Consider the following 141,780-nt stretch of genomic DNA (forward strand, 5'->3'; position numbering starts at 1 on the left):
TTCTCCCACAAGGAAGGTGCCAGCCCTGAAAGATCTTGCTGGTATTCACTATCGCTCTGCAGCCTATCTTTAGCCGCAACAGCACTGGGGATCTCTGCTTTCCCAGAGACTCAGCATGTCACGGTGCTCGCTCTCGGCAGAAGCTTTTTTCTGAAAAGGCAAACTTACGGCTCCTTCTCCCACAGGGAAGGTGCCAGCCCTGAAAACTAATGCAGTTTTTCACTATCCCTCTGCAGCCTATCCACAGGCACAACAGCTTTTGGGATCTCTGCTTTCCCAGAGACTCAGCATGTCACGGTGCTCGTTCTCGGCAGAAGCTTTTATTGAGAAGGCAAAAGTGTGGCTCCTTCTCCCACAAGGAAGGTGCTAGCCCTGAAAGATCTTGCTGGTATTCACTATCCCTCTGCAGCCTATCCACAGGCACAACAGCTTTTGGGATCTCTGCTTTCCCAGAGACTCAGCATGTCACGGTGCTCGTTCTCGGCAGAAGCTTTTTCTGAGAAGGCAAAAGTGTGGCTCCTTCTCCCACAGGGAAGGTGCCAGCCCTGAAAACTAATGCAGTTTTTCACTATCCCTCTGCAGCCTATCCACAGGCACAACAGCTTTTGGGATCTCTGCTTTCCCAGAGACTCAGCATGTCACGGTGCTCGCTCTCGGCAGAAGCTTTTTTCTGAAAAGGCAAACTTACGGCTCCTTCTCCCACAGGGAAGGTGCCAGCCCTGAAAACTAATGCAGTTTTTCACTATCCCTCTGCAGCCTATCCACAGGCACAACAGCTTTTGGGATCTCTGCTTTCCCAGAGACTCAGCATGTCACGGTGCTCGCTCTCGGCAGAAGCTTTTTTCTGAAAAGGCAAACTTTCGGCTCCTTCTCCCACAGGGAAGGTGCCAGCCCTGAAAACTAATGCAGTTTTTCACTATCCCTCTGCAGCCTATCCACAGGCACAACAGCTTTTGGGATCTCTGCTTTCCCAGAGACTCAGCATGTCACGGTGCTCGTTCTCGGCAGAAGCTTTTTCTGAGAAGGCAAAAGTGTGGCTCCTTCTCCCACAAGGAAGGTGCTAGCCCTGAAAGATCTTGCTGGTATTCACTATCCCTCTGCAGCCTATCCACAGGCACAACAGCTTTTGGGATCTCTGCTTTCCCAGAGACTCAGCATGTCACGGTGCTCGCTCTCGGCAGAAGCTTTTTTCTGAAAAGGCAAAATTACGGCTCCTTCTCCCACAGGGAAGGTGCCAGCCCTGAAAACTAATGCAGTTTTTCACTATCCCTCTGCAGCCTATCCACAGGCACAACAGCTTTGGGGATCTCTGCTTTCCCAGAGACTCAGCATGTCACGGTGCTCGTTCTCGGCAGAAGCTTTTTCTGAGAAGGCAAAAGTGTGGCTCCTTCTCCCACAAGGAAGGTGCTAGCCCTGAAAGATCTTGCTGGTATTCACTATCCCTCTGCAGCCTATCCACAGGCACAACAGCTTTTGGGATCTCTGCTTTCCCAGAGACTCAGCATGTCACGGTGCTCGCTCTCGGCAGAAGCTTTTTTCTGAAAAGGCAAACTTACGGCTCCTTCTCCCACAGGGAAGGTGCCAGCCCTGAAAACTAATGCAGTTTTTCACTATCCCTCTGCAGCCTATCCACAGGCACAACAGCTTTTGGGATCTCTGCTTTCCCAGAGACTCAGCATGTCACGGTGCTCGTTCTCGGCAGAAGCTTTTTCTGAGAAGGCAAAAGTGTGGCTCCTTCTCCCACAGGGAAGGTGCCAGCCCTGAAACCTAATGCAGTTTTTCACTATCCCTCTGCAGCCTATCCACAGGCACAACAGCTTTTGGGATCTCTGCTTTCCCAGAGACTCAGCATGTCACGGTGCTCACTCTCGCCAGAGCCTTTTTCTGAAAAGGCAAACTTACGGCTCCTTCTCCCACAGGGAAGGTGCCAGCCCTGAAAGATATTGCTGGTATTCACTATCCGTCTGCAGCCTATCTTTAGCCGCAACAGCACTGGGGATCTCTGCTTTCCCAGAGACTCAGCATGTCACGGTGCTCGCTCTCGGCAGAAGCTTTTTTCTGAAAAGGCAAACTTACGGCTCCTTCTCCCACAGGGAAGGTGCCAGCCCTGAAAACTAATGCAGTTTTTCACTATCCCTCTGCAGCCTATCCACAGGCACAACAGCTTTGGGGATCTCTGCTTTCCCAGAGACTCAGCATGTCACGGTGCTCGCTCTCGGCAGAAGCTTTTTTCTGAAAAGGCAAACTTACGGCTCCTTCTCCCACAGGGAAGGTGCCATCATTGAAAACTAATGCAGTTTTTCACTATCCCTCTGCAGCCTATCCACAGGCACAACAGCTTTGGGGATCTCTGCTTTCCCAGAGACTCAGCATGTCACGGTGCTCGCTCTCGGCAGAAGCTTTTTTCTGAAAAAGAAAACTTTCGGCTCCTTCTCCCTCAGGGAAGGTGCCAGCCCTGAAAACTAATGCAGTTTTTCACTATCCCTCTGCAGCCTATCCACAGGCACAACAGCTTTGGGGATCTCTGCTTTCCCAGAGACTCAGCATGTCACGGTGCTCGTTCTCGGCAGAAGCTTTTTCTGAGAAGTCAAAAGTGTGGCTCCTTCTCCCACAAGGAAGGTGCTAGCCCTGAAAGATCTTGCTGGTATTCACTATCCCTCTGCAGCCTATCCACAGGCACAACAGCTTTTGGGATCTCTGCTTTCCCCGAGACTCAGCATGTCACGGTGCTCGCTCTCGGCAGAAGCTTTTTTCTGAAAAGGCAAACTTACGGCTCCTTCTCCCACAGGGAAGGTGCCAGCCCTGAAAACTAATGCAGTTTTTCACTATCCCTCTGCAGCCTATCCACAGGCACAACAGCTTTGGGGATCTCTGCTTTCCCAGAGACTCAGCATGTCACGGTGCTCGTTCTCGGCAGAAGCTTTTTTCTGAGAAGGCAAAAGTGTGGCTCCTTCTCCCACAAGGAAGGTGCTAGCCCTGAAAGATCTTGCTGGTATTCACTATCCCTCTGCAGCCTATCCACAGGCACAACAGCTTTTGGGATCTCTGCTTTCCCAGAGACTCAGCATGTCACGGTGCTCGCTCTCGGCAGAAGCTTTTTTCTGAAAAGGCAAACTTACGGCTCCTTCTCCCACAGGGAAGGTGCCAGCCCTGAAAACTAATGCAGTTTTTCACTATCCCTCTGCAGCCTATCCACAGGCACAACAGCTTTTGGGATCTCTGCTTTCCCAGAGACTCAGCATGTCACGGTGCTCGCTCTCGGCAGAAGCTTTTTTCTGAAAAGGCAAACTTTCGGCTCCTTCTCCCACAGGGAAGGTGCCAGCCCTGAAAACTAATGCAGTTTTTCACTATCCCTCTGCAGCCTATCCACAGGCACAACAGCTTTTGGGATCTCTGCTTTCCCAGAGACTCAGCATGTCACGGTGCTCGTTCTCGGCAGAAGCTTTTTCTGAGAAGGCAAAAGTGTGGCTCCTTCTCCCACAAGGAAGGTGCTAGCCCTGAAAGATCTTGCTGGTATTCACTATCCCTCTGCAGCCTATCCACAGGCACAACAGCTTTTGGGATCTCTGCTTTCCCAGAGACTCAGCATGTCACGGTGCTCGCTCTCGGCAGAAGCTTTTTTCTGAAAAGGCAAACTTACGGCTCCTTCTCCCACAGGGAAGGTGCCAGCCCTGAAAACTAATGCAGTTTTTCACTATCCCTCTGCAGCCTATTCACAGGCACAACAGCTTTTGGGATCTCTGCTTTCCCAGAGACTCAGCATGTCACGGTGCTCTTTCTCGGCAGAAGCTTCTTTCTGAAAAGGCAAACTTACGGCTCCTTCTCCCACAGGGAAGGTGCCAGCCCTGAAAACTAATGCAGTTTTTCACTATCCCTCTGCAGCCTATCCACAGGCACAACAGCTTTGGGGATCTCTGCTTTCCCAGAGACTCAGCATGTCACGGTGCTCGCTCTCGGCAGAAGCTTTTTTCTGAAAAGGCAAACTTACGGCTCCTTCTCCCACAGGGAAGGTGCCAGCCCTGAAAACTAATGCAGTTTTTCACTATCCCTCTGCAGCCTATCCACAGGCACAACAGCTTTTGGGATCTCTGCTTTCCCAGAGACTCAGCATGTCACGGTGCTCGTTCTCGGCAGAAGCTTTTTCTGAGAAGGCAAACGTGTGGCTCCTTCTCCCACAAGGAAGGTGCTAGCCCTGAAAGATCTTGCTGGTATTCACTATCCCTCTGCAGCCTATCCACAGGCACAACAGCTTTTGGGATCTCTGCTTTCCCAGAGACTCAGCATGTCACGGTGCTCGCTCTCGGCAGAAGCTTTTTTCTGAAAAGGCAAACTTACGGCTCCTTCTCCCACAGGGAAGGTGCCAGCCCTGAAAACTAATGCAGTTTTTCACTATCCCTCTGCAGCCTATCCACAGGCACAACAGCTTTGGGGATCTCTGCTTTCCCAGAGACTCAGCATGTCACGGTGCTCGTTCTCGGCAGAAGCTTTTTCTGAGAAGGCAAAAGTGTGGCTCCTTCTCCCACAAGGAAGGTGCTAGCCCTGAAAGATCTTGCTGGTATTCACTATCCCTCTGCAGCCTATCCACAGGCACAACAGCTTTTGGGATCTCTGCTTTCCCAGAGACTCAGCATGTCACGGTGCTCGCTCTCGGCAGAAGCTTTTTTCTGAAAAGGCAAACTTACGGCTCCTTCTCCCACAGGGAAGGTGCCAGCCCTGAAAACTAATGCAGTTTTTCACTATCCCTCTGCAGCCTATCCACAGGCACAACAGCTTTGGGGATCTCTGCTTTCCCAGAGACTCAGCATGTCACGGTGCTCGTTCTCGGCAGAAGCTTTTTTCTGAGAAGGCAAAAGTGTGGCTCCTTCTCCCACAAGGAAGGTGCTAGCCCTGAAAGATCTTGCTGGTATTCACTATCCCTCTGCAGCCTATCCACAGGCACAACAGCTTTTGGGATCTCTGCTTTCCCAGAGACTCAGCATGTCACGGTGCTCGCTCTCGGCAGAAGCTTTTTTCTGAAAAGGCAAACTTACGGCTCCTTCTCCCACAGGGAAGGTGCCAGCCCTGAAAACTAATGCAGTTTTTCACTATCCCTCTGCAGCCTATCCACAGGCACAACAGCTTTTGGGATCTCTGCTTTCCCAGAGACTCAGCATGTCACGGTGCTCGTTCTCGGCAGAAGCTTTTTCTGAGAAGGCAAAAGTGTGGCTCCTTCTCCCACAGGGAAGGTGCCAGCCCTGAAAACTAATGCAGTTTTTCACTATCCCTCTGCAGCCTATCCACAGGCACAACAGCTTTTGGGATCTCTGCTTTCCCAGAGACTCAGCATGTCACGGTGCTCGCTCTCGGCAGAAGCTTTTTTCTGAAAAGGCAAACTTACGGCTCCTTCTCCCACAGGGAAGGTGCCAGCCCTGAAAACTAATGCAGTTTTTCACTATCCCTCTGCAGCCTATCCACAGGCACAACAGCTTTGGGGATCTCTGCTTTCCCAGAGACTCAGCATGTCACGGTGCTCGTTCTCGGCAGAAGCTTTTTCTGAGAAGGCAAAAGTGTGGCTCCTTCTCCCACAGGGAAGGTGCCAGCCCTGAAAACTAATGCAGTTTTTCACTATCCCTCTGCAGCCTATCCACAGGCACAACAGCTTTTGGGATCTCTGCTTTCCCAGAGACTCAGCATGTCACGGTGCTCGCTCTCGGCAGAAGCTTTTTTCTGAAAAGGCAAACTTACGGCTCCTTCTCCCACAGGGAAGGTGCCAGCCCTGAAAACGAAGGTGCCAGCCCTGAAAACTAATGCAGTTTTTCACTATCCCTCTGCAGCCTATCCACAGGCACAACAGCTTTTGGGATCTCTGCTTTCCCAGAGACTCAGCATGTCACGGTGCTCGCTCTCGGCAGAAGCTTTTTTCTGAAAAGGCAAACTTACGGCTCCTTCTCCCACAGGGAAGGTGCCAGCCCTGAAAACTAATGCAGTTTTTCACTATCCCTCTGCAGCCTATCCACAGGCACAACAGCTTTGGGGATCTCTGCTTTCCCAGAGACTCAGCATGTCACGGTGCTCGTTCTCGGCAGAAGCTTTTTCTGAGAAGGCAAAAGTGTGGCTCCTTCTCCCACAAGGAAGGTGCTAGCCCTGAAAGATCTTGCTGGTATTCACTATCCCTCTGCAGCCTATCCACAGGCACAACAGCTTTTGGGATCTCTGCTTTCCCAGAGACTCAGCATGTCACGGTGCTCGCTCTCGGCAGAAGCTTTTTTCTGAAAAGGCAAACTTACGGCTCCTTCTCCCACAGGGAAGGTGCCAGCCCTGAAAACTAATGCAGTTTTTCACTATCCCTCTGCAGCCTATCCACAGGCACAACAGCTTTTGGGATCTCTGCTTTCCCAGAGACTCAGCATGTCACGGTGCTCGTTCTCGGCAGAAGCTTTTTCTGAGAAGGCAAAAGTGTGGCTCCTTCTCCCACATGGAAGGTGCCAGCCCTGAAAACTAATGCAGTTTTTCACTATCCCTCTGCAGCCTATCCACAGGCACAACAGCTTTTGGGATCTCTGCTTTCCCAGAGACTCAGCATGTCACGGTGCTCGCTCTCGGCAGAAGCTTTTTTCTGAAAAGGCAAACTTACGGCTCCTTCTCCCACAGGGAAGGTGCCAGCCCTGAAAACTAATGCAGTTTTTCACTATCCCTCTGCAGCCTATCCACAGGCACAACAGCTTTTGGGATCTCTGCTTTCCCAGAGACTCAGCATGTCACGGTGCTCGTTCTCGGCAGAAGCTTTTTCTGAGAAGGCAAAAGTGTGGCTCCTTCTCCCACAAGGAAGGTGCTAGCCCTGAAAGATCTTGCTGGTATTCACTATCCCTCTGCAGCCTATCCACAGGCACAACAGCTTTTGGGATCTCTGCTTTCCCAGAGACTCAGCATGTCACGGTGCTCGCTCTCGGCAGAAGCTTTTTTCTGAAAAGGCAAACTTACGGCTCCTTCTCCCACAGGGAAGGTGCCAGCCCTGAAAACTAATGCAGTTTTTCACTATCCCTCTGCAGCCTATCCACAGGCACAACAGCTTTGGGGATCTCTGCTTTCCCAGAGACTCAGCATGTCACGGTGCTCGCTCTCGGCAGAAGCTTTTTTCTGAAAAGGCAAACTTACGGCTCCTTCTCCCACAGGGAAGGTGCCAGCCCTGAAAACTAATGCAGTTTTTCACTATCCCTCTGCAGCCTATCCACAGGCACAACAGCTTTTGGGATCTCTGCTTTCCCAGAGACTCAGCATGTCACGGTGCTCACTCTCGCCAGAGCCTTTTTCTGAAAAGGCAAACTTACGGCTCCTTCTCCCACAAGGAAGGTGCCAGCCCTGAAAGATCTTGCTGGTATTCACTATCGCTCTGCAGCCTATCTTTAGCCGCAACAGCACTGGGGATCTCTGCTTTCCCAGAGACTCAGCATGTCACGGTGCTCGCTCTCGGCAGAAGCTTTTTTCTGAAAAGGCAAACTTACGGCTCCTTCTCCCACAGGGAAGGTGCCAGCCCTGAAAACTAATGCAGTTTTTCACTATCCCTATGCAGCCTATCCACAGGCACAACAGCTTTTGGGATCTCTGCTTTCCCAGAGACTCAGCATGTCACGGTGCTCGTTCTCGGCAGAAGCTTTTATTGAGAAGGCAAAAGTGTGGCTCCTTCTCCCACAAGGAAGGTGCTAGCCCTGAAAGATCTTGCTGGTATTCACTATCCCTCTGCAGCCTATCCACAGGCACAACAGCTTTTGGGATCTCTGCTTTCCCAGAGACTCAGCATGTCACGGTGCTCGTTCTCGGCAGAAGCTTTTTATGAGAAGGCAAAAGTGTGGCTCCTTCTCCCACAGGGAAGGTGCCAGCCCTGAAAACTAATGCAGTTTTTCACTATCCCTCTGCAGCCTATCCACAGGCACAACAGCTTTTGGGATCTCTGCTTTCCCAGAGACTCAGCATGTCACGGTGCTCGCTCTCGGCAGAAGCTTTTTTCTGAAAAGGCAAACTTACGGCTCCTTCTCCCACAGGGAAGGTGCCAGCCCTGAAAACTAATGCAGTTTTTCACTATCCCTCTGCAGCCTATCCACAGGCACAACAGCTTTTGGGATCTCTGCTTTCCCAGAGACTCAGCATGTCACGGTGCTCGCTCTCGGCAGAAGCTTTTTTCTGAAAAGGCAAACTTTCGGCTCCTTCTCCCACAGGGAAGGTGCCAGCCCTGAAAACTAATGCAGTTTTTCACTATCCCTCTGCAGCCTATCCACAGGCACAACAGCTTTTGGGATCTCTGCTTTCCCAGAGACTCAGCATGTCACGGTGCTCGTTCTCGGCAGAAGCTTTTTCTGAGAAGGCAAAAGTGTGGCTCCTTCTCCCACAAGGAAGGTGCTAGCCCTGAAAGATCTTGCTGGTATTCACTATCCCTCTGCAGCCTATCCACAGGCACAACAGCTTTTGGGATCTCTGCTTTCCCAGAGACTCAGCATGTCACGGTGCTCGCTCTCGGCAGAAGCTTTTTTCTGAAAAGGCAAACTTACGGCTCCTTCTCCCACAGGGAAGGTGCCAGCCCTGAAAACTAATGCAGTTTTTCACTATCCCTCTGCAGCCTATCCACAGGCACAACAGCTTTGGGGATCTCTGCTTTCCCAGAGACTCAGCATGTCACGGTGCTCGTTCTCGGCAGAAGCTTTTTCTGAGAAGGCAAAAGTGTGGCTCCTTCTCCCACAAGGAAGGTGCTAGCCCTGAAAGATCTTGCTGGTATTCACTATCCCTCTGCAGCCTATCCACAGGCACAACAGCTTTTGGGATCTCTGCTTTCCCAGAGACTCAGCATGTCACGGTGCTCGCTCTCGGCAGAAGCTTTTTTCTGAAAAGGCAAACTTACGGCTCCTTCTCCCACAGGGAAGGTGCCAGCCCTGAAAACTAATGCAGTTTTTCACTATCCCTCTGCAGCCTATCCACAGGCACAACAGCTTTTGGGATCTCTGCTTTCCCAGAGACTCAGCATGTCACGGTGCTCGTTCTCGGCAGAAGCTTTTTCTGAGAAGGCAAAAGTGTGGCTCCTTCTACCACAGGGAAGGTGCCAGCCCTGAAAACTAATGCAGTTTTTCACTATCCCTCTGCAGCCTATCCACAGGCACAACAGCTTTTGGGATCTCTGCTTTCCCAGAGACTCAGCATGTCACGGTGCTCACTCTCGCCAGAGCCTTTTTCTGAAAAGGCAAACTTACGGCTCCTTCTCCCACAGGGAAGGTGCCAGCCCTGAAAGATATTGCTGGTATTCACTATCCGTCTGCAGCCTATCTTTAGCCGCAACAGCACTGGGGATCTCTGCTTTCCCAGAGACTCAGCATGTCACGGTGCTCGCTCTCGGCAGAAGCTTTTTTCTGAAAAGGCAAACTTACGGCTCCTTCTCCCACAGGGAAGGTGCCAGCCCTGAAAACTAATGCAGTTTTTCACTATCCCTCTGCAGCCTATCCACAGGCACAACAGCTTTGGGGATCTCTGCTTTCCCAGAGACTCAGCATGTCACGGTGCTCGCTCTCGGCAGAAGCTTTTTTCTGAAAAGGCAAACTTACGGCTCCTTCTCCCACAGGGAAGGTGCCAGCCCTGAAAACTAATGCAGTTTTTCACTATCCCTCTGCAGCCTATCCACAGGCACAACAGCTTTTGGGATCTCTGCTTTCCCAGAGACTCAGCATGTCACGGTGCTCGCTCTCGGCAGAAGCTTTTTTCTGAAAAGGCAAACTTTCGGCTCCTTCTCCCACAGGGAAGGTGCCAGCCCTGAAAACTAATGCAGTTTTTCACTATCCCTCTGCAGCCTATCCACAGGCACAACAGCTTTTGGGATCTCTGCTTTCCCAGAGACTCAGCATGTCACGGTGCTCGTTCTCGGCAGAAGCTTTTTCTGAGAAGGCAAAAGTGTGGCTCCTTCTCCCACAAGGAAGGTGCCAGCCCTGAAAACTAATGCAGTTTTTCACTATCCCTCTGCAGCCTATCCACAGGCACAACAGCTTTTGGGATCTCTGCTTTCCCAGAGACTCAGCATGTCACGGTGCTCGTTCTCGGCAGAAGCTTTTTCTGAGAAGGCAAAAGTGTGGCTCCTTCTACCACAGGGAAGGTGCCAGCCCTGAAAACTAATGCAGTTTTTCACTATCCCTCTGCAGCCTATCCACAGGCACAACAGCTTTTGGGATCTCTGCTTTCCCAGAGACTCAGCATGTCACGGTGCTCGCTCTCGGCAGAAGCTTTTTTCTGAAAAGGCAAACTTACGGCTCCTTCTCCCACAGGGAAGGTGCCAGCCCTGAAAACTAATGCAGTTTTTCACTATCCCTCTGCAGCCTATCCACAGGCACAACAGCTTTGGGGATCTCTGCTTTCCCAGAGACTCAGCATGTCACGGTGCTCGTTCTCGGCAGAAGCTTTTTCTGAGAAGGCAAAAGTGTGGCTCCTTCTCCCACAAGGAAGGTGCTAGCCCTGAAAGATCTTGCTGGTATTCACTATCCCTCTGCAGCCTATCCACAGGCACAACAGCTTTTGGGATCTCTGCTTTCCCAGAGACTCAGCATGTCACGGTGCTCGCTCTCGGCAGAAGCTTTTTTCTGAAAAGGCAAACTTACGGCTCCTTCTCCCACAGGGAAGGTGCCAGCCCTGAAAACTAATGCAGTTTTTCACTATCCCTCTGCAGCCTATCCACAGGCACAACAGCTTTGGGGATCTCTGCTTTCCCAGAGACTCAGCATGTCACGGTGCTCGTTCTCGGCAGAAGCTTTTTTCTGAGAAGGCAAAAGTGTGGCTCCTTCTCCCACAAGGAAGGTGCTAGCCCTGAAAGATCTTGCTGGTATTCACTATCCCTCTGCAGCCTATCCACAGGCACAACAGCTTTTGGGATCTCTGCTTTCCCAGAGACTCAGCATGTCACGGTGCTCGCTCTCGGCAGAAGCTTTTTTCTGAAAAGGCAAACTTACGGCTCCTTCTCCCACAGGGAAGGTGCCAGCCCTGAAAACTAATGCAGTTTTTCACTATCCCTCTGCAGCCTATCCACAGGCACAACAGCTTTTGGGATCTCTGCTTTCCCAGAGACTCAGCATGTCACGGTGCTCGTTCTCGGCAGAAGCTTTTTCTGAGAAGGCAAAAGTGTGGCTCCTTCTCCCACAGGGAAGGTGCCAGCCCTGAAAACTAATGCAGTTTTTCACTATCCCTCTGCAGCCTATCCACAGGCACAACAGCTTTTGGGATCTCTGCTTTCCCAGAGACTCAGCATGTCACGGTGCTCGCTCTCGGCAGAAGCTTTTTTCTGAAAAGGCAAACTTACGGCTCCTTCTCCCACAGGGAAGGTGCCAGCCCTGAAAACTAATGCAGTTTTTCACTATCCCTCTGCAGCCTATCCACAGGCACAACAGCTTTGGGGATCTCTGCTTTCCCAGAGACTCAGCATGTCACGGTGCTCGTTCTCGGCAGAAGCTTTTTCTGAGAAGGCAAAAGTGTGGCTCCTTCTCCCACAGGGAAGGTGCCAGCCCTGAAAACTAATGCAGTTTTTCACTATCCCTCTGCAGCCTATCCACAGGCACAACAGCTTTTGGGATCTCTGCTTTCCCAGAGACTCAGCATGTCACGGTGCTCGCTCTCGGCAGAAGCTTTTTTCTGAAAAGGCAAACTTACGGCTCCTTCTCCCACAGGGAAGGTGCCAGCCCTGAAAACGAAGGTGCCAGCCCTGAAAACTAATGCAGTTTTTCACTATCCCTCTGCAGCCTATCCACAGGCACAACAGCTTTTGGGATCTCTGCTTTCCCAGAGACTCAGCATGTCACGGTGCTCGCTCTCGGCAGAAGCTTTTTTCTGAAAAGGCAAACTTACGGCTCCTTCTCCCACAGGGAAGGTGCCAGCCCTGAAAACTAATGCAGTTTTTCACTATCCCTCTGCAGCCTATCCACAGGCACAACAGCTTTGGGGATCTCTGCTTTCCCAGAGACTCAGCATGTCACGGTGCTCGTTCTCGGCAGAAGCTTTTTCTGAGAAGGCAAAAGTGTGGCTCCTTCTCCCACAAGGAAGGTGCTAGCCCTGAAAGATCTTGCTGGTATTCACTATCCCTCTGCAGCCTATCCACAGGCACAACAGCTTTTGGGATCTCTGCTTTCCCAGAGACTCAGCATGTCACGGTGCTCGCTCTCGGCAGAAGCTTTTTTCTGAAAAGGCAAACTTACGGCTCCTTCTCCCACAGGGAAGGTGCCAGCCCTGAAAACTAATGCAGTTTTTCACTATCCCTCTGCAGCCTATCCACAGGCACAACAGCTTTTGGGATCTCTGCTTTCCCAGAGACTCAGCATGTCACGGTGCTCGTTCTCGGCAGAAGCTTTTTCTGAGAAGGCAAAAGTTTGGCTCCTTCTCCCACAGGGAAGGTGCCAGCCCTGAAAACTAATGCAGTTTTTCACTATCCCTCTGCAGCCTATCCACAGGCACAACAGCTTTTGGGATCTCTGCTTTCCCAGAGACTCAGCATGTCACGGTGCTCGCTCTCGGCAGAAGCTTTTTTCTGAAAAGGCAAACTTACGGCTCCTTCTCCCACAGGGAAGGTGCCAGCCCTGAAAACTAATGCAGTTTTTCACTATCCCTCTGCAGCCTATCCACAGGCACAACAGCTTTTGGGATCTCTGCTTTCCCAGAGACTCAGCATGTCACGGTGCTCGTTCTCGGCAGAAGCTTTTTCTGAGAAGGCAAAAGTGTGGCTCCTTCTCCCACAAGGAAGGTGCTAGCCCTGAAAGATCTTGCTGGTATTCACTATCCCTCTGCAGCCTATCCACAGGCACAACAGCTTTTGGGATCTCTGCTTTCCCAGAGACTCAGCATGTCACGGTGCTCGCTCTCGGCAGAAGCTTTTTTCTGAAAAGGCAAACTTACGGCTCCTTCTCCCACAGGGAAGGTGCCAGCCCTGAAAACTAATGCAGTTTTTCACTATCCCTCTGCAGCCTATCCACAGGCACAACAGCTTTGGGGATCTCTGCTTTCCCAGAGACTCAGCATGTCACGGTGCTCGCTCTCGGCAGAAGCTTTTTTCTGAAAAGGCAAACTTACGGCTCCTTCTCCCACAGGGAAGGTGCCAGCCCTGAAAACTAATGCAGTTTTTCACTATCCCTCTGCAGCCTATCCACAGGCACAACAGCTTTTGGGATCTCTGCTTTCCCAGAGACTCAGCATGTCACGGTGCTCACTCTCGCCAGAGCCTTTTTCTGAAAAGGCAAACTTACGGCTCCTTCTCCCACAAGGAAGGTGCCAGCCCTGAAAGATCTTGCTGGTATTCACTATCGCTCTGCAGCCTATCTTTAGCCGCAACAGCACTGGGGATCTCTGCTTTCCCAGAGACTCAGCATGTCACGGTGCTCGCTCTCGGCAGAAGCTTTTTTCTGAAAAGGCAAACTTACGGCTCCTTCTCCCACAGGGAAGGTGCCAGCCCTGAAAACTAATGCAGTTTTTCACTATCCCTCTGCAGCCTATCCACAGGCACAACAGCTTTTGGGATCTCTGCTTTCCCAGAGACTCAGCATGTCACGGTGCTCGTTCTCGGCAGAAGCTTTTATTGAGAAGGCAAAAGTGTGGCTCCTTCTCCCACAAGGAAGGTGCTAGCCCTGAAAGATCTTGCTGGTATTCACTATCCCTCTGCAGCCTATCCACAGGCACAACAGCTTTTGGGATCTCTGCTTTCCCAGAGACTCAGCATGTCACGGTGCTCGTTCTCGGCAGAAGCTTTTTCTGAGAAGGCAAAAGTGTGGCTCCTTCTCCCACAGGGAAGGTGCCAGCCCTGAAAACTAATGCAGTTTTTCACTATCCCTCTGCAGCCTATCCACAGGCACAACAGCTTTTGGGATCTCTGCTTTCCCAGAGACTCAGCATGTCACGGTGCTCGCTCTCGGCAGAAGCTTTTTTCTGAAAAGGCAAACTTACGGCTCCTTCTCCCACAGGGAAGGTGCCAGCCCTGAAAACTAATGCAGTTTTTCACTATCCCTCTGCAGCCTATCCACAGGCACAACAGCTTTTGGGATCTCTGCTTTCCCAGAGACTCAGCATGTCACGGTGCTCGCTCTCGGCAGAAGCTTTTTTCTGAAAAGGCAAACTTTCGGCTCCTTCTCCCACAGGGAAGGTGCCAGCCCTGAAAACTAATGCAGTTTTTCACTATCCCTCTGCAGCCTATCCACAGGCACAACAGCTTTTGGGATCTCTGCTTTCCCAGAGACTCAGCATGTCACGGTGCTCGTTCTCGGCAGAAGCTTTTTCTGAGAAGGCAAAAGTGTGGCTCCTTCTCCCACAAGGAAGGTGCTAGCCCTGAAAGATCTTGCTGGTATTCACTATCCCTCTGCAGCCTATCCACAGGCACAACAGCTTTTGGGATCTCTGCTTTCCCAGAGACTCAGCATGTCACGGTGCTCGCTCTCGGCAGAAGCTTTTTTCTGAAAAGGCAAACTTACGGCTCCTTCTCCCACAGGGAAGGTGCCAGCCCTGAAAACTAATGCAGTTTTTCACTATCCCTCTGCAGCCTATCCACAGGCACAACAGCTTTGGGGATCTCTGCTTTCCCAGAGACTCAGCATGTCACGGTGCTCGTTCTCGGCAGAAGCTTTTTCTGAGAAGGCAAAAGTGTGGCTCCTTCTCCCACAAGGAAGGTGCTAGCCCTGAAAGATCTTGCTGGTATTCACTATCCCTCTGCAGCCTATCCACAGGCACAACAGCTTTTGGGATCTCTGCTTTCCCAGAGACTCAGCATGTCACGGTGCTCGCTCTCGGCAGAAGCTTTTTTCTGAAAAGGCAAACTTACGGCTCCTTCTCCCACAGGGAAGGTGCCAGCCCTGAAAACTAATGCAGTTTTTCACTATCCCTCTGCAGCCTATCCACAGGCACAACAGCTTTTGGGATCTCTGCTTTCCCAGAGACTCAGCATGTCACGGTGCTCGTTCTCGGCAGAAGCTTTTTCTGAGAAGGCAAAAGTGTGGCTCCTTCTACCACAGGGAAGGTGCCAGCCCTGAAAACTAATGCAGTTTTTCACTATCCCTCTGCAGCCTATCCACAGGCACAACAGCTTTTGGGATCTCTGCTTTCCCAGAGACTCAGCATGTCACGGTGCTCACTCTCGCCAGAGCCTTTTTCTGAAAAGGCAAACTTACGGCTCCTTCTCCCACAGGGAAGGTGCCAGCCCTGAAAGATATTGCTGGTATTCACTATCCGTCTGCAGCCTATCTTTAGCCGCAACAGCACTGGGGATCTCTGCTTTCCCAGAGACTCAGCATGTCACGGTGCTCGCTCTCGGCAGAAGCTTTTTTCTGAAAAGGCAAACTTACGGCTCCTTCTCCCACAGGGAAGGTGCCAGCCCTGAAAACTAATGCAGTTTTTCACTATCCCTCTGCAGCCTATCCACAGGCACAACAGCTTTGGGGATCTCTGCTTTCCCAGAGACTCAGCATGTCACGGTGCTCGCTCTCGGCAGAAGCTTTTTTCTGAAAAGGCAAACTTACGGCTCCTTCTCCCACAGGGAAGGTGCCAGCCCTGAAAACTAATGCAGTTTTTCACTATCCCTCTGCAGCCTATCCACAGGCACAACAGCTTTTGGGATCTCTGCTTTCCCAGAGACTCAGCATGTCACGGTGCTCGCTCTCGGCAGAAGCTTTTTTCTGAAAAGGCAAACTTTCGGCTCCTTCTCCCACAGGGAAGGTGCCAGCCCTGAAAACTAATGCAGTTTTTCACTATCCCTCTGCAGCCTATCCACAGGCACAACAGCTTTTGGGATCTCTGCTTTCCCAGAGACTCAGCATGTCACGGTGCTCGTTCTCGGCAGAAGCTTTTTCTGAGAAGGCAAAAGTGTGGCTCCTTCTCCCACAAGGAAGGTGCTAGCCCTGAAAGATCTTGCTGGTATTCACTATCCCTCTGCAGCCTATCCACAGGCACAACAGCTTTTGGGATCTCTGCTTTCCCAGAGACTCAGCATGTCACGGTGCTCTTTCTCGGCAGAAGCTTTTTTCTGAAAAGGCAAACTTACGGCTCCTTCTCCCACAGGGAAGGTGCCAGCCCTGAAAACTAATGCAGTTTTTCACTATCCCTCTGCAGCCTATTCACAGGCACAACAGCTTTTGGGATCTCTGCTTTCCCAGAGACTCAGCATGTCACGGTGCTCTTTCTCGGCAGAAGCTTTTTTCTGAAAAGGCAAACTTACGGCTCCTTCTCCCACAGGGAAGGTGCCAGCCCTGAAAACTAATGCAGTTTTTCACTATCCCTCTGCAGCCTATCCACAGGCACAACAGCTTTGGGGATCTCTGCTTTCCCAGAGACTCAGCATGTCACGGTGCTCGCTCTCGGCAGAAGCTTTTTTCTGAAAAGGCAAACTTACGGCTCCTTCTCCCACAGGGAAGGTGCCAGCCCTGAAAACTAATGCAGTTTTTCACTATCCCTCTGCAGCCTATCCACAGGCACAACAGCTTTTGGGATCTCTGCTTTCCCAGAGACTCAGCATGTCACGGTGCTCGTTCTCGGCAGAAGCTTTTTCTGAGAAGGCAAAAGTGTGGCTCCTTCTCCCACAAGGAAGGTGCTAGCCCTGAAAGATCTTGCTGGTATTCACTATCCCTCTGCAGCCTATCCACAGGCACAACAGCTTTGGGGATCTCTGCTTTCCCAGAGACTCAGCATGTCACGGTGCTCGCTCTCGGCAGAAGCTTTTTTCTGAAAAGGCAAACTTACGGCTCCTTCTCCCACAGGGAAGGTGCCAGCCCTGAAAACTAATGCAGTTTTTCACTATCCCTCTGCAGCCTATCCACAGGCACAACAGCTTTTGGGATCTCTGCTTTCCCAGAGACTCAGCATGTCACGGTGCTCGTTCTCGGCAGAAGCTTTTTCTGAGAAGGCAAAAGTGTGGCTCCTTCTCCCACAAGGAAGGTGCTAGCCCTGAAAGATCTTGCTGGTATTCACTATCCCTCTGCAGCCTATCCACAGGCACAACAGCTTTGGGGATCTCTGCTTTCCCAGAGACTCAGCATGTCACGGTGCTCGCTCTCGGCAGAAGCTTTTTTCTGAAAAGGCAAACTTACGGCTCCTTCTCCCACAGGGAAGGTGCCAGCCCTGAAAACTAATGCAGTTTTTCACTATCCCTCTGCAGCCTATCCACAGGCACAACAGCTTTGGGGATCTCTGCTTTCCCAGAGACTCAGCATGTCACGGTGCTCGCTCTCGGCAGAAGCTTTTTTCTGAAAAGGCAAACTTACGGCTCCTTCTCCCACAGGGAAGGTGCCATCATTGAAAACTAATGCAGTTTTTCACTATCCCTCTGCAGCCTATCCACAGGCACAACAGCTTTGGGGATCTCTGCTTTCCCAGAGACTCAGCATGTCACGGTGCTCGCTCTCGGCAGAAGCTTTTTTCTGAAAAAGAAAACTTTCGGCTCCTTCTCCCTCAGGGAAGGTGCCAGCCCTGAAAACTAATGCAGTTTTTCACTATCCCTCTGCAGCCTATCCACAGGCACAACAGCTTTGGGGATCTCTGCTTTCCCAGAGACTCAGCATGTCACGGTGCTCGTTCTCGGCAGAAGCTTTTTCTGAGAAGTCAAAAGTGTGGCTCCTTCTCCCACAAGGAAGGTGCTAGCCCTGAAAGATCTTGCTGGTATTCACTATCCCTCTGCAGCCTATCCACAGGCACAACAGCTTTTGGGATCTCTGCTTTCCCAGAGACTCAGCATGTCACGGTGCTCGCTCTCGGCAGAAGCTTTTTTCTGAAAAGGCAAACTTACGGCTCCTTCTCCCACAGGGAAGGTGCCAGCCCTGAAAACTAATGCAGTTTTTCACTATCCCTCTGCAGCCTATCCACAGGCACAACAGCTTTGGGGATCTCTGCTTTCCCAGAGACTCAGCATGTCACGGTGCTCGCTCTCGGCAGAAGCTTTTTTCTGAAAAGGCAAACTTACGGCTCCTTCTCCCACAGGGAAGGTGCCAGCCCTGAAAACTAATGCAGTTTTTCACTATCCCTCTGCAGCCTATCCACAGGCACAACAGCTTTTGGGATCTCTGCTTTCCCAGAGACTCAGCATGTCACGGTGCTCGTTCTCGGCAGAAGCTTTTTCTGAGAAGGCAAAAGTGTGGCTCCTTCTCCCACAAGGAAGGTGCTAGCCCTGAAAGATCTTGCTGGTATTCACTATCCCTCTGCAGCCTATCCACAGGCACAACAGCTTTTGGGATCTCTGCTTTCCCAGAGACTCAGCATGTCACGGTGCTCGCTCTCGGCAGAAGCTTTTTTCTGAAAAGGCAAACTTACGGCTCCTTCTCCCACAGGGAAGGTGCCAGCCCTGAAAACTAATGCAGTTTTTCACTATCCCTCTGCAGCCTATCCACAGGCACAACAGCTTTGGGGATCTCTGCTTTCCCAGAGACTCAGCATGTCACGGTGCTCGTTCTCGGCAGAAGCTTTTTCTGAGAAGGCAAAAGTGTGGCTCCTTCTCCCACAGGGAAGGTGCCAGCCCTGAAAACTAATGCAGTTTTTCACTATCCCTCTGCAGCCTATCCACAGGCACAACAGCTTTGGGGATCTCTGCTTTCCCAGAGACTCAGCATGTCACGGTGCTCGCTCTCGGCAGAAGCTTTTTTCTGAAAAGGCAAACTTACGGCTCCTTCTCCCACAGGGAAGGTGCCAGCCCTGAAAACTAATGCAGTTTTTCACTATCCCTCTGCAGCCTATCCACAGGCACAACAGCTTTTGGGATCTCTGCTTTCCCAGAGACTCAGCATGTCACGGTGCTCGTTCTCGGCAGAAGCTTTTTCTGAGAAGGCAAAAGTGTGGCTCCTTCTCCCACAAGGAAGGTGCTAGCCCTGAAAGATCTTGCTGGTATTCACTATCCCTCTGCAGCCTATCCACAGGCACAACAGCTTTGGGGATCTCTGCTTTCCCAGAGACTCAGCATGTCACGGTGCTCGCTCTCGGCAGAAGCTTTTTTCTGAAAAGGCAAACTTACGGCTCCTTCTCCCACAGGGAAGGTGCCAGCCCTGAAAACTAATGCAGTTTTTCACTATCCCTCTGCAGCCTATCCACAAGCACAACAGCTTTTGGGATCTCTGCTTTCCCAGAGACTCAGCATGTCACGGTGCTCGTTCTCGGCAGAAGCTTTTTCTGAGAAGGCAAAAGTGTGGCTCCTTCTCCCAGAGGGAAGGTGCCAGCCCTGAAAACTAATGCAGTTTTTCACTATCCCTCTGCAGCCTATCCACAGGCACAACAGCTTTTGGGATCTCTGCTTTCCCAGAGACTCAGCATGTCACGGTGCTCGCTCTCGGCAGAAGCTTTTTTCTGAAAAGGCAAACTTACGGCTCCTTCTCCCACAGGGAAGGTGCCAGCCCTGAAAACTAATGCAGTTTTTCACTATCCCTCTGCAGCCTATCCACAGGCACAACAGCTTTGGGGATCTCTGCTTTCCCAGAGACTCAGCATGTCACGGTGCTCTTTCTCGGCAGAAGCTTTTTTCTGAAAAGGCAAACTTACGGCTCCTTCTCCCACAGGGAAGGTGCCAGCCCTGAAAACTAATGCAGTTTTTCACTATCCCTCTGCAGCCTATCCACAGGCACAACAGCTTTTGGGATCTCTGCTTTCCCAGAGACTCAGCATGTCACGGTGCTCGCTCTCGGCAGAAGCTTTTTTCTGAAAAGGCAAACTTACGGCTCCTTCTCCCACAGGGAAGGTGCCAGCCCTGAAAACTAATGCAGTTTTTCACTATCCCTCTGCAGCCTATCCACAGGCACAACAGCTTTTGGGATCTCTGCTTTCCCAGAGACTCAGCATGTCACGGTGCTCGTTCTCGGCAGAAGCTTTTTCTGAGAAGTCAAAAGTGTGGCTCCTTCTCCCACAAGGAAGGTGCTAGCCCTGAAAGATCTTGCTGGTATTCACTATCCCTCTGCAGCCTATCCACAGGCACAACAGCTTTTGGGATCTCTGCTTTCCCAGAGACTCAGCATGTCACGGTGCTCGCTCTCGGCAGAAGCTTTTTTCTGAAAAGGCAAACTTACGGCTCCTTCTCCCACAGGGAAGGTGCCAGCCCTGAAAACTAATGCAGTTTTTCACTATCCCTCTGCAGCCTATCCACAGGCACAACAGCTTTGGGGATCTCTGCTTTCCCAGAGACTCAGCATGTCACGGTGCTCGCTCTCGGCAGAAGCTTTTTTCTGAAAAGGCAAACTTACGGCTCCTTCTCCCACAGGGAAGGTGCCAGCCCTGAAAACTAATGCAGTTTTTCACTATCCCTCTGCAGCCTATCCACAGGCACAACAGCTTTGGGGATCTCTGCTTTCCCAGAGACTCAGCATGTCACGGTGCTCGTTCTCGCCAGAGCCTTTTTCTGAAAAGGCAAACTTACGGCTCCTTCTCCCACAAGGAAGGTGCCAGCCCTGAAAGATCTTGCTGGTATTCACTATCGCTCTGCAGCCTATCTTTAGCCGCAACAGCTTTTGGGATCTCTGCTTTCCCAGAGACTCAGCATGTCACGGTGCTCGCTCTCGGCAGAAGCTTTTTTCTGAAAAGGCAAACTTACGGCTCCTTCTCCCACAGGGAAGGTGCCAGCCCTGAAAACTAATGCAGTTTTTCACTATCCCTCTGCAGCCTATCCACAGGCACAACAGCTTTTGGGATCTCTGCTTTCCCAGAGACTCAGCATGTCACGGTGCTCGTTCTCGGCAGAAGCTTTTTCTGAGAAGGCAAAAGTGTGGCTCCTTCTCCCACAAGGAAGGTGCTAGCCCTGAAAGATCTTGCTGGTATTCACTATCCCTCTGCAGCCTATCCACAGGCACAACAGCTTTTGGGATCTCTGCTTTCCCAGAGACTCAGCATGTCACGGTGCTCGCTCTCGGCAGAAGCTTTTTTCTGAAAAGGCAAACTTACGGCTCCTTCTCCCACAGGGAAGGTGCCAGCCCTGAAAACTAATGCAGTTTTTCACTATCCCTCTGCAGCCTATCCACAGGCACAACAGCTTTGGGGATCTCTGCTTTCCCAGAGACTCAGCATGTCACGGTGCTCGTTCTCGGCAGAAGCTTTTTCTGAGAAGGCAAAAGTGTGGCTCCTTCTCCCACAAGGAAGGTGCTAGCCCTGAAAGATCTTGCTGGTATTCACTATCCCTCTGCAGCCTATCCACAGGCACAACAGCTTTGGGGATCTCTGCTTTCCCAGAGACTCAGCATGTCACGGTGCTCGCTCTCGGCAGAAGCTTTTTTCTGAAAAGGCAAACTTACGGCTCCTTCTCCCACAGGGAAGGTGCCAGCCCTGAAAACTAATGCAGTTTTTCACTATCCCTCTGCAGCCTATCCACAAGCACAACAGCTTTTGGGATCTCTGCTTTCCCAGAGACTCAGCATGTCACGGTGCTCGTTCTCGGCAGAAGCTTTTTCTGAGAAGGCAAAAGTGTGGCTCCTTCTCCCACAGGGAAGGTGCCAGCCCTGAAAACTAATGCAGTTTTTCACTATCCCTCTGCAGCCTATCCACAGGCACAACAGCTTTTGGGATCTCTGCTTTCCCAGAGACTCAGCATGTCACGGTGCTCTTTCTCGGCAGAAGCTTTTTTCTGAAAAGGCAAACTTACGGCTCCTTCTCCCACAGGGAAGGTGCCAGCCCTGAAAACTAATGCAGTTTTTCACTATCCCTCTGCAGCCTATCCACAGGCACAACAGCTTTTGGGATCTCTGCTTTCCCAGAGACTCAGCATGTCACGGTGCTCGTTCTCGGCAGAAGCTTTTTCTGAGAAGGCAAAAGTGTGGCTCCTTCTCCCACAAGGAAGGTGCTAGCCCTGAAAGATCTTGCTGGTATTCACTATCCCTCTGCAGCCTATCCACAGGCACAACAGCTTTTGGGATCTCTGCTTTCCCAGAGACTCAGCATGTCACGGTGCTCGCTCTCGGCAGAAGCTTTTTTCTGAAAAGGCAAACTTACGGCTCCTTCTCCCACAGGGAAGGTGCCAGCCCTGAAAACTAATGCAGTTTTTCACTATCCCTCTGCAGCCTATCCACAGGCACAACAGCTTTGGGGATCTCTGCTTTCCCAGAGACTCAGCATGTCACGGTGCTCGCTCTCGGCAGAAGCTTTTTTCTGAAAAGGCAAACTTACGGCTCCTTCTCCCACAGGGAAGGTGCCAGCCCTGAAAACTAATGCAGTTTTTCACTATCCCTCTGCAGCCTATCCACAGGCACAACAGCTTTTGGGATCTCTGCTTTCCCAGAGACTCAGCATGTCACGGTGCTCACTCTCGCCAGAGCCTTTTTCTGAAAAGGCAAACTTACGGCTCCTTCTCCCACAAGGAAGGTGCCAGCCCTGAAAGATCTTGCTGGTATTCACTATCGCTCTGCAGCCTATCTTTAGCCGCAACAGCACTGGGGATCTCTGCTTTCCCAGAGACTCAGCATGTCACGGTGCTCGCTCTCGGCAGAAGCTTTTTTCTGAAAAGGCAAACTTACGGCTCCTTCTCCCACAGGGAAGGTGCCAGCCCTGAAAACTAATGCAGTTTTTCACTATCCCTCTGCAGCCTATCCACAGGCACAACAGCTTTTGGGATCTCTGTTTCCCAGAGACTCAGCATGTCACGGTGCTCGTTCTCGGCAGAAGCTTTTATTGAGAAGGCAAAAGTGTGGCTCCTTCTCCCACAAGGAAGGTGCTAGCCCTGAAAGATCTTGCTGGTATTCACTATCCCTCTGCAGCCTATCCACAGGCACAACAGCTTTTGGGATCTCTGCTTTCCCAGAGACTCAGCATGTCACGGTGCTCGTTCTCGGCAGAAGCTTTTTCTGAGAAGGCAAAAGTGTGGCTCCTTCTCCCACAGGGAAGGTGCCAGCCCTGAAAACTAATGCAGTTTTTCACTATCCCTCTGCAGCCTATCCACAGGCACAACAGCTTTTGGGATCTCTGCTTTCCCAGAGACTCAGCATGTCACGGTGCTCGCTCTCGGCAGAAGCTTTTTCTGAAAAGGCAAACTTATGGCTCCTTCTCCCACAAGGAAGGTGCCAGCCCTGAAAGATCTTGCTGGTATTCACTATCCCTCTGCAGCCTATGCACAGGCACAACAGCACTGGGGATCTCTGCTTTCCCACAGACTCAGCATGTCACGGTGCTCACTCTCGGCAGAAGCTTTTTCTGAAAAGGCAAACTTATGGCTCCTTCTCCCACAAGGAAGGTGCCAGCCCTGAAAGATCTTGCTGGTGTTCACTATCCCTCTGCAGCCTATCCACAGGCACAAGAGCACTGGGGATCTCTGCTTTCCCACAGACTCAGCATGTCACGGTGCTCACTCTCGGCAGAAGCTTTTTCTGAAAAGGCAAACTTATGGCTCCTTCTCCCACAAGGAAGCTGCCAGCCCTGAAAGAAATTGCTGGTATTCACTATCCCTCTGCAGCCTATCCACAGGCACAAAAGCACTGGGGATCTCTGCTTTCCCACAGACTCAGCATGTCACGGTGCTCACTCTCGGCAGAAGCTTTTTCTGAAAAGGCAAACTTATGGCTCCTTCTCCCACAAGGAAGCTGCCAGCCCTGAAAGAAATTGCTGGTATTCACTATCCCTCTGCAGCCTATCCACAGGCACAAAAGCACTGGGGATCTCTGCTTTCCCACAGACTCAGCATGTCACGGTGCTCACTCTCGGCAGAAGCTTTTTCTGAAAAGGCAAACTTATGGCTCCTTCTCCCACAAGGAAGCTGCCAGCCCTGAAAGATCTTGCTGGTATTCACTATCCCTGTGCAGCCTATCCACAGGCACAACAGCACTGGGGATCTCTGCTTTCCCAGAGACTCAGCATGTCACGGTGCTCACTCTCGGCAGAAGCTTTTTCTGAAAAGGCAAACTTATGGCTCCTTCTCCCACAAGGAAGCTGCCAGCCCTGAAAGATCTTGCTGGTATTCACTATCCCTCTGCAGCCTATGCACAGGCACAACAGCACTGGGGATCTCTGCTTTCCCAGAGACTCAGCATGTCACGGTGCTCACTCTCGGCAGAAGCTTTTTCTGAAAAGGCAAACGTCTGGCTCCTTCTCCCACAAGGAAGCTGCCAGCCCTGAAAGATCTTGCTGGTATTCACTATCCCTCTCCAGCCTATGCACAGGCACAACAGCACTGGGGATCTCTGCTTTCCCAGAGACTCAGCATGTCACGGTGCTCACTCTCGGCAGAAGCTTTTTCTGAAAAGGCAAACTTATGGCTCCTTCTCCCACAAGGAAGGTGCCAGCCCTGAAAGATCTTGCTGGTATTCACTATCCCTCTGCAGCCTATGCACAGGCACAAGAGCACTGGGGATCTCTGCTTTCCCACAGACTCAGCATGTCACGGTGCTCACTCTCGGCAGAAGCTTTTTCTGAAAAGGCAAACTTATGGCTCCTTCTCCCACAAGGAAGGTGCCAGCCCTGAAAGATCTTGCTGGTATTCACTATCCCTCTGCAGCCTATGCACAGGCACAACAGCACTGGGGATCTCTGCTTTCCCACAGACTCAGCATGTCACGGTGCTCACTCTCGGCAGAAGCTTTTTCTGAAAAGGCAAACTTATGGCTCCTTCTCCCACAAGGAAGGTGCCAGCCCTGAAAGATCTTGCTGGTGTTCACTATCCCTCTGCAGCCTATCCACAGGCACAAGAGCACTGGGGATCTCTGCTTTCCCACAGACTCAGCATGTCACGGTGCTCACTCTCGGCAGAAGCTTTTTCTGAAAAGGCAAACTTATGGCTCCTTCTCCCACAAGGAAGCTGCCAGCCCTGAAAGAAATTGCTGGTATTCACTATCCCTCTGCAGCCTATCCACAGGCACAAAAGCACTGGGGATCTCTGCTTTCCCACAGACTCAGCATGTCACGGTGCTCACTCTCGGCAGAAGCTTTTTCTGAAAAGGCAAACTTATGGCTCCTTCTCCCACAAGGAAGCTGCCAGCCCTGAAAGATCTTGCTGGTATTCACTATCCCTCTGCAGCCTATCCACAGGCACAACAGCACTGGGGATCTCTGCTTTCCCAGAGACTCAGCATGTCACGGTGCTCACTCTCGGCAGAAGCTTTTTCTGAAAAGGCAAACGTCTGGCTCCTTCTCCCACAAGGAAGGTGCCAGCCCTGAAAGATCTTGCTGGTATTCACTATCCCTCTGCAGCCTATGCACAGGCACAACAGCACTGGGGATCTCTGCTTTCCCACAGACTCAGCATGTCACGGTGCTCACTCTCGGCAGAAGCTTTTTCTGAAAAGGCAAACGTCTGGCTCCTTCTCCCACAAGGAAGCTGCCAGCCCTGAAAGATCTTGCTGGTGTTCACTATCCCTCTGCAGCCTATCCACAGGCACAAGAGCACTGGGGATCACTGCTTTCCCAGAGACTCAGCATGTCACGGTGCTCACTCTCGGCAGAAGCTTTTTCTGAAAAGGCAAACTTATGGCTCCTTCTCCCACAAGGAAGGTGCCAGCCCTGAAAGATCTTGCTGGTATTCACTATCCCTCTGCAGCCTATGCACAGGCACAACAGCACTGGGGATCTCTGCTTTCCCAGAGACTCAGCATGTCACGGTGCTCACTCTCGGCAGAAGCTTTTTCTGAAAAGGCAAACTTATGGCTCCTTCTCCCACAAGGAAGCTGCCAGCCCTGAAAGATCTTGCTGGTATTCACTATCCCTCTCCAGCCTATGCACAGGCACAACAGCACTGGGGATCTCTGCTTTCCCAGAGACTCAGCATGTCACGGTGCTCACTCTCGGCAGAAGCTTTTTCTGAAAAGGCAAACTTATGGCTCCTTCTCCCACAAGGAAGGTGCCAGCCCTGAAAGATCTTGCTGGTGTTCACTATCCCTCTGCAGCCTATCCAAAGGCACAACAGCACTGGGGATCTCTGCTTTCCCACAGACTCAGCATGTCACGGTGCTCACTCTCGGCAGAAGCTTTTTCTGAAAAGGCAAACTTATGGCTCCTTCTCCCACAAGGAAGCTGCCAGCCCTGAAAGAAATTGCTGGTATTCACTATCCCTCTGCAGCCTATCCACAGGCACAAAAGCACTGGGGATCTCTGCTTTCCCACAGACTCAGCATGTCACGGTGCTCACTCTCGGCAGAAGCTTTTTCTGAAAAGGCAAACTTATGGCTCCTTCTCCCACAAGCAAGCTGCCAGCCCTGAAAGATCTTGCTGGTATTCACTATCCCTGTGCAGCCTATCCACAGGCACAACAGCACTGGGGATCTCTGCTTTCCCAGAGACTCAGCATGTCACGGTGCTCACTCTCGGCAGAAGCTTTTTCTGAAAAGGCAAACGTCTGGCTCCTTCTCCCACAAGGAAGCTGCCAGCCCTGAAAGATCTTGCTGGTATTCACTATCCCTCTCCAGCCTATGCACAGGCACAACAGCACTGGGGATCTCTGCTTTCCCACAGACTCAGCATGTCACGGTGCTCACTCTCGGCAGAAGCTTTTTCTGAAAAGGCAAACTTATGGCTCCTTCTCCCACAAGGAAGGTGCCAGCCCTGAAAGATCTTGCTGGTATTCACTATCCCTCTGCAGCCTATGCACAGGCACAACAGCACTGGGGATCTCTGCTTTCCCACAGACTCAGCATGTCACGGTGCTCACTCTCGGCAGAAGCTTTTTCTGAAAAGGCAAACTTATGGCTCCTTCTCCCACAAGGAAGGTGCCAGCCCTGAAAGATCTTGCTGGTGTTCACTATCCCTCTGCAGCCTATCCACAGGCACAACAGCACTGGGGATCTCTGCTTTCCCACAGACTCAGCATGTCACGGTGCTCACTCTCGGCAGAAGCTTTTTCTGAAAAGGCAAACTTATGGCTCCTTCTCCCACAAGGAAGCTGCCAGCCCTGAAAGAAATTGCTGGTATTCACTATCCCTCTGCAGCCTATCCACAGGCACAAAAGCACTGGGGATCTCTGCTTTCCCACAGACTCAGCATGTCACGGTGCTCACTCTCGGCAGAAGCTTTTTCTGAAAAGGCAAACTTATGGCTCCTTCTCCCACAAGGAAGCTGCCAGCCCTGAAAGATCTTGCTGGTATTCACTATCCCTGTGCAGCCTATCCACAGGCACAACAGCACTGGGGATCTCTGCTTTCCCAGAGACTCAGCATGTCACGGTGCTCACTCTCGGCAGAAGCTTTTTCTGAAAAGGCAAACTTATGGCTCCTTCTCCCACAAGGAAGGTGCCAGCCCTGAAAGATCTTGCTGGTATTCACTATCCCTCTGCAGCCTATGCACAGGCACAACAGCACTGGGGATCTCTGCTTTCCCAGAGACTCAGCATGTCACGGTGCTCGCTCTCGGCAGAAACTTTTTCTGAAAAGGCAAACGTACTGCTCCTTCTCCTACAAGGAAGCTGCCAGCCCTGAAAGATCTTGCGGTCTTCACCGCCCCCTGCAGCCTATGCACAGGCACAACAGCACTGGGGATCTCTGCTTTCCCACAGACTCAGCATGTCACGGTGCTCACTCTCGGCAGAAGCTTTTTCTGAAAAGGCAAACTTATGGCTCCTTCTCCCACAAGGAAGCTGCCAGCCCTGAAAGATCTTGCTGGTATTCACTATCCCTCTGCAGCCTATCCACAGGCACAACAGCACTGGGGATCTCTGCTTTCCCAGAGACTCAGCATGTCACGGTGCTCACTCTCGGCAGAAGCTTTTTCTGAAAAGGCAAACTTATGGCTCCTTCTCCCACAAGGAAGCTGCCAGCCCTGAAAGATCTTGCTGGTATTCACTATCCCTCTGCAGCCTATGCACAGGCACAACAGCACTGGGGATCTCTGCTTTCCCACAGACTCAGCATGTCACGGTGCTCACTCTCGGCAGAAGCTTTTTCTGAAAAGGCAAACTTATGGCTCCTTCTCCCACAAGGCAGCTGCCAGCCCTGAAAGAAATTGCTGGTATTCACTATCCCTCTGCAGCCTATCCACAGGCACAAAAGCACTGGGGATCTCTGCTTTCCCACAGACTCAGCATGTCACGGTGCTCACTCTCGGCAGAAGCTTTTTCTGAAAAGGCAAACTTATGGCTCCTTCTCCCACAAGGAAGCTGCCAGCCCTGAAAGATCTTGCTGGTATTCACTATCCCTGTGCAGCCTATCCACAGGCACAACAGCACTGGGGATCTCTGCTTTCCCAGAGACTCAGCATGTCACGGTGCTCACTCTCGGCAGAAGCTTTTTCTGAAAAGGCAAACGTCTGGCTCCTTCTCCCACAAGGAAGGTGCCAGCCCTGAAAGATCTTGCTGGTATTCACTATCCCTCTGCAGCCTATGCACAGGCACAACAGCACTGGGGATCTCTGCTTTCCCACAGACTCAGCATGTCACGGTGCTCACTCTCGGCAGAAGCTTTTTCTGAAAAGGCAAACGTCTGGCTCCTTCTCCCACAAGGAAGCTGCCAGCCCTGAAAGATCTTGCTGGTGTTCACTATCCCTCTGCAGCCTATCCACAGGCACAAGAGCACTGGGGATCACTGCTTTCCCAGAGACTCAGCATGTCACGGTGCTCACTCTCGGCAGAAGCTTTTTCTGAAAAGGCAAACTTATGGCTCCTTCTCCCACAAGGAAGGTGCCAGCCCTGAAAGATCTTGCTGGTATTCACTATCCCTCTGCAGCCTATGCACAGGCACAACAGCACTGGGGATCTCTGCTTTCCCAGAGACTCAGCATGTCACGGTGCTCACTCTCGGCAGAAGCTTTTTCTGAAAAGGCAAACTTATGGCTCCTTCTCCCACAAGGAAGCTGCCAGCCCTGAAAGAAATTGCTGGTATTCACTATCCCTCTGCAGCCTATCCACAGGCACAAAAGCACTGGGGATCTCTGCTTTCCCACAGACTCAGCATGTCACGGTGCTCACTCTCGGCAGAAGCTTTTTCTGAAAAGGCAAACTTATGGCTCCTTCTCCCACAAGCAAGCTGCCAGCCCTGAAAGATCTTGCTGGTATTCACTATCCCTGTGCAGCCTATCCACAGGCACAACAGCACTGGGGATCTCTGCTTTCCCAGAGACTCAGCATGTCACGGTGCTCACTCTCGGCAGAAGCTTTTTCTGAAAAGGCAAACGTCTGGCTCCTTCTCCCACAAGGAAGCTGCCAGCCCTGAAAGATCTTGCTGGTATTCACTATCCCTCTGCAGCCTATGCACAGGCACAACAGCACTGGGGATCTCTGCTTTCCCACAGACTCAGCATGTCACGGTGCTCACTCTCGGCAGAAGCTTTTTCTGAAAAGGCAAACTTATGGCTCCTTCTCCCACAAGGAAGGTGCCAGCCCTGAAAGATCTTGCTGGTATTCACTATCCCTCTGCAGCCTATGCACAGGCACAACAGCACTGGGGATCTCTGCTTTCCCACAGACTCAGCATGTCACGGTGCTCACTCTCGGCAGAAGCTTTTTCTGAAAAGGCAAACTTATGGCTCCTTCTCCCACAAGGAAGGTGCCAGCCCTGAAAGATCTTGCTGGTGTTCACTATCCCTCTGCAGCCTATCCACAGGCACAACAGCACTGGGGATCTCTGCTTTCCCACAGACTCAGCATGTCACGGTGCTCACTCTCGGCAGAAGCTTTTTCTGAAAAGGCAAACTTATGGCTCCTTCTCCCACAAGGAAGCTGCCAGCCCTGAAAGAAATTGCTGGTATTCACTATCCCTCTGCAGCCTATCCACAGGCACAAAAGCACTGGGGATCTCTGCTTTCCCACAGACTCAGCATGTCACGGTGCTCACTCTCGGCAGAAGCTTTTTCTGAAAAGGCAAACTTATGGCTCCTTCTCCCACAAGGAAGCTGCCAGCCCTGAAAGATCTTGCTGGTATTCACTATCCCTGTGCAGCCTATCCACAGGCACAACAGCACTGGGGATCTCTGCTTTCCCAGAGACTCAGCATGTCACGGTGCTCGCTCTCGGCAGAAACTTTTTCTGAAAAGGCAAACGTACTGCTCCTTCTCCTACAAGGAAGCTGCCAGCCCTGAAAGATCTTGCGGTCTTCACCGCCCCCTGCAGCCTATGCACAGGCACAACAGCACTGGGGATCTCTGCTTTCCCACAGACTCAGCATGTCACGGTGCTCACTCTCGGCAGAAGCTTTTTCTGAAAAGGCAAACTTATGGCTCCTTCTCCCACAAGGAAGCTGCCAGCCCTGAAAGATCTTGCTGGTATTCACTATCCCTCTGCAGCCTATGCACAGGCACAACAGCACTGGGGATCTCTGCTTTCCCACAGACTCAGCATGTCACGGTGCTCACTCTCGGCAGAAGCTTTTTCTGAAAAGGCAAACTTATGGCTCCTTCTCCCACAAGGCAGCTGCCAGCCCTGAAAGAAATTGCTGGTATTCACTATCCCTCTGCAGCCTATCCACAGGCACAAAAGCACTGGGGATCTCTGCTTTCCCACAGACTCAGCATGTCACGGTGCTCACTCTCGGCAGAAGCTTTTTCTGAAAAGGCAAACTTATGGCTCCTTCTCCCACAAGGAAGCTGCCAGCCCTGAAAGATCTTGCTGGTATTCACTATCCCTGTGCAGCCTATCCACAGGCACAACAGCACTGGGGATCTCTGCTTTCCCAGAGACTCAGCATGTCACGGTGCTCACTCTCGGCAGAAGCTTTTTCTGAAAAGGCAAACGTCTGGCTCCTTCTCCCACAAGGAAGGTGCCAGCCCTGAAAGATCTTGCTGGTATTCACTATCCCTCTGCAGCCTATGCACAGGCACAACAGCACTGGGGATCTCTGCTTTCCCACAGACTCAGCATGTCACGGTGCTCACTCTCGGCAGAAGCTTTTTCTGAAAAGGCAAACGTCTGGCTCCTTCTCCCACAAGGAAGCTGCCAGCCCTGAAAGATCTTGCTGGTGTTCACTATCCCTCTGCAGCCTATCCACAGGCACAAGAGCACTGGGGATCACTGCTTTCCCAGAGACTCAGCATGTCACGGTGCTCACTCTCGGCAGAAGCTTTTTCTGAAAAGGCAAACTTATGGCTCCTTCTCCCACAAGGAAGGTGCCAGCCCTGAAAGATCTTGCTGGTATTCACTATCCCTCTGCAGCCTATGCACAGGCACAACAGCACTGGGGATCTCTGCTTTCCCAGAGACTCAGCATGTCACGGTGCTCACTCTCGGCAGAAGCTTTTTCTGAAAAGGCAAACTTATGGCTCCTTCTCCCACAAGGAAGCTGCCAGCCCTGAAAGATCTTGCTGGTATTCACTATCCCTCTCCAGCCTATGCACAGGCACAACAGCACTGGGGATCTCTGCTTTCCCAGAGACTCAGCATGTCACGGTGCTCACTCTCGGCAGAAGCTTTTTCTGAAAAGGCAAACTTATGGCTCCTTCTCCCACAAGGAAGGTGCCAGCCCTGAAAGATCTTGCTGGTGTTCACTATCCCTCTGCAGCCTATCCAAAGGCACAACAGCACTGGGGATCTCTGCTTTCCCACAGACTCAGCATGTCACGGTGCTCACTCTCGGCAGAAGCTTTTTCTGAAAAGGCAAACTTATGGCTCCTTCTCCCACAAGGAAGCTGCCAGCCCTGAAAGAAATTGCTGGTATTCACTATCCCTCTGCAGCCTATCCACAGGCACAAAAGCACTGGGGATCTCTGCTTTCCCACAGACTCAGCATGTCACGGTGCTCACTCTCGGCAGAAGCTTTTTCTGAAAAGGCAAACTTATGGCTCCTTCTCCCACAAGCAAGCTGCCAGCCCTGAAAGATCTTGCTGGTATTCACTATCCCTGTGCAGCCTATCCACAGGCACAACAGCACTGGGGATCTCTGCTTTCCCAGAGACTCAGCATGTCACGGTGCTCACTCTCGGCAGAAGCTTTTTCTGAAAAGGCAAACGTCTGGCTCCTTCTCCCACAAGGAAGCTGCCAGCCCTGAAAGATCTTGCTGGTATTCACTATCCCTCTGCAGCCTATGCACAGGCACAACAGCACTGGGGATCTCTGCTTTCCCACAGACTCAGCATGTCACGGTGCTCACTCTCGGCAGAAGCTTTTTCTGAAAAGGCAAACTTATGGCTCCTTCTCCCACAAGGAAGGTGCCAGCCCTGAAAGATCTTGCTGGTATTCACTATCCCTCTGCAGCCTATGCACAGGCACAACAGCACTGGGGATCTCTGCTTTCCCACAGACTCAGCATGTCACGGTGCTCACTCTCGGCAGAAGCTTTTTCTGAAAAGGCAAACTTATGGCTCCTTCTCCCACAAGGAAGGTGCCAGCCCTGAAAGATCTTGCTGGTGTTCACTATCCCTCTGCAGCCTATCCACAGGCACAACAGCACTGGGGATCTCTGCTTTCCCACAGACTCAGCATGTCACGGTGCTCACTCTCGGCAGAAGCTTTTTCTGAAAAGGCAAACTTATGGCTCCTTCTCCCACAAGGAAGCTGCCAGCCCTGAAAGAAATTGCTGGTATTCACTATCCCTCTGCAGCCTATCCACAGGCACAAAAGCACTGGGGATCTCTGCTTTCCCACAGACTCAGCATGTCACGGTGCTCACTCTCGGCAGAAGCTTTTTCTGAAAAGGCAAACTTATGGCTCCTTCTCCCACAAGGAAGCTGCCAGCCCTGAAAGATCTTGCTGGTATTCACTATCCCTGTGCAGCCTATCCACAGGCACAACAGCACTGGGGATCTCTGCTTTCCCAGAGACTCAGCATGTCACGGTGCTCACTCTCGGCAGAAGCTTTTTCTGAAAAGGCAAACTTATGGCTCCTTCTCCCACAAGGAAGGTGCCAGCCCTGAAAGATCTTGCTGGTATTCACTATCCCTCTGCAGCCTATGCACAGGCACAACAGCACTGGGGATCTCTGCTTTCCCAGAGACTCAGCATGTCACGGTGCTCGCTCTCGGCAGAAACTTTTTCTGAAAAGGCAAACGTACTGCTCCTTCTCCTACAAGGAAGCTGCCAGCCCTGAAAGATCTTGCGGTCTTCACCGCCCCCTGCAGCCTATGCACAGGCACAACAGCACTGGGGATCTCTGCTTTCCCACAGACTCAGCATGTCACGGTGCTCACTCTCGGCAGAAGCTTTTTCTGAAAAGGCAAACTTATGGCTCCTTCTCCCACAAGGAAGCTGCCAGCCCTGAAAGATCTTGCTGGTATTCACTATCCCTCTGCAGCCTATCCACAGGCACAACAGCACTGGGGATCTCTGCTTTCCCAGAGACTCAGCATGTCACGGTGCTCACTCTCGGCAGAAGCTTTTTCTGAAAAGGCAAACTTATGGCTCCTTCTCCCACAAGGAAGCTGCCAGCCCTGAAAGATCTTGCTGGTATTCACTATCCCTCTGCAGCCTATGCACAGGCACAACAGCACTGGGGATCTCTGCTTTCCCACAGACTCAGCATGTCACGGTGCTCACTCTCGGCAGAAGCTTTTTCTGAAAAGGCAAACTTATGGCTCCTTCTCCCACAAGGCAGCTGCCAGCCCTGAAAGAAATTGCTGGTATTCACTATCCCTCTGCAGCCTATCCACAGGCACAACAGCACTGGGGATCTCTGCTTTCCCAGAGACTCAGCATGTCACGGTGCTCACTCTCGGCAGAAGCTTTTTCTGAAAAGGCAAACTTACGGCTCCTTCTCCCACAAGGAAGCTGCAAGCCCTGAAAGATCTTGCTGGTATTCACTATCCCTCTGCAGCCTATGCACAGGCACAACAGCACTGGGGATCTCTGCTTTCCCAGAGACTCAGCATGTCACGGTGCTCACTCTCGGCAGAAGCTTTTTCTGAAAAGGCAAACTTATGGCTCCTTCTCCCACAAGGAAGCTGCCAGCCCTGAAAGATCTTGCTGGTATTCACTATCCCTCTCCAGCCTATGCACAGGCACAACAGCACTGGGGATCTCTGCTTTCCCACAGACTCAGCATGTCACGGTGCTCACTCTCGGCAGAAGCTTTTTCTGAAAAGGCAAACTTATGGCTCCTTCTCCCACAAGGAAGCTGCCAGCCCTGAAAGATCTTGCTGGTATTCACTATCCCTCTGCAGCCTATGCACAGGCACAAGAGCACTGGGGATCTCTGCTTTCCCACAGACTCAGCATGTCACGGTGCTCACTCTCGGCAGAAGCTTTTTCTGAAAAGGCAAACTTATGGCTCCTTCTCCCACAAGGAAGGTGCCAGCCCTGAAAGATCTTGCTGGTATTCACTATCCCTCTGCAGCCTATGCACAGGCACAACAGCACTGGGGATCTCTGCTTTCCCACAGACTCAGCATGTCACGGTGCTCACTCTCGGCAGAAGCTTTTTCTGAAAAGGCAAACTTATGGCTCCTTCTCCCACAAGGAAGGTGCCAGCCCTGAAAGATCTTGCTGGTGTTCACTATCCCTCTGCAGCCTATGCACAGGCACAACAGCACTGGGGATCTCTGCTTTCCCACAGACTCAGCATGTCACGGTGCTCACTCTCGGCAGAAGCTTTTTCTGAAAAGGCAAACTTATGGCTCCTTCTCCCACAAGGAAGCTGCCAGCCCTGAAAGAAATTGCTGGTATTCACTATCCCTCTGCAGCCTATCCACAGGCACAAAAGCACTGGGGATCTCTGCTTTCCCACAGACTCAGCATGTCACGGTGCTCACTCTCGGCAGAAGCTTTTTCTGAAAAGGCAAACTTATGGCTCCTTCTCCCACAAGGAAGCTGCCAGCCCTGAAAGATCTTGCTGGTATTCACTATCCCTGTGCAGCCTATCCACAGGCACAACAGCACTGGGGATCTCTGCTTTCCCAGAGACTCAGCATGTCACGGTGCTCACTCTCGGCAGAAGCTTTTTCTGAAAAGGCAAACTTATGGCTCCTTCTCCCACAAGGAAGGTGCCAGCCCTGAAAGATCTTGCTGGTGTTCACTATCCCTCTGCAGCCTATCCACAGGCACAACAGCACTGGGGATCTCTGCTTTCCCACAGACTCAGCATGTCACGGTGCTCACTCTCGGCAGAAGCTTTTTCTGAAAAGGCAAACTTATGGCTCCTTCTCCCACAAGGAAGGTGCCAGCCCTGAAAGATCTTGCTGGTATTCACTATCCCTCTGCAGCCTATGCACAGGCACAACAGCACTGGGGATCTCTGCTTTCCCACAGACTCAGCATGTCACGGTGCTCACTCTCGGCAGAAGCTTTTTCTGAAAAGGCAAACTTATGGCTCCTTCTCCCACAAGGAAGCTGCCAGCCCTGAAAGATCTTGCTGGTATTCACTATCCCTCTCCAGCCTATGCACAGGCACAACAGCACTGGGGATCTCTGCTTTCCCAGAGACTCAGCATGTCACGGTGCTCACTCTCGGCAGAAACTTTTTCTGAAAAGGCAAACTTATGGCTCCTTCTCCCACAAGGAAGGTGCCAGCCCTGAAAGATCTTGCTGGTGTTCACTATCCCTCTGCAGCCTATCCAAAGGCACAACAGCACTGGGGATCTCTGCTTTCCCACAGACTCAGCATGTCACGGTGCTCACTCTCGGCAGAAGCTTTTTCTGAAAAGGCAAACTTATGGCTCCTTCTCCCACAAGGAAGCTGCCAGCCCTGAAAGAAATTGCTGGTATTCACTATCCCTCTGCAGCCTATGCACAGGCACAACAGCACTGGGGATCTCTGCTTTCCCAGAGACTCAGCATGTCGCGGTGCTCACTCTCGGCAGAAGCTTTTTCTGAAAAGGCAAACTTATGGCTCCTTCTCCCACAAGGAAGCTGCCAGCCCTGAAAGATCTTGCTGGTATTCACTATCCCTGTGCAGCCTATGCACAGGCACAACAGCACTGGGGATCTCTGCTTTCCCAGAGACTCAGCATGTCACGGTGCTCACTCTCGGCAGAAGCTTTTTCTGAAAAGGCAAACGTCTGGCTCCTTCTCCCACAAGGAAGCTGCCAGCCCTGAAAGATCTTGCTGGTATTCACTATCCCTCTGCAGCCTATGCACAGGCACAACAGCACTGGGGATCTCTGCTTTCCCACAGACTCAGCATGTCACGGTGCTCACTCTCGGCAGAAGCTTTTTCTGAAAAGGCAAACTTATGGCTCCTTCTCCCACAAGGAAGGTGCCAGCCCTGAAAGATCTTGCTGGTATTCACTATCCCTCTGCAGCCTATCCACAGGCACAACAGCACTGGGGATCTCTGCTTTCCCACAGACTCAGCATGTCACGGTGCTCACTCTCGGCAGAAGCTTTTTCTGAAAAGGCAAACTTATGGCTCCTTCTCCCACAAGGAAGCTGCCAGCCCTGAAAGAAATTGCTGGTATTCACTATCCCTCTGCAGCCTATCCACAGGCACAAAAGCACTGGGGATCTCTGCTTTCCCACAGACTCAGCATGTCACGGTGCTCACTCTCGGCAGAAGCTTTTTCTGAAAAGGCAAACGTCTGGCTCCTTCTCCCACAAGGAAGCTGCCAGCCCTGAAAGATCTTGCTGGTATTCACTATCCCTGTGCAGCCTATCCACAGGCACAACAGCACTGGGGATCTCTGCTTTCCCAGAGACTCAGCATGTCACGGTGCTCACTCTCGGCAGAAGCTTTTTCTGAAAAGGCAAACTTATGGCTCCTTCTCCCACAAGGAAGGTGCCAGCCCTGAAAGATCTTGCTGGTATTCACTATCCCTCTGCAGCCTATGCACAGGCACAACAGCACTGGGGATCTCTGCTTTCCCAGAGACTCAGCATGTCACGGTGCTCACTCTCGGCAGAAGCTTTTTCTGAAAAGGCAAACTTATGGCTCCTTCTCCCACAAGGAAGCTGCCAGCCCTGAAAGATCTTGCTGGTATTCACTATCCCTCTCCAGCCTATGCACAGGCACAACAGCACTGGGGATCTCTGCTTTCCCACAGACTCAGCATGTCACGGTGCTCACTCTCGGCAGAAGCTTTTTCTGAAAAGGCAAACTTATGGCTCCTTCTCCCACAAGGAAGCTGCCAGCCCTGAAAGATCTTGCTGGTATTCACTATCCCTCTCCAGCCTATGCACAGGCACAACAGCACTGGGGATCTCTGCTTTCCCACAGACTCAGCATGTCACGGTGCTCACTCTCGGCAGAAGCTTTTTCTGAAAAGGCAAACTTATGGCTCCTTCTCCCACAAGGAAGCTGCCAGCCCTGAAAGATCTTGCTGGTATTCACTATCCCTCTGCAGCCTATGCACAGGCACAACAGCACTGGGGATCTCTGCTTTCCCAGAGACTCAGCATGTCACGGTGCTCGCTCTCGGCAGAAACTTTTTCTGAAAAGGCAAACGTACTGCTCCTTCTCCTACAAGGAAGCTGCCAGCCCTGAAAGATCTTGCGGTCTTCACCGCCCCCTGCAGCCTATGCACAGGCACAACAGCACTGGGGATCTCTGCTTTCCCACAGACTCAGCATGTCACGGTGCTCACTCTCGGCAGAAGCTTTTTCTGAAAAGGCAAACTTATGGCTCCTTCTCCCACAAGGAAGCTGCCAGCCCTGAAAGATCTTGCTGGTATTCACTATCCCTCTGCAGCCTATCCACAGGCACAACAGCACTGGGGATCTCTGCTTTCCCAGAGACTCAGCATGTCACGGTGCTCACTCTCGGCAGAAGCTTTTTCTGAAAAGGCAAACTTATGGCTCCTTCTCCCAAAAGGAAGCTGCCAGCCCTGAAAGATCTTGCTGGTATTCACTATCCCTCTGCAGCCTATGCACAGGCACAACAGCACTGGGGATCTCTGCTTTCCCACAGACTCAGCATGTCACGGTGCTCACTCTCGGCAGAAGCTTTTTCTGAAAAGGCAAACGTCTGGCTCCTTCTCCCACAAGGCAGCTGCCAGCCCTGAAAGAAATTGCTGGTATTCACTATCCCTCTGCAGCCTATCCACAGGCACAACAGCACTGGGGATCTCTGCTTTCCCAGAGACTCAGCATGTCACGGTGCTCACTCTCGGCAGAAGCTTTTTCTGAAAAGGCAAACTTACGGCTCCTTCTCCCACAAGGAAGCTGCAAGCCCTGAAAGATCTTGCTGGTATTCACTATCCCTGTGCAGCCTATCCACAGGCACAACAGCACTGGGGATCTCTGCTTTCCCAGAGACTCAGCATGTCACGGTGCTCACTCTCGGCAGAAGCTTTTTCTGAAAAGGCAAACTTATGGCTCCTTCTCCCACAAGGAAGCTGCCAGCCCTGAAAGATCTTGCTGGTATTCACTATCCCTCTCCAGCCTATGCACAGGCACAACAGCACTGGGGATCTCTGCTTTCCCACAGACTCAGCATGTCACGGTGCTCACTCTCGGCAGAAGCTTTTTCTGAAAAGGCAAACTTATGGCTCCTTCTCCCACAAGGAAGCCGCCAGCCCTGAAAGATCTTGCTGGTATTCACTATCCCTCTGCAGCCTATGCACAGGCACAAGAGCACTGGGGATCTCTGCTTTCCCACAGACTCAGCATGTCACGGTGCTCACTCTCGGCAGAAGCTTTTTCTGAAAAGGCAAACTTATGGCTCCTTCTCCCACAAGGAAGGTGCCAGCCCTGAAAGATCTTGCTGGTATTCACTATCCCTCTGCAGCCTATGCACAGGCACAACAGCACTGGGGATCTCTGCTTTCCCACAGACTCAGCATGTCACGGTGCTCACTCTCGGCAGAAGCTTTTTCTGAAAAGGCAAACTTATGGCTCCTTCTCCCACAAGGAAGGTGCCAGCCCTGAAAGATCTTGCTGGTGTTCACTATCCCTCTGCAGCCTATCCACAGGCACAAGAGCACTGGGGATCTCTGCTTTCCCACAGACTCAGCATGTCACGGTGCTCACTCTCGGCAGAAGCTTTTTCTGAAAAGGCAAACTTATGGCTCCTTCTCCCACAAGGAAGCTGCCAGCCCTGAAAGAAATTGCTGGTATTCACTATCCCTCTGCAGCCTATCCACAGGCACAAAAGCACTGGGGATCTCTGCTTTCCCACAGACTCAGCATGTCACGGTGCTCACTCTCGGCAGAAGCTTTTTCTGAAAAGGCAAACGTCTGGCTCCTTCTCCCACAAGGCAGCTGCCAGCCCTGAAAGATCTTGCTGGTATTCACTATCCCTGTGCAGCCTATCCACAGGCACAACAGCACTGGGGATCTCTGCTTTCCCAGAGACTCAGCATGTCACGGTGCTCACTCTCGGCAGAAGCTTTTTCTGAAAAGGCAAACTTATGGCTCCTTCTCCCACAAGGAAGCTGCCAGCCCTGAAAGATCTTGCTGGTATTCACTATCCCTCTCCAGCCTATGCACAGGCACAACAGCACTGGGGATCTCTGCTTTCCCAGAGACTCAGCATGTCGCGGTGCTCACTCTCGGCAGAAGCTTTTTCTGAAAAGGCAAACTTATGGCTCCTTCTCCCACAAGGAAGCTGCCAGCCCTGAAAGATCTTGCTGGTATTCACTATCCCTGTGCAGCCTATGCACAGGCACAACAGCACTGGGGATCTCTGCTTTCCCAGAGACTCAGCATGTCACGGTGCTCACTCTCGGCAGAAGCTTTTTCTGAAAAGGCAAACTTATGGCTCCTTCTCCCACAAGGAAGCTGCCAGCCCTGAAAGAAATTGCTGGTATTCACTATCCCTCTGCAGCCTATCCACAGGCACAACAGCACTGGGGATCTCTGCTTTCCCACAGACTCAGCATGTCACGGTGCTCACTCTCGGCAGAAGCTTTTTCTGAAAAGGCAAACTTATGGCTCCTTCTCCCACAAGGAAGCTGCCAGCCCTGAAAGATCTTGCTGGTATTCACTATCCCTGTGCAGCCTATCCACAGGCACAACAGCACTGGGGATCTCTGCTTTCCCAGAGACTCAGCATGTCACGGTGCTCACTCTCGGCAGAAGCTTTTTCTGAAAAGGCAAACGTCTGGCTCCTTCTCCCACAAGGAAGCTGCCAGCCCTGAAAGAAATTGCTGGTATTCACTATCCCTCTGCAGCCTATGCACAGGCACAAAAGCACTGGGGATCTCTGCTTTCCCACAGACTCAGCATGTCACGGTGCTCACTCTCGGCAGAAGCTTTTTCTGAAAAGGCAAACTTATGGCTCCTTCTCCCACAAGGAAGCTGCCAGCCCTGAAAGATCTTGCTGGTATTCACTATCCCTCTGCAGCCTATGCACAGGCACAACAGCACTGGGGATCTCTGCTTTCCCACAGACTCAGCATGTCACGGTGCTCACTCTCGGCAGAAGCTTTTTCTGAAAAGGCAAACGTCTGGCTCCTTCTCCCACAAGGAAGCTGCCAGCCCTGAAAGAAATTGCTGGTATTCACTATCCCTCTGCAGCCTATCCACAGGCACAAAAGCACTGGGGATCTCTGCTTTCCCACAGACTCAGCATGTCACGGTGCTCACTCTCGGCAGAAGCTTTTTCTGAAAAGGCAAACTTATGGCTCCTTCTCCCACAAGGAAGCTGCCAGCCCTGAAAGATCTTGCTGGTATTCACTATCCCTCTGCAGCCTATGCACAGGCACAACAGCACTGGGGATCTCTGCTTTCCCAGAGACTCAGCATGTCACGGTGCTCACTCTCGGCAGAAGCTTTTTCTGAAAAGGCAAAGGTCTGGCTCCTTCTCCCACAAGGAAGCTGCCAGCCCTGAAAGATCTTGCTGGTATTCACTATCCCTCTCCAGCCTATGCACAGGCACAACAGCACTGGGGATCTCTGCTTTCCCAGAGACTCAGCATGTCACGGTGCTCACTCTCGGCAGAAGCTTTTTCTGAAAAGGCAAACTTATGGCTCCTTCTCCCACAAGGAAGCTGCCAGCCCTGAAAGATCTTGCTGGTATTCACTATCCCTCTGCAGCCTATGCACAGGCACAACAGCACTGGGGATCTCTGCTTTCCCACAGACTCAGCATGTCACGGTGCTCACTCTCGGCAGAAGCTTTTTCTGAAAAGGCAAACGTCTGGCTCCTTCTCCCACAAGGCAGCTGCCAGCCCTGAAAGAAATTGCTGGTATTCACTATCCCTCTGCAGCCTATCCACAGGCACAACAGCACTGGGGATCTCTGCTTTCCCAGAGACTCAGCATGTCACGGTGCTCACTCTCGGCAGAAGCTTTTTCTGAAAAGGCAAACTTACGGCTCCTTCTCCCACAAGGAAGCTGCAAGCCCTGAAAGATCTTGCTGGTATTCACTATCCCTGTGCAGCCTATCCACAGGCACAACAGCACTGGGGATCTCTGCTTTCCCAGAGACTCAGCATGTCACGGTGCTCACTCTCGGCAGAAGCTTTTTCTGAAAAGGCAAACTTATGGCTCCTTCTCCCACAAGGAAGCTGCCAGCCCTGAAAGATCTTGCTGGTATTCACTATCCCTCTCCAGCCTATGCACAGGCACAACAGCACTGGGGATCTCTGCTTTCCCACAGACTCAGCATGTCACGGTGCTCACTCTCGGCAGAAGCTTTTTCTGAAAAGGCAAACTTATGGCTCCTTCTCCCACAAGGAAGCTGCCAGCCCTGAAAGATCTTGCTGGTATTCACTATCCCTCTGCAGCCTATGCACAGGCACAAGAGCACTGGGGATCTCTGCTTTCCCACAGACTCAGCATGTCACGGTGCTCACTCTCGGCAGAAGCTTTTTCTGAAAAGGCAAACTTATGGCTCCTTCTCCCACAAGGAAGCTGCCAGCCCTGAAAGAAATTGCTGGTATTCACTATCCCTCTGCAGCCTATCCACAGGCACAAAAGCACTGGGGATCTCTGCTTTCCCACAGACTCAGCATGTCACGGTGCTCACTCTCGGCAGAAGCTTTTTCTGAAAAGGCAAACTTATGGCTCCTTCTCCCACAAGGAAGCTGCCAGCCCTGAAAGAAATTGCTGGTATTCACTATCCCTCTGCAGCCTATCCACAGGCACAAAAGCACTGGGGATCTCTGCTTTCCCACAGACTCAGCATGTCACGGTGCTCACTCTCGGCAGAAGCTTTTTCTGAAAAGGCAAACTTATGGCTCCTTCTCCCACAAGGAAGCTGCCAGCCCTGAAAGATCTTGCTGGTATTCACTATCCCTGTGCAGCCTATCCACAGGCACAACAGCACTGGGGATCTCTGCTTTCCCAGAGACTCAGCATGTCACGGTGCTCACTCTCGGCAGAAGCTTTTTCTGAAAAGGCAAACTTATGGCTCCTTCTCCCACAAGGAAGCTGCCAGCCCTGAAAGATCTTGCTGGTATTCACTATCCCTCTGCAGCCTATGCACAGGCACAACAGCACTGGGGATCTCTGCTTTCCCAGAGACTCAGCATGTCGCGGTGCTCACTCTCGGCAGAAGCTTTTTCTGAAAAGGCAAACTTATGGCTCCTTCTCCCACAAGGAAGCTGCCAGCCCTGAAAGATCTTGCTGGTATTCACTATCCCTGTGCAGCCTATGCACAGGCACAACAGCACTGGGGATCTCTGCTTTCCCAGAGACTCAGCATGTCACGGTGCTCACTCTCGGCAGAAGCTTTTTCTGAAAAGGCAAACTTATGGCTCCTTCTCCCACAAGGAAGCTGCCAGCCCTGAAAGAAATTGCTGGTATTCACTATCCCTCTGCAGCCTATCCACAGGCACAACAGCACTGGGGATCTCTGCTTTCCCACAGACTCAGCATGTCACGGTGCTCACTCTCGGCAGAAGCTTTTTCTGAAAAGGCAAACTTATGGCTCCTTCTCCCACAAGGAAGCTGCCAGCCCTGAAAGATCTTGCTGGTATTCACTATCCCTGTGCAGCCTATCCACAGGCACAACAGCACTGGGGATCTCTGCTTTCCCAGAGACTCAGCATGTCACGGTGCTCACTCTCGGCAGAAGCTTTTTCTGAAAAGGCAAACGTCTGGCTCCTTCTCCCACAAGGAAGCTGCCAGCCCTGAAAGAAATTGCTGGTATTCACTATCCCTCTGCAGCCTATCCACAGGCACAAAAGCACTGGGGATCTCTGCTTTCCCACAGACTCAGCATGTCACGGTGCTCACTCTCGGCAGAAGCTTTTTCTGAAAAGGCAAACTTATGGCTCCTTCTCCCACAAGGAAGCTGCCAGCCCTGAAAGATCTTGCTGGTATTCACTATCCCTCTGCAGCCTATGCACAGGCACAACAGCACTGGGGATCTCTGCTTTCCCACAGACTCAGCATGTCACGGTGCTCACTCTCGGCAGAAGCTTTTTCTGAAAAGGCAAACGTCTGGCTCCTTCTCCCACAAGGAAGCTGCCAGCCCTGAAAGAAATTGCTGGTATTCACTATCCCTCTGCAGCCTATCCACAGGCACAAAAGCACTGGGGATCTCTGCTTTCCCACAGACTCAGCATGTCACGGTGCTCACTCTCGGCAGAAGCTTTTTCTGAAAAGGCAAACTTATGGCTCCTTCTCCCACAAGGAAGCTGCCAGCCCTGAAAGATCTTGCTGGTATTCACTATCCCTCTGCAGCCTATGCACAGGCACAACAGCACTGGGGATCTCTGCTTTCCCAGAGACTCAGCATGTCACGGTGCTCACTCTCGGCAGAAGCTTTTTCTGAAAAGGCAAACGTCTGGCTCCTTCTCCCACAAGGAAGCTGCCAGCCCTGAAAGATCTTGCTGGTATTCACTATCCCTCTCCAGCCTATGCACAGGCACAACAGCACTGGGGATCTCTGCTTTCCCACAGACTCAGCATGTCACGGTGCTCACTCTCGGCAGAAGCTTTTTCTGAAAAGGCAAACTTACGGCTCCTTCTCCCACAAGGAAGCTGCCAGCCCTGAAAGATATTGCTGGTATTCACCGTCTCCCTCCAGCCTATCCATAGGAACAACAGCACTTGGAATCTCTGCTTTCCCAGAGACTCAGCATCTCACGGTGCTTGATCTCGGCAGAGCCTTTTTCTGAAAAGGCAAACGTCTGGCTCCTTCTCCCACAAGGAAGGTGCCATCCCTGAAAGATCTTTCTGCTCTTTACCGTCCCCCTGCAGCCTATCTTTAGCCGCAACAGCACTGGGGATCTCTGCTTTCCCAGAGACTCAGCATGTCACGGTGCTCGCTCTCGGCAGAAACTTTTTCTGAAAAGGCAAACTTATGGCTCCTTCTCCCACAAGGAAGCTGCCAGCCCTGAAAGAAATTGCTGGTATTCACTATCCCTCTGCAGCCTATCCACAGGCACAACAGCACTGGGGATCTCTGCTTTCCCACAGACTCAGCATGTCACGGTGCTCACTCTCGGCAGAAGCTTTTTCTGAAAAGGCAAACTTATGGCTCCTTCTCCCACAAGGAAGCTGCCAGCCCTGAAATAAAATTGCTGGTATTCACTATCCCTGTGCAGCCTATCCACAGGCACAACAGCACTGGGGATCTCTGCTTTCCCAGAGACTCAGCATGTCACGGTGCTCACTCTCGGCAGAAGCTTTTTCTGAAAAGGCAAACTTATGGCTCCTTCTCCCACAAGGAAGCTGCCAGCCCTGAAAGATCTTGCTGGTATTCACTATCCCTGTGCAGCCTATCCACAGGCACAACAGCACTGGGGATCTCTGCTTTCCCAGAGACTCAGCATGTCACGGTGCTCACTCTCGGCAGAAGCTTTTTCTGAAAAGGCAAACGTCTGGCTCCTTCTCCCACAATGGAAGCTGCCAGCCCTGAAAGATCTTGCAGGTTTTCACCGTCCCTCTCCAGCCTATCCACAGGCACAACAGCACTGGGGATCTCTGCTTTCCCAGAGACTCAGCATGTCACGGTGCTCGCTCTCGGCAGAGCCTTTTTCTGAAAAGCCAAACTTATGGCTCCTTCTCCTAAAATGGAAGCTGCCAGCCCTGAAAGCTCTAGTAGGTCTGCACTATCCCTCTGCAGGCTATCTTTAGCCGCAACAGCACTGGGGATCTCTGCTTTCCCAGAGTCTCAGCATGTCACGGTGCTCGTTCTCGGCACAGCCTTTTTCTGAAAAAGCCAACGTCTGGCTCCTTCTCACACAAAGGAAGCTGCCAGCCCTGAAAGATCTTGCTGGTCTTCACCGTCCCCCTCCAGCCTATCCACAGGCACAACAGCACTGGGGATCTCTGCTTTCCCAGAGACTCAGCATGTCACGGTGCTCGCTCTCGGCAGAGCCTTTTTCTGAAAAGGCAAACTTACGGCTCCTTCTCCCACAATGGAAGCTGCCAGCCCTGAAAGCTCTTGCAGGTCTGCACTATCCACCTGCAGCCTATCTTTAGCCGCAACAGCACTGGGGATCTCTGCTTTCCCAGAGACTCAGCATGTCATGGTGCTCGTTCTCGGCAGAGCCTTTTTCTGAAAAGGCAAACGTCTGGTTCCTTCTCCCATTAAGGAAGCTGCCAGCCCTGAAAGATCTTGCTGGTCTTCACCGTCCCCTTGCAGCCTATCCACAGGCACAACAGCACTGGGGATCTCTGCTTTCCCAGAGACTCAGCATGTCACGGTGCTCGCTCTCGGCAGAAACATTTTTTTGAAAGTGAAAAGTCTGGCTCCTTCTCCCACAGTGAAGGTGCCAGCCCTGAAAGATCTTGCTGGTCTTCACCGTCCCCCTCCAGCATATCCACAGTCACAACAGCACTGGGGATCTCTGCTTTCCCAGAGACTCAGCATCTCATGGTGCTCGATCTCGGCAGAGCCTTTTTCTGAAAAGGCAAACTTAAGGCTCCTTCTTCCACAAGGAATCTGCCAGCCCTGAAGATCTTGTGGTCTTCACCCCCCCCGCAGCCTAACCTCAGGCACCGCTGCACTGGGGATCTCTGCTTTCCCAGAGACTCAGCATGTCACGGTGCTCGTTCTCGGCACAGCCTTTTTCTGAAAAAGCCAACGTCTGGCTCCTTCTCACACAAAGGAAGCTGCCAGCCCTGAAAGATCTTGCTGGTCTGCACTATCCCCCTGCAGCCTATCTTTAGCCGCAACAGCACTGGGGATCTCTGCCTTCCCAGAGACTCAGCATGTCACGGTGCTCGTTTTTAGCAGAAACTTTTTCTGAAAAGGCAAACGGCTGGCTCCTTCTCCCACAGGGAAGCTGCCAGCACTGAAAGATCTTGCAGGTCTTCACCATCCCCCTGCAGCCTATCTTTATCCACAACAGCACTGGGGATCTCTGCTTTCCCAGAGACTCTGCATGTCACGGTGCTCGTTCTCGGCAGAGCCTTTTTCTGAAAAGGCAAACTTACGGCTCCTTCTCCCACAATGGAATCTGCCAGCCCTGAAAGATCTTGCTGGTCTTCACCGTCCCCCTCCAGCCTATCTTTAGCCGCAACAGCACTGGGGATCTCTGCTTTCGTAGAGACTCAGCATGTCACGGTGCTCGTTCTCGGCAGAAACTTTTTCTGTAAAGGCCAACGTCTGGCTCCTTCTCCCACAAAGGAAGCTGCCAGCCCTGAAAGATCTTGCTGGTCTTTACCGTCCCCCTGCAGCCTATCTTTAGCCGCAACAGCACTGGGGATCTCTGCTTTCCCAGAGACTCAGCATCTCATGGTGCTCGTTCTCAGCAGAAACATTTTTTTGAAAGGCAAAAGTCTGGCTCCTTCTCCCACAAGGAAGCTGCCAGCCGTGAAAGATCTTGCTGGTCTTCACCGTCCCCCTCCAGCCTATCCACAGGCGCAACAGCACTGGGGATCTCTGCTTTCCCAGAGACTCAGCATGTCACGGTGCTCGTTCTCGGCAGAAACTTTTTCTGAAAAGGCAAACGTCTGGTTCCTTCTGCCATAAAGGAAGCTGCCAGCCCTGAAAGATCTTGCTGGTCTTCACCGTCCCCTTGCAGCCTATCCTCAGGCACCGCTGCACTGGGGATCTCTGCTTTCCCAGAGACTCAGCATGTCACGGTGCTCGTTCTCAGCAGAAACTTTTCCTGAAAAGGCAAACTTACGGCTCCTTCTCCCACAATGGAAGCTGCCAGCCCTGAAAGCTCTTGCAGGTCTGCACTATCCCCCTGCAGCCTATCTTTAGCCGCAACAGCACTGGGGATCTCTGCCTTCCCAGAGACTCAGCATGTCACGGTGCTCGTTCTCGGCAGAAACTTTTTCTGAAAAGGCAATCGTCTGGTTCCTTCTCCCACAAAGGAAGGTGCCAGCCCTGAAAGATCTTGCTGGTCTTAACCGCCTCCCTGCAGCCTATATTTATCCGCAACAGCACTGGGGATCTCTGCTTTCCCAGAGACTCAGCATGTCACGGTGCTCGCTCTCGGCAGAAACTTTTTCTGAAAAGGCAAACGTCTGGCTCCTTCTCCCACAAGGAAGGTGCCAGCCCTGAAAGATCTTGCTGGTCTTCAACGTCCCCCTGTAGCCTATGCACAGGCACAATAGCACTGGGGATCTGTGTTTTCCATAAGAGTCTCAGCAGAGCCTTTTTCTGAAAAGGCAAACGTACGGCTCCTTCTCCTACAAAGGAAGGTGCAAGCCCTGAAAGATCTTGCTGGTCTTTACCGTCCCCCTGCAGCCTATCTTTAGCCGCAACAGCAATGGGGATCTCTGCTTTCGTAGAGACTCAGCATGTCACGGTGCTCGTTCTCGGCAGAAACTTTTTCTGAAAAGGCAAACGTCTGGCTCCTTCTCCCACAAGGAAGGTGCCAGCCCTGAAAGATCTTGCTGGTCTTCACCGTCCCCCTCCAGCCTATCCACAGGCACAACAGCACTGGGGATCTCTGCTTTCCCAGAGATTCAGCATCTCATGGTGCTCGCTCTCGGCAGAGCCTTTTTCTGAAAAGGCAAAATTAATGCTCCTTCTCCCACAAGGAAGCTGCCAGCCCTGAAAGATCTTGCTGGTCTTCACCGTCCCCCTCCAGCCTATCCACAGGCACAACAGCACTGGGCATCTCTGCTTTCCCAGAGACTCAGCATGTCATGGCGATCGCTCTCGGCAGAGCCTTTTTCTGAAAAGGCAAACTTACGGCTCCTTCTCCCACAATGGAACCTGCCAGCCCTGAAAGATGTAGCGGGTCTTCACTTTCCCTCTGCAACCTATCTTTAGCCACAACAGCACTGAGGGTCTCTGCTTTCCCAGAGACTCAGCATCTCATGGTGCTCGCTCCCAGCAGAGCCTATTTCTGAAAAGGCAAACTTATGGCTCCTTCTCCCACAGGGAAGCTGCCAGCACTGAAAGATCTTGCAGGTCTTCACCATCCCCCTGCAGCCTATCTTTAGCCGCAACAGCACTGGGGATCTCTGCTTTCCCAGAGACTCAGCATGTCACGGTGCTCGTTCTCGGCAGAAACATTTTTTTGAAAGGCAAAAGTCTGGCTCCTTCTCCCACAAGGAAGGTGCCAGCCCTGAAAAATCTTGCTGGTTTTCCCCGTCCCCCTGCAGCCTATCCACAGGCACAACAGCACTGGGGATCTCTGCTTTCCCAGAGACTCAGCATGTCACGGTGCTCGCTCTCGGCAGAGCCTTTTTCTGAAAAGGCAAACTTACGGCTCCTTCTCCTAAAATGGAAGCTGCCAGCCCTGAAAGCTCTAGTAGGTTGTTCACTATCCCTCTGCAGGCTATCTTTAGCCGCAACAGCACTGGGGATCTCTGCTTTCCCAGAGACTCAGCATGTCACGGTGCTCGCTCTCGGCAGAGCCTTTTTCTGAAAAGGCAAACTTATGGCTCCTTCTCCTAAAATGGAAGCTGCCAGCCCTGAAAGCTCTAGTAGGTTGTTCACTATCCCTCTGCAGGCTATCTTTAGCCGCAACAGCACTGGGGATCTCTGCTTTCCCAGAGACTCAGCATGTCACGGTGCTCGTTCTCGGCAGAAACTTTTTCTGTAAAGGCCAACGTCTGGCTCCATCTCCCACAAAGGAAGCTGCCAGCCCTGAAAGATCTTGCTGGTCTTCCCCGTCCCCCTGCAGCCTATCCACAGGCACAACAGCACTGGGGATCTCTGCTTTCCCAGAGACTCAGCATGTCACGGTGCTCGTTTTCAGCAGAAACTTTTTCTGAAAAGGTAAACGTCTGGCTCCTTCTCCCACAAGGAAGCTGCCAGCCCTGAAAGATCTTGCTGGTCTTTACCGTCCACCTGCAGCCTATCTTTAGCCGCAACAGCACTGGGGATCTCTGCTTTCCCAGAGACTCAGCATGTCACGGTGCTCGTTCTCGGCAGAAACTTTTTCTGAAAAGGCAAACGTCTGGTTCCTTCTGCCATAAAGGAAGCTGCCAGCCCTGAAAGATCTTGCTGGTCTTCACCGTCCCCTTGCAGCCTATCCAAAGGCACAACAGCACTGGGGATCTCTGCTTTCCCAGAGACTCAGCATGTCACGGTGCTCGCTCTCGGCAGAAACATTTTTTTGAAAGGCAAAAGTCTGGCTCCTTGTCCCACAGTGAACGTGCCAGCCCTGAAAGATCTTGCTGGTCTTCACCGTCCCCTTCCAGCCTATCCACAGGCACAACAGCACTGGGGATCTCTGCTTTCCCAGAGACTCAGCATCTCATGGTGCTCGCTCTCGGCAGAGCCTTTTTCTGAAAAGGCAAACTTAAGGCTCCTTCTTCCACAAGGAAGCTGCCAGCCCTGAAGATCTTGTGGTCTTCACCCCCCCCTGCAGCCTATCCTCAGGCACCGCTGCACTGGGGATCTCTGCTTTCCCAGAGACTCAGCATGTCACGGTGCTCGTTCTCAGCAGAAACTTTTCCTGAAAAGGCAAACTTACGGCTCCTTCTCCCACAATGGAAGCTGCCAGCCCTGAAAGCTCTTGCAGGTCTGCACTATCCCCCTGCAGCCTATCTTTAGCCGCAACAGCACTGGGGATCTCTGCCTTCCCAGAGACTCAGCATGTCACGGTGCTCGTTCTCGGCAGAAACTTTTTCTGAAAAGGCAATCGTCTGGTTCCTTCTCCCACAAAGGAAGGTGCCAGCCCTGAAAGATCTTGCTGGTCTTAACCGCCTCCCTGCAGCCTATCTTTAGCCGCAACAGCACTGGGGATCTCTGCTTTCCCAGAGACTCAGCATGTCACGGTGCTCGCTCTCGGCAGAAACTTTTTCTGAAAAGGCAAACGTCTGGCTCCTTCTCCCACAAGGAAGGTGCCAGCCCTGAAAGATATTGCTGGTCTTCAACGTCCCCCTGTAGCCTATGCACAGGCACAATAGCACTGGGGATCTGTGTTTTCCATAAGACTCTCAGCAGAGCCTTATTCTGAAAAGGCAAACGTACGGCTCCTTCTCCTAAAATGGAAGCTGCCAGCCCTGAAAGCTCTAGTAGGTCTGCACTATCCCTCTGCAGGCTATCTTTAGCCGCAACAGCACTGGGGATCTCTGCTTTCCCAGAGTCTCAGCATGTCACGGTGCTCGTTCTCGGCACAGCCTTTTTCTGAAAAAGCCAACATCTGGCTCCTTCTCCCACAAAGGAAGCTGCCAGCCCTGAAAGATCTTGCTGGTCTTCACCGTCCCCGTCCAGCCTATCCACAGGCACAACAGCACTGGGGATCTCTGCTTTCCCAGAGACTCAGCATGTCACGGTGCTCGCTCTCGGCAGAGCCTTTTTCTGAAAAGGCAAACTTACGGCTCCTTCTCCCACAATGGAAGCTGCCAGCCCTGAAAGCTCTTGCAGGTCTGCACTATCCCCCTGCAGCCTATCTTTAGCCGCAACAGCACTGAGGATCTCTGCTTTCCCAGAGACTCAGCATGTCACGGTGCTCGTTCTCGGCAGAAACTTTTTCTGAAAAGGCAAACGTCTGGTTCCTTCTCCCATAAAGGAAGCTGCCAGCCCTGAAAGATCTTGCTGGTCTTCACCGTGCCCTTGCAGCCTATCCACAGGCACAACAGCACTGGGGATCTCTGCTTTCCCAGAGATTCAGCATCTCATGGTGCTCGCTCTCGGCAGAGCCTTTTTCCGAAAAGGCAAAATTAATGCTCCTTCTCCCACAAGGAAGCTGCCAGCCCTGAAAGATCTTGCTGGTCTTCACCGTCCCCCTCCAGCCTATCCACAGGCACAACAGCACTGGGCATCTCTGCTTTCCCAGAGACTCAGCATGTCATGGTGATCGCTCTCGGCAGAAACTTTTTCTGAAAAGGCAAACGTCTGGCTCCTTCTCCCACAATGGAACCTGCCAGCCCTGAAAGATGTAGCGGGTCTTCACTTTCCCTCTGCAACCTATCTTTAGCCACAACAGCACTGAGGGTCTCTGCTTTCCCAGAGACTCAGCATCTCATGGTGCTCGCTCCCAGCAGAGCCTATTTCTGAAAAGGCAAACTTATGGCTCCTTCTCCCACAGGGAAGCTGCCAGCAGTGAAAGATCTTGCAGGTCTTCACCATCCCCCTGCAGCCTATCTTTAGCCGCAACAGCACTGGGGATCTCTGCTTTCCCAGAGACTCAGCATGTCACGGTGCTCGTTCTCGGCAGAAACATTTTTTTGAAAGGCAAAAGTCTGGCTCCTTCTCCCACAAGGAAGGTGCCAGCCCTGAAAAATCTTGCTGGTTTTCCCCGTCCCCCTCCAGCCTATCCACAGGCACCACAGCACTGGGGATCTCTGCTTTCCCAGAGACTCAGCATGTCACGGTGCTCGCTCTCGGCAGAGCCTTTTTCTGAAAAGGCAAACTTACGGCTCCTTCTCCTAAAATGGAAGCTGCCAGCCCTGAAAGCTCTAGTAGGTTGTTCACTATCCCTCTGCAGGCTATCTTTAGCCGCAACAGCACTGGGGATCTCTGCTTTCCCAGAGACTCAGCATGACATGGTGCTCGTTCTCGGCAGAAACTTTTTCTGTAAAGGCCAACGTCTGGCTCCATCTCCCACAAAGGAAGCTGCCAGCCCTGAAAGATCTTGCTGGTCTTCACCGTCTCCCTCCAGCCTATCCACAGGCACAACAGCACTGGGGATCTCTGCTTTCCCAGAGACTCAGCATTTCACTGTGCTCGTTTTCAGCAGAAACTTTTTCTGAAAAGGCAAACGTCTGGCTCCTTCTCCCACAAGGAAGCTCCTAGCCCTCAAAGATCTTGCACGTCTTCACCATCCCTCTGCAGCCTATTTTTAGCCGCAACAGCACTGGGGATCTCTGCTTTCCCAGAGACTCAGCATGTCACGGTGCTCGTTCTCAGCAGAAACATTTTTCTGAAAAGGCAAAAGTCTGTCTCCTTCTCCCACAAGGAAGCTGCCAGCCCTGAAAGGTCTTGCTGGTCTTTACAGTCCCCCTGCAGCCTATCTTTAGCCGCAACACCACTGGGGTTCTCTGCTTTCCCAGAGACTCAGCATGTCATGGTGCTCGTTCTCGGCAGAAACATTTTTTTGAAAGGCAAATGTCTGGCTCCTTCTCCCACAAGGAAGCTGCCAGCCCTGAAATATCTTGCTGGTCTTCACCGTCCCCCTCCAGCCTATCCACAGGCACAACAGCACTGGGGATCTCTGCTTTCCCAGAGACTCAGCATGTCACGGTGCTTGCTCTCGCTAGAGCCTTTTTCTGAAAAGGCAAACGTCTGGTTCCTTCTCCCATAAAGGAAGCTGGCAGCCCTGAAAGATCTTGCTGGTCTTCACCGTCCCGCTCCAGCCTATCCACAGGCACAACAGCACTGGGGATCTCTGCTTTCCCAGAGACTCAGCATCTCATGGTGCTCGCTCTCGGCAGAGCCTTTTTCTGAAAAGGCAAACTTAAGGCTCCTTCTTCCACAAGGAAGCTGCCAGCCCTGAAGATCTTGTGGTCTTCACCCCCCCCTGCAGCCTATCCTCAGGCACCGCTGCACTGGGGATCTCTGCTTTCCCAGAGACTCAGCATGTCACGGTGCTCGTTCTCGGCAGAAACTTTTCCTGAAAAGGCAAACTTACGGCTCCTTCTCCCACAATGGAAGGTGCCAGCCCTGAAAGATCTTGCAGGTCTGCACTATCCCCCTGCAGCCTATCTTTAGCCGCAACAGCACTGGGGATCTCTGTCGGGGGCAGCCTGGTCTCTCTTGCTGACAGCGAAACAGAGCTGATTAGGAAGGACGTGCTCAACCTAGCGTCTCGTAACTTGCACAATCTGTAAGCAGACTGTTACACCCATGGGGACCAAGGACGGTTTCTTCTTGGAGGACTGATTTTGTAACTAAAGATAAGCATGTGCTATAGAAGCAGGATGTAGGAGTAGGATTTAGAAAAAGGAAGAATGCTGCAAGCAAGCAAAAATTAACCGCAAGAAAGTTCGAGCCGAACTTAGATGTCAACCAATCATGAGCTCAACTTTTGTAATATGTATTAGGTGATTAACCGCTGTGCCAATCAGTGTAAGTCACATATCGTTTATTGTCTGTTTGAAATATATAAAAATCGGTTGTTGTATTTAATAAAGTAGATCCTGACTTGCATCAAGCCGGGTCTCCGTCCCTCAATCGCGGCAAATTGGTGACCCCGACGTGATAACCACCTATCTGCGTGGCATGCTGCGAGTCCCACAGAACTTTGAATGAGCTGCTGAAAGGAAGCAGGAGCCGGCATTAAGAATCCCTCCGGAGTTGTGAGGTGAGCTGTGGGAAACATGGGGAGTCAGGTGTCTTCCCCTGAGAGGGACGTATACGAACTTATGAAAGCCCTTCTTAAAAAACATGAGAAGAATCTCTCTGGGCAAGATCTTAAGGTTATGCTTAAGTGGGTACAAGTGAAAATCCCCACAGTAACTGCTTCCAGTATATTTACGACTGATCTTTGGGATGATGTGGGGGTTAAGTTGTGGGACGCGGCTACAACAGGGAATGCTGAAGCACAGCGTATGCTCCCGTGGTGGAGGACTATTTTTGAAACTCTGAAGGCTCAGGAGACCGTTAAAAGTAAAGACACTAAAGAAGGGAAAGATCTCCCGGTCGATAAGAAGACCTCGGAGCCTTTTGAGGTGGGTGCCGCCAAGTACCCCCCAGGGGATGATCCTTTTGATCCAGGACCAGTGGACCCAGAAGAGGAGCCAGATCTTTACCCTCCTGATCCTCAGGACGTGTGGGCAAATATTAGACGACAAGCTCTGAAGGAGGGAGACTTGCAAATTGCAAAAAAGATAGTTGCTCCCGTTATTTATCAGGGGAGGGGGGCTCAATGGGAGGCATTATCCTTCCCTGTGGTAAAGGAGTTGCGCCGCACTGTCACCGAGCATGGCCTCTCTTCCCCTTATTTCGCGAGTTTGTTATCTTCTGTTTTAGATACTTATGTAATGACTCCGCATGATCTTAAATCCCTCACACAGTTGCTGTTAACCCCCACACAGTATTCGCTGTGGGAATCGCAATGGAGGGGGGGACTCCAGACACTTTTACTAACCTATGTGGGCCACAATAATCCAGCTCTCGCCGCATTAACTATTGAGCATCTCACGGGTACTGGCCAGCATACGGACCCGGTGGCTCAGGCGAGGGATATCCCGCGGGAGGCGCTTGATGCAACGCGGAATGAAGCGAGAAAGGCTCTGCTTAAGATCCCTGACTCTCAAAAGCCACAAAAGGCTTTTACCACTATTACTCAGGAACCTCGGGAGTCTTACATGCAGTTTATTGACCGATTAAAGCAGGCCTTAGAGCGCCAGATAGATAATACAGAGGCGCGGGAGATTTTGTTGTTAAAATTAGCTGTGGAAAATGCCAATGCGGATTGTAAGAAATTATTGAAATCCCTTCCAAACCCTAATCCCTCTCTCGTGGAAATGGTGGAAGCCTGTAATAGAATTGGCACTGTAGATCATAAATTTGAAGCAATGGCCGCTGCCTTTGCTGCCATGCGCGGCACGGCTGGCCCCGGGGTTTGTTATGGTTGTGGCAAACCTGGCCATTTGAAAAAGAATTGTGTGGCTACTAACGCCGGAACCAAGCCCCAGGCGCCGGGGATTTGCCCTAGGTGCCGAAAAGGGCGCCATTATGCTAACCAATGTCGCTCTAAGTATGACTCCCAGGGACCACTGATACAGGGAAACCGGTCGCGGAGCGCGGGACAGCGGCGCGCGCAGACACAAGTTCCGCAGCCAGCACCTCCGCTGCCGCAGAGGGATGTGGCAGTGACTCAAGTCTCCGCCCAGCCACAGCCGGGAGCGCCGGGCTGGACCTGGCAACCAGCCACACAGTAACGGTACTTGACTCCTCGGTTCATCTATTGTCAACAAATATTTCGGGGCCTCTACCCCCAGACACACAAGCGTTATTACTGGGAAGGTCTTCTACGACCCTATCGGGGCTTTTTGTATTACCAGGGGTTATTGATTCTGATAGTAACAATGAAATTAAAATTATGGCATGGACCCCGTTTCCCCCCTGCACCATACCTAAGGGCAGTCGTATAGCGCAGTTAATTTTGATTCCTAAAGGAACGGGCTCCCCCATTGTTACTCAACCTCCACAAAGACAAGGGAGCTTTGGGTCGACAGGCGACCCGCAAATTTTATGGGTGCAGTCTATTTCACAAAAGCGACCCGTGTATCAATGTACCCTTTCCCGCGGGGAACAACGAGTAGTACTAAACGGGATCATTGACACGGGAGCCGATGTTACGGTGATCTCCCAGGCTAAATGGCCTCCACAATGGCCTCTGGCCAATGTTTCCCAGACTTTAGCAGGAATCGGAGGTGCTGGAAGTAGTCACCAGAGCCTAGAGCTCATTCAGATACAGGGCCCGGAGGGGCATGTGGCCTCTGTTAAGCCCTTTGTACTACCTGTGCCTATGGTCTTATGGGGACGTGATGTGCTGTCGCAATGGGGAATGTCTATTCAAACACATTTTTAGGAGGGGCCATTGAGGTGCGCGACACCCTGAAATTGACTTGGAAAACTAATACCCCTGTTTGGGTGGATCAATGGCCCCTGCCACTGGAAAAGCTTCGTGCCCTGGAAGAATTAGTTAATGAACAGATATCTAAAGGACATGTTGTGCCCTCTGTAAGCCCCTGGAATTCGCCTGTTTTTGTGATTAAAAAACAAACTGGCAAGTGGCGCTTGCTCCATGACCTCAGAAAAATTAATGACGCTATGGAAGACATGGGGGCCCTACAACCAGGGCTTCCTTCTCCCACAATGATCCCCCGGGACTGGTCTCTGACAGTCATTGATCTCAAGGATTGCTTTTTTAATATCCCCTTGCACCCAGACGATGCTCCTAAATTTGCTTTTTCAGTTCCAAGCGTCAACATGCAAGCTCCATTGCAGAGATATCAGTGGGTTGTGCTACCACAAGGAATGAAGAACAGCCCCACAATATGCCAATGGTATGTAGCCAAGGTCCTTAGCCCTGTTAGAACAGAGATGCCCTGTGTTTTACTGTACCATTATATGGATGATATTCTGGTGGCAGCACAACATCACGAGGTCATGGAGAAAGCTGTGGCCCTTGTCATAACTGCTGTTAACTCAGCAGGACTTTGTGTTGCGCCGGAAAAGGTTCAGAAAATACCACCATGGAAATATCTAGGCTGGCGCATACGAGCTCAAACTATAGTCCCACAGCCTTTACAAATCCAAGCAGACGTAAGGAATTTGCATGATGTGCAAAAGTTGCTGGGAACAATTAATTGGGTCCGACCTTTGTTGGGAATTTCCAATGCAGATTTAAGTCCTTTATTTGATCTGCTTAAAGGGAGCACAGACTTATGTTCCCCCCGCGCTCTCAACTCTGCAGCCGTTGATTCCTTACAAAAGGTTGCTACAGCCATTACCCTAAAACAGGCACATCGATATGCCCCTGAGTTACCTTTTCTTTTGATCATTTTAAATTCTGCTCGACAGCCTCACGCCTTGATATTTCAATGGGACTTGCAGGAGTCTGATCCATTGCTTATCATTGAATGGGTGTTTTTACCGAATCAACCCACGAAAACCATCTTAACACAGCACGAAATGTTTGCATCCTTGATTATCCGTGCCAGACGGCGCTTGTTAATGCTGTCTGGGATGGACTTCACTTGTATTTACTTGCCTGTGGTCAGTGATTATTTACAGTGGCTTCACCAACAGTCAGAAGCCTTTTGTATAGCGATAGCTGGTTATACAGGTCAGCTCACTTCTCACCCACCTTCTCATAAATTGTTTAATACTGATTTCCAGCTCGTACCCAAACCAAAGAGAAGTGACCAGCCTTTACAAGCTCTTACTGTTTTTACAGATGGGTCTGGGAAGTCTCACAAATCTGTTATCCTTTGGTGGAATGACCGACGCGAGCAATGGGAATCAGACATAGAAACAGTGCCGGGATCCCCCCAAATTGTCAAACTGACTGCCGTCGTCCGAGCCTTTAGAAAGTGGTCTATACCTCTTAATATCATTACCGACTCAGCTTATGTTGCAGGGATTGTTGAACGAGCTGAGGCGTCTGTGTTACGAAATGTTTCGCATTTTGTATTGTTTGCTTTGATACAGGAGCTTATTTTCCTTTTAGATTCTCGCATTCACTCTTATTTTATTATGCATGTCAGATCTCACACTTCTTTACCTGGCTTTATAGCAGAAGGGAACCGGCAAGCCGACATGCTTACGTTACCGGTACAGGTATTGCCAGACCGCATAGCACAAGCCAAACTCAGCCACGCCTTTTTTCACCAAAATGCTGGTGGGCTTAAGCGGCAATTTGGCCTTACTACTCAGCAGGCAACCAATATAATTGCTGTGTGTCCCGATTGTCAAAGGCACTCATTCCCAACAGTAGTAGGAGGAGTTAATCCCAGAGGATTGCAGAGTTTGCAACTCTGGCAGACCGATGTCACTCATTTCTCAGAGTTTGGCCATTTAAAAAATATTCACTCCTCTATTGACACCTTTCCTGGGGCGTTATTCGCCTCTTGTCATACTGGAGAAAGAGCGCGCGATGTTCAACGACATCTGCTGCGTGCTTTTGCCACTTTAGGCATACCTTCTCAAATTAAAACAGACAATGGCCCTGCATATACCTCAACTGCAATTAAAAAATTTTTGAGTTCTTGGGGGATCAGTCACATTACGGGTATCCCTCATTCCCCTACAGGTCAATCCTTAATTGAACGCTCTCATCAATCTCTAAAGCGATTATTACAACAACAAAAAGGGGGAATAGGGACCGTTACCCCCGAGGAACGCTTACAGAAAGCTCTATATGTTTTTAATTTTCTGAATTGTTCTTTGATAGATAGTAATCCTCCTATAGTTCGCCATTTTAATATGAACACTTCGCTTGAACTGCGAGTCAAGCCACCAGTGCTGATCCGAGATCCAGAAACAGGTAAAGTTATGGGACCTTATCCCCTTATTACATGGGGCAGAGGTTATGCTTCTGTCTCTACAGAGAAAGGACCTAGATGGATTCCTGCGAAGAATGTACGACCTTTTCATGAATCCCTGCCGCAACCAGCTGGAGAGGGACCGGGGTGCTCCAACCAGAATTTTGGACAGCAGACAGAAAAACTACCTGGAGAACTGCCTGGAGAAAAAACAATGCTGGAGGAACAAAACATCACAGTCGAAGAAGAAATTACATGAATAAGTATCGAGAACTGTTCATTGCAGAAATTACTTGTGGGTTCTGTAAAAATTGTGACCCTTGGGTTTTGTGTGAATGTTATACTTGTGCGAAAAAGTGGTGGCGTCGGGCTACACTTGCTGGACGCTGGTGTGAGTCTTGTTTAGAAAAAGAAGTTAGCATTGCCAGACTTTTGACTGTTACTGGACACGAGTCACTAAATAGTGATCGCTATTTCCATTGCTGCAATGATTATGGCTCTCTGGATCGTGAGTCTAATCGCAGTGGTGACAGGAAACACATTGGGTGACCCTTTCCCACCGGCATTACCCAAGGTTAATGTATGGGTAACGCTGGCAAATCTCACCGGACAAGACACGTTGTGTCTAGCCACAGCCTCCCCTAGTAACCCCTTCTCAACATGCCTTGTAGGATTGCCTTTGGAGCGTTGGCCGATACCTGAGAACCTCCAGACACTGTTCCCACCTAGCAATGTATCTCAAAATGTAACAGAATGCTGGGACATATGGACTCCCCAGCTTCCACTTGCTGCTTTGGAACCCCAAGAAATCGAACTTTTAGGGTCAACCAAGATGGATTTTTGTGTGTGTGATGGGTTGACCCTGGCTGAACACCAGGTGCCCACCAAAGCCATTCTATCACTCCCCCATCCTCAGCTGGACAGGGGAGAGAAAATATAACAAAAGGCTCGCGGGTCGAGATAAGGACAGGAGAGATCATTCACTATTACCGTCACGGGCAAAACAGACTCAATTTGCAAAACATACTCAATTTATTACAAATCAACCAGAGCAAGGTAATGAGAAGTAAAACGAAATCTCAGAACACCTTCCCACCACCCCTCCGTTCTTCCCGGGCACAACTACCCTCCCGGATTTCACCACCAAGCCCCCCCAGCGGCACAGGGGGACAGGGATGGGGTTTATGGTCATCACACGTTATTTTCTGCCGCTTCACCTCCTCAGGACGAGGGCTGATCACACTCTTCCCCTGCTCCAGCGTGGGGTCCCACCCACGGGAGACAGTCCTCCACGAACTCCTCCAACGTGGGCCATTCCCACGGGCTGCAGTTCTTCACGAACTGCTCCAGCATGGGTCCATTCCACGGTGTGCAGTCCTTCAGGAGCACACTGCTCCAGCGCGGGTCCCCCACGGGGTCACAAGTCCTGCCAGAAAGCCTGCTCCGTGGGCTCCTCTCTCCACAGATCCGCAGGTCCTGCCAGGAACCTGCTCCAGCGCGGGGTTCCCACGGGGTCACAGCCTCCTTCGGGAACCCACCTGCTCCGGCGTGGGGTCCTCCACGGGCTACAGGTGGAGATCTGCTCCACCGTGGACCTCCCTGGACTGCAGGGGGACAGCCTGCCTCACCAGGGTCTTCACCACGGGCTGCAGGGGAATCTTCGCTCCGGCGCCTGGAGCATCTCCTCCCCCTCCTTCTTCACTGACCTTGGTGTCCGCAGGCTTGTTTCTCTTACATGTTCTCACTCCTCACTCCGGCGGCAGTTTCTCTCCGTCCCAACTTTTTCCTTCTTAAAAATGTTATCACAGAGGCGTTACCACTATCACTGATTGGCTCGGCCTTGGCCGGCGGCGGGTCCGTCTCAGAGCCGGCTAATATGGGCTCGCTCTCTCTTGAACACAGGGGAAGCTTCCAGCAGTTTCTTACAGAAGCCACCCCTGTAACCCCCCCCCGCTACCAAAACCTTGCCAAACAAAACCAATACATTCCACCCCTCGCCTCTGTGCATCACATTTTTAAGAACTATCATTAAAATCCACATTCATCACACAAAGTCTTCACTCACATCACAAAAATAATTCCCCACACCAAAATCAAAATAATATCATCACAAAACTGACAAAAGTGGACAATTTACACACACAATCCACCCCTCATCCCTTCACCACAATTACAACAATAAAGATTCCCCACTCATCAAGCAGCTCTTAACTCTCTAGCTGCGTTCAGTCCATGTTTTGCCCGTTACCTCTCTCAGTTACTATCCTTATCTCAAATTCCTCACATTGCCCGCATTCTCCACCAAAAAGACTGTGATGGGTTGACCCTGGCTGAACACCAGGTGCCCACCAAAGCCATTCTATCACTCCCCCATCCTCAGCTGGACAGGGGAGAGAAAATATAACAAAAGGCTCGCGGGTCGAGATAAGGACAGGAGAGATCATTCACTATTACCGTCACGGGCAAAACAGACTCAATTTGCAAAACATACTCAATTTATTACAAATCAACCAGAGCAAGGTAATGAGAAGTAAAACGAAATCTCAGAACACCTTCCCACCACCCCTCCGTTCTTCCCGGGCACAACTACCCTCCCGGATTTCACCACCAAGCCCCCCCAGCGGCACAGGGGGACAGGGATGGGGTTTATGGTCATCACACGTTATTTTCTGCCGCTTCACCTCCTCAGGACGAGGGCTGATCACACTCTTCCCCTGCTCCAGCGTGGGGTCCCACCCACGGGAGACAGTCCTCCACGAACTCCTCCAACGTGGGCCATTCCCACGGGCTGCAGTTCTTCACGAACTGCTCCAGCATGGGTCCATTCCACGGTGTGCAGTCCTTCAGGAGCACACTGCTCCAGCGCGGGTCCCCCATGGGGTCACAAGTCCTGCCAGAAAGCCTGCTCCGTGGGCTCCTCTCTCCACAGATCCGCAGGTCCTGCCAGGAACCTGCTCCAGCGCGGGGTTCCCACGGGGTCACAGCCTCCTTCGGGAACCCACCTGCTCCGGCGTGGGGTCCTCCACGGGCTACAGGTGGAGATCTGCTCCACCGTGGACCTCCCTGGACTGCAGGGGGACAGCCTGCCTCACCAGGGTCTTCACCACGGGCTGCAGGGGAATCTTCGCTCCGGCGCCTGGAGCATCTCCTCCCCCTCCTTCTTCACTGACCTTGGTGTCCGCAGGCTTGTTTCTCTTACATGTTCTCACTCCTCACTCCGGCGGCAGTTTCTCTCCGTCCCAACTTTTTCCTTCTTAAAAATGTTATCACAGAGGCGTTACCACTATCACTGATTGGCTCGGCCTTGGCCGGCGGCGGGTCCGTCTCAGAGCCGGCTAATATGGGCTCGCTCTCTCTTGAACACAGGGGAAGCTTCCAGCAGTTTCTTACAGAAGCCACCCCTGTAACCCCCCCCCGCTACCAAAACCTTGCCAAACAAAACCAATACAGTGTGCAATTCAATTACACAGGAAAAAATCAGTCCAAAGCATGGGATGTCTCTCCCGTTCATCCCATTTTTCGAAATGCTAGTATTTGGTGCAATTATACAGCCTCAAATTTGTCTAAATCTGCTAATGCCCCCCTTTTACTACCCCCAGGAATATTTTTTATCTGTGGGGATAGAGCTTGGCCTGTTATCCCCTCTCACATAAGGGGAGGCCCCTGTAGTCTTGGACGCCTCTCAGTATTAAATCCTAACACCTCTTCAATTTTACAACACCGTCTCTCTCACAGAGCAAGGCGTAGTGTTCATGCCTATACCCCCGACTGTAATGATAAGGTGGATTTTTGGTCTTTTAGTCAGCGTTATGTAGCCTCGCTTTTATTACCTGGAGCTGCTGCTGGCAAAGCTTTGGCGACTTTAGATAAATTAGGTTGTTGGCTTGCAAAGCAAACTAACGCTACTAGTCAGGCACTGTCTGGTCTTTTATTAGATGTAGATAGTGTGCGCCATGCTACCTTGCAAAATAGAGCCGCTATAGATTTTTTGCTTTTGGCACAAGGCCATGGCTGTGAGGATTTTGACGGCATGTGTTGTATGAACCTTTCAGATCATTCTGAATCAATTCACGCTAGTATACAGCAACTCAAGGATGGGGTTTCCAAACTCCGCCAAGACGATGGTTGGGATTGGCTGGACAAACTGTTTGGGGGTTGGGGCCTATCAGGATGGTTAAGAAGCCTTGTAAAAATAATTGTGTATGCTCTAGTCGTTTTTATTCTTTTGTTACTTTGTTTACCCTGTTTCTTGCAATGTGTACAGAACCTAATAGCCAGCTCAGTGAAAAAGGTCCCTACTGTGCAACAAGAAGGGGGAGATGTCGGGGGCAGCCTGGTCTCTCTTGCTGACAGCGAAATAGAGCTGATTAGGAAGGACGTGCTCAACCTAGCGTCTCGTAACTTGCACAATCTGTAAGCAGACTGTTACACCCATGGGGACCAAGGACAGTTTCTTCTTGGAGGACTGATTTTGTAACTAAAGATAAGCATGTGCTATAGAAGCAGGATGTAGGAGTAGGATTTAGAAAAAGGAAGAATGCTGCAAGCAAGCAAAAATTAACCGCAAGAAAGGTCGAGCCGAACTTAGATGTCAACCAATCATGAGCTCAACTTTTGTAATATGTATTAGGTGATTAACCGCTGTGCCAATCAGTGTAAGTCACATATCGTTTATTGTCTGTTTGAAACATATAAAAATCGGTTGTTGTATTTAATAAAGTAGATACTGACTTGCATCAAGCCGGGTCTCCGTCCCTCAATCGCGGCAGATCTCTGCCTTCCCAGAGACTCAGCATGTCACGGTGCTCGTTCTCGGCAGAAACTTTTTCTGAAAAGGCAATCGTCTGGTTCCTTCTCCCACAAAGGAAGCTGCCAGCCCTGAAAGATCTTGCTGGTCTTCACCGTCCCCCTCCAGCCTATCCACAGGCGCAACAGCACTGGGGATCTCTGCTTTCCCAGAGACTCAGCATGTCACGGTGCTCGTGCTCGGCAGAAACTTTTTCTGAAAAGGCAAACGTCTGGTTCCTTCTGCCATAAAGGAAGCTGCCAGCCCTGAAAGATCTTGCTGGTCTTCACCGTGCCCTTGCAGCCTATCCACAGGCACAACAGCACTGGGGATCTCTGCTTTCCCAGAGACTCAGCATGTCACGGTGCTTGTTCTCGGCAGAAACATTTTTTTGAAAGTGAAAAGTCTGGCTCCTTGTCCCACAGTGAAGGTGCCAGCCCTGAAAGATCTTGCTGGTCTTCACCATCCCCCTCCAGCCTATCCACAGGCACAACAGCACCGGGGATCCCTGCTTTCCCAGAGACTCAGCATGTCATGATGCTCGCTCTCGGCAGGGCCTTTTTCTGAAAAGCCAAACTTACGGCTCCTTCTCCTAAAATGGAAGCTGCCAGCCCTGAAAGCTCTAGTAGATCTGCACTATCCCTCTGCAGGCTATCTTTAGCCGCAACAGCACTGGGGATCTCTGCTTTCCCAGAGACTCAGCATGTCACGGTGCTCGTTTTCAGCAGAAACTTTTTCTGAAAAGGCAAACGTCTGGCTCCTTCTCCCACAAGGAAGCTGCCAGCCCTCAAAGATCTTGCAGGTCTTCACCATCCCTCTGCAGCCTATCTTTAGCCGCAACAGCATAGGGGATCTCTGCTTTCCCAGAGACTCAGCATGTCACGGTGCTCGTTCTCAGCAGAAACATTTCTCTGAAAAGGCAATCGTCTGGCTCCTTCTCCGACAAGGAAGCTGCCAGCCCTGAAAGATCTTGCTGGTTTTCCCCGTCCCCCTCCAGCCTATCCACAGGCGCAACAGCACTGGGGATCTCTGCCTTCCCAGAGACTCAGCATGTCACGGTGCTCGTTCTCGGCAGAAACTTCTTCTGAAAAGGCAATCGTCTGGTTCCTTCTCCCACAAAGGAAGCTGCCAGCCCTGAAAGATCTTGCTGGTCTTAACCGCCTCCCTACAGCCTATCTTTATCCGCAACAGCACTGGGGATCTCTGCTTTCCCAGAGACACAGCATGTCACGGTGCTCGTTCTCAGCAGAAACTTTTCCTGAAAGGGAAACGTTTGGCTCCTTCTCCCACAAGGAAGGTGGCAGCCCTGAAAGATCTTGCTGGTCTTCACCGTCCCCCTGCAACCTATTCACAGGCACAACAGCACTGGGGATCTCTGCTTTCCCAGAGACTCAGCATGTCACGGTGATCGCTCTCGGCAGAGTCTTTTTCTGAAAAGGGAAACTTACGGCTCCTTCTCCCACAATGGAACCTGCCAGCCCTGAAAGATGTAGCAGGTCTTCACTTTCCCTCTGCAACCTATCTTTAGCCACAACAGCACTGAGGATCTCTGCTTTCCCAGAGACTCAGCATCTCATGGTGCTCGCTCTCAGCAGAGCCTATTTCTGAAAAGGCAAACGTCTGGCTCCTTCTCCCACAGGGAAGCTGCCAGCACTGAAAGATCTTGCAGGTCTTCACCATCCCCCTGCAGCCTATCTTTAGCCGCAACAGCACTGGGGATCTCTGCTTTCCCAGAGACTCAGCATGTCACGGTGCTCGTTCTCGGCAGAAACATTTTTTTGAAAGGCAAAAGTCTGGCTCCTTCTCCCACAAGGAAGGTACCAGCCCTGAAAAATCTTGCTGGTTTTCCCCGTCCCCCTGCAGCCTATCCACAGGCACAACAGCACTGGGGATCTCTGCTTTCCCAGAGACTCAGCATGTCACGGTGCTCGTTTTCAGCAGAAACTTTTTCTGAAAAGGCAAACGTCTGGCTCCTTCTCCCACAAGGAAGCTGCCAGCCCTGAAAGATCTTGCAGGTCTTCACCATCCCTCTGCAGCCTATCTTTAGCCGCAACAGCACTGGGGATCTCTGCTTTCCCAGTGACTCAGCATGTCACGGTGCTCGTTCTCAGCAGAAACATTTTTCTGAAAAGGCAAACGTCTGGCTCCTTCTCCCACAAGGAAGCTGCCAGCCCTGAAAGGTCTTGCTGGTCTTTACAGTCCCCCTGCAGCCTATCTTTAGCCGCAACAGCACTGGGGATCTCTGCTTTCCCAGAGACTCAGCATGTCATGGTGCTCGTTCTCGGCAGAAACATTTTTTTGAAAGGCAAAAGTCTGGCTCCTTCTCCCACAAGGAAGCTGCCATCCCTGAAAGATCTTGCTGGTCTTCACCGTCCCCTTGCAGCCTATCCACAGGCACAACAGCACTGGGGATCTCTGCTTTCCCAGAGACTCAGCATGTCACGGTGCTCGCTCTCGGCAGAAACATTTTTTTGAAAGTGAAAAGTCTGGCTCCTTGTCCCACAGTGAAGGTGCCAGCCCTGAAAGATCTTGCTGGTCTTCACCGTCCCCCTCCAGCCTATCCACAGGCACAACAGCACTGGGGATCTCTGCTTTCCCAGAGACTCAGCATCTCATGGTGCTCGCTCTCGGCAGAGCCTTTTTCTGAAAAGGCAAACTTAAGGCTCCTTCTTCCACAAGGAAGCTGCCAGCCCTGAAGATCTTGTGGTCCTCACCCCCCCCTGCAGCCTATCCTCAGGCACCGCTGCACTGGGGATCTCTGCTTTCCCAGAGACTCAGCATGTCACGGTGCTCGTTCTCGGTAGAATCTTTTCCTGAAAAGGCAAACTTACGGCTCCTTCTCCCACAATGGAAGCTGCCAGCCCTGAAAGCTCTTGCAGGTCTGCACTATCCCCCTGCAGCCTATCTTTAGCCGCAACAGCACTGGGGATCTCTGCCTTCCCAGAGACTCAGCATGTCACGGTGCTCGTTCTCGGCAGAAACTTTTTCTGAAAAGGCAATCGTCTGGTTCCTTCTCCCACAAAGGAAGCTGCCAGCCCTGAAAGATCTTGCTGGTCTTAACCGCCTCCCTGCAGCCTATCCACAGGCACAACAGCACTGGGGATCTCTGCTTTCGTAGAGACTCAGCATGTCACGGTGCTTGCTCTCGGCAGAGCCTTTTTCTGAAAAGGCAAACGTCTGGCTCCTTCTCCCACAAGGAAGCTGCCAGCCCTGGAAGATCTTGCTGGTCTTCACCATCCCCCTGCAACTTATGCACAGGCACAACAGCACTGGGGATCTCTGCTTTCCCAGAAACTCAGCATGTCACGGTGATCGCTCTCGGCAGAGCCTTTTTCTGAAAAGGCAAACTTACGGCTCCTTCTCCCACAATGGAACCTGCCAGCTCTGAAAGATGTAGCAGGTCTTCACTTTCCCTCTGCAACCTATCTTTAGCCACAACAGCACTGAGGATCTCTGCTTTCCCAGAGACTCAGCATCTCATGGTGCTCGCTCTCAGCAGAGCCTATTTCTGAAAAGGCAAACTTATGGCTCCTTCTCCCACAAGGAAGCTGCCAGCCCTGAAAGATCTTGCTGGTCTGCACTATCCCCCTGCAGCCTATCTTTAGCCGCAACAGCACTGGGGATCTCTGCTTTCCCAGAGACTCAGCATGTCACGGTGCTCGTTCTCAGCAGAAACTTTTTCTGAAAAGGCAAACGTCTGGCTCCTTCTCCCACAGGGAAGCTGCCAGCACTGAAAGATCTTGCAGGTCTTCACCGTCCCCCTCCAGCCTATCCACAGGCGCAACAGCACTGGGGATCTCTGCTTTCCCAGAGACTCAGCATGTCACGGTGCTCGTTTTCATCAGAAACTTTTTCTGAAAAGGCAAACGTCTGGCTCCTTCTCCCACAAGGAAGATGCCAGCCCTCAAAGATCTTGCAGGTCTTCACCATCCCTCTGCAGCCTGTCTTTAGCCGCAACAGCACTGGGGATCTCTGCTTTCCCAGAGACTCAGCATGTCACGGTGCTCGTTCTCAGCAGAAACATTTTTCTGAAAAGGCAAAAGTCTGGCTACTTCTCCCACAAGGAAGGTGCCAGCCCTGAAAAATCTTTGTGGTTTTCCCCGTCCCCCTGCAGCCTATGCACAGGCACAACAGCACTGGGGATCTCTGCTTTCCCAGAGACTCAGCATGTCATGGTGCTCGTTCTCGGCAGAAACATTTTTTTGAAAGGCAAAAGTCTGGCTCCTTCTCCCACAATGGAAGCTGCCAGCCCTCAAAGCTCTAGCAGGTCTGCACTATCCCCCTGCAGCCTATCTTTAGCCGCAACAGCACTGGGGATCTCTGCTTTCGTAGAGACTCAGCATGTCACGGTGCTTGCTCTCGGCAGAGCCTTTTTCTGAAAAGGCAAACGTCTGGCTCCTTCTCCCACAAGGAAGCTGCCAGCCCTGAAAGATCTTGCTGGTCTTCACCGTCCCCCTGCAACTTATGCACAGGCATAACAGCACTGGGGATCTCTGCTTTCCCAGAGACTCAGCATGTCACGGTGCGCGCTCTCGGCAGAAACATTTTTTTGAAAGGCAAACGTCTGGCTCCTTCTCCCGCAAGGAAGGTGCCAGCCCTGGAAAATCTTGCTGGTTTTCCTCGTCCCCCTGCAGCCTATGCACAGGCACAACAGCACTGGGGATCTCTGCTTTCCCAGAGACTCAGCATGTCACGGTGCTCTCTCTCGGCAGAGCTTTTTTCTGAAAAGGCAAACTTACGGCTCCTTCTCCTAAAATGGAAGCTGCCAGCCCTGAAAGCTCTAGTAGGTCTGCACTATCCCTCTGCCGGCTATCTTTAGCCGCAACAGCACTGGGGATCTCTGCTTTCCCAGAGACTCAGCATGTCACGGTGCTCGTTCTCGGCAGAAACTTTTTCTGTAAAGGCCAACGTCTGGCTCCTTCTCCCACAAAGGAAGCTGCCAGCCCTGAAAGATCTTGCAGGTCTTCACCGTCCCCCTCCAGCCTATCCACAGGCGCAACAGCACTGGGGATCTCTGCTTTCCCAGAGACTCAGCATGTCACGGTGCTCGTTTTCATCAGAAACTTTTTCTGAAAAGGCAAACGTCTGGCTCCTTCTCCCACAAGGAAGATGCCAGCCCTCAAAGATCTTGCAGGTCTTCACCATCCCTCTGCAGCCTGTCTTTAGCCGCAACAGCACTGGGGATCTCTGCTTTCCCAGAGACTCAGCATGTCACGGTGCTCGTTCTCAGCAGAAACATTTTTCTGAAAAGGAAAAGTCTGGCTACTTCTCCCACAAGGAAGGTGCAAGCCCTGAAAGATCTTGCTGGTCTTAACCGTCCCCCTGCAGCCTATCTTTAGCCGCAACAGCACTGGGAATCTCTGCTTTCCCAGAGACTCAGCATGTCACGGTGCTCGCTCTCGGCAGAAACATTTTTTTGAAAGGCAAAAGTCTGGCTCCTTCTCCCACAAGGAAGGTGCCAGCCCTGAAAGATCTTGCTGGTCTTCACCGTCCCCCTCCAGCCTATCCACAGGCACAACAGCACTGGGGATCTCTGCTTTCCCAGAGACTCAGCATGTCACGGTGATCGCTCTCGGCAGAGCCTTTTTCTGAAAAGGCAAACTTACGGCTCCTTCTCCCACAATGGAACCTGCCAGCCCTGAAAGATGTAGCAGGACTTCACTTTCCCTCTGCAACCTATCTTTAGCCACAACAGCACTGAGGATCTCTGCTTTCCCAGAGACTCAGCATCTCATGGTGCTCGCTCTCAGCAGAGCCTATTTCTGAAAAGGCAAACTTATGGCTCCTTCTCCCACAAGGAAGCTGCCAGCCCTGAAAGATCTTGCTGGTCTGCACTATCCCCCTGCAGCCTATCTTTAGCCGCAACAGCACTGGGGATCTCTGCTTTCCCAGAGACTCAGCATGTCACGGTGCTCGTTCTCGGCAGAAACATTTTTTTGAAAGGCAAAAGTCTGGCTCCTTCTCCCACAAGGAAGGTGCCAGCCCTGAAAGATCTTGCTGGTTTTCCCCGTCCCCCTGCAGCCTATCCACAGGCACAACAGCACTGGGGATCTCTGCTTTCCCAGAGACTCAGCATGTCACGGTGCTTGCTCTCGGCAGAGCTTTTTTCTGAAAAGGCAAACTTACGGCTCCTTCTCCCACAATGGAAGCTGCCAGCCCTGAAAGATCTTGCAGGTCTTCACCGTCCCCCTGCAGCTTATGCACAGGCACAACAGCACTGGGGATCTCTGCTTTCCCAGAGACTCAGCATGTCACGGTGCTCTCTCTCGGCAGAGCTTTTTTCTGAAAAGGCAAACTTACGGCTCCTTCTCCTAAAATGGAAGCTGCCAGCCCTGAAAGCTCTAGTAGGTCTGCACTATCCCTCTGCAGGCTATCTTTAGCCGCAACAGCACTGGGGATCTCTGCTTTCCCAGAGACTCAGCATGTCACGGTGCTCGTTCTCGGCAGAAACTTTTTCTGTAAAGGCCAACGTCTGGCTCCTTCTCCCACAAAGGAAGCTGCCAGCCCTGAAAGATCTTGCAGGTCTTCACCATCCCTCTGCAGCCTATCTTTAGCCGCAACAGCACTGGGGATCTCTGCTTTCCCAGTGACTCAGCATGTCACGGTGCTCGTTCTCAGCAGAAACATTTTTCTGAAAAGGCAAACGTCTGGCTCCTTCTCCCACAAGGAAGCTGCCAGCCCTGAAAGGTCTTGCTGGTCTTTACAGTCCCCCTGCAGCCTATCTTTAGCCGCAACAGCACTGGGGATCTCTGCTTTCCCAGAGACTCAGCATGTCATGGTGCTCGTTCTCGGCAGAAACATTTTTTTGAAAGGCAAAAGTCTGGCTCCTTCTCCCACAAGGAAGCTGCCATCCCTGAAAGATCTTGCTGGTCTTCACCGTCCCCCTCCAGCCTATCTTTAGACGCAACAGCACTGGGGATCTCTTTTTTCCCAGAGACTCAGCATGTCACGGTGCTCGTTCTCGGCAGAAACTTTTTCTGAAAAGGCCAACGTCTGGTTCCTTCTCCCATAAAGGAAGCTGCCAGCCCTGAAAGATCTTGCTGGTCTTCACCGTCCCCTTGCAGCCTATCCACAGGCACAACAGCACTGGGGATCTCTGCTTTCCCAGAGACTCAGCATGTCACGGTGCTCGCTCTCGGCAGAAACATTTTTTTGAAAGTGAAAAGTCTGGCTCCTTGTCCCACAGTGAAGGTGCCAGCCCTGAAAGATCTTGCTGGTCTTCACCGTCCCCCTCCAGCCTATCCACAGGCACAACAGCACTGGGGATCTCTGCTTTCCCAGAGACTCAGCATCTCATGGTGCTCGCTCTCGGCAGAGCCTTTTTCTGAAAAGGCAAACTTAAGGCTCCTTCTTCCACAAGGAAGCTGCCAGCCCTGAAGATCTTGTGGTCCTCACCCCCCCCTGCAGCCTATCCTCAGGCACCGCTGCACTGGGGATCTCTGCTTTCCCAGAGACTCAGCATGTCACGGTGCTCGTTCTCGGTAGAATCTTTTCCTGAAAAGGCAAACTTACGGCTCCTTCTCCCACAATGGAAGCTGCCAGCCCTGAAAGCTCTTGCAGGTCTGCACTATCCCCCTGCAGCCTATCTTTAGCCGCAACAGCACTGGGGATCTCTGCCTTCCCAGAGACTCAGCATGTCACGGTGCTCGTTCTCGGCAGAAATTTTTTCTGAAAAGGCAATCGTCTGGTTCCTTCTCCCACAAAGGAAGCTGCCAGCCCTGAAAGATCTTGCTGGTCTTAACCGCCTCCCTGCAGCCTATCCACAGGCACAACAGCACTGGGGATCTCTGCTTTCGTAGAGACTCAGCATGTCACGGTGCTTGCTCTCGGCAGAGCCTTTTTCTGAAAAGGCAAACGTCTGGCTCCTTCTCCCACAAGGAAGCTGCCAGCCCTGGAAGATCTTGCTGGTCTTCACCATCCCCCTGCAACTTATGCACAGGCACAACAGCACTGGGGATCTCTGCTTTCCCAGAAACTCAGCATGTCACGGTGATCGCTCTCGGCAGAGCCTTTTTCTGAAAAGGCAAACTTACGGCTCCTTCTCCCACAATGGAACCTGCCAGCTCTGAAAGATGTAGCAGGTCTTCACTTTCCCTCTGCAACCTATCTTTAGCCACAACAGCACTGAGGATCTCTGCTTTCCCAGAGACTCAGCATCTCATGGTGCTCGCTCTCAGCAGAGCCTATTTCTGAAAAGGCAAACTTATGGCTCCTTCTCCCACAAGGAAGCTGCCAGCCCTGAAAGATCTTGCTGGTCTGCACTATCCCCCTGCAGCCTATCTTTAGCCGCAACAGCACTGGGGATCTCTGCTTTCCCAGAGACTCAGCATGTCACGGTGCTCGTTCTCAGCAGAAACTTTTTCTGAAAAGGCAAACGTCTGGCTCCTTCTCCCACAGGGAAGCTGCCAGCACTGAAAGATCTTGCAGGTCTTCACCGTCCCCCTCCAGCCTATCCACAGGCGCAACAGCACTGGGGATCTCTGCTTTCCCAGAGACTCAGCATGTCACGGTGCTCGTTTTCATCAGAAACTTTTTCTGAAAAGGCAAACGTCTGGCTCCTTCTCCCACAAGGAAGATGCCAGCCCTCAAAGATCTTGCAGGTCTTCACCATCCCTCTGCAGCCTGTCTTTAGCCGCAACAGCACTGGGGATCTCTGCTTTCCCAGAGACTCAGCATGTCACGGTGCTCGTTCTCAGCAGAAACATTTTTCTGAAAAGGCAAAAGTCTGGCTACTTCTCCCACAAGGAAGGTGCCAGCCCTGAAAAATCTTGCTGGTTTTCCCCGTCCCCCTGCAGCCTATGCACAGGCACAACAGCACTGGGGATCTCTGCTTTCCCAGAGACTCAGCATGTCATGGTGCTCGTTCTCGGCAGAAACATTTTTTTGAAAGGCAAAAGTCTGGCTCCTTCTCCCACAATGGAAGCTGCCAGCCCTCAAAGCTCTAGCAGGTCTGCACTATCCCCCTGCAGCCTATCTTTAGCCGCAACAGCACTGGGGATCTCTGCTTTCGTAGAGACTCAGCATGTCACGGTGCTTGCTCTCGGCAGAGCCTTTTTCTGAAAAGGCAAACGTCTGGCTCCTTCTCCCACAAGGAAGCTGCCAGCCCTGAAAGATCTTGCTGGTCTTCACCGTCCCCCTGCAACTTATGCACAGGCATAACAGCACTGGGGATCTCTGCTTTCCCAGAGACTCAGCATGTCACGGTGCGCGCTCTCGGCAGAAACATTTTTTTGAAAGGCAAACGTCTGGCTCCTTCTCCCGCAAGGAAGGTGCCAGCCCTGAAAAATCTTGCTGGTTTTCCCCGTCCCCCTGCAGCCTATGCACAGGCACAACAGCACTGGGGATCTCTGCTTTCCCAGAGACGCAGCATGTCACGGTGCTCTCTCTCGGCAGAGCTTTTTTCTGAAAAGGCAAACTTACGGCTCCTTCTCCTAAAATGGAAGCTGCCAGCCCTGAAAGCTCTAGTAGGTCTGCACTATCCCTCTGCCGGCTATCTTTAGCCGCAACAGCACTGGGGATCTCTGCTTTCCCAGAGACTCAGCATGTCACGGTGCTCGTTCTCGGCAGAAACTTTTTCTGTAAAGGCCAACGTCTGGCTCCTTCTCCCACAAAGGAAGCTGCCAGCCCTGAAAGATCTTGCAGGTCTTCACCGTCCCCCTCCAGCCTATCCACAGGCGCAACAGCACTGGGGATCTCTGCTTTCCCAGAGACTCAGCATGTCACGGTGCTCGTTTTCATCAGAAACTTTTTCTGAAAAGGCAAACGTCTGGCTCCTTCTCCCACAAGGAAGATGCCAGCCCTCAAAGATCTTGCAGGTCTTCACCATCCCTCTGCAGCCTGTCTTTAGCCGCAACAGCACTGGGGATCTCTGCTTTCCCAGAGACTCAGCATGTCACGGTGCTCGTTCTCAGCAGAAACATTTTTCTGAAAAGGAAAAGTCTGGCTACTTCTCCCACAAGGAAGGTGCAAGCCCTGAAAGATCTTGCTGGTCTTAACCGTCCCCCTGCAGCCTATCTTTAGCCGCAACAGCACTGGGAATCTCTGCTTTCCCAGAGACTCAGCATGTCACGGTGCTCGCTCTCGGCAGAAACATTTTTTTGAAAGGCAAAAGTCTGGCTCCTTCTCCCACAAGGAAGGTGCCAGCCCTGAAAGATCTTGCTGGTCTTCACCGTCCCCCTCCAGCCTATCCACAGGCACAACAGCACTGGGGATCTCTGCTTTCCCAGAGACTCAGCATGTCACGGTGATCGCTCTCGGCAGAGCCTTTTTCTGAAAAGGCAAACTTACGGCTCCTTCTCCCACAATGGAACCTGCCAGCCCTGAAAGATGTAGCAGGACTTCACTTTCCCTCTGCAACCTATCTTTAGCCACAACAGCACTGAGGATCTCTGCTTTCCCAGAGACTCAGCATCTCATGGTGCTCGCTCTCAGCAGAGCCTATTTCTGAAAAGGCAAACTTATGGCTCCTTCTCCCACAAGGAAGCTGCCAGCCCTGAAAGATCTTGCTGGTCTGCACTATCCCCCTGCAGCCTATCTTTAGCCGCAACAGCACTGGGGATCTCTGCTTTCCCAGAGACTCAGCATGTCACGGTGCTCGTTCTCGGCAGAAACATTTTTTTGAAAGGCAAAAGTCTGGCTCCTTCTCCCACAAGGAAGGTGCCAGCCCTGAAAGATCTTGCTGGTTTTCCCCGTCCCCCTGCAGCCTATCCACAGGCACAACAGCACTGGGGATCTCTGCTTTCCCAGAGACTCAGCATGTCACGGTGCTTGCTCTCGGCAGAGCTTTTTTCTGAAAAGGCAAACTTACGGCTCCTTCTCCCACAATGGAAGCTGCCAGCCCTGAAAGATCTTGCAGGTCTTCACCGTCCCCCTGCAGCCTATGCACAGGCACAACAGCACTGGGGATCTCTGCTTTCCCAGAGACTCAGCATGTCACGGTGCTCTCTCACGGCAGAGATTTTTTCTGAAAAGGCAAACTTACGGCTCCTTCTCCTAAAATGGAAGCTGCCAGCCCTGAAAGCTCTAGTAGGTCTGCACTATCCCTCTGCCGGCTATCTTTAGCCGCAACAGCACTGGGGATCTCTGCTTTCCCAGAGACTCAGCATGTCACGGTGCTCGTTCTCGGCAGAAACTTTTTCTGTAAAGGCCAACGTCTGGCTCCTTCTCCCACAAAGGAAGCTGCCAGCCCTGAAAGATCTTGCAGGTCTTCACCGTCCCCCTCCAGCCTATCCACAGGCGCAACAGCACTGGGGATCTCTGCTTTCCCAGAGACTCAGTATGTCACGGTGCTCGTTTTGATCAGAAACTTTTTCTGAAAAGGCAAACGTCTGGCTCCTTCTCCCACAAGGAAGCTGCCAGCCCTGAAAGGTCTTGCTGGTCTTTACAGTCCCCCTGCAGCCTATCTTTAGCCGCAACAGCACTGGGGATCTCTGCTTTCCCAGAGACTCAGCATGTCATGGTGCTCGTTCTCGGCAGAAACATTTTTTTGAAAGGCAAAAGTCTGGCTCCTTCTCCCACAAGGAAGCTGCCATCCCTGAAAGATCTTGCTGGTCTTCACCGTCCCCCTCCAGCCTATCTTTAGCCGCAACAGCACTGGGGATCTCTGCTTTCCCAGAGACTCAGCATGTCACGGTGCTCGTTCTCGGCAGAAACTTTTTCTGAAAAGGCAATCGTCTGGTTCCTTCTCCCACAAAGGAAGCTGCCAGCCCTGAAAGATCTTGCTGGTCTTCACCGTCCCCTTGCAGCCTATCCACAGGCACAACAGCACTGGGGATCTCTGCTTTCCCAGAGACTCAGCATGTCACGGTGCTCGCTCTCGGCAGAAACATTTTTTTGAAAGTGAAAAGTCTGGCTCCTTGTCCCACAGTGAAGGTGCCAGCCCTGAAAGATCTTGCTGGTCTTCACCGTCCCCCTCCAGCCTATCCACAGGCACAACAGCACTGGGGATCTCTGCTTTCCCAGAGACTCAGCTTCTCATGGTGCTCGCTCTCGGCAGAGCCTTTTTCTGAAAAGGCAAACTTAAGGCTCCTTCTTCCACAAGGAAGCTGCCAGCCCTGAAGATCTTGTGGTCCTCACCCCCCCCTGCAGCCTATCCTCAGGCACCGCTGCACTGGGGATCTCTGCTTTCCCAGAGACTCAGCATGTCACGGTGCTCGTTCTCGGTAGAATCTTTTCCTGAAAAGGCAAACTTACGGCTCCTTCTCCCACAATGGAAGCTGCCAGCCCTGAAAGCTCTTGCAGGTCTGCACTATCCCCCTGCAGCCTATCTTTAGCCGCAACAGCACTGGGGATCTCTGCCTTCCCAGAGACTCAGCATGTCACGGTGCTCGTTCTCGGCAGAAACTTTTTCTGAAAAGGCAATCGTCTGGTTCCTTCTCCCACAAAGGAAGCTGCCAGCCCTGAAAGATCTTGCTGGTCTTAACCGCCTCCCTGCAGCCTATCCACAGGCACAACAGCACTGGGGATCTCTGCTTTCGTAGAGACTCAGCATGTCACGGTGCTTGCTCTCGGCAGAGCCTTTTTCTGAAAAGGCAAACGTCTGGCTCCTTCTCCCAAAAGGAAGCTGCCAGCCCTGGAAGATCTTGCTGGTCTTCACCATCCCCCTGCAACTTATGCACAGGCACAACAGCACTGGGGATCTCTGCTTTCCCAGAAACTCAGCATGTCACGGTGATCGCTCTCGGCAGAGCCTTTTTCTGAAAAGGCAAACTTACGGCTCCTTCTCCCACAATGGAACCTGCCAGCTCTGAAAGATGTAGCAGGTCTTCACTTTCCCTCTGCAACCTATCTTTAGCCACAACAGCACTGAGGATCTCTGCTTTCCCAGAGACTCAGCATCTCATGGTGCTCGCTCTCAGCAGAGCCTATTTCTGAAAAGGCAAACTTATGGCTCCTTCTCCCACAAGGAAGCTGCCAGCCCTGAAAGATCTTGCTGGTCTGCACTATCCCCCTGCAGCCTATCTTTAGCCGCAACAGCACTGGGGATCTCTGCTTTCCCAGAGACTCAGCATGTCACGGTGCTCGTTCTCAGCAGAAACTTTTTCTGAAAAGGCAAACGTCTGGCTCCTTCTCCCACAGGGAAGCTGCCAGCACTGAAAGATCTTGCAGGTCTTCACCGTCCCCCTCCAGCCTATCCACAGGCGCAACAGCACTGGGGATCTCTGCTTTCCCAGAGACTCAGCATGTCACGGTGCTCGTTTTCATCAGAAACTTTTTCTGAAAAGGCAAACGTCTGGCTCCTTCTCCCACAAGGAAGATGCCAGCCCTCAAAGATCTTGCAGGTCTTCACCATCCCTCTGCAGCCTGTCTTTAGCCGCAACAGCACTGGGGATCTCTGCTTTCCCAGAGACTCAGCATGTCACGGTGCTCGTTCTCAGCAGAAACATTTTTCTGAAAAGGCAAAAGTCTGGCTACTTCTCCCACAAGGAAGGTGCCAGCCCTGAAAAATCTTGCTGGTTTTCCCCGTCCCCCTGCAGCCTATGCACAGGCACAACAGCACTGGGGATCTCTGCTTTCCCAGAGACTCAGCATGTCATGGTGCTCGTTCTCGGCAGAAACATTTTTTTGAAAGGCAAAAGTCTGGCTCCTTCTCCCACAATGGAAGCTGCCAGCCCTCAAAGCTCTAGCAGGTCTGCACTATCCCCCTGCAGCCTATCTTTAGCCGCAACAGCACTGGGGATCTCTGCTTTCGTAGAGACTCAGCATGTCACGGTGCTTGCTCTCGGCAGAGCCTTTTTCTGAAAAGGCAAACGTCTGGCTCCTTCTCCCACAAGGAAGCTGCCAGCCCTGAAAGATCTTGCTGGTCTTCACCGTCCCCCTGCAACTTATGCACAGGCATAACAGCACTGGGGATCTCTGCTTTCCCAGAGACTCAGCATGTCACGGTGCGCGCTCTCGGCAGAAACATTTTTTTGAAAGGCAAACGTCTGGCTCCTTCTCCCGCAAGGAAGGTGCCAGCCCTGGAAAATCTTGCTGGTTTTCCCCGTCCCCCTGCAGCCTATGCACAGGCACAACAGCACTGGGGATCTCTGCTTTCCCAGAGACTCAGCATGTCACGGTGCTCGCTCTCGGCAGAAACATTTTTTTGAAAGGCAAAAGTCTGGCTCCTTCTCCCACAAGGAAGGTGCCAGCCCTGAAAGATCTTGCTGGTCTTCACCGTCCCCCTCCAGCCTATCCACAGCCACAACAGCACTGGGGATCTCTGCTTTCCCAGAGACTCAGCATGTCACGGTGATCGCTCTCGGCAGAGCCTTTTTCTGAAAAGGCAAACTTACGGCTCCTTCTCCCACAATGGAACCTGCCAGCCCTGAAAGATGTAGCAGGACTTCACTTTCCCTCTGCAACCTATCTTTAGCCACAACAGCACTGAGGATCTCTGCTTTCCCAGAGACTCAGCATCTCATGGTGCTCGCTCTCAGCAGAGCCTATTTCTGAAAAGGCAAACTTATGGCTCCTTCTCCCACAAGGAAGCTGCCAGCCCTGAAAGATCTTGCTGGTCTGCACTATCCCCCTGCAGCCTATCTTTAGCCGCAACAGCACTGGGGATCTCTGCTTTCCCAGAGACTCAGCATGTCACGGTGCTCGTTCTCGGCAGAAACATTTTTTTGAAAGGCAAAAGTCTGGCTCCTTCTCCCACAAGGAAGGTGCCAGCCCTGAAAGATCTTGCTGGTTTTCCCCGTCCCCCTGCAGCCTATCCACAGGCACAACAGCACTGGGGATCTCTGCTTTCCCAGAGACTCAGCATGTCACGGTGCTTGCTCTCGGCAGAGCTTTTTTCTGAAAAGGCAAACTTACGGCTCCTTCTCCCACAATGGAAGCTGCCAGCCCTGAAAGATCTTGCAGGTCTTCACCGTCCCCCTGCAGCCTATGCACAGGCACAACAGCACTGGGGATCTCTGCTTTCCCAGAGACTCAGCATGTCACGGTGCTCTCTCTCGGCAGAGCTTTTTTCTGAAAAGGCAAACTTACGGCTCCTTCTCCTAAAATGGAAGCTGCCAGCCCTGAAAGCTCTAGTAGGTCTGCACTATCCCTCTGCCGGCTATCTTTAGCCGCAACAGCACTGGGGATCTCTGCTTTCCCAGAGACTCAGCATGTCACGGTGCTCGTTCTCGGCAGAAACTTTTTCTGTAAAGGCCAACGTCTGGCTCCTTCTCCCACAAAGGAAGCTGCCAGCCCTGAAAGATCTTGCAGGTCTTCACCGTCCCCCTCCAGCCTATCCACAGGCGCAACAGCACTGGGGATCTCTGCTTTCCCAGAGACTCAGTATGTCACGGTGCTCGTTTTGATCAGAAACTTTTTCTGAAAAGGCAAACGTCTGGCTCCTTCTCCCACAAGGAAGATGCCAGCCCTCAAAGATCTTGCAGGTCTTCACCATCCCTCTGCAGCCTGTCTTTAGCCGCAACAGCACTGGGGATCTCTGCTTTCCCAGAGACTCAGCATGTCACGGTGCTCGTTCTCAGCAGAAACATTTTTCTGAAAAGGCAAAAGTCTGGCTACTTCTCCCACAAGGAAGGTGCAAGCCCTGAAAGATCTTGCTGGTCTTAACCGTCCCCCTGCAGCCTATCTTTAGCCGCAACAGCACTGGGAATCTCTGCTTTCCCAGAGACTCAGCATGTCACGGTGCTCGTTCTCGGCAGAAAATTTTTTTGAAAGGCAAAAGTCTGGCTCCTTCTCCCACAATGGAAGCTGCCAGCCCTCAAAGCTCTAGCAGGTCTGCACTATCCCCCTGCAGCCTATCTTTAGCAGCAACAGCACTGGGGATCTCTGCTTTCGTAGAGACTCAGCATGTCACGGTGCTTGCTCTCGGCAGAGCCTTTTTCTGAAAAGGCAAACGTCTGGCTCCTTCTCCCACAAAGGAAGCTGCCAGCCCTGAAAGATCTTGCTGGTCTTCACCGTCCCCCTGCAACTTATGCACAGGCATAACAGCACTGGGGATCACTGCTTTCCCAGAGACTCAGCATGTCACGGTGCTCGCTCTCGGCAGAAACATTTTTTTGAAAGGCAAAAGTCTGGCTCCTTCTCCCACAAGGAAGGTGCCAGCCCTGAAAGATCTTGCTGGTCTTCACCGTCCCCCTCCAGCCTATCCACAGGCACAACAGCACTGGGGATCTCTGCTTTCCCAGAGACTCAGCATGTCACGGTGATCGCTCTCGGCAGAGCCTTTTTCTGAAAAGGCAAACTTACGGCTCCTTCTCCTAAAATGGAACCTGCCAGCCCTGAAAGATGTAGCAGGTCTTCACTTTCCCTCTGCAACCTATCTTTAGCCACAACAGCACTGAGGATCTCTGCTTTCCCAGAGACTCAGCATCTCATGGTGCTCGCTCTCAGCAGAGCCTATTTCTGAAAAGGCAAACTTATGGCTCCTTCTCCCACAAGGAAGCTGCCAGCCCTGAAAGATCTTGCTGGTCTGCACTATCCCCCTGCAGCCTATCTTTAGCCGCAACAGCACTGGGGATCTCTGCTTTCCCAGAGACTCAGCATGTCACGGTGCTCATTCTCAGCAGAAACTTTTTCTGAAAAGGCAAACGTCTGGCTCCTTCTCCCACAGGGAAGCTGCCAGCACTGAAAGATCTTGCAGGTCTTCACCGTCCCCCTCCAGCCTATCCACAGGCGCAACAGCACTGGGGATCTCTGCTTTCCCAGAGACTCAGCATGTCACGGTGCTCGTTTTCATCAGAAACTTTTTCTGAAAAGGCAAAAGTCTGGCTCCTTCTCCCACAAGGAAGATGCCAGCCCTCAAAGATCTTGCAGGTCTTCACCATCCCTCTGCAGCCTGTCTTTAGCCGCAACAGCACTGGGGATCTCTGCTTTCCCAGAGACTCAGCATGTCACGGTGCTCGTTCTCAGCAGAAACATTTTTCTGAAAAGGCAAAAGTCTGGCTACTTCTCCCACAAGGAAGGTGCCAGCCCTGAAAAATCTTGCTGGTTTTCCCCGTCCCCCTGCAGCCTATGCACAGGCACAACAGCACTGGGGATCTCTGCTTTCCCAGAGACTCAGCATGTCATGGTGCTCGTTCTCGGCAGAAACATTTTTTTGAAAGGCAAAAGTCTGGCTCCTTCTCCCACAATGGAAGCTGCCAGCCCTCAAAGCTCTAGCAGGTCTGCACTATCCCCCTGCAGCCTATCTTTAGCCGCAACAGCACTGGGGATCTCTGCTTTCGTAGAGACTCAGCATGTCACGGTGCTTGCTCTCGGCAGAGCCTTTTTCTGAAAAGGCAAACGTCTGGCTCCTTCTCCCACAAGGAAGCTGCCAGCCCTGAAAGATCTTGCTGGTCTTCACCGTCCCCCTGCAACTTATGCACAGGCATAACAGCACTGGGGATCTCTGCTTTCCCAGAGACTCAGCATGTCACGGTGCTCGCTCTCGGCAGAAACATTTTTTTGAAAGGCAAAAGTCTGGCTCCTTCTCCCGCAAGGAAGGTGCCAGCCCTGAAAAATCTTGCTGGTTTTCCCCGTCCCCCTGCAGCCTATGCACAGGCACAACAGCACTGGGGATCTCTGCTTTCCCAGAGACTCAGCATGTCACGGTGCTCTCTCTCGGCAGAGCTTTTTTCTGAAAAGGCAAACTTACGGCTCCTTCTCCTAAAATGGAAGCTGCCAGCCCTGAAAGCTCTAGTAGGTCTGCACTATCCCTCTGCCGGCTATCTTTAGCCGCAACAGCACTGGGGATCTCTGCTTTCCCAGAGACTCAGCATGTCACGGTGCTCGTTCTCGGCAGAGCCTTTTTCTGAAAAGGCAAACTTACGGCTCCTTCTCCTAAAATGGAAGCTGCCAGCCCTGAAAGCTCTTGCAGGTCTGCACTATCCCCCTGCAGCCTATCTTTAGCCGCAACAGCACTGGGGATCTCTGCCTTCCCAGAGTCTCAGCATGTCACGGTGCTCGTTCTCGGCACAGCCTTTTTCTGAAAAAGCCAACGTCTGGCTCCTTCTCACACAAAGGAAGCTGCCAGCCCTGAAAGATCTTGCTGGTCTTCACCGTCCCCCTCCAGCCTATCCACAGGCACAACAGCACTGGGGATCTCTGCTTTCCCAGAGACTCAGCATGTCACGGTGCTCGCTCTCGGCAGAGCCTTTTTCTGAAAAGGCAAACTTACGGCTCCTTCTCCCACAATGGAAGCTGCCAGCCCTGAAAGCTCTTGCAGGTCTGCACTATCCACCTGCAGCCTATCTTTAGCCGCAACAGCACTGGGGATCTCTGCTTTCCCAGAGACTCAGCATGTCATGGTGCTCGTTCTCGGCAGAGCCTTTTTCTGAAAAGGCAAACGTCTGGTTCCTTCTCCCATTAAGGAAGCTGCCAGCCCTGAAAGATCTTGCTGGTCTTCACCGTCCCCTTGCAGCCTATCCACAGGCACAACAGCACTGGGGATCTCTGCTTTCCCAGAGACTCAGCATGTCACGGTGCTCGCTCTCGGCAGAAACATTTTATTGAAAGTGAAAAGTCTGGCTCCTTCTCCCACAGTGAAGGTGCCAGCCCTGAAAGATCTTGCTGGTCTTCACCGTCCCCCTCCAGCATATCCACAGTCACAACAGCACTGGGGATCTCTGCTTTCCCAGAGACTCAGCATCTCATGGTGCTCGATCTCGGCAGAGCCTTTTTCTGAAAAGGCAAACTTAAGGCTCCTTCTTCCACAAGGAATCTGCCAGCCCTGAAGATCTTGTGGTCTTCACCCCCCCCGCAGCCTAACCTCAGGCACCGCTGCACTGGGGATCTCTGCTTTCCCAGAGACTCAGCATGTCACGGTGCTCGTTCTCGGCACAGCCTTTTTCTGAAAAAGCCAACGTCTGGCTCCTTCTCACACAAAGGAAGCTGCCAGCCCTGAAAGATCTTGCTGGTCTGCACTATCCCCCTGCAGCCTATCTTTAGCCGCAACAGCACTGGGGATCTCTGCCTTCCCAGAGACTCAGCATGTCACGGTGCTCGTTTTTAGCAGAAACTTTTTCTGAAAAGGCAAACGGCTGGCTCCTTCTCCCACAGGGAAGCTGCCAGCACTGAAAGATCTTGCAGGTCTTCACCATCCCCCTGCAGCCTATCTTTATCCACAACAGCACTGGGGATCTCTGCTTTCCCAGAGACTCTGCATGTCACGGTGCTCGTTCTCGGCAGAGCCTTTTTCTGAAAAGGCAAACTTACGGCTCCTTCTCCCACAATGGAATCTGCCAGCCCTGAAAGATCTTGCTGGTCTTCACCGTCCCCCTCCAGCCTATCTTTAGCCGCAACAGCACTGGGGATCTCTGCTTTCGTAGAGACTCAGCATGTCACGGTGCTCGTTCTCGGCAGAAACTTTTTCTGTAAAGGCCAACGTCTGGCTCCTTCTCCCACAAAGGAAGCTGCCAGCCCTGAAAGATCTTGCTGGTCTTTACCGTCCCCCTGCAGCCTATCTTTAGCCGCAACAGCACTGGGGATCTCTGCTTTCCCAGAGACTCAGCATCTCATGGTGCTCGTTCTCAGCAGAAACATTTTTTTGAAAGGCAAAAGTCTGGCTCCTTCTCCCACAAGGAAGCTGCCAGCCGTGAAAGATCTTGCTGGTCTTCACCGTCCCCCTCCAGCCTATCCACAGGCGCAACAGCACTGGGGATCTCTGCTTTCCCAGAGACTCAGCATGTCACGGTGCTCGTTCTCGGCAGAAACTTTTTCTGAAAAGGCAAACGTCTGGTTCCTTCTGCCATAAAGGAAGCTGCCAGCCCTGAAAGATCTTGCTGGTCTTCACCGTCCCCTTGCAGCCTATCCTCAGGCACCGCTGCACTGGGGATCTCTGCTTTCCCAGAGACTCAGCATGTCACGGTGCTCGTTCTCAGCAGAAACTTTTCCTGAAAAGGCAAACTTACGGCTCCTTCTCCCACAATGGAAGCTGCCAGCCCTGAAAGCTCTTGCAGGTCTGCACTATCCCCCTGCAGCCTATCTTTAGCCGCAACAGCACTGGGGATCTCTGCCTTCCCAGAGACTCAGCATGTCACGGTGCTCGTTCTCGGCAGAAACTTTTTCTGAAAAGGCAATCGTCTGGTTCCTTCTCCCACAAAGGAAGGTGCCAGCCCTGAAAGATCTTGCTGGTCTTAACCGCCTCCCTGCAGCCTATATTTATCCGCAACAGCACTGGGGATCTCTGCTTTCCCAGAGACTCAGCATGTCACGGTGCTCGCTCTCGGCAGAAACTTTTTCTGAAAAGGCAAACGTCTGGCTCCTTCTCCCACAAGGAAGGTGCCAGCCCTGAAAGATCTTGCTGGTCTTCAACGTCCCCCTGTAGCCTATGCACAGGCACAATAGCACTGGGGATCTGTGTTTTCCATAAGAGTCTCAGCAGAGCCTTTTTCTGAAAAGGCAAACGTACGGCTCCTTCTCCTACAAAGGAAGGTGCAAGCCCTGAAAGATCTTGCTGGTCTTTACCGTCCCCCTGCAGCCTATCTTTAGCCGCAACAGCAATGGGGATCTCTGCTTTCGTAGAGACTCAGCATGTCACGGTGCTCGTTCTCGGCAGAAACTTTTTCTGAAAAGGCAAACGTCTGGCTCCTTCTCCCACAAGGAAGGTGCCAGCCCTGAAAGATCTTGCTGGTCTTCACCGTCCCCCTCCAGCCTATCCACAGGCACAACAGCACTGGGGATCTCTGCTTTCCCAGAGATTCAGCATCTCATGGTGCTCGCTCTCGGCAGAGCCTTTTTCTGAAAAGGCAAAATTAATGCTCCTTCTCCCACAAGGAAGCTGCCAGCCCTGAAAGATCTTGCTGGTCTTCACCGTCCCCCTCCATCCTATCCACAGGCACAACAGCACTGGGCATCTCTGCTTTCCCAGAGACTCAGCATGTCATGGCGATCGCTCTCGGCAGAGCCTTTTTCTGAAAAGGCAAACTTACGGCTCCTTCTCCCACAATGGAACCTGCCAGCCCTGAAAGATGTAGCGGGTCTTCACTTTCCCTCTGCAACCTATCTTTAGCCACAACAGCACTGAGGGTCTCTGCTTTCCCAGAGACTCAGCATCTCATGGTGCTCGCTCCCAGCAGAGCCTATTTCTGAAAAGGCAAACTTATGGCTCCTTCTCCCACAGGGAAGCTGCCAGCACTGAAAGATCTTGCAGGTCTTCACCATCCCCCTGCAGCCTATCTTTAGCCGCAACAGCACTGGGGATCTCTGCTTTCCCAGAGACTCAGCATGTCACGGTGCTCGTTCTCGGCAGAAACATTTTTTTGAAAGGCAAAAGTCTGGCTCCTTCTCCCACAAGGAAGGTGCCAGCCCTGAAAAATCTTGCTGGTTTTCCCCGTCCCCCTGCAGCCTATCCACAGGCACAACAGCACTGGGGATCTCTGCTTTCCCAGAGACTCAGCATGTCACGGTGCTCGCTCTCGGCAGAGCCTTTTTCTGAAAAGGCAAACTTACGGCTCCTTCTCCTAAAATGGAAGCTGCCAGCCCTGAAAGCTCTAGTAGGTTGTTCACTATCCCTCTGCAGGCTATCTTTAGCCGCAACAGCACTGGGGATCTCTGCTTTCCCAGAGACTCAGCATGTCACGGTGCTCGCTCTCGGCAGAGCCTTTTTCTGAAAAGGCAAACTTATGGCTCCTTCTCCTAAAATGGAAGCTGCCAGCCCTGAAAGCTCTAGTAGGTTGTTCACTATCCCTCTGCAGGCTATCTTTAGCCGCAACAGCACTGGGGATCTCTGCTTTCCCAGAGACTCAGCATGTCACGGTGCTCGTTCTCGGCAGAAACTTTTTCTGTAAAGGCCAACGTCTGGCTCCATCTCCCACAAAGGAAGCTGCCAGCCCTGAAAGATCTTGCTGGTCTTCCCCGTCCCCCTGCAGCCTATCCACAGGCACAACAGCACTGGGGATCTCTGCTTTCCCAGAGACTCAGCATGTCACGGTGCTCGTTTTCAGCAGAAACTTTTTCTGAAAAGGTAAACGTCTGGCTCCTTCTCCCACAAGGAAGCTGCCAGCCCTGAAAGATCTTGCTGGTCTTTACCGTCCACCTGCAGCCTATCTTTAGCCGCAACAGCACTGGGGATCTCTGCTTTCCCAGAGACTCAGCATGTCACGGTGCTCGTTCTCGGCAGAAACTTTTTCTGAAAAGGCAAACGTCTGGTTCCTTCTGCCATAAAGGAAGCTGCCAGCCCTGAAAGATCTTGCTGGTCTTCACCGTCCCCTTGCAGCCTATCCAAAGGCACAACAGCACTGGGGATCTCTGCTTTCCCAGAGACTCAGCATGTCACGGTGCTCGCTCTCGGCAGAAACATTTTTTTGAAAGGCAAAAGTCTGGCTCCTTGTCCCACAGTGAACGTGCCAGCCCTGAAAGATCTTGCTGGTCTTCACCGTCCCCTTCCAGCCTATCCACAGGCACAACAGCACTGGGGATCTCTGCTTTCCCAGAGACTCAGCATCTCATGGTGCTCGCTCTCGGCAGAGCCTTTTTCTGAAAAGGCAAACTTAAGGCTCCTTCTTCCACAAGGAAGCTGCCAGCCCTGAAGATCTTGTGGTCTTCACCCCCCCCTGCAGCCTATCCTCAGGCACCGCTGCACTGGGGATCTCTGCTTTCCCAGAGACTCAGCATGTCACGGTGCTCGTTCTCAGCAGAAACTTTTCCTGAAAAGGCAAACTTACGGCTCCTTCTCCCACAATGGAAGCTGCCAGCCCTGAAAGCTCTTGCAGGTCTGCACTATCCCCCTGCAGCCTATCTTTAGCCGCAACAGCACTGGGGATCTCTGCCTTCCCAGAGACTCAGCATGTCACGGTGCTCGTTCTCGGCAGAAACTTTTTCTGAAAAGGCAATCGTCTGGTTCCTTCTCCCACAAAGGAAGGTGCCAGCCCTGAAAGATCTTGCTGGTCTTAACCGCCTCCCTGCAGCCTATCTTTAGCCGCAACAGCACTGGGGATCTCTGCTTTCCCAGAGACTCAGCATGTCACGGTGCTCGCTCTCGGCAGAAACTTTTTCTGAAAAGGCAAACGTCTGGCTCCTTCTCCCACAAGGAAGGTGCCAGCCCTGAAAGATATTGCTGGTCTTCAACGTCCCCCTGTAGCCTATGCACAGGCACAATAGCACTGGGGATCTGTGTTTTCCATAAGACTCTCAGCAGAGCCTTATTCTGAAAAGGCAAACGTACGGCTCCTTCTCCTAAAATGGAAGCTGCCAGCCCTGAAAGCTCTAGTAGGTCTGCACTATCCCTCTGCAGGCTATCTTTAGCCGCAACAGCACTGGGGATCTCTGCTTTCCCAGAGTCTCAGCATGTCACGGTGCTCGTTCTCGGCACAGCCTTTTTCTGAAAAAGCCAACATCTGGCTCCTTCTCCCACAAAGGAAGCTGCCAGCCCTGAAAGATCTTGCTGGTCTTCACCGTCCCCGTCCAGCCTATCCACAGGCACAACAGCACTGGGGATCTCTGCTTTCCCAGAGACTCAGCATGTCACGGTGCTCGCTCTCGGCAGAGCCTTTTTCTGAAAAGGCAAACTTACGGCTCCTTCTCCCACAATGGAAGCTGCCAGCCCTGAAAGCTCTTGCAGGTCTGCACTATCCCCCTGCAGCCTATCTTTAGCCGCAACAGCACTGAGGATCTCTGCTTTCCCAGAGACTCAGCATGTCACGGTGCTCGTTCTCGGCAGAAACTTTTTCTGAAAAGGCAAACGTCTGGTTCCTTCTCCCATAAAGGAAGCTGCCAGCCCTGAAAGATCTTGCTGGTCTTCACCGTGCCCTTGCAGCCTATCCACAGGCACAACAGCACTGGGGATCTCTGCTTTCCCAGAGATTCAGCATCTCATGGTGCTCGCTCTCGGCAGAGCCTTTTTCCGAAAAGGCAAAATTAATGCTCCTTCTCCCACAAGGAAGCTGCCAGCCCTGAAAGATCTTGCTGGTCTTCACCGTCCCCCTCCAGCCTATCCACAGGCACAACAGCACTGGGCATCTCTGCTTTCCCAGAGACTCAGCATGTCATGGTGATCGCTCTCGGCAGAAACTTTTTCTGAAAAGGCAAACGTCTGGCTCCTTCTCCCACAATGGAACCTGCCAGCCCTGAAAGATGTAGCGGGTCTTCACTTTCCCTCTGCAACCTATCTTTAGCCACAACAGCACTGAGGGTCTCTGCTTTCCCAGAGACTCAGCATCTCATGGTGCTCGCTCCCAGCAGAGCCTATTTCTGAAAAGGCAAACTTATGGCTCCTTCTCCCACAGGGAAGCTGCCAGCAGTGAAAGATCTTGCAGGTCTTCACCATCCCCCTGCAGCCTATCTTTAGCCGCAACAGCACTGGGGATCTCTGCTTTCCCAGAGACTCAGCATGTCACGGTGCTCGTTCTCGGCAGAAACATTTTTTTGAAAGGCAAAAGTCTGGCTCCTTCTCCCACAAGGAAGGTGCCAGCCCTGAAAAATCTTGCTGGTTTTCCCCGTCCCCCTCCAGCCTATCCACAGGCACCACAGCACTGGGGATCTCTGCTTTCCCAGAGACTCAGCATGTCACGGTGCTCGCTCTCGGCAGAGCCTTTTTCTGAAAAGGCAAACTTACGGCTCCTTCTCCTAAAATGGAAGCTGCCAGCCCTGAAAGCTCTAGTAGGTTGTTCACTATCCCTCTGCAGGCTATCTTTAGCCGCAACAGCACTGGGGATCTCTGCTTTCCCAGAGACTCAGCATGACATGGTGCTCGTTCTCGGCAGAAACTTTTTCTGTAAAGGCCAACGTCTGGCTCCATCTCCCACAAAGGAAGCTGCCAGCCCTGAAAGATCTTGCTGGTCTTCACCGTCTCCCTCCAGCCTATCCACAGGCACAACAGCACTGGGGATCTCTGCTTTCCCAGAGACTCAGCATTTCACTGTGCTCGTTTTCAGCAGAAACTTTTTCTGAAAAGGCAAACGTCTGGCTCCTTCTCCCACAAGGAAGCTCCTAGCCCTCAAAGATCTTGCACGTCTTCACCATCCCTCTGCAGCCTATTTTTAGCCGCAACAGCACTGGGGATCTCTGCTTTCCCAGAGACTCAGCATGTCACGGTGCTCGTTCTCAGCAGAAACATTTTTCTGAAAAGGCAAAAGTCTGTCTCCTTCTCCCACAAGGAAGCTGCCAGCCCTGAAAGGTCTTGCTGGTCTTTACAGTCCCCCTGCAGCCTATCTTTAGCCGCAACACCACTGGGGTTCTCTGCTTTCCCAGAGACTCAGCATGTCATGGTGCTCGTTCTCGGCAGAAACATTTTTTTGAAAGGCAAATGTCTGGCTCCTTCTCCCACAAGGAAGCTGCCAGCCCTGAAATATCTTGCTGGTCTTCACCGTCCCCCTCCAGCCTATCCACAGGCACAACAGCACTGGGGATCTCTGCTTTCCCAGAGACTCAGCATGTCACGGTGCTTGCTCTCGCTAGAGCCTTTTTCTGAAAAGGCAAACGTCTGGTTCCTTCTCCCATAAAGGAAGCTGGCAGCCCTGAAAGATCTTGCTGGTCTTCACCGTCCCGCTCCAGCCTATCCACAGGCACAACAGCACTGGGGATCTCTGCTTTCCCAGAGACTCAGCATCTCATGGTGCTCGCTCTCGGCAGAGCCTTTTTCTGAAAAGGCAAACTTAAGGCTCCTTCTTCCACAAGGAAGCTGCCAGCCCTGAAGATCTTGTGGTCTTCACCCCCCCCTGCAGCCTATCCTCAGGCACCGCTGCACTGGGGATCTCTGCTTTCCCAGAGACTCAGCATGTCACGGTGCTCGTTCTCGGCAGAAACTTTTCCTGAAAAGGCAAACTTACGGCTCCTTCTCCCACAATGGAAGGTGCCAGCCCTGAAAGATCTTGCAGGTCTGCACTATCCCCCTGCAGCCTATCTTTAGCCGCAACAGCACTGGGGATCTCTGTCGGGGGCAGCCTGGTCTCTCTTGCTGACAGCGAAACAGAGCTGATTAGGAAGGACGTGCTCAACCTAGCGTCTCGTAACTTGCACAATCTGTAAGCAGACTGTTACACCCATGGGGACCAAGGACGGTTTCTTCTTGGAGGACTGATTTTGTAACTAAAGATAAGCATGTGCTATAGAAGCAGGATGTAGGAGTAGGATTTAGAAAAAGGAAGAATGCTGCAAGCAAGCAAAAATTAACCGCAAGAAAGTTCGAGCCGAACTTAGATGTCAACCAATCATGAGCTCAACTTTTGTAATATGTATTAGGTGATTAACCGCTGTGCCAATCAGTGTAAGTCACATATCGTTTATTGTCTGTTTGAAATATATAAAAATCGGTTGTTGTATTTAATAAAGTAGATCCTGACTTGCATCAAGCCGGGTCTCCGTCCCTCAATCGCGGCAAATTGGTGACCCCGACGTGATAACCACCTATCTGCGTGGCATGCTGCGAGTCCCACAGAACTTTGAATGAGCTGCTGAAAGGAAGCAGGAGCCGGCATTAAGAATCCCTCCGGAGTTGTGAGGTGAGCTGTGGGAAACATGGGGAGTCAGGTGTCTTCCCCTGAGAGGGACGTATACGAACTTATGAAAGCCCTTCTTAAAAAACATGAGAAGAATCTCTCTGGGCAAGATCTTAAGGTTATGCTTAAGTGGGTACAAGTGAAAATCCCCACAGTAACTGCTTCCAGTATATTTACGACTGATCTTTGGGATGATGTGGGGGTTAAGTTGTGGGACGCGGCTACAACAGGGAATGCTGAAGCACAGCGTATGCTCCCGTGGTGGAGGACTATTTTTGAAACTCTGAAGGCTCAGGAGACCGTTAAAAGTAAAGACACTAAAGAAGGGAAAGATCTCCCGGTCGATAAGAAGACCTCGGAGCCTTTTGAGGTGGGTGCCGCCAAGTACCCCCCAGGGGATGATCCTTTTGATCCAGGACCAGTGGACCCAGAAGAGGAGCCAGATCTTTACCCTCCTGATCCTCAGGACGTGTGGGCAAATATTAGACGACAAGCTCTGAAGGAGGGAGACTTGCAAATTGCAAAAAAGATAGTTGCTCCCGTTATTTATCAGGGGAGGGGGGCTCAATGGGAGGCATTATCCTTCCCTGTGGTAAAGGAGTTGCGCCGCACTGTCACCGAGCATGGCCTCTCTTCCCCTTATTTCGCGAGTTTGTTATCTTCTGTTTTAGATACTTATGTAATGACTCCGCATGATCTTAAATCCCTCACACAGTTGCTGTTAACCCCCACACAGTATTCGCTGTGGGAATCGCAATGGAGGGGGGGACTCCAGACACTTTTACTAACCTATGTGGGCCACAATAATCCAGCTCTCGCCGCATTAACTATTGAGCATCTCACGGGTACTGGCCAGCATACGGACCCGGTGGCTCAGGCGAGGGATATCCCGCGGGAGGCGCTTGATGCAACGCGGAATGAAGCGAGAAAGGCTCTGCTTAAGATCCCTGACTCTCAAAAGCCACAAAAGGCTTTTACCACTATTACTCAGGAACCTCGGGAGTCTTACATGCAGTTTATTGACCGATTAAAGCAGGCCTTAGAGCGCCAGATAGATAATACAGAGGCGCGGGAGATTTTGTTGTTAAAATTAGCTGTGGAAAATGCCAATGCGGATTGTAAGAAATTATTGAAATCCCTTCCAAACCCTAATCCCTCTCTCGTGGAAATGGTGGAAGCCTGTAATAGAATTGGCACTGTAGATCATAAATTTGAAGCAATGGCCGCTGCCTTTGCTGCCATGCGCGGCACGGCTGGCCCCGGGGTTTGTTATGGTTGTGGCAAACCTGGCCATTTGAAAAAGAATTGTGTGGCTACTAACGCCGGAACCAAGCCCCAGGCGCCGGGGATTTGCCCTAGGTGCCGAAAAGGGCGCCATTATGCTAACCAATGTCGCTCTAAGTATGACTCCCAGGGACCACTGATACAGGGAAACCGGTCGCGGAGCGCGGGACAGCGGCGCGCGCAGACACAAGTTCCGCAGCCAGCACCTCCGCTGCCGCAGAGGGATGTGGCAGTGACTCAAGTCTCCGCCCAGCCACAGCCGGGAGCGCCGGGCTGGACCTGGCAACCAGCCACACAGTAACGGTACTTGACTCCTCGGTTCATCTATTGTCAACAAATATTTCGGGGCCTCTACCCCCAGACACACAAGCGTTATTACTGGGAAGGTCTTCTACGACCCTATCGGGGCTTTTTGTATTACCAGGGGTTATTGATTCTGATAGTAACAATGAAATTAAAATTATGGCATGGACCCCGTTTCCCCCCTGCACCATACCTAAGGGCAGTCGTATAGCGCAGTTAATTTTGATTCCTAAAGGAACGGGCTCCCCCATTGTTACTCAACCTCCACAAAGACAAGGGAGCTTTGGGTCGACAGGCGACCCGCAAATTTTATGGGTGCAGTCTATTTCACAAAAGCGACCCGTGTATCAATGTACCCTTTCCCGCGGGGAACAACGAGTAGTACTAAACGGGATCATTGACACGGGAGCCGATGTTACGGTGATCTCCCAGGCTAAATGGCCTCCACAATGGCCTCTGGCCAATGTTTCCCAGACTTTAGCAGGAATCGGAGGTGCTGGAAGTAGTCACCAGAGCCTAGAGCTCATTCAGATACAGGGCCCGGAGGGGCATGTGGCCTCTGTTAAGCCCTTTGTACTACCTGTGCCTATGGTCTTATGGGGACGTGATGTGCTGTCGCAATGGGGAATGTCTATTCAAACACATTTTTAGGAGGGGCCATTGAGGTGCGCGACACCCTGAAATTGACTTGGAAAACTAATACCCCTGTTTGGGTGGATCAATGGCCCCTGCCACTGGAAAAGCTTCGTGCCCTGGAAGAATTAGTTAATGAACAGATATCTAAAGGACATGTTGTGCCCTCTGTAAGCCCCTGGAATTCGCCTGTTTTTGTGATTAAAAAACAAACTGGCAAGTGGCGCTTGCTCCATGACCTCAGAAAAATTAATGACGCTATGGAAGACATGGGGGCCCTACAACCAGGGCTTCCTTCTCCCACAATGATCCCCCGGGACTGGTCTCTGACAGTCATTGATCTCAAGGATTGCTTTTTTAATATCCCCTTGCACCCAGACGATGCTCCTAAATTTGCTTTTTCAGTTCCAAGCGTCAACATGCAAGCTCCATTGCAGAGATATCAGTGGGTTGTGCTACCACAAGGAATGAAGAACAGCCCCACAATATGCCAATGGTATGTAGCCAAGGTCCTTAGCCCTGTTAGAACAGAGATGCCCTGTGTTTTACTGTACCATTATATGGATGATATTCTGGTGGCAGCACAACATCACGAGGTCATGGAGAAAGCTGTGGCCCTTGTCATAACTGCTGTTAACTCAGCAGGACTTTGTGTTGCGCCGGAAAAGGTTCAGAAAATACCACCATGGAAATATCTAGGCTGGCGCATACGAGCTCAAACTATAGTCCCACAGCCTTTACAAATCCAAGCAGACGTAAGGAATTTGCATGATGTGCAAAAGTTGCTGGGAACAATTAATTGGGTCCGACCTTTGTTGGGAATTTCCAATGCAGATTTAAGTCCTTTATTTGATCTGCTTAAAGGGAGCACAGACTTATGTTCCCCCCGCGCTCTCAACTCTGCAGCCGTTGATTCCTTACAAAAGGTTGCTACAGCCATTACCCTAAAACAGGCACATCGATATGCCCCTGAGTTACCTTTTCTTTTGATCATTTTAAATTCTGCTCGACAGCCTCACGCCTTGATATTTCAATGGGACTTGCAGGAGTCTGATCCATTGCTTATCATTGAATGGGTGTTTTTACCGAATCAACCCACGAAAACCATCTTAACACAGCACGAAATGTTTGCATCCTTGATTATCCGTGCCAGACGGCGCTTGTTAATGCTGTCTGGGATGGACTTCACTTGTATTTACTTGCCTGTGGTCAGTGATTATTTACAGTGGCTTCACCAACAGTCAGAAGCCTTTTGTATAGCGATAGCTGGTTATACAGGTCAGCTCACTTCTCACCCACCTTCTCATAAATTGTTTAATACTGATTTCCAGCTCGTACCCAAACCAAAGAGAAGTGACCAGCCTTTACAAGCTCTTACTGTTTTTACAGATGGGTCTGGGAAGTCTCACAAATCTGTTATCCTTTGGTGGAATGACCGACGCGAGCAATGGGAATCAGACATAGAAACAGTGCCGGGATCCCCCCAAATTGTCAAACTGACTGCCGTCGTCCGAGCCTTTAGAAAGTGGTCTATACCTCTTAATATCATTACCGACTCAGCTTATGTTGCAGGGATTGTTGAACGAGCTGAGGCGTCTGTGTTACGAAATGTTTCGCATTTTGTATTGTTTGCTTTGATACAGGAGCTTATTTTCCTTTTAGATTCTCGCATTCACTCTTATTTTATTATGCATGTCAGATCTCACACTTCTTTACCTGGCTTTATAGCAGAAGGGAACCGGCAAGCCGACATGCTTACGTTACCGGTACAGGTATTGCCAGACCGCATAGCACAAGCCAAACTCAGCCACGCCTTTTTTCACCAAAATGCTGGTGGGCTTAAGCGGCAATTTGGCCTTACTACTCAGCAGGCAACCAATATAATTGCTGTGTGTCCCGATTGTCAAAGGCACTCATTCCCAACAGTAGTAGGAGGAGTTAATCCCAGAGGATTGCAGAGTTTGCAACTCTGGCAGACCGATGTCACTCATTTCTCAGAGTTTGGCCATTTAAAAAATATTCACTCCTCTATTGACACCTTTCCTGGGGCGTTATTCGCCTCTTGTCATACTGGAGAAAGAGCGCGCGATGTTCAACGACATCTGCTGCGTGCTTTTGCCACTTTAGGCATACCTTCTCAAATTAAAACAGACAATGGCCCTGCATATACCTCAACTGCAATTAAAAAATTTTTGAGTTCTTGGGGGATCAGTCACATTACGGGTATCCCTCATTCCCCTACAGGTCAATCCTTAATTGAACGCTCTCATCAATCTCTAAAGCGATTATTACAACAACAAAAAGGGGGAATAGGGACCGTTACCCCCGAGGAACGCTTACAGAAAGCTCTATATGTTTTTAATTTTCTGAATTGTTCTTTGATAGATAGTAATCCTCCTATAGTTCGCCATTTTAATATGAACACTTCGCTTGAACTGCGAGTCAAGCCACCAGTGCTGATCCGAGATCCAGAAACAGGTAAAGTTATGGGACCTTATCCCCTTATTACATGGGGCAGAGGTTATGCTTCTGTCTCTACAGAGAAAGGACCTAGATGGATTCCTGCGAAGAATGTACGACCTTTTCATGAATCCCTGCCGCAACCAGCTGGAGAGGGACCGGGGTGCTCCAACCAGAATTTTGGACAGCAGACAGAAAAACTACCTGGAGAACTGCCTGGAGAAAAAACAATGCTGGAGGAACAAAACATCACAGTCGAAGAAGAAATTACATGAATAAGTATCGAGAACTGTTCATTGCAGAAATTACTTGTGGGTTCTGTAAAAATTGTGACCCTTGGGTTTTGTGTGAATGTTATACTTGTGCGAAAAAGTGGTGGCGTCGGGCTACACTTGCTGGACGCTGGTGTGAGTCTTGTTTAGAAAAAGAAGTTAGCATTGCCAGACTTTTGACTGTTACTGGACACGAGTCACTAAATAGTGATCGCTATTTCCATTGCTGCAATGATTATGGCTCTCTGGATCGTGAGTCTAATCGCAGTGGTGACAGGAAACACATTGGGTGACCCTTTCCCACCGGCATTACCCAAGGTTAATGTATGGGTAACGCTGGCAAATCTCACCGGACAAGACACGTTGTGTCTAGCCACAGCCTCCCCTAGTAACCCCTTCTCAACATGCCTTGTAGGATTGCCTTTGGAGCGTTGGCCGATACCTGAGAACCTCCAGACACTGTTCCCACCTAGCAATGTATCTCAAAATGTAACAGAATGCTGGGACATATGGACTCCCCAGCTTCCACTTGCTGCTTTGGAACCCCAAGAAATCGAACTTTTAGGGTCAACCAAGATGGATTTTTGTGTGTGTGATGGGTTGACCCTGGCTGAACACCAGGTGCCCACCAAAGCCATTCTATCACTCCCCCATCCTCAGCTGGACAGGGGAGAGAAAATATAACAAAAGGCTCGCGGGTCGAGATAAGGACAGGAGAGATCATTCACTATTACCGTCACGGGCAAAACAGACTCAATTTGCAAAACATACTCAATTTATTACAAATCAACCAGAGCAAGGTAATGAGAAGTAAAACGAAATCTCAGAACACCTTCCCACCACCCCTCCGTTCTTCCCGGGCACAACTACCCTCCCGGATTTCACCACCAAGCCCCCCCAGCGGCACAGGGGGACAGGGATGGGGTTTATGGTCATCACACGTTATTTTCTGCCGCTTCACCTCCTCAGGACGAGGGCTGATCACACTCTTCCCCTGCTCCAGCGTGGGGTCCCACCCACGGGAGACAGTCCTCCACGAACTCCTCCAACGTGGGCCATTCCCACGGGCTGCAGTTCTTCACGAACTGCTCCAGCATGGGTCCATTCCACGGTGTGCAGTCCTTCAGGAGCACACTGCTCCAGCGCGGGTCCCCCACGGGGTCACAAGTCCTGCCAGAAAGCCTGCTCCGTGGGCTCCTCTCTCCACAGATCCGCAGGTCCTGCCAGGAACCTGCTCCAGCGCGGGGTTCCCACGGGGTCACAGCCTCCTTCGGGAACCCACCTGCTCCGGCGTGGGGTCCTCCACGGGCTACAGGTGGAGATCTGCTCCACCGTGGACCTCCCTGGACTGCAGGGGGACAGCCTGCCTCACCAGGGTCTTCACCACGGGCTGCAGGGGAATCTTCGCTCCGGCGCCTGGAGCATCTCCTCCCCCTCCTTCTTCACTGACCTTGGTGTCCGCAGGCTTGTTTCTCTTACATGTTCTCACTCCTCACTCCGGCGGCAGTTTCTCTCCGTCCCAACTTTTTCCTTCTTAAAAATGTTATCACAGAGGCGTTACCACTATCACTGATTGGCTCGGCCTTGGCCGGCGGCGGGTCCGTCTCAGAGCCGGCTAATATGGGCTCGCTCTCTCTTGAACACAGGGGAAGCTTCCAGCAGTTTCTTACAGAAGCCACCCCTGTAACCCCCCCCCGCTACCAAAACCTTGCCAAACAAAACCAATACATTCCACCCCTCGCCTCTGTGCATCACATTTTTAAGAACTATCATTAAAATCCACATTCATCACACAAAGTCTTCACTCACATCACAAAAATAATTCCCCACACCAAAATCAAAATAATATCATCACAAAACTGACAAAAGTGGACAATTTACACACACAATCCACCCCTCATCCCTTCACCACAATTACAACAATAAAGATTCCCCACTCATCAAGCAGCTCTTAACTCTCTAGCTGCGTTCAGTCCATGTTTTGCCCGTTACCTCTCTCAGTTACTATCCTTATCTCAAATTCCTCACATTGCCCGCATTCTCCACCAAAAAGACTGTGATGGGTTGACCCTGGCTGAACACCAGGTGCCCACCAAAGCCATTCTATCACTCCCCCATCCTCAGCTGGACAGGGGAGAGAAAATATAACAAAAGGCTCGCGGGTCGAGATAAGGACAGGAGAGATCATTCACTATTACCGTCACGGGCAAAACAGACTCAATTTGCAAAACATACTCAATTTATTACAAATCAACCAGAGCAAGGTAATGAGAAGTAAAACGAAATCTCAGAACACCTTCCCACCACCCCTCCGTTCTTCCCGGGCACAACTACCCTCCCGGATTTCACCACCAAGCCCCCCCAGCGGCACAGGGGGACAGGGATGGGGTTTATGGTCATCACACGTTATTTTCTGCCGCTTCACCTCCTCAGGACGAGGGCTGATCACACTCTTCCCCTGCTCCAGCGTGGGGTCCCACCCACGGGAGACAGTCCTCCACGAACTCCTCCAACGTGGGCCATTCCCACGGGCTGCAGTTCTTCACGAACTGCTCCAGCATGGGTCCATTCCACGGTGTGCAGTCCTTCAGGAGCACACTGCTCCAGCGCGGGTCCCCCACGGGGTCACAAGTCCTGCCAGAAAGCCTGCTCCGTGGGCTCCTCTCTCCACAGATCCGCAGGTCCTGCCAGGAACCTGCTCCAGCGCGGGGTTCCCACGGGGTCACAGCCTCCTTCGGGAACCCACCTGCTCCGGCGTGGGGTCCTCCACGGGCTACAGGTGGAGATCTGCTCCACCGTGGACCTCCCTGGACTGCAGGGGGACAGCCTGCCTCACCAGGGTCTTCACCACGGGCTGCAGGGGAATCTTCGCTCCGGCGCCTGGAGCATCTCCTCCCCCTCCTTCTTCACTGACCTTGGTGTCCGCAGGCTTGTTTCTCTTACATGTTCTCACTCCTCACTCCGGCGGCAGTTTCTCTCCGTCCCAACTTTTTCCTTCTTAAAAATGTTATCACAGAGGCGTTACCACTATCACTGATTGGCTCGGCCTTGGCCGGCGGCGGGTCCGTCTCAGAGCCGGCTAATATGGGCTCGCTCTCTCTTGAACACAGGGGAAGCTTCCAGCAGTTTCTTACAGAAGCCACCCCTGTAACCCCCCCCCGCTACCAAAACCTTGCCAAACAAAACCAATACAGTGTGCAATTCAATTACACAGGAAAAAATCAGTCCAAAGCATGGGATGTCTCTCCCGTTCATCCCATTTTTCGAAATGCTAGTATTTGGTGCAATTATACAGCCTCAAATTTGTCTAAATCTGCTAATGCCCCCCTTTTACTACCCCCAGGAATATTTTTTATCTGTGGGGATAGAGCTTGGCCTGTTATCCCCTCTCACATAAGGGGAGGCCCCTGTAGTCTTGGACGCCTCTCAGTATTAAATCCTAACACCTCTTCAATTTTACAACACCGTCTCTCTCACAGAGCAAGGCGTAGTGTTCATGCCTATACCCCCGACTGTAATGATAAGGTGGATTTTTGGTCTTTTAGTCAGCGTTATGTAGCCTCGCTTTTATTACCTGGAGCTGCTGCTGGCAAAGCTTTGGCGACTTTAGATAAATTAGGTTGTTGGCTTGCAAAGCAAACTAACGCTACTAGTCAGGCACTGTCTGGTCTTTTATTAGATGTAGATAGTGTGCGCCATGCTACCTTGCAAAATAGAGCCGCTATAGATTTTTTGCTTTTGGCACAAGGCCATGGCTGTGAGGATTTTGACGGCATGTGTTGTATGAACCTTTCAGATCATTCTGAATCAATTCACGCTAGTATACAGCAACTCAAGGATGGGGTTTCCAAACTCCGCCAAGACGATGGTTGGGATTGGCTGGACAAACTGTTTGGGGGTTGGGGCCTATCAGGATGGTTAAGAAGCCTTGTAAAAATAATTGTGTATGCTCTAGTCGTTTTTATTCTTTTGTTACTTTGTTTACCCTGTTTCTTGCAATGTGTACAGAACCTAATAGCCAGCTCAGTGAAAAAGGTCCCTACTGTGCAACAAGAAGGGGGAGATGTCGGGGGCAGCCTGGTCTCTCTTGCTGACAGCGAAATAGAGCTGATTAGGAAGGACGTGCTCAACCTAGCGTCTCGTAACTTGCACAATCTGTAAGCAGACTGTTACACCCATGGGGACCAAGGACAGTTTCTTCTTGGAGGACTGATTTTGTAACTAAAGATAAGCATGTGCTATAGAAGCAGGATGTAGGAGTAGGATTTAGAAAAAGGAAGAATGCTGCAAGCAAGCAAAAATTAACCGCAAGAAAGGTCGAGCCGAACTTAGATGTCAACCAATCATGAGCTCAACTTTTGTAATATGTATTAGGTGATTAACCGCTGTGCCAATCAGTGTAAGTCACATATCGTTTATTGTCTGTTTGAAACATATAAAAATCGGTTGTTGTATTTAATAAAGTAGATACTGACTTGCATCAAGCCGGGTCTCCGTCCCTCAATCGCGGCAGATCTCTGCCTTCCCAGAGACTCAGCATGTCACGGTGCTCGTTCTCGGCAGAAACTTTTTCTGAAAAGGCAATCGTCTGGTTCCTTCTCCCACAAAGGAAGCTGCCAGCCCTGAAAGATCTTGCTGGTCTTCACCGTCCCCCTCCAGCCTATCCACAGGCGCAACAGCACTGGGGATCTCTGCTTTCCCAGAGACTCAGCATGTCACGGTGCTCGTGCTCGGCAGAAACTTTTTCTGAAAAGGCAAACGTCTGGTTCCTTCTGCCATAAAGGAAGCTGCCAGCCCTGAAAGATCTTGCTGGTCTTCACCGTGCCCTTGCAGCCTATCCACAGGCACAACAGCACTGGGGATCTCTGCTTTCCCAGAGACTCAGCATGTCACGGTGCTTGTTCTCGGCAGAAACATTTTTTTGAAAGTGAAAAGTCTGGCTCCTTGTCCCACAGTGAAGGTGCCAGCCCTGAAAGATCTTGCTGGTCTTCACCATCCCCCTCCAGCCTATCCACAGGCACAACAGCACCGGGGATCCCTGCTTTCCCAGAGACTCAGCATGTCATGATGCTCGCTCTCGGCAGGGCCTTTTTCTGAAAAGCCAAACTTACGGCTCCTTCTCCTAAAATGGAAGCTGCCAGCCCTGAAAGCTCTAGTAGATCTGCACTATCCCTCTGCAGGCTATCTTTAGCCGCAACAGCACTGGGGATCTCTGCTTTCCCAGAGACTCAGCATGTCACGGTGCTCGTTTTCAGCAGAAACTTTTTCTGAAAAGGCAAACGTCTGGCTCCTTCTCCCACAAGGAAGCTGCCAGCCCTCAAAGATCTTGCAGGTCTTCACCATCCCTCTGCAGCCTATCTTTAGCCGCAACAGCATAGGGGATCTCTGCTTTCCCAGAGACTCAGCATGTCACGGTGCTCGTTCTCAGCAGAAACATTTCTCTGAAAAGGCAATCGTCTGGCTCCTTCTCCGACAAGGAAGCTGCCAGCCCTGAAAGATCTTGCTGGTTTTCCCCGTCCCCCTCCAGCCTATCCACAGGCGCAACAGCACTGGGGATCTCTGCCTTCCCAGAGACTCAGCATGTCACGGTGCTCGTTCTCGGCAGAAACTTCTTCTGAAAAGGCAATCGTCTGGTTCCTTCTCCCACAAAGGAAGCTGCCAGCCCTGAAAGATCTTGCTGGTCTTAACCGCCTCCCTACAGCCTATCTTTATCCGCAACAGCACTGGGGATCTCTGCTTTCCCAGAGACACAGCATGTCACGGTGCTCGTTCTCAGCAGAAACATTTCCTGAAAGGGAAACGTTTGGCTCCTTCTCCCACAAGGAAGGTGGCAGCCCTGAAAGATCTTGCTGGTCTTCACCGTCCCCCTGCAACCTATTCACAGGCACAACAGCACTGGGGATCTCTGCTTTCCCAGAGACTCAGCATGTCACGGTGATCGCTCTCGGCAGAGTCTTTTTCTGAAAAGGGAAACTTACGGCTCCTTCTCCCACAATGGAACCTGCCAGCCCTGAAAGATGTAGCAGGTCTTCACTTTCCCTCTGCAACCTATCTTTAGCCACAACAGCACTGAGGATCTCTGCTTTCCCAGAGACTCAGCATCTCATGGTGCTCGCTCTCAGCAGAGCCTATTTCTGAAAAGGCAAACGTCTGGCTCCTTCTCCCACAGGGAAGCTGCCAGCACTGAAAGATCTTGCAGGTCTTCACCATCCCCCTGCAGCCTATCTTTAGCCGCAACAGCACTGGGGATCTCTGCTTTCCCAGAGACTCAGCATGTCACGGTGCTCGTTCTCGGCAGAAACATTTTTTTGAAAGGCAAAAGTCTGGCTCCTTCTCCCACAAGGAAGGTACCAGCCCTGAAAAATCTTGCTGGTTTTCCCCGTCCCCCTGCAGCCTATCCACAGGCACAACAGCACTGGGGATCTCTGCTTTCCCAGAGACTCAGCATGTCACGGTGCTCGTTTTCAGCAGAAACTTTTTCTGAAAAGGCAAACGTCTGGCTCCTTCTCCCACAAGGAAGCTGCCAGCCCTGAAAGATCTTGCAGGTCTTCACCATCCCTCTGCAGCCTATCTTTAGCCGCAACAGCACTGGGGATCTCTGCTTTCCCAGTGACTCAGCATGTCACGGTGCTCGTTCTCAGCAGAAACATTTTTCTGAAAAGGCAAACGTCTGGCTCCTTCTCCCACAAGGAAGCTGCCAGCCCTGAAAGGTCTTGCTGGTCTTTACAGTCCCCCTGCAGCCTATCTTTAGCCGCAACAGCACTGGGGATCTCTGCTTTCCCAGAGACTCAGCATGTCATGGTGCTCGTTCTCGGCAGAAACATTTTTTTGAAAGGCAAAAGTCTGGCTCCTTCTCCCACAAGGAAGCTGCCATCCCTGAAAGATCTTGCTGGTCTTCACCGTCCCCTTGCAGCCTATCCACAGGCACAACAGCACTGGGGATCTCTGCTTTCCCAGAGACTCAGCATGTCACGGTGCTCGCTCTCGGCAGAAACATTTTTTTGAAAGTGAAAAGTCTGGCTCCTTGTCCCACAGTGAAGGTGCCAGCCCTGAAAGATCTTGCTGGTCTTCACCGTCCCCCTCCAGCCTATCCACAGGCACAACAGCACTGGGGATCTCTGCTTTCCCAGAGACTCAGCATCTCATGGTGCTCGCTCTCGGCAGAGCCTTTTTCTGAAAAGGCAAACTTAAGGCTCCTTCTTCCACAAGGAAGCTGCCAGCCCTGAAGATCTTGTGGTCCTCACCCCCCCCTGCAGCCTATCCTCAGGCACCGCTGCACTGGGGATCTCTGCTTTCCCAGAGACTCAGCATGTCACGGTGCTCGTTCTCGGTAGAATCTTTTCCTGAAAAGGCAAACTTACGGCTCCTTCTCCCACAATGGAAGCTGCCAGCCCTGAAAGCTCTTGCAGGTCTGCACTATCCCCCTGCAGCCTATCTTTAGCCGCAACAGCACTGGGGATCTCTGCCTTCCCAGAGACTCAGCATGTCACGGTGCTCGTTCTCGGCAGAAACTTTTTCTGAAAAGGCAATCGTCTGGTTCCTTCTCCCACAAAGGAAGCTGCCAGCCCTGAAAGATCTTGCTGGTCTTAACCGCCTCCCTGCAGCCTATCCACAGGCACAACAGCACTGGGGATCTCTGCTTTCGTAGAGACTCAGCATGTCACGGTGCTTGCTCTCGGCAGAGCCTTTTTCTGAAAAGGCAAACGTCTGGCTCCTTCTCCCACAAGGAAGCTGCCAGCCCTGGAAGATCTTGCTGGTCTTCACCATCCCCCTGCAACTTATGCACAGGCACAACAGCACTGGGGATCTCTGCTTTCCCAGAAACTCAGCATGTCACGGTGATCGCTCTCGGCAGAGCCTTTTTCTGAAAAGGCAAACTTACGGCTCCTTCTCCCACAATGGAACCTGCCAGCTCTGAAAGATGTAGCAGGTCTTCACTTTCCCTCTGCAACCTATCTTTAGCCACAACAGCACTGAGGATCTCTGCTTTCCCAGAGACTCAGCATCTCATGGTGCTCGCTCTCAGCAGAGCCTATTTCTGAAAAGGCAAACTTATGGCTCCTTCTCCCACAAGGAAGCTGCCAGCCCTGAAAGATCTTGCTGGTCTGCACTATCCCCCTGCAGCCTATCTTTAGCCGCAACAGCACTGGGGATCTCTGCTTTCCCAGAGACTCAGCATGTCACGGTGCTCGTTCTCAGCAGAAACTTTTTCTGAAAAGGCAAACGTCTGGCTCCTTCTCCCACAGGGAAGCTGCCAGCACTGAAAGATCTTGCAGGTCTTCACCGTCCCCCTCCAGCCTATCCACAGGCGCAACAGCACTGGGGATCTCTGCTTTCCCAGAGACTCAGCATGTCACGGTGCTCGTTTTCATCAGAAACTTTTTCTGAAAAGGCAAACGTCTGGCTCCTTCTCCCACAAGGAAGATGCCAGCCCTCAAAGATCTTGCAGGTCTTCACCATCCCTCTGCAGCCTGTCTTTAGCCGCAACAGCACTGGGGATCTCTGCTTTCCCAGAGACTCAGCATGTCACGGTGCTCGTTCTCAGCAGAAACATTTTTCTGAAAAGGCAAAAGTCTGGCTACTTCTCCCACAAGGAAGGTGCCAGCCCTGAAAAATCTTTGTGGTTTTCCCCGTCCCCCTGCAGCCTATGCACAGGCACAACAGCACTGGGGATCTCTGCTTTCCCAGAGACTCAGCATGTCATGGTGCTCGTTCTCGGCAGAAACATTTTTTTGAAAGGCAAAAGTCTGGCTCCTTCTCCCACAATGGAAGCTGCCAGCCCTCAAAGCTCTAGCAGGTCTGCACTATCCCCCTGCAGCCTATCTTTAGCCGCAACAGCACTGGGGATCTCTGCTTTCGTAGAGACTCAGCATGTCACGGTGCTTGCTCTCGGCAGAGCCTTTTTCTGAAAAGGCAAAAGTCTGGCTCCTTCTCCCACAAGGAAGCTGCCAGCCCTGAAAGATCTTGCTGGTCTTCACCGTCCCCCTGCAACTTATGCACAGGCATAACAGCACTGGGGATCTCTGCTTTCCCAGAGACTCAGCATGTCACGGTGCGCGCTCTCGGCAGAAACATTTTTTTGAAAGGCAAACGTCTGGCTCCTTCTCCCGCAAGGAAGGTGCCAGCCCTGGAAAATCTTGCTGGTTTTCCTCGTCCCCCTGCAGCCTATGCACAGGCACAACAGCACTGGGGATCTCTGCTTTCCCAGAGACTCAGCATGTCACGGTGCTCTCTCTCGGCAGAGCTTTTTTCTGAAAAGGCAAACTTACGGCTCCTTCTCCTAAAATGGAAGCTGCCAGCCCTGAAAGCTCTAGTAGGTCTGCACTATCCCTCTGCCGGCTATCTTTAGCCGCAACAGCACTGGGGATCTCTGCTTTCCCAGAGACTCAGCATGTCACGGTGCTCGTTCTCGGCAGAAACTTTTTCTGTAAAGGCCAACGTCTGGCTCCTTCTCCCACAAAGGAAGCTGCCAGCCCTGAAAGATCTTGCAGGTCTTCACCGTCCCCCTCCAGCCTATCCACAGGCGCAACAGCACTGGGGATCTCTGCTTTCCCAGAGACTCAGCATGTCACGGTGCTCGTTTTCATCAGAAACTTTTTCTGAAAAGGCAAACGTCTGGCTCCTTCTCCCACAAGGAAGATGCCAGCCCTCAAAGATCTTGCAGGTCTTCACCATCCCTCTGCAGCCTGTCTTTAGCCGCAACAGCACTGGGGATCTCTGCTTTCCCAGAGACTCAGCATGTCACGGTGCTCGTTCTCAGCAGAAACATTTTTCTGAAAAGGAAAAGTCTGGCTACTTCTCCCACAAGGAAGGTGCAAGCCCTGAAAGATCTTGCTGGTCTTAACCGTCCCCCTGCAGCCTATCTTTAGCCGCAACAGCACTGGGAATCTCTGCTTTCCCAGAGACTCAGCATGTCACGGTGCTCGCTCTCGGCAGAAACATTTTTTTGAAAGGCAAAAGTCTGGCTCCTTCTCCCACAAGGAAGGTGCCAGCCCTGAAAGATCTTGCTGGTCTTCACCGTCCCCCTCCAGCCTATCCACAGGCACAACAGCACTGGGGATCTCTGCTTTCCCAGAGACTCAGCATGTCACGGTGATCGCTCTCGGCAGAGCCTTTTTCTGAAAAGGCAAACTTACGGCTCCTTCTCCCACAATGGAACCTGCCAGCCCTGAAAGATGTAGCAGGACTTCACTTTCCCTCTGCAACCTATCTTTAGCCACAACAGCACTGAGGATCTCTGCTTTCCCAGAGACTCAGCATCTCATGGTGCTCGCTCTCAGCAGAGCCTATTTCTGAAAAGGCAAACTTATGGCTCCTTCTCCCACAAGGAAGCTGCCAGCCCTGAAAGATCTTGCTGGTCTGCACTATCCCCCTGCAGCCTATCTTTAGCCGCAACAGCACTGGGGATCTCTGCTTTCCCAGAGACTCAGCATGTCACGGTGCTCGTTCTCGGCAGAAACATTTTTTTGAAAGGCAAAAGTCTGGCTCCTTCTCCCACAAGGAAGGTGCCAGCCCTGAAAGATCTTGCTGGTTTTCCCCGTCCCCCTGCAGCCTATCCACAGGCACAACAGCACTGGGGATCTCTGCTTTCCCAGAGACTCAGCATGTCACGGTGCTTGCTCTCGGCAGAGCTTTTTTCTGAAAAGGCAAACTTACGGCTCCTTCTCCCACAATGGAAGCTGCCAGCCCTGAAAGATCTTGCAGGTCTTCACCGTCCCCCTGCAGCTTATGCACAGGCACAACAGCACTGGGGATCTCTGCTTTCCCAGAGACTCAGCATGTCACGGTGCTCTCTCTCGGCAGAGCTTTTTTCTGAAAAGGCAAACTTACGGCTCCTTCTCCTAAAATGGAAGCTGCCAGCCCTGAAAGCTCTAGTAGGTCTGCACTATCCCTCTGCAGGCTATCTTTAGCCGCAACAGCACTGGGGATCTCTGCTTTCCCAGAGACTCAGCATGTCACGGTGCTCGTTCTCGGCAGAAACTTTTTCTGTAAAGGCCAACGTCTGGCTCCTTCTCCCACAAAGGAAGCTGCCAGCCCTGAAAGATCTTGCAGGTCTTCACCATCCCTCTGCAGCCTATCTTTAGCCGCAACAGCACTGGGGATCTCTGCTTTCCCAGTGACTCAGCATGTCACGGTGCTCGTTCTCAGCAGAAACATTTTTCTGAAAAGGCAAACGTCTGGCTCCTTCTCCCACAAGGAAGCTGCCAGCCCTGAAAGGTCTTGCTGGTCTTTACAGTCCCCCTGCAGCCTATCTTTAGCCGCAACAGCACTGGGGATCTCTGCTTTCCCAGAGACTCAGCATGTCATGGTGCTCGTTCTCGGCAGAAACATTTTTTTGAAAGGCAAAAGTCTGGCTCCTTCTCCCACAAGGAAGCTGCCATCCCTGAAAGATCTTGCTGGTCTTCACCGTCCCCCTCCAGCCTATCTTTAGCCGCAACAGCACTGGGGATCTCTGCTTTCCCAGAGACTCAGCATGTCACGGTGCTCGTTCTCGGCAGAAACTTTTTCTGAAAAGGCAATCGTCTGGTTCCTTCTCCCACAAAGGAAGCTGCCAGCCCTGAAAGATCTTGCTGGTCTTCACCGTCCCCTTGCAGCCTATCCACAGGCACAACAGCACTGGGGATCTCTGCTTTCCCAGAGACTCAGCATGTCACGGTGCTCGCTCTCGGCAGAAACATTTTTTTGAAAGTGAAAAGTCTGGCTCCTTGTCCCACAGTGAAGGTGCCAGCCCTGAAAGATCTTGCTGGTCTTCACCGTCCCCCTCCAGCCTATCCACAGGCACAACAGCACTGGGGATCTCTGCTTTCCCAGAGACTCAGCATCTCATGGTGCTCGCTCTCGGCAGAGCCTTTTTCTGAAAAGGCAAACTTAAGGCTCCTTCTTCCACAAGGAAGCTGCCAGCCCTGAAGATCTTGTGGTCCTCACCCCCCCCTGCAGCCTATCCTCAGGCACCGCTGCACTGGGGATCTCTGCTTTCCCAGAGACTCAGCATGTCACGGTGCTCGTTCTCGGTAGAATCTTTTCCTGAAAAGGCAAACTTACGGCTCCTTCTCCCACAATGGAAGCTGCCAGCCCTGAAAGCTCTTGCAGGTCTGCACTATCCCCCTGCAGCCTATCTTTAGCCGCAACAGCACTGGGGATCTCTGCCTTCCCAGAGACTCAGCATGTCACGGTGCTCGTTCTCGGCAGAAATTTTTTCTGAAAAGGCAATCGTCTGGTTCCTTCTCCCACAAAGGAAGCTGCCAGCCCTGAAAGATCTTGCTGGTCTTAACCGCCTCCCTGCAGCCTATCCACAGGCACAACAGCACTGGGGATCTCTGCTTTCGTAGAGACTCAGCATGTCACGGTGCTTGCTCTCGGCAGAGCCTTTTTCTGAAAAGGCAAACGTCTGGCTCCTTCTCCCACAAGGAAGCTGCCAGCCCTGGAAGATCTTGCTGGTCTTCACCATCCCCCTGCAACTTATGCACAGGCACAACAGCACTGGGGATCTCTGCTTTCCCAGAAACTCAGCATGTCACGGTGATCGCTCTCGGCAGAGCCTTTTTCTGAAAAGGCAAACTTACGGCTCCTTCTCCCACAATGGAACCTGCCAGCTCTGAAAGATGTAGCAGGTCTTCACTTTCCCTCTGCAACCTATCTTTAGCCACAACAGCACTGAGGATCTCTGCTTTCCCAGAGACTCAGCATCTCATGGTGCTCGCTCTCAGCAGAGCCTATTTCTGAAAAGGCAAACTTATGGCTCCTTCTCCCACAAGGAAGCTGCCAGCCCTGAAAGATCTTGCTGGTCTGCACTATCCCCCTGCAGCCTATCTTTAGCCGCAACAGCACTGGGGATCTCTGCTTTCCCAGAGACTCAGCATGTCACGGTGCTCGTTCTCAGCAGAAACTTTTTCTGAAAAGGCAAACGTCTGGCTCCTTCTCCCACAGGGAAGCTGCCAGCACTGAAAGATCTTGCAGGTCTTCACCGTCCCCCTCCAGCCTATCCACAGGCGCAACAGCACTGGGGATCTCTGCTTTCCCAGAGACTCAGCATGTCACGGTGCTCGTTTTCATCAGAAACTTTTTCTGAAAAGGCAAACGTCTGGCTCCTTCTCCCACAAGGAAGATGCCAGCCCTCAAAGATCTTGCAGGTCTTCACCATCCCTCTGCAGCCTGTCTTTAGCCGCAACAGCACTGGGGATCTCTGCTTTCCCAGAGACTCAGCATGTCACGGTGCTCGTTCTCAGCAGAAACATTTTTCTGAAAAGGCAAAAGTCTGGCTACTTCTCCCACAAGGAAGGTGCCAGCCCTGAAAAATCTTGCTGGTTTTCCCCGTCCCCCTGCAGCCTATGCACAGGCACAACAGCACTGGGGATCTCTGCTTTCCCAGAGACTCAGCATGTCATGGTGCTCGTTCTCGGCAGAAACATTTTTTTGAAAGGCAAAAGTCTGGCTCCTTCTCCCACAATGGAAGCTGCCAGCCCTCAAAGCTCTAGCAGGTCTGCACTATCCCCCTGCAGCCTATCTTTAGCCGCAACAGCACTGGGGATCTCTGCTTTCGTAGAGACTCAGCATGTCACGGTGCTTGCTCTCGGCAGAGCCTTTTTCTGAAAAGGCAAACGTCTGGCTCCTTCTCCCACAAGGAAGCTGCCAGCCCTGAAAGATCTTGCTGGTCTTCACCGTCCCCCTGCAACTTATGCACAGGCATAACAGCACTGGGGATCTCTGCTTTCCCAGAGACTCAGCATGTCACGGTGCGCGCTCTCGGCAGAAACATTTTTTTGAAAGGCAAACGTCTGGCTCCTTCTCCCGCAAGGAAGGTGCCAGCCCTGGAAAATCTTGCTGGTTTTCCCCGTCCCCCTGCAGCCTATGCACAGGCACAACAGCACTGGGGATCTCTGCTTTCCCAGAGACTCAGCATGTCACGGTGCTCTCTCTCGGCAGAGCTTTTTTCTGAAAAGGCAAACTTACGGCTCCTTCTCCTAAAATGGAAGCTGCCAGCCCTGAAAGCTCTAGTAGGTCTGCACTATCCCTCTGCCGGCTATCTTTAGCCGCAACAGCACTGGGGATCTCTGCTTTCCCAGAGACTCAGCATGTCACGGTGCTCGTTCTCGGCAGAAACTTTTTCTGTAAAGGCCAACGTCTGGCTCCTTCTCCCACAAAGGAAGCTGCCAGCCCTGAAAGATCTTGCAGGTCTTCACCGTCCCCCTCCAGCCTATCCACAGGCGCAACAGCACTGGGGATCTCTGCTTTCCCAGAGACTCAGCATGTCACGGTGCTCGTTTTCATCAGAAACTTTTTCTGAAAAGGCAAACGTCTGGCTCCTTCTCCCACAAGGAAGATGCCAGCCCTCAAAGATCTTGCAGGTCTTCACCATCCCTCTGCAGCCTGTCTTTAGCCGCAACAGCACTGGGGATCTCTGCTTTCCCAGAGACTCAGCATGTCACGGTGCTCGTTCTCAGCAGAAACATTTTTCTGAAAAGGAAAAGTCTGGCTACTTCTCCCACAAGGAAGGTGCAAGCCCTGAAAGATCTTGCTGGTCTTAACCGTCCCCCTGCAGCCTATCTTTAGCCGCAACAGCACTGGGAATCTCTGCTTTCCCAGAGACTCAGCATGTCACGGTGCTCGCTCTCGGCAGAAACATTTTTTTGAAAGGCAAAAGTCTGGCTCCTTCTCCCACAAGGAAGGTGCCAGCCCTGAAAGATCTTGCTGGTCTTCACCGTCCCCCTCCAGCCTATCCACAGGCACAACAGCACTGGGGATCTCTGCTTTCCCAGAGACTCAGCATGTCACGGTGATCGCTCTCGGCAGAGCCTTTTTCTGAAAAGGCAAACTTACGGCTCCTTCTCCCACAATGGAACCTGCCAGCCCTGAAAGATGTAGCAGGACTTCACTTTCCCTCTGCAACCTATCTTTAGCCACAACAGCACTGAGGATCTCTGCTTTCCCAGAGACTCAGCATCTCATGGTGCTCGCTCTCAGCAGAGCCTATTTCTGAAAAGGCAAACTTATGGCTCCTTCTCCCACAAGGAAGCTGCCAGCCCTGAAAGATCTTGCTGGTCTGCACTATCCCCCTGCAGCCTATCTTTAGCCGCAACAGCACTGGGGATCTCTGCTTTCCCAGAGACTCAGCATGTCACGGTGCTCGTTCTCGGCAGAAACATTTTTTTGAAAGGCAAAAGTCTGGCTCCTTCTCCCACAAGGAAGGTGCCAGCCCTGAAAGATCTTGCTGGTTTTCCCCGTCCCCCTGCAGCCTATCCACAGGCACAACAGCACTGGGGATCTCTGCTTTCCCAGAGACTCAGCATGTCACGGTGCTTGCTCTCGGCAGAGCTTTTTTCTGAAAAGGCAAACTTACGGCTCCTTCTCCCACAATGGAAGCTGCCAGCCCTGAAAGATCTTGCAGGTCTTCACCGTCCCCCTGCAGCCTATGCACAGGCACAACAGCACTGGGGATCTCTGCTTTCCCAGAGACTCAGCATGTCACGGTGCTCTCTCACGGCAGAGATTTTTTCTGAAAAGGCAAACTTACGGCTCCTTCTCCTAAAATGGAAGCTGCCAGCCCTGAAAGCTCTAGTAGGTCTGCACTATCCCTCTGCAGGCTATCTTTAGCCGCAACAGCACTGGGGATCTCTGCTTTCCCAGAGACTCAGCATGTCACGGTGCTCGTTCTCGGCAGAAACTTTTTCTGTAAAGGCCAACGTCTGGCTCCTTCTCCCACAAAGGAAGCTGCCAGCCCTGAAAGATCTTGCAGGTCTTCACCATCCCTCTGCAGCCTATCTTTAGCCGCAACAGCACTGGGGATCTCTGCTGTCCCAGTGACTCAGCATGTCACGGTGCTCGTTCTCAGCAGAAACATTTTTCTGAAAAGGCAAACGTCTGGCTCCTTCTCCCACAAGGAAGCTGCCAGCCCTGAAAGGTCTTGCTGGTCTTTACAGTCCCCCTGCAGCCTATCTTTAGCCGCAACAGCACTGGGGATCTCTGCTTTCCCAGAGACTCAGCATGTCATGGTGCTCGTTCTCGGCAGAAACATTTTTTTGAAAGGCAAAAGTCTGGCTCCTTCTCCCACAAGGAAGCTGCCATCCCTGAAAGATCTTGCTGGTCTTCACCGTCCCCCTCCAGCCTATCTTTAGCCGCAACAGCACTGGGGATCTCTGCTTTCCCAGAGACTCAGCATGTCACGGTGCTCGTTCTCGGCAGAAACTTTTTCTGAAAAGGCAATCGTCTGGTTCCTTCTCCCACAAAGGAAGCTGCCAGCCCTGAAAGATCTTGCTGGTCTTCACCGTCCCCTTGCAGCCTATCCACAGGCACAACAGCACTGGGGATCTCTGCTTTCCCAGAGACTCAGCATGTCACGGTGCTCTCTCACGGCAGAGATTTTTTCTGAAAAGGCAAACTTACGGCTCCTTCTCCTAAAATGGAAGCTGCCAGCCCTGAAAGCTCTAGTAGGTCTGCACTATCCCTCTGCCGGCTATCTTTAGCCGCAACAGCACTGGGGATCTCTGCTTTCCCAGAGACTCAGCATGTCACGGTGCTCGTTCTCGGCAGAAACTTTTTCTGTAAAGGCCAACGTCTGGCTCCTTCTCCCACAAAGGAAGCTGCCAGCCCTGAAAGATCTTGCAGGTCTTCACCGTCCCCCTCCAGCCTATCCACAGGCGCAACAGCACTGGGGATCTCTGCTTTCCCAGAGACTCAGTATGTCACGGTGCTCGTTTTGATCAGAAACTTTTTCTGAAAAGGCAAACGTCTGGCTCCTTCTCCCACAAGGAAGATGCCAGCCCTCAAAGATCTTGCAGGTCTTCACCATCCCTCTGCAGCCTGTCTTTAGCCGCAACAGCACTGGGGATCTCTGCTTTCCCAGAGACTCAGCATGTCACGGTGCTCGTTCTCAGCAGAAACATTTTTCTGAAAAGGCAAAAGTCTGGCTACTTCTCCCACAAGGAAGGTGCAAGCCCTGAAAGATCTTGCTGGTCTTAACCGTCCCCCTGCAGCCTATCTTTAGCCGCAACACCACTGGGAATCTCTGCTTTCCCAGAGACTCAGCATGTCACGGTGCTCGTTCTCGGCAGAAAATTTTTTTGAAAGGCAAAAGTCTGGCTCCTTCTCCCACAATGGAAGCTGCCAGCCCTCAAAGCTCTAGCAGGTCTGCACTATCCCCCTGCAGCCTATCTTTAGCAGCAACAGCACTGGGGATCTCTGCTTTCGTAGAGACTCAGCATGTCACGGTGCTTGCTCTCGGCAGAGCCTTTTTCTGAAAAGGCAAACGTCTGGCTCCTTCTCCCACAAAGGAAGCTACCAGCCCTGAAAGATCTTGCTGGTCTTCACCGTCCCCCTGCAACTTATGCACAGGCATAACAGCACTGGGGATCACTGCTTTCCCAGAGACTCAGCATGTCACGGTGCTCGCTCTCGGCAGAAACATTTTTTTGAAAGGCAAAAGTCTGGCTCCTTCTCCCACAAGGAAGGTGCCAGCCCTGAAAGATCTTGCTGGTCTTCACCGTCCCCCTCCAGCCTATCCACAGGCACAACAGCACTGGGGATCTCTGCTTTCCCAGAGACTCAGCATGTCACGGTGATCGCTCTCGGCAGAGCCTTTTTCTGAAAAGGCAAACTTACGGCTCCTTCTCCTAAAATGGAACCTGCCAGCCCTGAAAGATGTAGCAGGTCTTCACTTTCCCTCTGCAACCTATCTTTAGCCACAACAGCACTGAGGATCTCTGCTTTCCCAGAGACTCAGCATCTCATGGTGCTCGCTCTCAGCAGAGCCTATTTCTGAAAAGGCAAACTTATGGCTCCTTCTCCCACAAGGAAGCTGCCAGCCCTGAAAGATCTTGCTGGTCTGCACTATCCCCCTGCAGCCTATCTTTAGCCGCAACAGCACTGGGGATCTCTGCTTTCCCAGAGACTCAGCATGTCACGGTGCTCATTCTCAGCAGAAACTTTTTCTGAAAAGGCAAACGTCTGGCTCCTTCTCCCACAGGGAAGCTGCCAGCACTGAAAGATCTTGCAGGTCTTCACCGTCCCCCTCCAGCCTATCCACAGGCGCAACAGCACTGGGGATCTCTGCTTTCCCAGAGACTCAGCATGTCACGGTGCTCGTTTTCATCAGAAACTTTTTCTGAAAAGGCAAAAGTCTGGCTCCTTCTCCCACAAGGAAGATGCCAGCCCTCAAAGATCTTGCAGGTCTTCACCATCCCTCTGCAGCCTGTCTTTAGCCGCAACAGCACTGGGGATCTCTGCTTTCCCAGAGACTCAGCATGTCACGGTGCTCGTTCTCAGCAGAAACATTTTTCTGAAAAGGCAAAAGTCTGGCTACTTCTCCCACAAGGAAGGTGCCAGCCCTGAAAAATCTTGCTGGTTTTCCCCGTCCCCCTGCAGCCTATGCACAGGCACAACAGCACTGGGGATCTCTGCTTTCCCAGAGACTCAGCATGTCATGGTGCTCGTTCTCGGCAGAAACATTTTTTTGAAAGGCAAAAGTCTGGCTCCTTCTCCCACAATGGAAGCTGCCAGCCCTCAAAGCTCTAGCAGGTCTGCACTATCCCCCTGCAGCCTATCTTTAGCCGCAACAGCACTGGGGATCTCTGCTTTCGTAGAGACTCAGCATGTCACGGTGCTTGCTCTCGGCAGAGCCTTTTTCTGAAAAGGCAAACGTCTGGCTCCTTCTCCCACAAGGAAGCTGCCAGCCCTGAAAGATCTTGCTGGTCTTCACCGTCCCCCTGCAACTTATGCACAGGCATAACAGCACTGGGGATCTCTGCTTTCCCAGAGACTCAGCATGTCACGGTGCTCGCTCTCGGCAGAAACATTTTTTTGAAAGGCAAAAGTCTGGCTCCTTCTCCCGCAAGGAAGGTGCCAGCCCTGAAAAATCTTGCTGGTTTTCCCCGTCCCCCTGCAGCCTATGCACAGGCACAACAGCACTGGGGATCTCTGCTTTCCCAGAGACTCAGCATGTCACGGTGCTCTCTCTCGGCAGAGTTTTTTTCTGAAAAGGCAAACTTACGGCTCCTTCTCCTAAAATGGAAGCTGCCAGCCCTGAAAGCTCTAGTAGGTCTGCACTATCCCTCTGCCGGCTATCTTTAGCCGCAACAGCACTGGGGATCTCTGCTTTCCCAGAGACTCAGCATGTCACGGTGCTCGTTCTCGGCAGAAACTTTTTCTGTAAAGGCCAACGTCTGGCTCCTTCTCCCACAAAGGAAGCTGCCAGCCCTGAAAGATCTTGCAGGTCTTCACCGTCCCCCTCCAGCCTATCCACAGGCGCAACAGCACTGGGGATCTCTGCTTTCCCAGAGACTCAGCATGTCACGGTGCTCGTTTTCATCAGAAACTTTTTCTGAAAAGGCAAACGTCTGGCTCCTTCTCCCACAAGGAAGATGCCAGCCCTCAAAGATCTTGCAGGTCTTCACCATCCCTCTGCAGCCTGTCTTTAGCCGCAACAGCACTGGGGATCTCTGCTTTCCCAGAGACTCAGCATGTCACGGTGCTCGTTCTCAGCAGAAACATTTTTCTGAAAAGGAAAAGTCTGGCTACTTCTCCCACAAGGAAGGTGCAAGCCCTGAAAGATCTTGCTGGTCTTAACCGTCCCCCTGCAGCCTATCTTTAGCCGCAACAGCACTGGGAATCTCTGCTTTCCCAGAGACTCAGCATGTCACGGTGCTCGCTCTCGGCAGAAACATTTTTTTGAAAGGCAAAAGTCTGGCTCCTTCTCCCACAAGGAAGGTGCCAGCCCTGAAAGATCTTGCTGGTCTTCACCGTCCCCCTCCAGCCTATCCACAGGCACAACAGCACTGGGGATCTCTGCTTTCCCAGAGACTCAGCATGTCACGGTGATCGCTCTCGGCAGAGCCTTTTTCTGAAAAGGCAAACTTACGGCTCCTTCTCCCACAATGGAACCTGCCAGCCCTGAAAGATGTAGCAGGACTTCACTTTCCCTCTGCAACCTATCTTTAGCCACAACAGCACTGAGGATCTCTGCTTTCCCAGAGACTCAGCATCTCATGGTGCTCGCTCTCAGCAGAGCCTATTTCTGAAAAGGCAAACTTATGGCTCCTTCTCCCACAAGGAAGCTGCCAGCCCTGAAAGATCTTGCTGGTCTGCACTATCCCCCTGCAGCCTATCTTTAGCCGCAACAGCACTGGGGATCTCTGCTTTCCCAGAGACTCAGCATGTCACGGTGCTCGTTCTCGGCAGAAACATTTTTTTGAAAGGCAAAAGTCTGGCTCCTTCTCCCACAAGGAAGGTGCCAGCCCTGAAAGATCTTGCTGGTTTTCCCCGTCCCCCTGCAGCCTATCCACAGGCACAACAGCACTGGGGATCTCTGCTTTCCCAGAGACTCAGCATGTCACGGTGCTTGCTCTCGGCAGAGCTTTTTTCTGAAAAGGCAAACTTACGGCTCCTTCTCCCACAATGGAAGCTGCCAGCCCTGAAAGATCTTGCAGGTCTTCACCGTCCCCCTGCAGCCTATGCACAGGCACAACAGCACTGGGGATCTCTGCTTTCCCAGAGACTCAGCATGTCACGGTGCTCTCTCTCGGCAGAGCTTTTTTCTGAAAAGGCAAACTTACGGCTCCTTCTCCTAAAATGGAAGCTGCCAGCCCTGAAAGCTCTACTAGGTCTGCACTATCCCTCTGCAGGCTATCTTTAGCCGCAACAGCACTGGGGATCTCTGCTTTCCCAGAGACTCAGCATGTCACGGTGCTCGTTCTCGGCAGAAACTTTTTCTGTAAAGGCCAACGTCTGGCTCCTTCTCCCACAAAGGAAGCTGCCAGCCCTGAAAGATCTTGCAGGTCTTCACCATCCCTCTGCAGCCTATCTTTAGCCGCAACAGCACTGGGGATCTCTGCTTTCCCAGTGACTCAGCATGTCACGGTGCTCGTTCTCAGCAGAAACATTTTTCTGAAAAGGCAAACGTCTGGCTCCTTCTCCCACAAGGAAGCTGCCAGCCCTGAAAGGTCTTGCTGGTCTTTACAGTCCCCCTGCAGCCTATCTTTAGCAGCAACAGCACTGGGGATCTCTGCTTTCCCAGAGACTCAGCATGTCATGGTGCTCGTTCTCGGCAGAAACATTTTTTTGAAAGGCAAAACTCTGGCTCCTTCTCCCACAAGGAAGCTGCCATCCCTGAAAGATCTTGCTGGTCTTCACCGTCCCCCTCCAGCCTATCTTTAGACGCAACAGCACTGGGGATCTCTGCTTTCCCAGAGACTCAGCATGTCACAGTGCTCGTTCTCGGCAGAAACTTTTTCTGAAAAGGCCAACGTCTGGTTCCTTCTCCCATAAAGGAAGCTGCCAGCCCTGAAAGATCTTGCTGGTCTTCACCGTCCCCTTGCAGCCTATCCACAGGCACAACAGCACTGGGGATCTCTGCTTTCCCAGAGACTCAGCATGTCACGGTGCTCGCTCTCGGCAGAAACATTTTTTTGAAAGTGAAAAGTCTGGCTCCTTGTCCCACAGTGAAGGTGCCAGCCCTGAAAGATCTTGCTGGTCTTCACCGTCCCCCTCCAGCCTATCCACAGGCACAACAGCACTGGGGATCTCTGCTTTCCCAGAGACTCAGCATCTCATGGTGCTCGCTCTCGGCAGAGCCTTTTTCTGAAAAGGCAAACTTAAGGCTCCTTCTTCCACAAGGAAGCTGCCAGCCCTGAAGATCTTGTGGTCCTCACCCCCCCCTGCAGCCTATCCTCAGGCACCGCTGCACTGGGGATCTCTGCTTTCCCAGAGACTCAGCATGTCACGGTGCTCGTTCTCGGTAGAATCTTTTCCTGAAAAGGCAAACTTACGGCTCCTTCTCCCACAATGGAAGCTGCCAGCCCTGAAAGCTCTAGTAGGTCTGCACTATCCCTCTGCAGGCTATCTTTAGCCGCAACAGCACTGGGGATCTCTGCTTTCCCAGAGACTCAGCATGTCACGGTGCTCGCTCTCGGCAGAAACATTTTTCTGAAAGGCAAAAGTCTGGCTCCTTCTCCCACAAGGAAGGTGCCAGCCCTGAAAGATCTTGCTGGTTTTCCCCGTCCCCCTGCAGCCTATCCACAGGCACAACAGCACTGGGGATCTCTGCTTTCCCAGAGACTCAGCATGTCACGGTGCTTGCTCTCGGCAGAGCTTTTTTCTGAAAAGGCAAACCTCTGGCTCCTTCTCCCACAATGGAAGCTGCCAGCCCTGAAAGATCTTGCAGGTCTTCACCGTCCCCCTGCAGCCTATGCACAGGCACAACAGCACTGGGGATCTCTGCTTTCCCAGAGACTCAGCATGTCACGGTGCTCTCTCTCGGCAGAGCTTTTTTCTGAAAAGGCAAACTTACGGCTCCTTCTCCTAAAATGGAAGCTGCCAGCCCTGAAAGCTCTAGTAGGTCTGCACTATCCCTCTGCCGGCTATCTTTAGCCGCAACAGCACTGGGGATCTCTGCTTTCCCAGAGACTCAGCATGTCACGGTGCTCGTTCTCGGCAGAAACTTTTTCTGTAAAGGCCAACGTCTGGCTCCTTCTCCCACAAAGGAAGCTGCCAGCCCTGAAAGATCTTGCAGGTCTTCACCGTCCCCCTCCAGCCTATCCACAGGCGCAACAGCACTGGGGATCTCTGCTTTCCCAGAGACCCAGCATGTCACGGTGCTCGTTTTCATCAGAAACTTTTTCTGAAAAGGCAAACATCTGGCTCCTTCTCCCACAAGGAAGATGCCAGCCCTCAAAGATCTTGCAGGTCTTCACCATCCCTCTGCAGCCTGTCTTTAGCCGCAACAGCACTGGGGATCTCTGCTTTCCCAGAGACTCAGCATGTCACGGTGCTCGTTCTCAGCAGAAACATTTTTCTGAAAAGGCAAAAGTCTGGCTACTTCTCCCACAAGGAAGGTGCAAGCCCTGAAAGATCTTGCTGGTCTTAACCGTCCCCCTGCAGCCTATCTTTAGCCGCAACAGCACTGGGAATCTCTGCTTTCCCAGAGACTCAGCATGTCACGGTGCTCGTTCTCGGCAGAAACATTTTTTTGAAAGGCAAAAGTCTGGCTCCTTCTCCCACAATGGAAGCTGCCAGCCCTCAAAGCTCTAGCAGGTCTGCACTATCCCCCTGCAGCCTATCTTTAGCCGTAACAGCACTGGGGATCTCTGCTTTCGTAGAGACTCAGCATGTCACGGTGCTTGCTCTCGGCAGAGCCTTTTTCTGAAAAGGCAAACGTCTGGCTCCTTCTCCCACAAGGAAGCTGCCAGCCCTGAAAGATCTTGCTGGTCTGCACTATCCCCCTGCAGCCTATCTTTAGCCGCAACAGCACTGGGGATCTCTGCTTTCCCAGAGACTCAGCATGTCACGGTGCTCGCTCTCGGCAGAAACATTTTTTTGAAAGGCAAAAGTCTGGCTCCTTCTCCCACAAGGAAGGTGCCAGCCCTGAAAAATCTTGCTGGTTTTCCCCGTCCCCCTGCAGCCTATCCACAGGCACAACAGCACTGGGGATCTCTGCTTTCCCAGAGACTCAGCATGTCACGGTGCTTGCTCTCGGCAGAGCTTTTTTCTGAAAAGGCAAACCTCTGGCTCCTTCTCCCACAATGGAAGCTGCCAGCCCTGAAAGATCTTGCAGGTCTTCACCGTCCCCCTGCAGCCTATGCACAGGCACAACAGCACTGGGGATCTCTGCTTTCCCAGAGACTCAGCATGTCACGGTGCTCTCTCTCGGCAGAGCTTTTTTCTGAAAAGGCAAACTTACGGCTCCTTCTCCTAAAATGGAAGCTGCCAGCCCTGAAAGCTCTAGTAGGTCTGCACTATCCCTCTGCAGGCTATCTTTAGCCGCAACAGCACTGGGGATCTCTGCTTTCCCAGAGACTCAGCATGTCACGGTGCTCGTTCTCGGCAGAAACTTTTTCTGTAAAGGCCAACGTCTGGCTCCTTCTCCCACAAAGGAAGCTGCCAGCCCTGAAAGATCTTGCAGGTCTTCACCGTCCCCCTCCAGCCTATCCACAGGCGCAACAGCACTGGGGATCTCTGCTTTCCCAGAGACTCAGCATGTCACGGTGCTCGTTTTCATCAGAAACTTTTTCTGAAAAGGCAAACGTCTGGCTCCTTCTCCCACAAGGAAGATGCCAGCCCTCAAAGATCTTGCAGGTCTTCACCATCCCTCTGCAGCCTGTCTTTAGCCGCAACAGCACTGGGGATCTCTGCTTTCCCAGAGACTCAGCATGTCACGGTGCTCGTTCTCAGCAGAAACATTTTTCTGAAAAGGCAAAAGTCTGGCTACTTCTCCCACAAGGAAGGTGCAAGCCCTGAAAGATCTTGCTGGTCTTAACCGTCCCCCTGCAGCCTATCTTTAGCCGCAACAGCACTGGGAATCTCTGCTTTCCCAGAGACTCAGCATGTCATGGTGCTCGTTCTCGGCAGAAACATTTTTTTGAAAGGCAAAAGTCTGGCTCCTTCTCCCACAATGGAAGCTGCCAGCCCTGAAAGCTCTAGCAGGCCTGCACTATCCCCCTGCAGCCTATCTTTAGCCGCAACAGCACTGGGGATCTCTGCTTTCGTAGAGACTCAGCATGTCACGGTGCTTGCTCTCGGCAGAGCCTTTTTCTGAAAAGGCAAACGTCTGGCTCCTTCTCCCACAAGGAAGCTGCCAGCCCTGAAAGATCTTGCTGGTCTTCACCGTCCCCCTGCAACTTATGCACAGGCATAACAGCACTGGGGATCTCTGCTTTCCCAGAGACTCAGCATGTCACGGTGCTCGCTCTCGGCAGAAACATTTTTTGGAAAGGCAAAAGTCTGGCTCCTTCTCCCACAAGGAAGCTGCCAGCCCTGAAAGATCTTGCTGGTCTTCACCGTCCCCCTGCAGCCTATCCACAGGCACAACAGCACTGGGGATCTCTGCTTTCCCAGAGACTCAGCATGTCACGGTGATCGCTCTCGGCAGAGCCTTTTTCTGAAAAGGCAAACTTACGGCTCCTTCTCCACAATGGAACCTGCCAGGCCTGAAAGATGTAGCAGGTCTTCACTTTCCCTCTGCAACCTATCTTTAGCCACAACAGCACTGAGGATCTCTGCTTTCCCAGAGACTCAGCATCTCATGGTGCTCGCTCTCAGCAGAGCCTATTTCTGAAAAGGCAAACTTATGGCTCCTTCTCCCACAAGGAAGCTGCCAGCCCTGAAAGATCTTGCTGGTCTGCACTATCCCCCTGCAGCCTATCTTTAGCCGCAACAGCACTGGGGATCTCTGCTTTCCCAGAGACTCAGCATGTCACGGTGCTCGCTCTCGGCAGAAACATTTTTTTGAAAGGCAAAAGTCTGGCTCCTTCTCCCACAAGGAAGGTGCCAGCCCTGAAAGATCTTGCTGGTTTTCCCCGTCCCCCTGCAGCCTATCCACAGGCACAACAGCACTGGGGATCTCTGCTTTCCCAGAGACTCAGCATGTCACGGTGCTTGCTCTCGGCAGAGCTTTTTTCTGAAAAGGCAAACCTCTGGCTCCTTCTCCCACAATGGAAGCTGCCAGCCCTGAAAGATCTTGCAGGTCTTCACCGTCCCCCTGCAGCCTATGCACAGGCACAACAGCACTGGGGATCTCTGCTTTCCCAGAGACTCAGCATGTCACGGTGCTCTCTCTCGGCAGAGCTTTTTTCTGAAAAGGCAAACTTACGGCTCCTTCTCCTAAAATGGAAGCTGCCAGCCCTGAAAGCTCTAGTAGGTCTGCACTGTCCCTCTGCCGGCTATCTTTAGCCGCAACAGCACTGGGGATCTCTGCTTTCCCAGAGACTCAGCATGTCACGGTGCTCGTTCTCGGCAGAAACTTTTTCTGTAAAGGCCAACGTCTGGCTCCTTCTCCCACAAAGGAAGCTGCCAGCCCTGAAAGATCTTGCAGGTCTTCACCGTCCCCCTCCAGCCTATCCACAGGCGCAACAGCACTGGGGATCTCTGCTTTCCCAGAGACTCAGCATGTCACGGTGCTCATTTTCATCAGAAACTTTTTCTGAAAAGGCAAACGTCTGGCTCCTTCTCCCACAAGGAAGATGCCAGCCCTCAAAGATCTTGCAGGTCTTCACCATCCCTCTGCAGCCTGTCTTTAGCCGCAACAGCACTGGGGATCTCTGCTTTCCCAGAGACTCAGCATGTCACGGTGCTCGTTCTCAGCAGAAACATTTTTCTGAAAAGGCAAAAGTCTGGCTACTTCTCCCACAAGGAAGGTGCAAGCCCTGAAAGATCTTGCTGGTCTTCACCGTCCCCCTGCAGCCTATCTTTAGCCGCAACAGCACTGGGGATCTCTGCTTTCCCAGAGACTCAGCATGTCACGGTGCTCGTTCTCGGCAGAAACATTTTTTTGAAAGGCAAAAGTCTGGCTCCTTCTCCCACAATGGAAGCTGCCAGCCCTCAAAGCTCTAGCAGGTCTGCACTATCCCCCTGCAGCCTATCTTTAGCCGTAACAGCACTGGGGATCTCTGCTTTCGTAGAGACTCAGCATGTCACGGTGCTTGCTCTCGGCAGAGCCTTTTTCTGAAAAGGCAAACGTCTGGCTCCTTCTCCCACAAGGAAGCTGCCAGCCCTGAAAGATCTTGCTGGTCTGCACTATCCCCCTGCAGCCTATCTTTAGCCGCAACAGCACTGGGGATCTCTGCTTTCCCAGAGACTCAGCATGTCACGGTGCTCTTTCTCGGCAGAAACATTTTTTTGAAAGGCAAAAGTCTGGCTCCTTCTCCCACAAGGAAGGTGCCAGCCCTGAAAAATCTTGCTGGTTTTCCCCGTCCCCCTGCAGCCTATCCACAGGCACAACAGCACTGGGGATCTCTGCTTTCCCAGAGACTCAGCATGTCACGGTGCTTGCTCTCGGCAGAGCTTTTTTCTGAAAAGGCAAACCTCTGGCTCCTTCTCCCACAATGGAAGCTGCCAGCCCTGAAAGATCTTGCAGGTCTTCACCGTCCCCCTGCAGCCTATGCACAGGCACAACAGCACTGGGGATCTCTGCTTTCCCAGAGACTCAGCATGTCACGGTGCTCTCTCTCGGCAGAGCTTTTTTCTGAAAAGGCAAACTTACGGCTCCTTCTCCTAAAATGGAAGCTGCCAGCCCTGAAAGCTCTAGTAGGTCTGCACTATCCCTCTGCAGGCTATCTTTAGCCGCAACAGCACTGGGGATCTCTGCTTTCCCAGAGACTCAGCATGTCACGGTGCTCGTTCTCGGCAGAAACTTTTTCTGTAAAGGCCAACGTCTGGCTCCTTCTCCCACAAAGGAAGCTGCCAGCCCTGAAAGATCTTGCAGGTCTTCACCGTCCCCCTCCAGCCTATCCACAGGCGCAACAGCACTGGGGATCTCTGCTTTCCCAGAGACTCAGTATGTCACGGTGCTCGTTTTGATCAGAAACTTTTTCTGAAAAGGCAAACGTCTGGCTCCTTCTCCCACAAGGAAGATGCCAGCCCTCAAAGATCTTGCAGGTCTTCACCATCCCTCTGCAGCCTGTCTTTAGCCGCAACAGCACTGGGGATCTCTGCTTTCCCAGAGACTCAGCATGTCACGGTGCTCGTTCTCAGCAGAAACATTTTTCTGAAAAGGCAAAAGTCTGGCTACTTCTCCCACAAGGAAGGTGCAAGCCCTGAAAGATCTTGCTGGTCTTAACCGTCCCCCTGCAGCCTATCTTTAGCCGCAACAGCACTGGGAATCTCTGCTTTCCCAGAGACTCAGCATGTCACGGTGCTCGTTCTCGGCAGAAACATTTTTTTGAAAGGCAAAAGTCTGGCTCCTTCTCCCACAATGGAAGCTGCCAGCCCTGAAAGCTCTAGCAGGTCTGCACTATCCCCCTGCAGCCTATCTTTAGCCGCAACAGCACTGGGGATCTCTGCTTTCCCAGAGACTCAGCATGTCACGGTGCTCGTTCTCGGCAGAAACTTTTTCTAAAAAGGCAATCGTCTGGTTCCTTCTCCCACAAGGAAGCTGCCAGCCCTGAAAGATCTTGCTGGTCTTAACCGCCTCCCTGCAGCCTATCCACAGGCACAACAGCACTGGGGATCTCTGCTTTCCCAGAGACTTAGCATGTCACGGTGCTCACTCTCGGCAGAGCCTTTTTCTGAAAAGGCAAACGTACGGCTCCTTCTCCCACAATGGAAGTTGCCAGCCCTGAAAGCTCTAGCAGGTCTGCACTATCCCCCTGCAGCCTATCTTTAGCCGCAACAGCACTGGGGATCTCTGCTTTCGTAGAGACTCAGCATGTCACGGTGCTCGTTCTCGGCAGAAACTTTTTCTGTAAAGGCCAACGTCTGGCTCCTTCTCCCACAAGGAAGCTGCCAGCCCTGAAAGATCTTGCAGGTCTTCACTTTCCCTCTGCAACCTATCTTTAGCCACAACAGCACTGAGGATCTCTGCTTTCCCAGAGACTCAGCATCTCATGGTGCTCGCTCTCAGCAGAGCCTGTTTCTGAAAAGGCAAACTTATGGCTCCTTCTCCCACAAGGAAGCTGCCAGCCCTGAAAGCTCTAGCAGGTCTGCACTATCCCCCTGCAGCCTATCTTTAGCCGCAACAGCACTGGGGATCTCTGCTTTCCCAGAGACTCAGCATGTCACGGTGCTCGTTCTCGGCAGAAACTTTTTCTGTAAAGGCCAACGTCTGGCTCCTTCTCCCACAAGGAAGCTGCCAGCCCTGAAAGATCTTGCAGGTCTTCACCGTCCCCCTCCAGCCTATCCACAGGCACAACAGCACTGGGGATCTCTGCTTTCCCAGAGACTCAGCATGTCACGGTGCTCGTTTTCATCAGAAACTTTTTCTGAAAAGGCAAACGTCTGGCTCCTTCTCCCACAAGGAAGATGCCAGCCCTCAAAGATCTTGCAGGTCCTCACCATCCCTCTGCAGCCTATCTTTAGTCGCAACAGCACTGGGGATCTCTGCTTTCCCAGAGACTCAGCATGTCATGGTGCTCGTTCTCGGCAGAAAAATTTTTTTGAAAGGCAAAAGTCTGGCTCCTTCTCCCACAATGGAAGCTGCCAGCCCTCAAAGCTCTAGCAGGTCTGCACTATCCCCCTGCAGCCTATCTTTAGCCGCAACAGCACTGGGGATCTCTGCTTTCGTAGAGACTCAGCATGTCACGGTGCTTGCTCTCGGCAGAGCCTTTTTCTGAAAAGGCAAACGTCTGGCTCCTTCTCCCACAAGGAAGCTGCCAGCCCTGAAAGATCTTGCTGGTCTTCACCGTCCCCCTGCAACTTATGCACAGGCATAACAGCACTGGGGATCTCTGCTTTCCCAGAGACTCAGCATGTCACGGTGCTCGCTCTCGGCAGAAACATTTTTTTGAAAGGCAAAAGTCTGGCTCCTTCTCCCACAAGGAAGGTGCCAGCCCTGAAAGATCTTGCTGGTCTTCACCTTCCCCCTCCAGCCTATCCACAGGCACAACAGCACTGGGGATCTCTGCTTTCCCAGAGACTCAGCATGTCACGGTGCTCTCTCTCGGCAGAGCTTTTTTCTGAAAAGGCAAACTTACGGCTCCTTCTCCTAAAATGGAAGCTGCCAGCCCTGAAAGCTCTAGTAGGTCTGCACTATCCCTCTGCCGGCTATCTTTAGCCGCAACAGCACTGGGGATCTCTGCTTTCCCAGAGACTCAGCATGTCATGGTGCTCGTTCTCGGCAGAAACTTTTCCTGAAAAGGCAATCGTCTGGTTCCTTCTCCCACAAAGGAAGCTGCCAGCCCTGAAAGATCTTGCAGGTCTTCACCATCCCCCTGCAGCCTATCTTTAGCCGCAACAGCACTGGGGATCTCTGCTTTCCCAGAGACTCAGCATGTCACGGTGCTCTTTCTCGGCAGAAACATTTTTTTGAAAGGCAAAAGTCTGGCTCCTTCTCCCACAAGGAAGGTGCCAGCCCTGAAAAATCTTGCTGGTTTTCCCCGTCCCCCTGCAGCCTATCCACAGGCACAACAGCACTGGGGATCTCTGCTTTCCCAGAGACTCAGCATGTCACGGTGCTTGCTCTCGGCAGAGCTTTTTTCTGAAAAGGCAAACCTCTGGCTCCTTCTCCCACAATGGAAGCTGCCAGCCCTGAAAGATGTTGCTGGTCTTCACCGTCCCGCTCCAGCCTATCCACAGGCACAACAGCACTGGGGATCTCTGCTTTCCCAGAGACTCAGCATGTCACGGTGCTCGTTCTCGGCAGAAACTTTTTCTGAAAAGGCAAACTTACGGCTCCTTCTCCCACAATGGAAGCTGCCAGCCCTGAAAGATCTTGCTGGTCTGCACTATCCCCCTGCAGCCTATCATTAGACGCAACAGCAGTGGGGATCTCTGCTTTCCCAGAGACTCAGCATGTCATGGTGCTCGTTCTCGGCAGAAACTTTTTCTGAAAAGGCAAACGTCTGGCTCCTTCTCCCACAAGGAAGCTGCCAGCCCTGAAAGATCTTGCTGGTCTTCACCGCCTCCCTGCAGCCTATGCACAGGCACAACAGCACTGGGGATCTCTGCTTTCCCAGAGACTCAGCATGTCACGGTGCTCGTTCTCGGCAGAGCCTTTTTCTGAAAAGGCAAACTTACGGCTCCTTCTTCCACAATGGAAGCTGGCAGCCCTGAAACCTCTTGCAGGTCTGCACTATCCCCCTGCAGCCTATCTTTAGCCGCAACAGCACTGGGGATCTCTGCTTTCCCAGAGACTCAGCATGTCACGGTGCTAGCTCTCGGCAGAGCCTTTTTCTGAAAAGGCAAACTTACGGCTCCTTCTCCACAGGGAAGCTGCCAGCCCTGAAAGATCTTGCAGGTCTTCACCATCCCTCTGCAGCCTATCTTTAGCCGCAACAGCACTGGGGTTCTCTGCTTTCGTAGAGACTCAGCTTGTCACGGTGCTTGCTCTCAGCAGAGCCTTTTTCTGAAAAGGCAAACCTCTGGCTCCTTCTCCCACAAGGAAGCTGCCAGCCCTCAAAGCTCTAGCAGGTCTGCACTATCCCCCTGCAGCCTATCCACAGGCACAACAGCACTGGGGATCTCTGCTTTCCCAGAGACTCAGCATGTCACGGTGCTCGTTCTCGGCAGAAACTTTTTCTGAAAAGGCAAACGTCTGGTTCCTTCTGCCATAAAGGAAGCTGCCAGCCCTGAAAGATCTTGCTGGTCTTCACCGTCCCCTTGCAGCCTATCCACAGGCACAACAGCACTGGGGATCTCTGCTTTCCCAGAGACTCAGCATGTCACGGTGCTTGCTCTCGGCAGAAACAGTTTTGTGAAAGTGAAAAGTCTGGCTCGTTGTCCCACAGTGAAGTTGCCAGCCCTGAAAGATCTTGTGGTCTTCACCCCCCCCTGCAGCCTATCCTCAGGCACCGCTGCACTGGGGATCTCTGCTTTCCCAGAGACTCAGCATGTCACGGTGCTCGTTCTCGGCAGAAACTTTTTCTGAAAAGGCAATCGTCTGGTTCCTTCTCCCACAAGGAAGCTGCCAGCCCTGAAAGATCTTGCTGGTCTTAACCGCCTCCCTGCAGCCTATCCACAGGCACAACAGCACTGGGGATCTCTGCTTTCCCAGAGACTCAGCATGTCACGGTGCTCGTTCTCGGCAGAAACTTTTTCTGTAAAGGCCAACGTCTGGCTCCTTCTCCCACAAGGAAGCTGCCAGCCCTGAAAGATCTTGCAGGTCTTCACCGTCCCCCTCCAGCCTATCCACAGGCACAACAGCACTGGGGATGTCTGCTTTCCCAGAGACTCAGCATGTCACGGTGCTCGTTTTCATCAGAAACTTTTTCTGAAAAGGCAAACGTCTGGCTCCTTCTCCCACAAGGAAGATGCCAGCCCTCAAAGATCTTGCAGGTCCTCACCATCCCTCTGCAGCCTATCTTTAGCCGCAACAGCACTGGGGATCTCTGCTTTCCCAGAGACTCAGCATGTCATGGTGCTCGTTCTCGGCAGAAAAATTTTTTTGAAAGGCAAAAGTCTGGCTCCTTCTCCCACAATGGAAGCTGCCAGCCCTCAAAGCTCTAGCAGGTCTGCACTATCCCCCTGCAGCCTATCCTTAGCCGCAACAGCACTGGGGATCTCTGCTTTCGTAGAGACTCAGCATGTCACGGTGCTTGCTCTCGGCAGAGCCTTTTTCTGAAAAGGCAAACGTCTGGCTCCTTCTCCCACAAGGAAGCTGCCAGCCCTGAAAGATCTTGCTGGTCTTCACCGTCCCCCTGCAACTTATGCACAGGCATAACAGCACTGGGGATCTCTGCTTTCCCAGAGACTCAGCATGTCACGGTGCTCGCTCTCGGCAGAAACATTTTTTTGAAAGGCAAAAGTCTGGCTCCTTCTCCCACAAGGAAGGTGCCAGCCCTGAAAGATCTTGCTGGTCTTCACCGTCCCCCTCCAGCCTATCCACAGGCACAACAGCACTGGGGATCTCTGCTTTCCCAGAGACTCAGCATGTCACGGTGATCGCTCTCGGCAGAGCCTTTTTCTGAAAAGGCAAACTTACGGCTCCTTCTCCCACAATGGAACCTGCCAGCCCTTAAAGATGTAGCAGGTCTTCACTTTCCCTCTGCAACCTATCTTTAGCCACAACAGCACTGAGGATCTCTGCTTTCCCAGAGACTCAGCATCTCATGGTGCTCGCTCTCAGCAGAGCCTATTTCTGAAAAGGCAAACTTATGGCTCCTTCTCCCACAAGGAAGCTGCCAGCCCTGAAAGATCTTGCTGGTCTGCACTATCCCCCTGCAGCCTATCTTTAGCCGCAACAGCACTGGGGATCTCTGCTTTCCCAGAGACTCAGCATGTCACGGTGCTCTTTCTCGGCAGAAACATTTTTTTGAAAGGCAAAAGTCTGGCTCCTTCTCCCACAAGGAAGGTGCCAGCCCTGAAAAATCTTGCTGGTTTTCCCCGTCCCCCTGCAGCCTATCCACAGGCACAACAGCACTGGGGATCTCTGCTTTCCCAGAGACTCAGCATGTCACGGTGCTTGCTCTCGGCAGAGCTTTTTTCTGAAAAGGCAAACCTCTGGCTCCTTCTCCCACAATGGAAGCTGCCAGCCCTGAAAGATCTTGCAGGTCTTCACCGTCCCCCTCCAGCCTATCCACAGGCACAACAGCACTGGGGATCTCTGCTTTCCCAGAGACTCAGCATGTCACGGTGCTCTCTCTCGGCAGAGCTTTTTTCTGAAAAGGCAAACTTACGGCTCCTTCTCCTAAAATGGAAGCTGCCAGCCCTGAAAGCTCTAGTAGGTCTGCACTATCTCTCTGCCGGCTATCTTTAGCCGCAACAGCACTGGGGATCTCTGCTTTCCCAGAGACTCAGCATGTCACGGTGCTCGTTCTCGGCAGAAACTTTTTCTGTAAAGGCCAACGTCTGGCTCCTTCTCCCACAAAGGAAGCTGCCAGCCCTGAAAGATCTTGCAGGTCTTCACCGTCCCCCTCCAGCCTATCCACAGGCGCAACAGCACTGGGGATCTCTGCTTTCCCAGAGACTCAGCATGTCACAGTGCTCGTTTTCATCAGAAACTTTTTCTGAAAAGGCAAACGTCTGGCTCCTTCTCCCACAAGGAAGATGCCAGCCCTCAAAGATCTTGCAGGTCTTCACCATCCCTCTGCAGCCTGTCTTTAGCCGCAACAGCACTGGGGATCTCTGCTTTCCCAGAGACTCAGCATGTCACGGTGCTCGTTCTCAGCAGAAACATTTTTCTGAAAAGGCAAAAGTCTGGCTACTTCTCCCACAAGGAAGGTGCAAGCCCTGAAAGATCTTGCTGGTCTTAACCGTCCCCCTGCAGCCTATCTTTAGCCGCAACAGCACTGGGAATCTCTGCTTTCCCAGAGACTCAGCATGTCATGGTGCTCGTTCTCGGCAGAAACATTTTTTTGAAAGGCAAAAGTCTGGCTCCTTCTCCCACAATGGAAGCTGCCAGCCCTCAAAGCTCTAGCAGGTCTGCACTATCCCCCTGCAGCCTATCTTTAGCCGCAACAGCACTGGGGATCTCTGCTTTCGTAGAGACTCAGCATGTCACGGTGCTTGCTCTCGGCAGAGCCTTTTTCTGAAAAGGCAAACGTCTGGCTCCTTCTCCCACAAGGAAGCTGCCAGCCCTGAAAGATCTTGCTGGTCTTCACCGTCCCCCTGCAACTTATGCACAGGCATAACAGCACTGGGGATCTCTGCTTTCCCAGAGACTCAGCATGTCACGGTGCTCGCTCTCGGCAGAAACATTTTTTTGAAAGGCAAAAGTCTGGCTCCTTCTCCCACAAGGAAGGTGCCAGCCCTGAAAGATCTTGCTGGTCTTCACCGTCCCCCTCCAGCCTATCCACAGGCACAACAGCACTGGGGATCTCTGCTTTCCCAGAGACTCAGCATGTCACGGTGATCGCTCTCGGCAGAGCCTTTTTCTGAAAAGGCAAACTTACGGCTCCTTCTCCCACAATGGAACCTGCCAGCCCTTAAAGATGTAGCAGGTCTTCACTTTCCCTCTGCAACCTATCTTTAGCCACAACAGCACTGAGGATCTCTGCTTTCCCAGAGACTCAGCATCTCATGGTGCTCGCTCTCAGCAGAGCCTATTTCTGAAAAGGCAAACTTATGGCTCCTTCTCCCACAAGGAAGATGCCAGCCCTCAAAGATCTTGCTGGTCTGCACTATCCCCCTGCAGCCTATCTTTAGCCGCCACAGCACTGGGGATCTCTGCTTTCCCAGAGACTCAGCATGTCACGGTGCTCGCTCTCGGCAGAAACATTTTTTTGAAAGGCAAAAGTCTGGCTCCTTCTCCCACAAGGAAGGTGCCAGCCCTGAAAAATCTTGCTGTTTTTCCCCGTCCCCCTGCAGCCTATGCACAGGCACAACAGCACTGGGGATCTCTGCTTTCCCAGAGACTCAGCATGTCACGGTGCTTGCTCTCGGCAGAGCTTTTTTCTGAAAAGGCAAACCTCTGGCTCCTTCTCCCACAATGGAAGCTGCCAGCCCTGAAAGATCTTGCAGGTCTTCACCGTCCCCCTGCAGCCTATGCACAGGCACAACAGCACTGGGGATCTCTGCTTTCCCAGAGACTCAGCATGTCACGGTGCTCTCTCTCGGCAGAGCTTTTTTCTGAAAAGGCAAACTTACGGCTCCTTCTCCTAAAATGGAAGCTGCCAGCCCTGAAAGCTCTAGTAGGTCTGCACTATCCCTCTGCCGGCTATCTTTAGCCGCAACAGCACTGGGGATCTCTGCTTTCCCAGAGACTCAGCATGTCACGGTGCTCGTTCTCGGCAGAAACTTTTTCTGTAAAGGCCAACGTCTGGCTCCTTCTCCCACAAAGGAAGCTGCCAGCCCTGAAAGATCTTGCAGGTCTTCACCGTCCCCCTCCAGCCTATCCACAGGCGCAACAGCACTGGGGATCTCTGCTTTCCCAGAGACTCAGCATGTCACGGTGCTCGTTTTCATCAGAAACTTTTTCTGAAAAGGCAAACGTCTGGCTCCTTCTCCCACAAGGAAGATGCCAGCCCTCAAAGATCTTGCAGGTCTTCACCATCCCTCTGCAGCCTGTCTTTAGCCGCAACAGCACTGGGGATCTCTGCTTTCCCAGAGACTCAGCATGTCACGGTGCTCGTTCTCAGCAGAAACATTTTTCTGAAAAGGCAAAAGTCTGGCTACTTCTCCCACAAGGAAGGTGCAAGCCCTGAAAGATCTTGCTGGTCTTAACCGTCCCCCTGCAGCCTATCTTTAGCCGCAACAGCACTGGGAATCTCTGCTTTCCCAGAGACTCAGCATGTCATGGTGCTCGTTCTCGGCAGAAACATTTTTTTGAAAGGCAAAAGTCTGGCTCCTTCTCCCACAATGGAAGCTGCCAGCCCTCAAAGCTCTAGCAGGTCTGCACTATCCCCCTGCAGCCTATCTTTAGCCGCAACAGCACTGGGGATCTCTGCTTTCGTAGAGACTCAGCATGTCACGGTGCTTGCTCTCGGCAGAGCCTTTTTCTGAAAAGGCAAACGTCTGGCTCCTTCTCCCACAAGGAAGCTGCCAGCCCTGAAAGATCTTGCTGGTCTTCACCGTCCCCCTGCAACTTATGCACAGGCATAACAGCACTGGGGATCTCTGCTTTCCCAGAGACTCAGCATGTCACGGTGCTCGCTCTCGGCAGAAACATTTTTTTGAAAGGCAAAAGTCTGGCTCCTTCTCCCACAAGGAAGCTGCCAGCCCTGAAAGATCTTGCTGGTCTTCACCGTCCCCCTCCAGCCTATCCACAGGCACAACAGCACTGGGGATCTCTGCTTTCCCAGAGACTCAGCATGTCACGGTGATCGCTCTCGGCAGAGCCTTTTTCTGAAAAGGCAAACTTACGGCTCCTTCTCCCACAATGGAACCTGCCAGCCCTTAAAGATGTAGCAGGTCTTCACTTTCCCTCTGCAACCTATCTTTAGCCACAACAGCACTGAGGATCTCTGCTTTCCCAGAGACTCAGCATCTCATGGTGCTCGCTCTCAGCAGAGCCTATTTCTGAAAAGGCAAACTTATGGCTCCTTCTCCCACAAGGAAGCTGCCAGCCCTGAAAGATCTTGCTGGTCTGCACTATCCCCCTGCAGCCTATCTTTAGCCGCCACAGCACTGGGGATCTCTGCTTTCCCAGAGACTCAGCATGTCACGGTGCTCGCTCTCGGCAGAAACATTTTTTTGAAAGGCAAAAGTCTGGCTCCTTCTCCCACAAGGAAGGTGCCAGCCCTGAAAAATCTTGCTGTTTTTCCCCGTCCCCCTGCAGCCTATCCACAGGCACAACAGCACTGGGGATCTCTGCTTTCCCAGAGACTCAGCATGTCACGGTGCTTGCTCTCGGCAGAGCTTTTTTCTGAAAAGGCAAACCTCTGGCTCCTTCTCCCACAATGGAAGCTGCCAGCCCTGAAAGATCTTGCAGGTCTTCACCGTCCCCCTGCAGCCTATGCACAGGCACAACAGCACTGGGGATCTCTGCTTTCCCAGAGACTCAGCATGTCACGGTGCTCTCTCTCGGCAGAGCCTTTTTCTGAAAAGGCAAACTTACGGCTCCTTCTCCTAAAATGGAAGCTGCCAGCCCTGAAAGCTCTAGTAGGTCTGCACTATCCCTCTGCCGGCTATCTTTAGCCGCAACAGCACTGGGGATCTCTGCTTTCCCAGAGACTCAGCATGTCACGGTGCTCGTTCTCGGCAGAAACTTTTTCTGTAAAGGCCAACGTCTGGCTCCTTCTCCCACAAAGGAAGCTGCCAGCCCTGAAAGATCTTGCAGGTCTTCACCGTCCCCCTCCAGCCTATCCACAGGCGCAACAGCACTGGGGATCTCTGCTTTCCCAGAGACTCAGCATGTCACGGTGCTCGTTTTCATCAGAAACTTTTTCTGAAAAGGCAAACGTCTGGCTCCTTCTCCCACAAGGAAGATGCCAGCCCTCAAAGATCTTGCAGGTCTTCACCATCCCTCTGCAGCCTGTCTTTAGCCGCAACAGCACTGGGGATCTCTGCTTTCCCAGAGACTCAGCATGTCACGGTGCTCGTTCTCAGCAGAAACATTTTTCTGAAAAGGCAAAAGTCTGGCTACTTCTCCCACAAGGAAGGTGCAAGCCCTGAAAGATCTTGCTGGTCTTAACCGTCCCCCTGCAGCCTATCTTTAGCCGCAACAGCACTGGGAATCTCTGCTTTCCCAGAGACTCAGCATGTCATGGTGCTCGTTCTCGGCAGAAACATTTTTTTAAAAGGCAAAAGTCTGGCTCCTTCTCCCACAATGGAAGCTGCCAGCCCTGAAAGCTCTAGCAGGTCTGCACTATCCCCCTGCAGCCTATCTTTAGCCGCAACAGCACTGGGGATCTCTGCTTTCCCAGAGACTCAGCATGTCACGGTGCTCGTTCTCGGCAGAAACTTTTTCTGTAAAGGCCAACGTCTGGCTCCTTCTCCCACAAGGAAGCTGCCAGCCCTGAAAGATCTTGCAGGTCTTCACCGTCCCCCTCCAGCCTATCCACAGGCACAACAGCACTGGGGATCTCTGCTTTCCCAGAGACTCAGCATGTCACGGTGCTCGTTTTCATCAGAAACTTTTTCTGAAAAGGCAAACGTCTGGCTCCTTCTCCCACAAGGAAGATGCCAGCCCTCAAAGATCTTGCAGGTCCTCACCATCCCTCTGCAGCCTATCTTTAGTCGCAACAGCACTGGGGATCTCTGCTTTCCCAGAGACTCAGCATGTCATGGTGCTCGTTCTCGGCAGAAAAATTTTTTTGAAAGGCAAAAGTCTGGCTCCTTCTCCCACAATGGAAGCTGCCAGCCCTCAAAGCTCTAGCAGGTCTGCACTATCCCCCTGCAGCCTATCTTTAGCCGCAACAGCACTGGGGATCTCTGCTTTCGTAGAGACTCAGCATGTCACGGTGCTTGCTCTCGGCAGAGCCTTTTTCTGAAAAGGCAAACGTCTGGCTCCTTCTCCCACAAGGAAGCTGCCAGCCCTGAAAGATCTTGCTGGTCTTCACCGTCCCCCTGCAACTTATGCACAGGCATAACAGCACTGGGGATCTCTGCTTTCCCAGAGACTCAGCATGTCACGGTGCTCGCTCTCGGCAGAAACATTTTTTTGAAAGGCAAAAGTCTGGCTCCTTCTCCCACAAGGAAGGTGCCAGCCCTGAAAGATCTTGCTGGTCTTCACCGTCCCCCTCCAGCCTATCCACAGGCACAACAGCACTGGGGATCTCTGCTTTCCCAGAGACTCAGCATGTCACGGTGATCGCTCTCGGCAGAGCCTTTTTCTGAAAAGGCAAACTTACGGCTCCTTCTCCCACAATGGAACCTGCCAGCCCTTAAAGATGTAGCAGGTCTTCACTTTCCCTCTGCAACCTATCTTTAGCCACAACAGCACTGAGGATCTCTGCTTTCCCAGAGACTCAGCATCTCATGGTGCTCGCTCTCAGCAGAGCCTATTTCTGAAAAGGCAAACTTATGGCTCCTTCTCCCACAAGGAAGCTGCCAGCCCTGAAAGATCTTGCTGGTCTGCACTATCCCCCTGCAGCCTATCTTTAGCCGCCACAGCACTGGGGATCTCTGCTTTCCCAGAGACTCAGCATGTCACGGTGCTCGCTCTCGGCAGAAACATTTTTTTGAAAGGCAAAAGTCTGGCTCCTTCTCCCACAAGGAAGGTGCCAGCCCTGAAAAATCTTGCTGTTTTTCCCCGTCCCCCTGCAGCCTATCCACAGGCACAACAGCACTGGGGATCTCTGCTTTCCCAGAGACTCAGCATGTCACGGTGCTTGCTCTCGGCAGAGCTTTTTTCTGAAAAGGCAAACCTCTGGCTCCTTCTCCCACAATGGAAGCTGCCAGCCCTGAAAGATCTTGCAGGTCTTCACCGTCCCCCTGCAGCCTATGCACAGGCACAACAGCACTGGGGATCTCTGCTTTCCCAGAGACTCAGCATGTCACGGTGCTCTCTCTCGGCAGAGCCTTTTTCTGAAAAGGCAAACTTACGGCTCCTTCTCCTAAAATGGAAGCTGCCAGCCCTGAAAGCTCTAGTAGGTCTGCACTATCCCTCTGCCGGCTATCTTTAGCCGCAACAGCACTGGGGATCTCTGCTTTCCCAGAGACTCAGCATGTCACGGTGCTCGTTCTCGGCAGAAACTTTTTCTGTAAAGGCCAACGTCTGGCTCCTTCTCCCACAAAGGAAGCTGCCAGCCCTGAAAGATCTTGCAGGTCTTCACCGTCCCCCTCCAGCCTATCCACAGGCGCAACAGCACTGGGGATCTCTGCTTTCCCAGAGACTCAGCATGTCACGGTGCTCGTTTTCATCAGAAACTTTTTCTGAAAAGGCAAACGTCTGGCTCCTTCTCCCACAAGGAAGATGCCAGCCCTCAAAGATCTTGCAGGTCTTCACCATCCCTCTGCAGCCTGTCTTTAGCCGCAACAGCACTGGGGATCTCTGCTTTCCCAGAGACTCAGCATGTCACGGTGCTCGTTCTCAGCAGAAACATTTTTCTGAAAAGGCAAAAGTCTGGCTACTTCTCCCACAAGGAAGGTGCAAGCCCTGAAAGATCTTGCTGGTCTTAACCGTCCCCCTGCAGCCTATCTTTAGCCGCAACAGCACTGGGGATCTCTGCTTTCCCAGAGACTCAGCATGTCATGGTGCTCGTTCTCGGCAGAAACATTTTTTTGAAAGGCAAAAGTCTGGCTCCTTCTCCCACAATGGAAGCTGCCAGCCCTGAAAGCTCTAGCAGGTCTGCACTATCCCCCTGCAGCCTATCTTTAGCCGCAACAGCACTGGGGATCTCTGCTTTCCCAGAGACTCAGCATGTCACGGTGCTCGTTCTCGGCAGAAACTTTTTCTGTAAAGGCCAACGTCTGGCTCCTTCTCCCACAAGGAAGCTGCCAGCCCTGAAAGATCTTGCAGGTCTTCACCGTCCCCCTCCAGCCTATCCACAGGCACAACAGCACTGGGGATCTCTGCTTTCCCAGAGACTCAGCATGTCACGGTGCTCGTTTTCATCAGAAACTTTTTCTGAAAAGGCAAACGTCTGGCTCCTTCTCCCACAAGGAAGATGCCAGCCCTCAAAGATCTTGCAGGTCCTCACCATCCCTCTGCAGCCTATCTTTAGTCGCAACAGCACTGGGGATCTCTGCTTTCCCAGAGACTCAGCATGTCATGGTGCTCGTTCTCGGCAGAAAAATTTTTTTGAAAGGCAAAAGTCTGGCTCCTTCTCCCACAATGGAAGCTGCCAGCCCTCAAAGCTCTAGCAGGTCTGCACTATCCCCCTGCAGCCTATCTTTAGCCGCAACAGCACTGGGGATCTCTGCTTTCGTAGAGACTCAGCATGTCACGGTGCTTGCTCTCGGCAGAGCCTTTTTCTGAAAAGGCAAACGTCTGGCTCCTTCTCCCACAAGGAAGCTGCCAGCCCTGAAAGATCTTGCTGGTCTTCACCGTCCCCCTGCAACTTATGCACAGGCATAACAGCACTGGGGATCTCTGCTTTCCCAGAGACTCAGCATGTCACGGTGCTCGCTCTCGGCAGAAACATTTTTTTGAAAGGCAAAAGTCTGGCTCCTTCTCCCACAAGGAAGGTGCCAGCCCTGAAAGATCTTGCTGGTCTTCACCGTCCCCCTCCAGCCTATCCACAGGCACAACAGCACTGGGGATCTCTGCTTTCCCAGAGACTCAGCATGTCACGGTGATCGCTCTCGGCAGAGCCTTTTTCTGAAAAGGCAAACTTACGGCTCCTTCTCCCACAATGGAACCTGCCAGCCCTTAAAGATGTAGCAGGTCTTCACTTTCCCTCTGCAACCTATCTTTAGCCACAACAGCACTAAGGATCTCTGCTTTCCCAGAGACTCAGCATCTCATGGTGCTCGCTCTCAGCAGAGCCTATTTCTGAAAAGGCAAACTTATGGCTCCTTCTCCCACAAGGAAGCTGCCAGCCCTGAAAGATCTTGCTGGTCTGCACTATCCCCCTGCAGCCTATCTTTAGCCGCCACAGCACTGGGGATCTCTGCTTTCCCAGAGACTCAGCATGTCACGGTGCTCGCTCTCGGCAGAAACATTTTTTTGAAAGGCAAAAGTCTGGCTCCTTCTCCCACAAGGAAGGTGCCAGCCCTGAAAAATCTTGCTGTTTTTCCCCATCCCCCTGCAGCCTATCCACAGGCACAACAGCACTGGGGATCTCTGCTTTCCCAGAGACTCAGCATGTCACGGTGCTTGCTCTCGGCAGAGCTTTTTTCTGAAAAGGCAAACCTCTGGCTCCTTCTCCCACAATGGAAGCTGCCAGCCCTGAAAGATCTTGCTGGTCTTCACCGTCCCCCTGCAGCCTATGCACAGGCACAACAGCACTGGGGATCTCTGCTTTCCCAGAGACTCAGCATGTCACGGTGCTCTCTCTCGGCAGAGCTTTTTTCTGAAAAGGCAAACTTACGGCTCCTTCTCCTAAAATGGAAGCTGCCAGCCCTGAAAGCTCTAGTAGGTCTGCACTATCCCTCTGCCGGCTATCTTTAGCCGCAACAGCACTGGGGATCTCTGCTTTCCCAGAGACTCAGCATGTCACGGTGCTCACTCTCGGCAGAAACTTTTTCTGTAAAGGCCAACGTCTGGCTCCTTCTCCCACAAAGGAAGCTGCCAGCCCTGAAAGATCTTGCAGGTCTTCACCGTCCCCCTCCAGCCTATCCACAGGCGCAACAGCACTGGGGATCTCTGCTTTCCCAGAGACTCAGCATGTCACGGTGCTCGTTTTCATCAGAAACTTTTTCTGAAAAGGCAAACGTCTGGCTCCTTCTCCCACAAGGAAGATGCCAGCCCTCAAAGATCTTGCAGGTCTTCACCATCCCTCTGCAGCCTGTCTTTAGCCGCAACAGCACTGGGGATCTCTGCTTTCCCAGAGACTCAGCATGTCACGGTGCTCGTTCTCAGCAGAAACATTTTTCTGAAAAGGCAAAAGTCTGGCTACTTCTCCCACAAGGAAGGTGCAAGCCCTGAAAGATCTTGCTGGTCTTAACCGTCCCCCTGCAGCCTATCTTTAGCCGCAACAGCACTGGGAATCTCTGCTTTCCCAGAGACTCAGCATGTCATGGTGCTCGTTCTCGGCAGAAACATTTTTTTGAAAGGCAAAAGTCTGGCTCCTTCTCCCACAATGGAAGCTGCCAGCCCTCAAAGCTCTAGCAGGTCTGCACTATCCCCCTGCAGCCTATCTTTAGCCGCAACAGCACTGGGGATCTCTGCTTTCGTAGAGACTCAGCATGTCACGGTGCTCGTTCTCGGCAGAAACTTTTTCTGTAAAGGCCAACGTCTGGCTCCTTCTCCCACAAGGAAGCTGCCAGCCCTGAAAGATCTTGCAGGTCTTCACCGTCCCCCTGCAGCCTATCCACAGGCACAACAGCACTGGGGATCTCTGCTTTCCCAGAGACTCAGCATGTCACGGTGCTCGTTTTCATCAGAAACTTTTTCTGAAAAGGCAAACGTCTGGCTCCTTCTCCCACAAGGAAGATGCCAGCCCTCAAAGATCTTGCAGGTCCTCACCATCCCTCTGCAGCCTATCTTTAGTCGCAACAGCACTGGGGATCTCTGCTTTCCCAGAGACTCAGCATGTCATGGTGCTCGTTCTCGGCAGAAAAATTTTTTTGAAAGGCAAAAGTCTGGCTCCTTCTCCCACAATGGAAGCTGCCAGCCCTCAAAGCTCTAGCAGGTCTGCACTATCCCCCTGCAGCCTATCTTTAGCCGCAACAGCACTGGGGATCTCTGCTTTCGTAGAGACTCAGCATGTCACGGTGCTTGCTCTCGGCAGAGCCTTTTTCTGAAAAGGCAAACGTCTGGCTCCTTCTCCCACAAGGAAGCTGCCAGCCCTGAAAGATCTTGCTGGTCTTCACCGTCCCCCTGCAACTTATGCACAGGCATAACAGCACTGGGGATCTCTGCTTTCCCAGAGACTCAGCATGTCACGGTGCTCGCTCTCGGCAGAAACATTTTTTTGAAAGGCAAAAGTCTGGCTCCTTCTCCCACAAGGAAGGTGCCAGCCCTGAAAGATCTTGCTGGTCTTCACCGTCCCCCTCCAGCCTATCCACAGGCACAACAGCACTGGGGATCTCTGCTTTCCCAGAGACTCAGCATGTCACGGTGATCGCTCTCGGCAGAGCCTTTTTCTGAAAAGGCAAACTTACGGCTCCTTCTCCCACAATGGAACCTGCCAGCCCTTAAAGATGTAGCAGGTCTTCACTTTCCCTCTGCAACCTATCTTTAGCCACAACAGCACTGAGGATCTCTGCTTTCCCAGAGACTCAGCATCTCATGGTGCTCGCTCTCAGCAGAGCCTATTTCTGAAAAGGCAAACTTATGGCTCCTTCTCCCACAAGGAAGCTGCCAGCCCTGAAAGATCTTGCTGGTCTGCACTATCCCCCTGCAGCCTATCTTTAGCCGCCACAGCACTGGGGATCTCTGCTTTCCCAGAGACTCAGCATGTCACGGTGCTCGCTCTCGGCAGAAACATTTTTTTGAAAGGCAAAAGTCTGGCTCCTTCTCCCACAAGGAAGGTGCCAGCCCTGAAAAATCTTGCTGTTTTTCCCCGTCCCCCTGCAGCCTATCCACAGGCACAACAGCACTGGGGATCTCTGCTTTCCCAGAGACTCAGCATGTCACGGTGCTTGCTCTCGGCAGAGCTTTTTTCTGAAAAGGCAAACCTCTGGCTCCTTCTCCCACAATGGAAGCTGCCAGCCCTGAAAGATCTTGCAGGTCTTCACCGTCCCCCTGCAGCCTATGCACAGGCACAACAGCACTGGGGATCTCTGCTTTCCCAGAGACTCAGCATGTCACGGTGCTCTCTCTCGGCAGAGCCTTTTTCTGAAAAGGCAAACTTACGGCTCCTTCTCCTAAAATGGAAGCTGCCAGCCCTGAAAGCTCTAGTAGGTCTGCACTATCCCTCTGCCGGCTATCTTTAGCCGCAACAGCACTGGGGATCTCTGCTTTCCCAGAGACTCAGCATGTCACGGTGCTCGTTCTCGGCAGAAACTTTTTCTGTAAAGGCCAACGTCTGGCTCCTTCTCCCACAAAGGAAGCTGCCAGCCCTGAAAGATCTTGCAGGTCTTCACCGTCCCCCTCCAGCCTATCCACAGGCGCAACAGCACTGGGGATCTCTGCTTTCCCAGAGACTCAGCATGTCACGGTGCTCGTTTTCATCAGAAACTTTTTCTGAAAAGGCAAACGTCTGGCTCCTTCTCCCACAAGGAAGATGCCAGCCCTCAAAGATCTTGCAGGTCTTCACCATCCCTCTGCAGCCTGTCTTTAGCCGCAACAGCACTGGGGATCTCTGCTTTCCCAGAGACTCAGCATGTCACGGTGCTCGTTCTCAGCAGAAACATTTTTCTGAAAAGGCAAAAGTCTGGCTACTTCTCCCACAAGGAAGGTGCAAGCCCTGAAAGATCTTGCTGGTCTTAACCGTCCCCCTGCAGCCTATCTTTAGCCGCAACAGCACTGGGAATCTCTGCTTTCCCAGAGACTCAGCATGTCATGGTGCTCGTTCTCGGCAGAAACATTTTTTTAAAAGGCAAAAGTCTGGCTCCTTCTCCCACAATGGAAGCTGCCAGCCCTGAAAGCTCTAGCAGGTCTGCACTATCCCCCTGCAGCCTATCTATAGCCGCAACAGCACTGGGGATCTCTGCTTTCCCAGAGACTCAGCATGTCACGGTGCTCGTTCTCGGCAGAAACTTTTTCTGTAAAGGCCAACGTCTGGCTCCTTCTCCCACAAGGAAGCTGCCAGCCCTGAAAGATCTTGCAGGTCTTCACCGTCCCCCTCCAGCCTATCCACAGGCACAACAGCACTGGGGATCTCTGCTTTCCCAGAGACTCAGCATGTCACGGTGCTCGTTTTCATCAGAAACTTTTTCTGAAAAGGCAAACGTCTGGCTCCTTCTCCCACAAGGAAGATGCCAGCCCTCAAAGATCTTGCAGGTCCTCACCATCCCTCTGCAGCCTATCTTTAGTCGCAACAGCACTGGGGATCTCTGCTTTCCCAGAGACTCAGCATGTCATGGTGCTCGTTCTCGGCAGAAAAATTTTTTTGAAAGGCAAAAGTCTGGCTCCTTCTCCCACAATGGAAGCTGCCAGCCCTCAAAGCTCTAGCAGGTCTGCACTATCCCCCTGCAGCCTATCTTTAGCCGCAACAGCACTGGGGATCTCTGCTTTCGTAGAGACTCAGCATGTCACGGTGCTTGCTCTCGGCAGAGCCTTTTTCTGAAAAGGCAAACGTCTGGCTCCTTCTCCCACAAGGAAGCTGCCAGCCCTGAAAGATCTTGCTGGTCTTCACCGTCCCCCTGCAACTTATGCACAGGCATAACAGCACTGGGGATCTCTGCTTTCCCAGAGACTCAGCATGTCACGGTGCTCGCTCTCGGCAGAAACATTTTTTTGAAAGGCAAAAGTCTGGCTCCTTCTCCCACAAGGAAGGTGCCAGCCCTGAAAGATCTTGCTGGTCTTCACCGTCCCCCTCCAGCCTATCCACAGGCACAACAGCACTGGGGATCTCTGCTTTCCCAGAGACTCAGCATGTCACGGTGATCGCTCTCGGCAGAGCCTTTTTCTGAAAAGGCAAACTTACGGCTCCTTCTCCCACAATGGAACCTGCCAGCCCTTAAAGATGTAGCAGGTCTTCACTTTCCCTCTGCAACCTATCTTTAGCCACAACAGCACTGAGGATCTCTGCTTTCCCAGAGACTCAGCATCTCATGGTGCTCGCTCTCAGCAGAGCCTATTTCTGAAAAGGCAAACTTATGGCTCCTTCTCCCACAAGGAAGCTGCCAGCCCTGAAAGATCTTGCTGGTCTGCACTATCCCCCTGCAGCCTATCTTTAGCCGCCACAGCACTGGGGATCTCTGCTTTCCCAGAGACTCAGCATGTCACGGTGCTCGCTCTCGGCAGAAACATTTTTTTGAAAGGCAAAAGTCTGGCTCCTTCTCCCACAAGGAAGGTGCCAGCCCTGAAAAATCTTGCTGTTTTTCCCCGTCCCCCTGCAGCCTATCCACAGGCACAACAGCACTGGGGATCTCTGCTTTCCCAGAGACTCAGCATGTCACGGTGCTTGCTCTCGGCAGAGCTTTTTTCTGAAAAGGCAAACCTCTGGCTCCTTCTCCCACAATGGAAGCTGCCAGCCCTGAAAGATCTTGCAGGTCTTCACCGTCCCCCTGCAGCCTATGCACAGGCACAACAGCACTGGGGATCTCTGCTTTCCCAGAGACTCAGCATGTCACGGTGCTCTCTCTCGGCAGAGCCTTTTTCTGAAAAGGCAAACTTACGGCTCCTTCTCCTAAAATGGAAGCTGCCAGCCCTGAAAGCTCTAGTAGGTCTGCACTATCCCTCTGCCGGCTATCTTTAGCCGCAACAGCACTGGGGATCTCTGCTTTCCCAGAGACTCAGCATGTCACGGTGCTCGTTCTCGGCAGAAACTTTTTCTGTAAAGGCCAACGTCTGGCTCCTTCTCCCACAAAGGAAGCTGCCAGCCCTGAAAGATCTTGCAGGTCTTCACCGTCCCCCTCCAGCCTATCCACAGGCGCAACAGCACTGGGGATCTCTGCTTTCCCAGAGACTCAGCATGTCACGGTGCTCGTTTTCATCAGAAACTTTTTCTGAAAAGGCAAACGTCTGGCTCCTTCTCCCACAAGGAAGATGCCAGCCCTCAAAGATCTTGCAGGTCTTCACCATCCCTCTGCAGCCTGTCTTTAGCCGCAAGAGCACTGGGGATCTCTGCTTTCCCAGAGACTCAGCATGTCACGGTGCTCGTTCTCAGCAGAAACATTTTTCTGAAAAGGCAAAAGTCTGGCTACTTCTCCCACAAGGAAGGTGCAAGCCCTGAAAGATCTTGCTGGTCTTAACCGTCCCCCTGCAGCCTATCTTTAGCCGCAACAGCACTGGGAATCTCTGCTTTCCCAGAGACTCAGCATGTCATGGTGCTCGTTCTCGGCAGAAACATTTTTTTGAAAGGCAAAAGTCTGGCTCCTTCTCCCACAATGGAAGCTGCCAGCCCTGAAAGCTCTAGCAGGTCTGCACTATCCCCCTGCAGCCTATCTTTAGCCGCAACAGCACTGGGGATCTCTGCTTTCCCAGAGACTCAGCATGTCACGGTGCTCGTTCTCGGCAGAAACTTTTTCTGTAAAGGCCAACGTCTGGCTCCTTCTCCCACAAGGAAGCTGCCAGCCCTGAAAGATCTTGCAGGTCTTCACCGTCCCCCTCCAGCCTATCCACAGGCACAACAGCACTGGGGATCTCTGCTTTCCCAGAGACTCAGCATGTCACGGTGCTCGTTTTCATCAGAAACTTTTTCTGAAAAGGCAAACGTCTGGCTCCTTCTCCCACAAGGAAGATGCCAGCCCTCAAAGATCTTGCAGGTCCTCACCATCCCTCTGCAGCCTATCTTTAGTCGCAACAGCACTGGGGATCTCTGCTTTCCCAGAGACTCAGCATGTCATGGTGCTCGTTCTCGGCAGAAAAATTTTTTTGAAAGGCAAAAGTCTGGCTCCTTCTCCCACAATGGAAGCTGCCAGCCCTCAAAGCTCTAGCAG

This window comes from Accipiter gentilis, chromosome Z (assembly GCF_929443795.1).
Source record: "Accipiter gentilis chromosome Z, bAccGen1.1, whole genome shotgun sequence".
Lineage (NCBI taxonomy): Eukaryota > Metazoa > Chordata > Aves > Accipitriformes > Accipitridae > Astur > Astur gentilis.